The following is a 124756-nucleotide window of genomic DNA, read 5'->3' as shown; positions in this document are numbered from 1 at the left end:
AGTGGGCTTGCGTGTTCCAGTGAACCCTATGAGTGATGCTGTCGGGAGTCATGTACTCCCAGCAGCGTCACCCATGGCGGTAAGGTCAAGGGAGAGGAACCAGACAAAGAACGATCCAAGAAAGTCCTCAACGGCAGAACAGGCAGAGGATAAGAATGTGTATGTTACAACGGCTGTGAAGGCGGATGAAAGCTGCAGCAGATAAAAGTCTTCCAATTGTCGTGGTATCCATGCCGTTGGATCAAAGCCTTTTTTCTGTCAAGATTGTGTGTTGATTGTCATGCACCGATCTCCGCACATAAAACAAATTCACGCACAGGCGTCTTCCAAGCAAAGACCTTACCTTGGAAGGCAATCTTACTCGGCCACGAGTGATCGCCAATGAATGAATGATATGTCACTTAGGAATGGAGTCTATACTGAGTTTCAGACTAGGAATGTAAAGTGCACCAATGCTCTGGTTACCGTAGATGACCAGCAAGTGGGCCCAGTGGCAGGCTTGAAAGCAGCTGGTTGCCTGTGACAAATGAGAATCTCCACCAGATGACCAGGAAGTAAAGCTTTTTCAAACTGGGAAGTCTGCTGCTCTGTCAGCCATTGATGCACCATAAATGACTGGAATATTATTAATATTGTCTTTATTTACACCCCGCCCTTTTTCCAAACTGGAACTCAAGGCGGCTTCCAGATAAAAACAAGCACACATCATGAAGAACCTATAAAAATATAAAACATATAAACGTATAAAATCAGCATTAAAACAGGATTAAACTATTAAGATGTTAAAACCAATTACTCTTAAAATACGGCAACCCAGTTTAGGAGCATACAAGTAAAACAATAACATACAGCATCCTCTTCAGTCACTACCCTTAAAGCCTTCAGTTCCAAAGACCTGCCGGAAGAAAATAGTCTTTAGCTGTCAGCGGAAAGACTGCAGAGAGGAGGCCATTCTTGCCTCCCTAGGGAGGGAGTTCCAGAGCCTAGGGGCAGCCACCGAAAAGGCCTAAAAGGAATAAACCTATGTGGCTGGCAGGCTAGTAACGATTTGTTTCCTTGTTACTTCTGGGTGGGTGGGTGGGTTCTTGGCTTTCTGTAGCATGTAATAAGGGGTGGAGGAAAATTTGGTTTGTATTTTAATATGAACCCACCTGATTTGCACTTCTTGATTCAATAGGCGAATGAAAGCACAGCTGTCCTTTGAAATTAGCCGTTCTACAAATCTTACAATGTATTTCTCCAACCTCAAAAATGCATACAAATATATACATATGTATCTATTAAAGGAAAGTTTGCATCAAAATGTGCATGTTAGTGAAAATAATGTGCAAAAGTGCTTTATGCTGGGCACGCTTGTGTACCCAAATTCATATGTTGTGAGAAATGTGCATGAAATTGCATATGAATTTTCATGCAGTCTTTTTTTTAAAAAAAGGAATTTGCAAACTGATGTGGCAATAAGGTGAACTGAATTTAAGATTAGAAAAATAAAAAACAGAGAAGGTGAAATTGACAGCTTTGACCGTCCCTAATATATGGCTTTCATCTTTGCCTTCATGCAGGCTGTGTAAGGGGGGTGGGTGGGAAGAAAATGTACAGGAGCCTAATTTAGGGCATATTGTAGCAATTGGCATGATGCAGTCCTTTCGCTGACTGTAGTTTTGTTGCGCTGTGTGTAGTTGTGTTGCTTAATTTCGTTTAAAAGCAGCACCGCAGCAGCAGAGAGTAACAGCAGATGTTGAAATGCGAGTGTGCCAGCATGTGTGTGCGTTTGCCTAAGAAAGCAGGCTTTTACCCTGCATCAGCATCACTGAGACTGGAGACTTAGTAAAATAAGAAAAGGTGCATAGTAGATAGAAAAGGCATACCTAGTTCTAACTAACTAGCTAAGTTGGAGGCATAACGCCCAGGTGTAGGAGTTAGCCCCATGCTTGGAGAGAGAGCAGAAACAAAGGGATGTCTCCTCTATCCCGGACAGTGGGAGGACAAAGGAGTGGAAAGGGCGGAAGGAGGAGGGGCAGGTAAGCTTCCCTAAATACGTCACAGTCTAGCGACAGAAGGAAGTCAGTCAGAGCATCACAGGTAAAAGGTAAACAAGCCTATCCATCTGGAGGACCCTATCCCTATCTTCCCTCTGGAGCTTAAACAAAAGAACAAAACAGGAGTTGCTCTTGCCCCACTTCCAACAATTTTCTTGTATTGGAAGGATGTCTATGTATGTGTGCGTTTGTTACGTGGTTGTTCCTTGTTTGAACTCCCCACCATCCCCAACAAATTTACTTACCACCTGGAAAACTGATAGAACAGTCAGGATCTGCCTTCTGGTTTCAGTTGCATTTGCTTCTTTTTAAGGGGCCTTCCAGACATCCTTTTTATTGTGCTTTCACGATGATCTGTGCTCATGATGGTATCAGAATGGTTATACACAGTCCCGTTTCCAAGACTGCCTGCACCTGCAAACATTTTGGGACAGACACGCTGCTTCTTTTCCAGTCAGTGCATGCCCAGTAACTTCCTGCTGAAATCCTGTAACTCTTTATGCCACAAATATTCCAGTTGATTTCTTTGTCTCACTTTTGTTGCATGTAGTGCAAGAGTGCCGCTCCAGATAGCAGTAGCGTGGTAACATTGGGGAAGCATCGAACAACTAATAAAGTGGAATGATGTGTGGACTGTCCAGTAGAAATCCTCCACAAATGCACTATTATTGCATCAATGGCTGGTTGCAGAATACATCCGCAAAAAAACAAAAGCACCACTCTATAGGGACCCTTAAACCGTAGATCAGCCTTCCCCAATATCAAGGGGGTCTCAGTTATCCATCCTTGGGCCTCCAGGTGCTGTCCAATCCCAACTCCCATCAGCTCCAGCCGGCATGATCAAGGATGATGGGAGTTGGAGTCCAGCAACATCTGGAAGCTTCCCCCGCGCCCTTTTTAACACATTCTGGCAAACTGACTGCAGTTTCATAGCACAAATAACAAAGCAGACTTCAGACTTTGCTTTGGACGGCTTTCCTGAGTCTCTTTCCCCCATTTCATTCATCGCTAATGGCACTGTTGAAAAGTGAAAGCTTCTCGCCCTAATCAGCAATAAACAGAGTGGTAATGAGGCGGTGGACACTGAGGATTTGGCTACAACTTGGCAGGACTGGTGATTCCACCCCCTCCCAAAATACCCTACAGATTGAAACCAATCTAAGCGTTGCTGGTTTCTAAAATTTACCCCCTGCTCCTTCAGTGCCACGTAAGGCAGCTTAGGAGCAGAGAACAGAACACAACAATAAGCAATCACAACCTTCGGAGTTTGGTTCTTGGGGAAAAGATGACATGGCAATTGTGAGCTTGCAGGCACATTTTATGCCACTTGGAGAAGTGTTATTTCTTATGCAGCAGCCAAAGAATGTGGATACAGGCCGCCAGCATGTCATGGGGACTTGCAGCAAGATGCCTTTCCTTGATGGCCTCAATGGGTTGGTGTTATCTTGTGGGTTTGGGTGGTGGGCTCTTCCTCTGCATTTTTATTATACTGTTATGTTGTGCTCTTTTCTGGAAAGCAATAAAGTAAATGTTTTTTTTAAAAAAATAGCAACCTAAAACAATAGTGATATGATAGCAGCACAATCCAGAATAAAAACGATAGTGTGGTCTATTAAAAACAGCACAGTGTTAAATTGCTCGTAAAACAAGACGTTTCCTCCACAACCTGGTGTCCTCCAAATGCTCTGAACTGCAGATCATCCCTGACCATTGGCCATGCTGGCTGGGGCTGGTGGGAGTTGTACTTCAACACATCTGCAAGGCTGTCCCACGTTATGACTTGATGGCCTTATAGGCTGCATTCAACACTACTATTTTATTATTATTTCCCCCAAAGAATCCTGGGAAGTGTAGTTTGAGATCCTCAGTCCCACTCAGATAGGGATGGATGAATCTGTCAGTTTGGGTTTTTCTCAGTTTCTCATTTTTCCCATCTTAAATTCAGTTCTCCACATTTCCACAGCAATTTGCAATTTTTTCTAAAAGGAAAATTCATCAGCTTTTTTGCAAAAGGCTCCTAATAAACACATTTTTACATGCAGTTCTAATATACGTTTTTGCAAGTGATATCCCCTAATATAACGCATGTGTGTATGTCATTTTCAGTAATATGTGCATTTTTATGCATGCTTTCAGCTAATTTGCATTGTTGTACACATTGTTTTGAGAACCACATCACAAAATTTGGAGAAGTGTAAATTTTGAAGTATGGTTGTGTTTCACTTCTTGAACCCAAAACACAGTGCAAATTCCGTAGTTTCTTATACAAATGCAAACAAAACTGAATTTCTCCCTCACCTCTACTCAGAACTAAGATGTGGAGGGAGAGAGAGGCATTCTTGAGTCAGTTTAATTCTGGAATATGACTACAGCTTCAGGCATGATCACATGTGCAAACTTTTTCCGTATTCCAGGTGCCCTCGAGATGTTTTAAACTAAAATCCCCATAACACCTGGCCATTGGCCATGCTGGCTGGGGGTGATGGGAGTTGTGGTCCACAACATCTCAAGGACGTAAGAACATAAGAAGAGCCTGCTGGATCAGGCCAGTGGCCCATCTAGTCCAGCATCCTGTTCTCACAGTGGCCAACCAGGTGCCTGGGGGAAGCCCGCAAGCAGGACCCGAGTGCAGGAACACTCTCCCCTCCTGAGGCTTCCAGCTACTGGTTTTCAGAAGCATGCTGCCTCTGACTAGGGTGGCAGAGCACAGCCATCACGGCTAGTAGCCATTGATAGCCCTGTCTTCCATGAATTTGTCTAATCTTCTTTTAAAGCCATCCAAGCTGGTGGCCATTACTGCATCTTGTGGGAGCAAATTCCATAGTTTAACTATGCGCTGAGTAAAGAAGTACTTCCTTTTGTCTGTCCTGAATCTTCCAACATTCAGCTGCTTTGAATGTCCACGAGTTCTAGTATTATGACAGAGGGAGAAGAACTTTTCTCTATCCACTTTCTCAATGCCATGCATAATTTTATACACTTCTATCATGTCTCCTCTGACCCGCCTTTTCTCTAAACTAAAAAGCCCCAAATGCTGCAACCTTTCCTCGTAAGGGAGTCGCTCCATCCCCTTGATCATTCTGGTTGCCCTCTTCTGAACCTTTTCCAACTCTATAATATCCTTTTTGAGATGAGGCGACCAGAACTGTACACAGTATTCCAAATGCGGCCGCACTATAGATTTGTACAACGGCATTATGATATTGGCAGTTTTATTTTCAATACCTTTCCTAATTATCGCTAGCATGGAATTTGCCTTTTTCAGGACCTCAGATTCGGGATGGCTGCCATGTGCTGTTTCTTAAGAGAGGTGCTTGAAGGAGCATTTCTATGCTATAAAACAGAATGGGGAAGGCAGCCCTCAGATTTCACCCATCTCTCCAAGTGCTGTTTGCTCTCAATGGGCATTTTCATTCCTTAATCTCTACCCTACCATGTTTCAGAGACACCTTGATGCTTTGCCTCAAACGCTGTACTTTGGCACTATTGAGCTGGTGGTTGTTTGTGAATCTGCGTTCCAGCCTCAAGTTCGACATAGCTAGTTTTACAAGCAGTGTTTTAATCAGCTATTGCATTTTCTGTGTCTGCAATGAAGATAGTGAGTACACTTAATTTGAAATAGTTTGCCTCCACAGTTGAAGGCAGTTATGCCTTTAACTGCCTGTTGCTGGGAACTGCAGGCGGGGAGAGTGCCGTTGTGCTCAGTTTCTGCTTGCGGGGTTCCTACTGGGGCATCTGACTGCCCACTGTGAGAAGAAGCTGCTGCACTAGGTGAGCCACTAGCCTGATCTAGCAGGACTCTTCTTAGGCCAGAGATCTTCAGTTACTTCAGCACTTCACACAGCACATAGTTAAGCTGTGGAATTCACTCCCACAAGAGGCAGTGATGGCCACCAACCTGGATGGCTCTTGTTGTTGTGTAAATTTGTATATTCAGAGAACGGCAATGGTCTGAAGGGTGGTGTGCCTGTGTGTGTGTTTACCTAAGAAAGCAGGCTTTTACCCGGCATTTAGATCACTGAGACTTAGGACTGAGTAAAATAAGAAAAGCTACTTTATTTATAGAAATACACAGTAGATAGGAAAGGCATACCCAGAGCTTGGAAAAGTTGCTTTTTTGAACTACACCTCCCACCAGCCCAATCCAGTGGCCATGCTGGCTGGGGCTGATGGGAGTTGTAGTTTAAAAAAGTAACTTTTCCAAGCTCTGAGCATACCTAGTTCTAACTAACTTAAGTTGGAGGTGAAACGCCCAGGTTTAAGAGTTGCCCTCATGGCTCAGGAGAGAGAGAGCAGAGACAAAGGTGTCTCCTCTCTCTCGGACAGTCGGAGAAGAGAAGAAAGGAAAGGGCGGGAGGAGGAGGGGCAGATAAGCTTCCCTAAGCATATCAGTCTAACGACGGAAGGAAGTCAGTCAGAGCATCACAGGTAAAGGTAATCAAGCCTATCCATCTGGAGGACCCGAACTCTGTCTTCCTTCTGGAACATAAAAGAACAAGACAGGAGTTGCTCTTTCCCCACTTCCGACAGCTTTAAAGGAAGATTAGACAAATTCATGGAGGACAAGGCCATCAGTGACTACTGGCCATGATGGCAGTATTCCTGCCTCCACTGTCAGAGGCAATATGTCTCTGAATACCAGTTGCTGAGAATCACAAGTGAGGAGAGTGCTGTTGTGCCCCGATCATGCTTCTGGGCTTCTGATGGGCATCCGGTTGGCCACTGTAAGAACAGGATGCTGGACTAGATGGACCGTTGGCCTGATCCAGCAGAGCTCTTCTTAATGCTCTTCCAAACAACAACAAAAAACCATCTACTTTACAAATGCATTTGTAATTTGAATGGTTTCAGCATAACCCAATGATGTTTTAATTAACTGTTCTGTACTGTTCTGTTTATTTATTATTTGTTTATTATTTGATTTATACCCCGCCCTTCCTCCCAGCAGGAGCCCAGGGCAGCAAACAGAAACGTTAAAAAGACTTTAAAAAGACCTTAAAATACATTAAAACAAAACAATGTTAAAAACATTTTTTTAAAAAGCTTTAAAAACATCCTTTTTTAAAAAAGGGGTTAAAAACATATTATTAAATAAAACATATTAAAAGCAATTCTAACACAGACGTACTTGTAATACTAACGTAAATTAGCCTCCCCATGCTGTGGAAAGGGGATGGCGAAGGAGAAACCCTTCCATTCTTGCCACTGCTTTTTTAAAAAAACAACACCCCCCCGTATTGCATGCAAAGTGGTTGCTTTGACCATGTGCTGAGAGGTGGTGGATCTGTGCACGTGCAACGCTTGTGAACCAGACGTTTGGGAAGGTCTCTCAGGCAGTGGTGACTGGTGGCTCCATGTCAGTGGGGCTGTGGAATCCACTCTGCATCTTACTCCGCACTTTAAAGGAGCTGTCCAAGGTACTTCAGCCACAAAATGGACAGTAGTTCTTTGCAGGAGGGGTGGGAGGACTTCAGACTTGTTGGATCCAGCGTGTTTGTTTTTACTAGAAACCCAATATTTACCAACTAGAGCCAGATGCAGTTAGAATGAAAGAACTGTGCGCCTCTGAGCAAATTCTATACCTCTGGATTTGTTTTTAGTGCCAGAATGAAACTTGGCTCACAGTCATAGAATCATAGAATAGTAGTTGGAAGGGACCTATAAGGCCATCAAGTCCAACCCCCTGCGCAATGCAGGAATCCAAATCAAAGCATTCCCAACAGGTGGCTCTCCAGCTGCTTCTTGAATGCCTCCAGTGTTGGAGTGCCCACTACTTCTCTAGGTAATTGGTTCCATTGTCGTATGGCTCTAACAGTTAGGAAGTTTCTCCTGATATTCAGTCAAAATCTGGCTTCCTGCAACTTGAGCCCATTATTCCGTGTCCTGCACTCTGGGATGATTGAGAAGAGATCCCGGCCCTCCTCTGTGTGACAACCTTTCATGTACTTGAAGAGTGCTATCATATCTCCCCTCAGTCTTCTCCAGGCTAAACATGCCCAGTTCTTTCCTTTCATACAAACATCCCCTCTTGGTTAGCTCCCTTTTTTTCAGTAGCAGCCTAACTGAGGTTTAAAAGGGCTACCTCAGTCGCTGCTAGCCATGACGGTTCTGCCCTGCCACCACTGTTGGAGGCAATATGTCTCTGAATACCAGCTGCTGGGAATCGCAGGTAGAGAGATTGCTGTTTTCGGGCTTCCTGTTGGGGCGTCTGGTTTTCCACTGTGAGAACAGGATGTTGGCCTAGATGGACCTTTGGCCTGATCCAGAGGGCTCTGCTTATCTTCTTGTGTTCTTGCATCATTTTGTTGTTACCATTGTTAAAAAAACCTTGAGAACTGGAAACCCTTTCTGATCTATTGCAAAATCATCCAGAGATCTACCACTAGATCCTTATCCAACTTGTGCCCACCCCGTCTAACTGCATACAGATTATTGGAGTAGTTATTGCAAAGTTAGCCCTGTATAACAAGAAGACCCCTTGTGCATCCTAAGAACGCAATGAGTGTGCATTGAAACGGGTTAGTCATAAAAAAATAGCCCGCTGTGTTCAACCTTGAGGTCTTCTTGTCATTTGTCTTGAAACCTGGATAAAGGTAGGAGCTTACTTGGGGGGACATAAATCTGACAAGACTCTCATTTAAAATCCTATGTTGACTGTGAAACTCTTATCTCCCAAGCAATGTCAGCACAAGGATATTGACTGTCGCTGCTGCCTGAAAGACATAGTGGCCAGCGATTGCATGTCTTTCAAGAAAGAGAGCAAAATTAAGAGCTGGCTGTGCGAGAGAAGGAACTCGTCGTCTTCCTTCAGTGCAATGACTTTTTCAAGATGAGCATGTTACATGGAACTAGTTGCAACTACAATGGAAAATGGGAGTATACTTTTAGACTTGGGAGAGGGGAAGCAGCATGAAAAATCTGACTCACTGTATGACATAAGTACTGGCTGCCCATCCACAATCGAGCCAGGTTTATTTATTTATTTATTTATTTATTAAACTTGTATACCGCCCCATAGCCGAAGCTCTCTGGGCGGTTTACAATATCAGCTCTCTTGCTATACCAAAGTGTTCTGAGAACTGGAAAAGCTGTCATTTACTTTTGCAATGTGATACATTTAAACAGCAAGACTTAAGCAATTAACAGACAATGCAAATAGCAACTCACTGTTTTTCTACTGGCCTTGTGAAAGTAAAATGTTATTACAGTAAGTAAGAGTGAAGAAAATCTTGTAGGAGGGGAAAAATCCAATTATCTTCCAGAAACATTTCTTTTAATGATGAGCTGCAGTTTGAGCAGCCTTGTATTCATTTACAAAGCCCTGCACAGCTTAAGAGACTGCCTGAACCCTTATATCCCAGCTCAATCACTGAGATCATCTTCAGGAGTGGCTTTGGCCATCCCCCAAGTTGGCAAGGCTCATTTAACAACGACACAAAATCAAGCCTTCATTGTCATCGGCCCAGTTCTCTGGAATGCTCTGCAGACAGAGATTCAGCAGGCGCCTTCATTTTTACTCTTACATGCTCTTGAGCATTTCTGTTCCACCAGGCGTACGCAGGCAATTAAGACAATGTCTTTTCTCAATAGCTGATCTTTGTTTTTATTGTATGTTTTTATTGTACAGTTGTTGTTGTTAACTTGTTGTAAAGCACTTTAATGTTTTTAAATGAAATAGCAGCGTATAAATATATTTATAAATAAAAATAAATAAGTAGAGATAGGGACTCGGGGAGAAATTTGATTCAGTTCTCTTTGAAGGCAGACTTACCCAGTTTGCACTTTTCTGAATCAATCCGAGAACCAAAACACAGCTATCCCTCAAAATTCATGCTTTCATTATTTTGCAAAATTCATACTTTCATTATTTTGCAGTTTTCATTATAAACAAAATGCAAAAGAACAGCAAACTCTGCCAAAAGATCTTTACATACAGACTGCTGTTTTGTATTCTGATTATATTGAAAACTAATAAAATTACATATATAAAAGGAGGGAAATCACACTTATTCCTAATTTTGCAGTGCAGTTTTCCAGTCAAGTAATGTGTATAAAAATGTATATCCTAGGGTACAGTGACCATAAAAATGCAATTACTGGTGAAAATAACATACAAAAATGCATTATATTAGTGAAATTTGCTTTTTAAAATTGTGTATATTGGGCAAAAATGCATACATTAGGAGAAATTTCCACTGAAAATGCTGATGAATTTTTATGATGACTTTTTTTAAAAAAAAATCACAGACTGATGTGGAAATGTGAAAGACCTAAATCAAAAATGGAGAAATGAGGAACTGAAATTGACAATTCACCCATCCCGTGTGTGTGCGTGTGTGTGTGTGTGCGTGCGTGTGTTGGGATTAACTGGTAGAAAGGAATGGCATCTGGGCGAGTGAATGGACTGGCAGGGCCTTCCAGAGTGATCTGCATCCAGGAAAGGTGCTTCTAGGTGATCTGTTTCTTTGAGAATTCATCCTGATTTGTTTTCTTGGAGGTTAGACGTTCATGCTGATTTTCTTGCACAAAGCTTACATGGGGGTTAGATGATAATCCAGTGAGCATTTGTTCTGATTTGTTTGCAGGGAGGTTATACAACAACGAGCATTCATCTTTTAAAAAAAATATATTTGCAAACTGAACAATGCAAGGAAACAAAAAGAAAACAAAGTAATAAATGGAAGTATTAAAGATACAAAAATAAAAAATTACTACTCACTAATAACAATAAACCATCATCAGTTTGCATTACAGATACAGTGCCCATTAGTACATGCATTTTGAGTTAACCATAGAAATGAATATAAGCCTTCCAGATGCCCGAAGAGGTATCTGCTCAGAATTGGTGTCTGTATGAAATGTGTTCCAGTGTAGCCAGGGCGGTGAGGTCCTCAGTCCATTGTATAATTGGTGGTGGGTATTTATCCTTCCAAAGAGAGCCAGTGTGGCATAGTGGTTAGAGTGTTGGACCTGGGAAAAGTTCGAATCCCCACATAGCCATAAAGCTCACTGGGTGACCTTGGGCCAGCCACTGCCTGTCAGCCTCAGAGGAAGGCAATGGTAAACCTCCTCTGAATACCGCTTACCATGAAAACCCTATTCATAGGGTCGCCATAAGTTGGAATCGACTTGAAGGCAATCCATTTCCATTTTTTTCATTTATCCTTGCAGGTTGGAAGTAAAAGTCTGTTTGCCACCTTACCTTAAGGGCTCGCAGAATCCTCTTTTGCTGAATGAGCATTTTGATTTGTTTGCATGCTTGTTCTATGCCTTCCCATTAATCATTTATCCAGTACTTTTAAAGTGTGTTTCCCTGCTACCTGTCTAAGTGCAAAAAATCCCTTTTTTTAAAGTAGATTTGTTATACTTTAATCCACTTTGGTCACATCCACCCCATATACTTAAAGCACTCACTTTAATATTTGTGGCTCCCCCCCCAAAAAAAGTATCCAGGGAACTATAGTTTGTCAACATAGCTGAGAATTGTAGCTTTGTGAGGGGTAAACTACAGTTCCCAGGATTCTTTGGGAGAAGCCACGACAGTTAAGATGGTATAAAGATCCTTTAAAGGCATGATCTGGACTGATATCAGCGGGCACAGATTTCTAAATGTTTGTAGGCATTACCTACAGGATTAAGGGCACAATCCAACTCATCTTTCCACTGGGCTGGGGGGAGTTGGATGCCATGGACGCCCGGCTGCTCTGGCAGGCTTCTGGCTCCACCAGCAGCAATCCTCCTCCACAGCTGAGCTGCAGCACTGCCAGCAGCCTGCTGGCACCACCAGGGATCAGCTGGAGACATACAGCCTGGTGGGCAGAAGCGCTGAGAATGGGGCATTCTGGGGGCATGGCGGGGAAGGAGTTGTGGGGGGAACGTGTGCAAGATCCTCCTCATATTCAGAGCTCTCCCCTGGATCCTGATCCGCCTGGAAATTCCACCAGCCAAAAGGCCAGCGCAGTAAAAAGCATTTCCGTGGTGGCCTACAGGGAGTGAGTACTCCTAGGAGACCTATTCATGGGAGCCGGCACTTCCGCTTGACTCATGCGCGCAGCTCCCGACGGAACCGGCATTCAGCTGGGTTGGCGGCTCCTGAGCCGGAGGAGGATCCTGTGGGGCTTTCCGCCGGCTCCCCATCATTTGGATTGCTCTGTAAATCAGTGCCAGTGTGAAATTCTTTTAATTCTGTTTTGTTGCACTAGGCTCCAGCTGGTGGATTTGTGGGCTATAGGTTTTTGTGTTTGTTCTAAAAAAGTAGAGGACAGAAGCCTGCCATCTTCCCCCCCCCCCGATCTAAATCTGATCTGCCATGATCTGGTTTGCAAAACTTCAGAGGAAACACACACTTCAAATCTGAAAGTATAATTTGCTTCTCCTTTAGCTTTTCCCAGTTAAAGATAGTATCTAACCATCTCCATAATCCTCTATTTAAATTATATTAATCAGGCTGGTGGGGAAACTTTTTAACTATAAAGTAAAAGGCTGTGGTGACGGAATAAAATTTTAAATCAATACCAAGATCTGCAACTTAGGAAACATTTCATTTATATAGGAACATAGGAAGCTGTCTTATAAGAGTCAGACCTTTGGTCGACCTAGCTCAGTGTTGCCTCCACTGGCTGGCAGTGGCTCTCCAGGATTTCAGCCTTTCCCACTCTCACCTGGAATGCAACTGCGGATTGAACCTGGGGCCTTCTGCGTACAAAGCATACACTCTGCCGCTGAGCTGCAGCCCCTCCGCAACTTTTTAAAATGTTAATTTGAAAAGACACACACAATTAATAAATACATGATCAATGATTAATTTACAATAGAAAAATGGTTGGAAAAAGATCTAGCAAATTAAGTGTTAATTGCTTTGGAGAGAGAAGCACCATTTCATTCCTCCTCTCGGAACAATCCTCAACAATGACATAAGCATCACTGCCAGGGAGAGATCACTCAGGCTGATGTCTAGCCCAAAAACCGTCTGTGCCAGAGGCAGAACGAGAAATGGATCCACCTCTCTGTTGCGATGATATACAAGGGAGGGGCAGAGGTGTGTTTTTTCGCAGTAGTTAAAACCACAATGATTTTTTCTCCTGGGAAAGTTGTTTGCAATAATACAGCGACTAGGACATCGGGACAAAGAAAACTATTACAACATTGTATAGAAATAGAGGAGGACAACAAAAAAGGCAGAACAAGAGCCTTATTCCAAAAGATTACAGAAATGAAAGGGAAATTTAAACCAAGAGTAGGAATGTTGAATAATCAACAGGGGAACACACTAACTGACTGAGATAAAATAAAAGGAAGATGGAAGCAATACACTGAAGAACTCTATAAAAGAGATGCCAGGATGACAGATTCATTCACAGAGGAACCGTATGATGAAGAACCAGAAATTTTAGAATGTGAGGTGAAAGCTGCTCTTAAAATACTTGGAACAAACAAATCACCAGGATCAGATGGCATACCAATAGAGTTGCTACAAGTTACTGAGACTGAATCTGTTCAAATTTTGATAAAAAATTGTCAAGAAATATGGAAAACAAAACAATGGCCCACAGTCTGGAAGCACAATTCCAAAGAAAGGGGATCCCAGGGAATGCAGTAATTATCGAATGATTATCTTAATATCCCATGCAAATAAAGTAATGCTCAAGATTCTACAGCAAAGGCTCTTACTGTATATAGAGCAAGAAATGCCAGATGTCCAAGCTAGATTTAGAAAGGGAAGAGGTACCAGAGATCATATCGCAAACATGTTAGATAATGGAATGGATTAATGAATTTCAGAAGAAAATCACCCTGTGCTTTGTAGATTACAGCAAAGCCTTTGATTGTGTAGATCATGAAAAACTATGGAATGCTTTTAAAAAAATGGGGGTGCCACAGCATCTGATTGTCCTGATGCGCAACCTGTACTCTGGACAAGAGGCTACTGTAAGAACAGAATATGGAGAAACCGATTGGTTCCCCATCAAAAAGGGTGTGAGACAGGGATCTATTTTATCACCCTATTTGTTTAATTTGTACGCAGAACATATACGGAAAGCGGGATTGGACCAAAATGAAGGATGTTTGAAAATTGGAGGGAGAAATATCAATAATTTAAGATTTGCAGACGATACTATATTACTAGCAGAAAGCAGTAATGTTTTGAAACGAATGCTGATGAAAGTTAAAGAGGAAAGCACAAAAGCAGGACTACAGCTGAACATCAAGAAGACTAAAGTAATGACAACAGAAGATTTATGTAACTTTAAAGTTGACCATGAGGACATTGAACTTGTCAAGGATTATCAATACCTTGGCACAGTCATTAACCAAAATGGAGACAATAGTGAAGAAATCAGAAGAAGGCTAGGACTGGGGAGGGCAGCTGTGAGAGAACTAGAAAAGGTCCTCAAATGCAAAGATGTATCACTGAACACTAAAGTCAGGATCATTCAGTCCATGGTATTCCCAATCTCTATGTATGGATGTGAAGGTTGGACAGTGAAAAAAGCAGATAAGAGAAAAATCAACTCCTTTGAAATGTGGCGTTGTGCATACTATGGACTGTGAAAAAGACAAATGATTGGGTGTTAGAACAAATTAAACCAGAACTATCATTAGAAGCTAAACTGATGAAACTGAGGTTATCATACTTTGGACACATCATGAGAAGACAGGATTCACTAGAAAAGACAATAATGCTGCGAAAAACAGAAGAGAGTAGAAAAAGAGGAAGGCCAAACAAGAGATGGATTGACTCCATAAAGGAGGCCACAGACCTGATCTTACAAGATCTAAACAGGGTGGTTCCTGACAGATGCTACTGAAGGTTGCTGATTCATAGGGTCACCGTAAGTCGTAATTGACTTGAAGGCACACAACAAGAACTCCTCAGAGATCTTCAGCCCTTTTCAAGACAAGCAGCTATTCTGGATGCTGAAAATGATGAGCTGGCTCTAAGCATGCCACCACATGCCCGGCCTGTGTTTGGGGTGTTTTAACAGGTTTCATTTTCAGAAGCTTTCCGTGTAATTTAGGAAGGGACACATCTCGGTGGTAGAGCCTCAGCTTTGAATGCAGAAGGTCCCAGGTTCAGTTGCTGGTACCACCAGGTAGGGCTGGGAGAGACTCCTGCCTGAACCCCTGGAGAGCTGCTGCCGGTCAGTGTCGACAATGCTGACATAAGATGGATCCGTGGTCTGACTTGGTGTAAGGCAGCTTCTGGTGTTTCTTCCTAAGCGTCCTTGCTGCATTTACTTGACTTTCATCACCTACTTTCAGTCCTGGGCAGGAGAGAGTGAATGGCAAGAAAGCACTTTGCCCACATCGCTAGCTTGTTTCAGGCCATTTACAGTGCACCCCCCACCACCAAAATAAATCATTCAAACTGGGCACAAAGCTGTGTACTTGTTTATTTTATGCAAATTACAGCTTTCAGCTGTTAAAATGGACTTTTACTGAAGGCTATTTATGGGAATGAGAGCCAGTGTGATGTAGTGGTTAAGGTGTTGGACTACGACTTGGGAGACCAGGGTTTGAATCCCCACACAGCCATGAAGTGCACTTGGGCCAGTCACTGCCTCTCAGCCTCATGAAAACCCTATTCTTAAGGTCGCCATAAGTCGGAATCGACTTGAAGGCAGTACATACATACATACATTTATGGGAATGCAGGCAGTGCTTTAGAACCACCAGTGGATGTGCATCTCTGCTTCCCAAGTTAAGAACATAAGAAGAGTCTGCTGGATTCCTGCATTGAGCAGCGGGTTGGACTCAATGGCCATATAGGCCCCTTCCAACTCGGTTATTCTGTGATTCTACGATCGGGCCAGTCGCCCATCTGGTCTAGTATCCTGCTTTCGTAGTGACCAGCCAGATGCCCATGGGAAGCCCTCACAAAGGACCTGAGAGCAAGAGCACTCTTCCTTCTTGTGGTTTCCAGCAATCGGTATTCAGAAGCATGCTGCCTTCAGCCATGGTGGTAAAGCATACCATCATGGCTAGCAACCATTGATAGCCTGTATTTGTCTAATCCACTTTTAAGGCCATCCACGTTGGTGGCCATGACTGCCTCTTGTGGAAGCGAATTTCATACTTCAAGCATGCACTGTGTGAAGCAGTACTTGCTTTTGACCTGAATCGTCCACCGTTTAGCTTCATGCCACACTTCAAATGATAAAATGTATCCATGTGTGTGCTTTATCCTACATCGAGGTGCTTTTTGTAGGGTAGTGCCCTATTGTAGGGTAGAAGGGCAGGATAGAAATATGTTAAATAAATATTTTTCCTCTAGTGCAGAAAACAAGAACAGATTAGATTAAACCAGAGGCTGTCTAGCTTGTTGTTCTGCCTCTAAAGAGCCTGGTGCTGTTTGCAAGCATCACTAGTAGGGGCATGAGAGCAATGGGCCTCCCCAGTCATTTTACTCCAGCACCTGGGGCTTCAGAAGTAGACTACCACTGTGGCTGGAGGTTCCATTTTGCTTGTCACAACTAACAGGCCAAGATAGAGAAATTCCTAAGGGAAAGGCTTTCATATGGGGGTAGCCAACGGGGTGCCCTGCAAGAGTCTGGCAACACCTGGAAGGCACTGCATTGGCTACTCCTGCTCTTAACATTTCTTGCATGCCTGTGTCCCTGTAGTACAGGAACCTGTGGCCCTCCAACTCCCATCAGCCCCAGCCAGCACAACCAACGGCCAAGGATAAGAAGAGATGGAGAGTCCAGCAACACCTTCAGTTCCCCAGCCCTGTACTATAAGCAGCTGCAGGCAGCATTGAGAGAATGCTCAGTATAAGCACCTAGCACTAAAGAAATAGAAATGGTTTTACCCACAGGCCGACAAGGGAAGCCCCGTACCAGCCAGAGACGGCCGAGGTTCAGAACCCCGAGGACCAGAAATCTTCTCATGGGACCATTGGAAGCCACTTCATACAGAGTCAGCCCATAGGTCCACTTAGCTCAGTATTGCCTACACTGGCTGGCAGTGGCTCTTTAGGGTTTCAGGCAGGAGTCTCTCTTGGCTCTACCTGGAGACGGCAGGGACTGAACCTGGCACTTTCTGTGTGGAAAGCGGATGGCTCTACCGCTGAGCGACGGCCTTTCTCCAAGGAAGTGACACTCCCTTGCTCTATAAGGAACATGCTGTTATTCTTTCAACAAGCCTTTTAAGTAGAGACCTTATTATCCCAGTCTGCGTATGGATTGGAATTGTTTTTAAGATGTGTAAAATATGTTTTTAAACTGTTTTAAAGATGCTTTGTCTTTACGATTTTTTGTTTTGTTTTTAAGGCTTTTTAAAATAAAAATGTATTGCTTGTTGTTTGCTGCTCTAGGCTCCTTCTGGGAGGAAGAGCAGGATATAAATGTAAAAACAAGCAAACCTGTATCATTCAGGCATTTCCCCCTCTTCCTTCAAATCAGAATTGGCATCCTCAGGCCCTGGGGCTTAAATGAAGCCCTCTGGCCCTGAGGACCTGCCCAAGTCATGCTTTTTTCTTCCGCAGGCCACGCTTTTCATCAGCCCTGCCCTGTGCCTGCCTTGAGTGCTTCTGAGTGGTTGGAATGCGTCCTTGAACTGTAAAAATGCTTCTTACTTGCCAGGAGTGTGTGTATGCGTGGAAACTTTTTACTTTTGAGGGGTTGGAATGTACCCTACTGTTGTCTGTTGCTCCGCCCACTTTTGCCTCTCCCCCCCCCCCACTGGCACGCAGCCCCTGGCAGGTTGCCCATGAGGCAATGTGGGCCTCAGGCTGGAAAATGTTCTGTAAGTGGCAATTACACATTTGATATCTGTTCCAGCATGCTTCAAGAGCCCCTCACCATCTCCCAGCGCTTTCGGGTTGCCCGCCTGGACTAGATTTCCTTTTGGGTACGGGAAATTGTGTCACGGGGACCCAACCACCCTGCCGGGCTGTCGTCATCGCAAGCTAAACCTGCCAGAGGAGAGCGATGCTTCGCTTCAGGAGGATGGCTCATCGATATGATTCCAGCCTGGAGCCACAGCCGCTGGCCTGCGCAAGGACACGTCTGTCTTTGCGTAACAAAACCAGCCTTTGCAGCAAGGGAGACGCACCGTTTTTGGTGGAATCCCCTGCAGCCAAAACATCTGTTCACCTGGCAAATGTCTAAAGCCAGCAGAGGCCAAAAGCTTTATAGAGCATTACAAGCAAATGCCAGTTTATTCTCTAGCGGGGGGGGGGGGGGCGGTCTTGGCCAACTTGCCTTTGTTACACTTGATACACCTCTTAAGCGAGTGTGGCATTCAATAAGGATAAACAAGGCTTTCCGGAGAATCCCAATGGAGCCCACAAGCAACATCGCGTCATTTGGGAGAACTGGCTGCTATTTGTACAGAGGTTGTCCTGAGCCACTCCATTGTTCTCTTTACACTGCATTGTCTGCACTGACTGGCAGCAGCTGTCCAGGGTTTCAGACAGGAACCTTTCCCTGCCCTACCTAGAGATGCCGGGGATCGAACCTGGGATCTTCTGCATGCAAAGCAGCAGTTCTGCCACTGAGCTACGGCCCTTCCCAAATCCTCTGGGTACAAGAGCACTTTGGTTTTGCAGGATGGGTCTGATTGCCACATGGAAACATTCTGAAGAGCAGAGATAGTCAACATCACACCTTACAGAGCTTGCTAGACTCCCAACCCCCATCAGCCCCAGGCGGCACAGCCAATGGCCAAGGAGTCCCAACAACATATGGAGGGCACCATGTTGGCTACTTCTGTCGTAAACACCAAGAATGTAAGCCAGGAAGTCCTCATTCAAATCTCACCCCCTGGGCCTTAGGAATGGCACTGGCTGCTCAGTCTCAGACCTCTCTGCCCCTAGTCAAGATGGCTGTTAACAACAAGAGCTTACCTCACAGGGCTCTTGTGAGGATTTCTCAGACACATGAGATGGTTTGACCAGGTGAAATGGGAGATGCAAATACTTCAGTAGATTCTTGATCTGAGTTTTCTTTTTCCTTGATCAAGAAGGAACAAAACAACAGGAATGTATTTTTTGTATCTGGCTAGAAAAATGATTTGGGACTGAAGACAACTTGATCTGATTCAGATTAGATGCACTGAAATTGATTAGTCATGTTCATTAACTTCAGTGGGTCTACTCTAAGTAGGACTAGTGTTGAATACCACCCTTGGGTTCTCTTTCTCTCCTCTACACCGTGTTCTGGAATTCTTATTATCCCTAAAATGGTGGGTGTAAGTGACCAATACAGGGGTTTTTTTTAAAAAAATGCATTCACAGCAAGCCTGAGTCCTAAGAAAAAAAAATCTTTAATTTTCACTTTATGGAAATACATTTTTTTCATTCTCATTTCCATGATACAAAAATGTTAAATATCAAACCAAGTTTATGAAATCTACCAAAGCAGATTTTTATTTTTAAACTAAAGAAGGCTGGTAAACGTTGCAGGTTTCTGTTTGTCTTTTTAAATATAGAATACAACCTACAAAGGTAAGGGAAAAGGTGCTGGAAAAGGACTCCCTCCCCCTCATACACTTCCCAAACAAAATGTGAGGTTCAGGAAAAACCAATTCCCCTCCCCTGCAAAAAAAGGCATGAAGGGTGGCATCAGGTTAAAATTAATTTAAGGGGTTGGGAGAGGGGCACTGGGAGTGGCTTTCCTGCAGAGATGATGAGAGGAAATCAAGTGGCTGAAAGCATTTTGTGACTGACCGGGTATTAACGTGTGAAAATCTGAAACCAAATATGATTTGCGTAGAAATCCTCACCCCATCGAAGGGGCAGGAGCGCAAAGTTACAACACACACAGGTCCCCCCCCCCTAAATTTCACAGGCTGCATGCCATTTAAAGATGATCAATATCAAACACTCAGTCTTGCTTTGGAGATCTAACATTGACAACAAGCAAACAAAGATTTTGTGTTAAGCGACAAAAAAAACCTGACGTGTTAACACACACGCACGCACATCAAAACCGGCGACGATGATTGTTCAGTTGACAGTTTAAAAAAATTAAACTGATTGCCGAGAGACATCCTGCTTCATTATTTATTTATAACCCCCACACACACACACTTTATTTAAATAAAGGGCGGCTGGCGAGGCCCATGTGCTGCAGATTCATCCAAACCAGGAGTCCACTTGGCGCAGGTGCAGCCGGCTACTACCACGTGTCTGGGACTTCAAAGAGACGGGGGGGCGTGCTCTGGAGTTCTCCTAGAGGAAAGGACACAACTCAGTCACATGGGCAAGAAGAGCCACAAAAGGAGAGAGAGAGCACTGAGCTGTGCTGAGGTTCAAACAAAGTATTTGGAAGGATTCCAGACCTTCGGACAAGGTTGGTTGCGGCTGTCATGGCTGCTGCCTGATCAGTTTGGTTGCGGCTGTCATGGCTGCTATCCTTTGGGCACAAAAAACTCTTGTAGTGGAGGGTGACTCAGGACACAGAGGGGAGGCGTGCCAGGCTTCCAGTACTGAAAGCAGCCTTTCCCAACCTGACATCCCCTGGATGTTTTGGAAGACCACTCCCAACAGCTGGCTGAGGCTTCTGGGAGTTGCAGCCCAACCGGTAGGACTGGTAGGCCTGAAGGCAGAGAGGCCCAACAGGAGGCAGAGCCAAAGCCAATGACAGGAAAAGCCGATTCTAGTTTTGTCTCCATCCTCCCCGCTGAGTTCTGCAAGGACAACACTGAGACTAAGACGCTGCCAGGCAGGATCATCCCTTGAACTGGTTTGATGTCAGAAGACCGGGAGGTGAGGGCTGGCTAAAGACAGACTTAGGCTGGTGGGGCAGTGCCTCATTTGGAGTAATGGACTGGCCTCCGCTGAGCCCATCATAGGAAGCCGCCTTATACTGAGTCAATCTCATTGGTCCACTTAGGTCACTATTGCCTACGCCAACTGGCAGCGGCTCCCCAGGGCTTCAGCCCTACCTGGAGACAACAGGGACTGAACCCGGGACCTTTTGCATGCAAGGCAGACTATCACTGAGTTGCGGTCCTTCCAGAAAACACCTGGAGGGCACCAGGTTGGAGAAGGCTGACTTAGAGGATCACTGAAAATCTGCTGGGATTAAATATTAGAAGAGATTCCTAACCAGGGAGGCCACAGAGGTTTTGCTTGGCAGCTTCCCAAGTTTCAAGCACTAGATATCTTGTCTCTAAGCAGAGGGCTGGACCAGAAGGGGCCACCGTGCTGGTGCAGGCTCATCAGTGGAAGCGTTTCTGGTTTGCGCTTGCCAGATGAGCCTTTAATCACCTAATTTTATGAGTCTCCGGGACCGAAGAAGCCTTCCATCACATAGGTTTAGCATGTGGCGTTTGTGCCTGCCAGGCCTCAAGGGAAGAAAAACACACTGGTGTTAGAATTGCTTCTTAGTCTGTGGAGCTGACGGCTAAAATAACCCAGCAGCTGTAGTTTCACTTTATTGAAGGCACAAGTTCCCTGGAACCAAGAAGCCTACTGTTCACCTACATGTGGATGGGTCAAATTCCCCTTTTGTTTAGCACAATTCAACTGTTTGTTCAGCTTTTCCACGCACACAATTGGTGCCCTCCACCCTGAGGGGTTGAGGAGGCCCACACTGAGAAGCGGCTCAGCAGCAGCAGCTCTGTGCAGTACTGAGTTGTTAGGAGAAGTGCTCAAGGGCTGATACAAGATACCAGCATTGCCGCTGCAAAACACTTGCCAAATCCAATCCCACTGTACTAAAGGCTGCTTTGCGTTAACTCAACACTGATCTGGTCTGACGCCAGAATTAAGTAAAGGTAACTTGTGTCTCTGCTGAAGTGAAACTACAGCTACTTGGTTTAGTTTAGCAATCAGCCACAAATGCAAAGCTCTCAAACGCTGTGGCAGACTACGAAGCAGTTCTAACATTAGTGTGTTTTTCTTCCCTCTGGGCCTACCAAACTGGCAGAGCCAAACTCCTCCCACAAGCACCCCACACACGCTAAACCTATACCCACACAGAGCTCCAGCTCTCTGAGGCAGCAGCAGACACAACGAACACTTCCGCATCTCATTCCCTACCTGTCGGGGCTTGTTCCGTTTCGGCTTTTTTGAGCTTCTTGGCTTTCTTCTTCCCCTCTTCTGGGGACTCAGCAAAGGAGTCTGGGGGATCCTCTTGCATTTCGCTCTCCTCCACTTCATCACAGCCGCTCTCCTCTTGGATAGGGCTCATACTTCTCTTCCCCACAGTGCCAGTAGCTGTAAAACTGGGTTGGGAAACAGAGAGAAAGGAAAAGGGCATTCTGAGGTTAACTTGCACATTTGCTTTCTTCCTTCTCCCTCCCAATTCCTTTTCCTTTTGTGCCATGATGTTTATATTGGAAGGCTGAGGGAAGAGACTGGCTTATTGATGTTTGGAAGCCATTCTGGGAGCCTTTGTTTTTTTCAGCTGAAGAGTGGGGTAAAAATACTTAAATAAAGTAAGTGATACTTGCAAAAAACAAACAGCCAACTGCACATTACTATTATTTTATTCATTTTAATAGAAATATTCTCAGGGTCGCTTACACAGGAAAACACACACCAGAACATGATGCGGCCCATAAACTCAGACAGTCACCCCAAACCCTTCTCCAGGGCCCCCCCACTTTATGCAAGAACACTGGGCTCCTACGGGGAGGAAGGGCGGGATGTGAATCAATCAATCAATCAATCAATTTAATTCAATAAATAAGAACATCAGAAGAGTCCTGCCGGGCCAAAGGCCCATCTAGTCCACCATCCTGTTCTCATGGTAGCCAGCCAAGTGCCTCTGGGAAGCCTGCAAACAGGACCCAAGTGCAACAGCATCTTCCCACTTGCGATGCTCAGCAACTGGCATCCAGAAGAGCCACCTGTCTTTCTGGCCCCCCTGATTACCCACAGCCCCTGTGCTGGCTCTCAATCACAAACCTGTCGTCCAAGCTGCTATCCCCTTGACTGTTGCCATTTCAAACCCAACTAGTTGCTTTCATTGGTCAAGAGTCATAACGAGCATCTTGGCATTAGTAGCCTCTAGAGCAGCCTTTCCCAACCAGTGTGCCTCCAGATGTTGTTGGACCACAATTCCCATCTTTCCTGACCATTGGCAATGCTGGCTGAGGCTCATGGGAGTTGTGGTCCAACAACATCTGGAGGCACACTGGTTGGGAAAGGCTGCCCTAGAGGAGGAGTGGGGACCTCTCAGGCCCGGGGCAAAGTGCAGCCTTCTAGACCTCTCTATCTGGCCTTTGTCTCCCCAGGCCATGCCCCTCACTAGCCCTGCTTCACGGCCTCCTCGAGTGCTTTGGCCTAGTTAGCATCTGTCCTTGAACTCGGATCCCGCCTCTTACTTGGAGGGGAGAGAAGGGGGTGTGCCTGAAAAGAAGCCTACAATATAAAAAAGCAAAATGTACATCCATTGCTCTGTTTGTTTTTGCCTCTGGTCCTGCCACTCACTGGCACATGGCCCAGATGGAAATGTGGCCCTTGGGCTGAAAATGCCCCCCCCCCCGCTCTAGAGCAGGGTGGGGAACCTTCGGCCCTCCAGGTGTTGCTGAGCAACTACTCCCATCATCCCTGGCCATGCTTACTTGGGCTGATGGGAGAGGTATTCCAACAACATCTGGGGGGCCCCAGTGGTTCCCCACTCTGGCTCTAGAGGCACAAATCCTGCCAGGATGACACGGAGTGTTCGTTTGGAAAAAGCACACCTGTTTCGGGTGCCTGTTCTTTGGGTTTGCCTGCCATAGCCACCAGTCACCCTTTCCTGTATCAACCCAAGAACCCCTTAAAAGGACGTGGCGAGATCTGAAGGCAGAAGCAGGAGCGAAAAGAACAATGCGTTCTCCATCTGGCTGTCGAGGAAGAGGAAACCCTTTCCAGATCTGCTGCGTTTATGGAAGTAATGCTTTGGAAACCAACACTGCTTGGCTGGAGATTCCCTCTCGAGCCAGAAGTGAATCCTTCCTGTTTGGGGCTTGGCTCCGTTTCAGTTTGGAAACTCTTTTCCGTCATGAATCTTTAGGCTCCAAAAAACAGGTGGTGGTAAAAGGTCTATCCAAGCACAAAACATATTTGATTATGTTCACTGTAAGCATAATTCAAATGTTTTGGGGAACATATGGCTGTTTAACTAGCTCCAGCTGGTTCACCAGCTATGGCCCCTTTTTGGACAGAGATGACTTGGCCACTGTCTTTCATGCACTACTAGCTTCCAGACTGTGTTACTTCACCGTGCTCTACGCGAGGTTGCCCTTGAAGACAGAAATATCAAGCGACCCAAAATGCAGTGCCTAGATTACTGGCTGGGGTTCCATGTAGAACTCACATAACTTCTGTTCTCAAAAAGCTCCACTAGTTGCCAGCTCATTTCCAGGCCCAGTTCAGGGTACTCACATTAGTGTTTAAAGCCCTGAATGACTTCAGTCTCAAATATCTGAAAGGTCATCCCCTTCTCCTCATACCCTCTTGGGTGTTAAGATTGACAGAGGGGGTCCTCTTGGTAGTTCCGCCACCCTTGGAAATTCAGGGGTGGGAGTCCACAATAAGGCATTCCCTGTGGTAGCCCCTAAGATGTGGAACTCCCTCCCCAGAGAGATGCGCTGAGCATCTTTGCGGTACAGTTTTTGCTACATGCTGAAGACACATCTCTTCACCCTAGCCTTGACAGTTCAGGCATTTTGTCTTGTGGGGTCTGTGATGTTCCTGTAAGTTAGCATCTGTAAATATGGTAAGTGCCAGTCTATTGGGTGATGTATGGTAATTGACTGAGAGAGAAAGGGGAAGTACATGGGTGAGAAGCTGAAGTGTGCTGGATGATGATTGGCTGAGTGGCTGGCTAGCTGAAGGTATAAATGGGGGTTTGTGAGTGATGAAGGGGGTCGGTTGGAAGGTGGGAGAGAGAGTCGGTTAGAGAGAGGTTGTTGAGTTGGTTGGCAGAGTTCTGAGGGAAGTTTGGATTGGATTTGGCTGATATTTAAGGAAGATATATATGAACAGAAACATAAAGAGTAACCATATATGAAACCATACGCTTGTGAAACATTCCTAAAGTAATCTTGTTATTTCCTGTTATTAGTAAATAAATACTTCTTTGGTTTACCAAAGGCCTGCTCCTTGGCTGGGGAATATACAGACCAGAAGGGAGGGCAAGGTAATTACCAAGGCTGAACAGAAGCAGTATCTAATGGTGGCAGTGGTGAAGGGAGAAATTGTAACAAGTCAAGTATCCAGAGCAACCCAGAGTTGTATGCTTTTTATATAAAGATACAAGGGGGTTGGGAACAGCATAAGCACGCAGTCGCAGAAGTAACCAGCTAGAGAGAGACTCAGGCAAAGTCTCTGGGAGTATTGGTTACAGGACGTGACTGGTGGTGTTGCCTAGCAGTGGGATCTAGTGAGATCTGTGCTAGAGCGGAGTGAGAAACCATATAAAGGACGGTCCGGACTGGTGGTGTCCCTGGTGGTGCCTAGTGAAAGGCAGTAGCCACAAGCAGGTGGGAACCTGACAGGGAGAGCCAGGGAAGGGCGCCACAGGGTCCACCTCTTTTTTCTGAATCTACACCACTCTTGTTTGAAAGGGGTTTATTTGTTTATGGTTGTCAACAGTTTTTATCTGTTTTTACAATTATATATTACACATTGCCGTAACCAGCCCTGTGACCTTCTGTTGAAAGGACAGGTACGAACCTTGTCAAACAACCAAACGGGAACACCTGAGGACCTCTGAAATCCACAAAGATGTTTTTCTCTCTAAATGCTTGCGTTTGAAAAACACATGCACACTCTTGAATTTTGTCGTCGTCCTTAAAAAGCATCTCACCTGTTAGGGTTGTAGTACCGGTTTTGAAGCATGTATGGTGGGGCCTGTGTTTTTAACCGTTTTGCCTCCATCTCCTTCCAACTGTCTTCTGTCCATTTTCTCTTCACCTGCCGCTTTTCTTCATGCTTCTTCTCGACATATTCTGCGTAGGTCTGGATTCTGTAACTCTCGGCATACCTGCTGGTGTTTACAGCTGTGGGATGAAACGAACAGCAGGTTACCCAGCGTCAGGACAAATCTCTATCTGCTGCCCTAATTGTATATATTCAGGAACAGAGGAAGCTGCCTTAAACCGAGTCAGACCACTGGTCCATCTAGCTCAATATTGTCTACACTGACTGGCAGCAGCTCTCCAGGGTTTCAGATAGGAGTCTGTCCCAGTCCCAGCGCAACCTGGAGATGCCAGGGACTGAACCTGGGACCTTCGGCGTGCAAGGCAGAAACCCAGCCACTGAGCTTTGGCCTTTTCCCAGGGTAGATAATGTGTATATCGTTTTACATGGTGGGGGGACTTCTTCAGCAGTTTACAGCATCTCTTAAAACATTACTAACACAACATTGGACAACACCAGAACGGGACATGACAAATGAGTGACAAATCCAAACGAAACAGCAAAAATCCCAACGTTAAAAGCAACAGCATCAAAACATAACGGCCTCCTTCTTAAACATCAGAAAGCATTCCAAGTAAAAGTCAAATACAACAAACAACACCGCACTGGAGCACCAATCAGAAACCTCAGGTTCCGGGGGCCGAATGTGGCCCTCCAGACCTCTTCCCAGGCCATGCCCCTCACGGGTCCCGCTTGAACCCTCCTTGAGTGTTTTTTCTCTGCCTGGAATGAGCCCCTGAACTCTAGTAATGCGTCAGACTTGCCTGGATGGAGGATGAAGAGGGGTGTGTGTGTGTGTAGAAACTAGCCTACTTAAAATTTACATTCATTGCTCCACCCACTTTTGTACCTCACCCACTACTGGCATGTGGCCCCTGGAAGGTTGGCCAGAAAGGAATGTGGCCCTTGGGCTGGAAAAGTTTCCCCACCCCTAAGTTAAAACATCTATAGCAGCTAAACAAAATCACCGAAGTTGAAGGCAGCTCCTGCATTTCCTGTCACGATATCAGTTCTCAAAGACATCCTTATTGCTTCTCCCTTCACTTACAAACCTCACTCTCAGCCATTTCCACCCATAACAGCCTTAATGCCCCAATGGACCAAAGGGAAGCACTACAGCAACAGCAAGCCCAACAGGGTGAAATCTTGTAACTCTTCAGTAAGCTGAGAAAAAACTAGAAGCAGAGCATACGCGACAGGCCATTGGAGTGCAGACTTTGATCTGTCCCAGGGCCAGCTCTACCATTAGGCAGAGTGAGGCAATCACCTCAGGCAGCGAATACTGGGAGGCAGCAGCGGCAGACCTTCCTCATGCATTCCTCCTGAGCCCCTTGACTCTGCCCTCTGTTGGAGATCAGGACCACATCCACACCATATTTTTAAAACACTATTACACTACTTTAACAGTCATGGGAGTCAAATAATCTTGGGAGCTGTAGTTTGTGAAGGGCCTTTTTGAGCCTAACTGCAGTGTGTGTGTATGTGCATGCGCGCATGCATCGGGGATAGTTTGGCAGGAGATTGACAGTGCACTAAGCTGGAGGTTCCTCCCTCCTGATCACAAGCAACCCTGCAAGGTAGTTCAGGCCAAGAAATACAGGGTTACCCTGGAGCAGTCACTAAGCATTATAGCTGTGCACGAATTTGGAACTGAATCTTAAGCAATATCCACACCATACATTTAAAGCACTATTATGCCACTTTAATAATCATGGTGGTTTCCCCCAAAAGAATCTTGGGAACTGTAGTTTGTTAAGGCGCTGAGAGGTGTTAAAGGTAAAGGTGTCACCGCACTTATAGTGCGAGTCGTTTCCGACTCTTAGGGTGATGTCTTGCGATGTTTACTAGGCAAACCGTATATATGGGGTGGGATTGCTCTATTCCCCTCACACAGCTACAATTCCCAGAGTTCCCTGGGAAGAAGGATTGACTGTTAAACCACTCAGAAAAGAGCAACCAAAATGATTGAAGGGGTGTGGGGAGCAACACCCCAAGGAGAAAAGTTTGCAGCACTTGGGGCTTTTTGGTTTAGAGAAAAGGTGGCCAGAGTGAAAGGCAGGGGCAGGTAATTTGCCAGGAGTGGATTGGGCCAGAAATGGCAGTGGCTTGGATCAGAGGGACTTCACACATTTCCTCACTCTTCAGCCCTCCTGTCCCTGCTGGGCCCCCCTTGCTCAGCTGGTTACATCTTCCCTCCCCCGCAGTTACCATGAAGATTGACCCCTTTTCCTTAGCTTAATAGTAACATGGAGGGCAATTCCCATCAGAATCATGGGGAAGGGAAGTCTAAAACTTGACTCTCCTTGCAACCCCCCGCACCCTTGTGCTGTTCAGCTGACTGGGGAACAGATGAGAATGGCAAAAAAAGGAGCTGAACTTTAGGACAAACGTGAATCCTTATCTGGACCTCCCTCTTCCTTCTGGTCTGCTGAGTAGCGGGAGGGCATGTTGTGGGCCACCTAAGATTAGGCAGTGGGTCAGAAGCAGCCTGGGGTCACAGACTGCATACTTTCGAACAAGAGATGGGGGGAAAGTGTGATTCTTGGTGACTGTGCATACTAACCAAAGAATGTGCATATTGCCTGGAGAATGTACAAAATTCAGCCAAGATATGCACATTCCCCAAAGCCTGTTGGGGATTATGCACAGCAGACAGAAAATGTACAAAATTCAATCAAGATATGTACATTTCCACTTCCCTTAACAATGAACACGCCTTTTATTTAAGCAAATTGTCTGCGCCAAAGTACAAGAGACCATTTTTCCTGGCTAAGGTCAACACCATGCTCTCTATAATGATGGAAGGATGCTTCCAAGGTATACCCCATAGCCAGATATTTTGTCCATGTGGCTCAGGTGCTGTTGAGACTACAGGACACATGCTTTTGTACTGTTAACTTTTATAAGGGTGTGAGGGGCAGATTACCCACCCACCTCATTTTGGCAGATCTGATGCAGTTCCTTTGAAAGTATGTTTAAACAGTCCTTTTGTTATTTTAAACGGTGCTAAATTTTTAAATATTGTTATTGATACTAGGGCTAAAATGCTTGAAGATCAATAGATCATGTAGTTGTGTTGTTATCTAGTCTTTTATTTCATAACATCTAATATTACGTTCTGTATTTGTGGTCAGTTGACTGTAAATAAAGATTTGTTGTTGCTGATCATGGACTAATTGGTTTTGTAAAATTTGTTTGACTGTTTGTAATGGTTGCTGGATACATAAATATTTTGGCTGTACGTTTCCCAAGGTCTGTTGGAGATTGTGTATATTGACCAAGAAATGTGTACAATTCCCTCTTTGTGGAAGGATTGGGTGGTATTCAACCAAGTCCTACTCAAAGAATAATTTAAAAAAAAATCTAATTAGCATTTTAGTTAGAAAAAAACCAAACTATCCTCTCCAGATTAACAGGAGGTCTGGCAAAGCATGTCAACCAATTCTTCCAAAGCCTTTGGCAAAGCATGGTTTGTTAAATACAAGGCATGACAGGAAGAATAAGATTCATCAAAAGGTGGAAGGGTTGCTTCCGTTTGGGGGCCTTTTCCTTACAGGCCAGTGGCTCTCCAGTTCACAGAAATGGCCTCCTCTTTTGCCATGCTGGAGTCTCGTACAGGGATGTTCTCTCTCTCTCTCTCTCTCTCTCTCTCTCTCTCTCTCTCTCTCTGTCTGTCTCTAACGCACAGGCACCCAGTTACTCCCAGGGGTTTCACACTCGCTATCTCGCAGCAACATTCCCTTCAAGTCCCAGCAGCTTTGCAACCTTTCATCTCCCAGCCAGGCTCTGGCAGAGAGCCAACTGGGGCTCTTACGGGTGAGTCAGCAAAAACAGGCGGTTGTCAGCTGATGTTGCTTCCAGCCAGACAGCTCAGAGGACAGTGTTGCGCAGCCCCCATGAGCTTTGTAGGTGAGTGAGCTCACGTCCATGCATCAAACTTTGTTTCAGTCCAGAAGTTCAGCTCCGTTCAACCAATATTTCACTCCTTCAAAAGGGCCAAATGCCATAACAGTGCACAGAGCTCGTTTTGTTTTCATGTTTTTCTCTTGCTCTTCCTCCAAAGGGCAGACTCACACTTCTCTCGCCTCTTTTATCCTCAACAGCAGACGAGGGGATCACTTTTTAGCCCGAGGGCTACTTTAACTCATGGCCAGCTTTCCGGGTGCTGCATGCCAGCAGTGGGCAGGGCCAGAACCAAAAGTAGGTGGGGCTGGAGGGGGCAGGGCCAGAAATGGTAGTGGGTGTGGCCACCCTGCCACTACAACACACATGCCTCCCTAGGCTCCTACTGGAAGGGCGGGATATAAAAATAAATAAATAAATAAATAAAATAAAAACACACAGCCCCATACATACATTCATTAATAGGCAAAAACCCTTGCGGTTTAAGAATGTACCTATAGCCCACAGATATTTCTGTCAAACTTTAAAAAGCAGGGAAATTGGGCAGCTATAGTGAATATACCAAGGAAGCAGGAGACCTGACCTCCTCTCTGAGATATTGTACTGTCCTACAAATTTGTCAAAATGCAAACAATTTCAGTTGGTCTTTCACAGCCCAATCCACTTCCTGTGTGGCTTGGAAGAATGTGGTAACATGTGCCTCTGAGCATATGGTGAGTGGTAGCAATATCTGCCATCTCCAAAGATGGAGAATTACATTTTTGTATGTTTGTTGGTGTTCTTCTTACTTTGCTTCATTCCTGTGTTACCATTGTTTCTACGAAGAATCTAATCTAGAATATTTTATTTCTCTCATTATTCATCTAGAAATCTGTGTCAAATTTATCTTTATTAATTTCAGAGCCTTTTTATTGGTCAGTGTCATGTGATGGTGAAGACAGCCTTTTGTGTTTTATATTGGAGGTTATGTTCTATTTCTATTTTGGGTGCATTAACAGTTGAATCTGAAACTGTAGTTTGATGTAAAATCAGACTGATTACAATATGTTGCTACTAAAGCAATGGCTCTAGCTGTTCGAAAAAACAAACTTAGCCTGCCCAAGATGCATGTTTTCAGCCTGCTATGTTTAAACCACTTCATTTTAAGCAATTAAAAACATAGAGCACACCTAGAATTTTGCTAGAATATATTTCACCTCCCACTGTTTATCTTGTGCAAACTGAGACACTCCTGATGTCCACTGGAGACTGTTCTGCAGAATAGTCAGTGCCATTATTCCACAATTATTTTTGGACTTTTTTTAGTCTAAATTTTGCAAAGTGTTGCTGTATTTCACATATACACAGAAACAGAAGCAAAAGAAAATGATTTCCTATAGGAAACTTCACTAAAAATGCAAAGGAAATCAGACATATTTAAAGTGTCTATCTGAACTATGTCAACTGTCTTAATAATGTTGCTTCCTCCCTGCTAAAACAAGATCAGCACAGCACATGTCTTGTTTCTATTATTTGGGCTGATTGCAGGTGTTGCCACCATTCACCATATGCTCAGAGGCACATGTTACCAAATTCTTCCAAGCTACACAGGAACTGGACTGGACTGTGAAAGACCAACCCAAATTGTGTTTGCATTTTGACCACTTTGTAGGGCAGTACAATATCTCAAAGAGGAGGTCAGGTCTCCTGCTCCCCCGGTGCATTCACTATAGCTGCCCAATTTCTCTGCTTTTTAAAGTTTGATAGAAATATCTGTGAGCTATAGGTACATACTTAAAACACAAGGTTTTTATTAGTGAATTTCTCTGCTTTTTAATCCGGGAGGTAAGAAATGGGATCCTGTGCAAGCTTGCCAAGAATGGAATGATCATTTGCATGTTTATTGAGTTCAGTGGGATTTACTCCCCTGCAATCATGCTTATGATAGGTAAGAATCCTGGGAACTGTAATTTGTTTAGACTCCTGAGAGTTGCTAGGAGACCCCTATTCCCCTCACAGGGCTACAATTACCAGAGTGGTCTAAAAGTCAATCCCCCTTCCCACGGAACTTGGCGAATTGTTGCTCCATGAGGGTAACAACGGTCTCCTAACAACTCTCTGTCCCCTTAAAAAACTACAGTTCCCAGGATACTTTGGATGAAGCCATGAATGTTTAAAAGCGGTATCACAGTGCTTCAAATGTCTAGTGCGGATGTGGCCTTAGCCCAGCACCCCTGCTTTTCCATACCACACTGGCCCTCATAGATTGCTCAAGAGTTTCTGGGACTTGACACTGGGCCTATGAGCTCCCTGGGGCTTCAGGATATGTCATGGCTTGGTTATTCCCAGCAAAATTGTTGCTTTTTCTTTGAAGAGGGGAGCCCTCTACTCTTCCCCCCCAGGGCAGCTGGGCACACAGCAAAGCCCAGTGCTGGTATTATTATCGTTTGCTAAGTTTGGATCCCACCCTTAGGAACATAAGGAACAGGCCTGCTGGGTCAGACCAATGACCCATCTGGTCCAAGATCCTGTTCTCACAGTGGGCCAACCAGATGCCTATGAGAAGCCCGCAAGCCAGACCTGAGCGCAAGAGCACTCTCCCCTCCTGCGGTTTCCAGCAACTGATCTTCGGAAGCATACTGTCTCCAGCAGCGGAGGTAGAACACAGACTTCGGGGCCAGTAGCCATTGATAGCTTTATCCTCCATGAGAGGAGCCCAGGGCGGCAAGGAAGAAGTGAGCATTAAAAGCAAAAGACAATATTTAAAACATTAAGAGCATCTAGAAACACTTAAGACCACAGTCACCCACCATCCCAATTTCCCAGAAGCATCTCTGTATACATTAGCATATGCAATTTCAATGCAAATGTGTGTCACAGGCCTGTGCCCTGGGTGGTTTAAGCTGGTGCTGTTCCTCTGTTGTGGAATCTATTACACATTATGGGTTATAACCAACTAAATCCTACACAAAGTAGGCCCACTGCAACAAATACACCAACGTTCAAAATAGCCATTAATTTCAATGGGTCTACTCTGAGTAGGGCCAACACTTGATGCAACCCTATTTAACAATGATGTCATCATGCGGGACAAGCAATCTTCATAAATGATTCACAGAGACAATATAATTATCAGAACGACTTAAGATCCTTATTTTAAAATAAATACCACAAAATTCATTCATTCATTCATCAGCGATCTGCCCTTCAATAAGTATTTCCAGGCCATGTGTTTTTTTTAATGAAGATCTAAAACACTAAATTCCTAGTAAATTGCAAAGAAAAGAGCAACTTTTTTTTAAGCATGCATAAATTCTCCCCCCCTCAAGATTAAAATCATGTCAGCAGACCATCCCAGTTAAACAGTAACATTCTCCAGAGTTCCAGACAGACGTACCCACCTTTCAAACAGTCAGTCCATGAAAATGTGGATACCCAATACAGCTTTATAAAATGCTTTCAAGCCAGCCTCAAGAGTTTCTCCCATGTCAAACCCATTAAACACAATCAATTCCATGGAAAGGTAGAATCATACCTTTAGAAAACAACCAAGAATCCAATAGGCTGTTGCAGCAGCAAGAGTTAAAAGCTGGTGCAGACCTGCTGCAATTAAAGGCTTCTTCTGTTTCTTTCAGAGAGTGGAATGAGAGCTTTCCCCAGATGTTGCAAATACATGCAGAATGCACAAGTTAAGGGGTAGCCAACGTGGTGCCCTCCAGATACTGTTGGACTCCAACTGGCATCATGGGAAAAAAAATGAGAAGATGCCTTATACCATGCCAGACCATTGGTCTATCTACCTCAACAGCGCCTGCACGAACAGGCAGCAGAGCAGTCAGTCTTTCCCAGCCCTACCTGGAGACACTGGGGATTGAACCTGGGACCTTTTGCATGCAAAGCTGATGCTCCACTACCTGTGGCCACAGGCTATGCTAGCTGGGGCTGATGGAAGTTGAGCACCATGTTCATCTCCAACACCCCTGCAGCAGATATAATTTATTATTATTTAATATATTTATTAATCTTTTCTTTACAAAAAGTGACCCAAAGCAACTGAAACAAACATTATAATAATACAAGATAGTACAAAAACATTAAAATGAAGTATAAAGCCAAACCAAAGTAAAAACCTACAAACATGCACATACATATAAAAGGCAGGTCTAATGCATCCTACCCCATTAAAAGAGACCAGAAATACATAATACTTGCCAAATGAAGAACTAAAAGCCTGGGTGAAATGTTTTTGCCTGCTGCCTAAATATAGATAGATATGTTGTTGGGAGTGTCACCCTGGGGACAGCATTCCACAAGCAGGGAGCCACAACTAAGAAGGCCAGATCTCGTGTTGCTACCCTCCACACTTCCCTCGGAGGGGGCACACGTGCACCTAGGCACATCTGGGCCTCAGACGAAGAATGCAAGGTCTACGTTGATTCATGTGGGGCTTTATAGATCTAAACCAGCACTTTGAACTGAGCCCAGAAATTGGTAGCCAGTGTAGTCGGACTAGAATTGCATCTTGTCCGGTCAGCAATCTGGCCACTAAATTCTGTACAAGCTGCAGTTCCCAAACCATCTTCAAAGGTCGGCTCATGTGCAACGCATTGCACTAACCCAGCCTAGAGGTTGCCAGCACGTAGACAACAGAACCTAGGCTGTGTCTATACAGATAGGGGCGCAGCTGGATCCCCAGTCGAAGCTGATGGAAGGCATTCCATACCACCGAGGCCACTTGAGCCTCAAGTGACAGTTAGGGATCCGGAAGTATCCCCAAACTATGAGCCTTACTTGTCTATTAAAGTTTTCAGTTTTAAAAGTTGAGATATTTGCAAAACTCTTCCAAGTCTATTTCAATTTGTTTTTGAAATTGCACGATTTGTCAGTGTGATATGTGAAGGGAGATCATCTGCTCAAAAAGTCTGGGGCAGCTAATTCCCCAGTGAACAGATGGGACCCTCCAGCTTCTGCTTTCACCCTCCTCTGCAACGTAACACAGGAACATCCAAAGTTGCCTTACACTGAATCAGACCAGTGGTCCATCTATCTCAGTACTGCCTACACTGGCTGGCAGCAGCCCTCCAGGGCTTCAGACAGGAGTCTCTCCCAGGCCTACCTGGAGACGTTGGGGATTCAATCGAGGGAGGTGCTGCCTGCAAAGCAGATGCACCACCGCTGAACTACAGCCTGTCCCCAATGCACGTGCACTGAGCACACAAGCAGAGCTGTCAAATCCTGGCCAACTCAAGAGCAGGTGGTCTCTTGGAGGCTAACCGCTGCGGCTCAGATCCCTTTTCTGTCCTCCAGTTCAAGATCAGCTACCTCCCACGAGGAATTCCTTGGGCAGCAGATTCAAAGACAAACATGATGATACCATGACAAAAGCCATTAATAGTCCCCAGCAGGACTCCCCCAGCTAAGGAGCAGATGACCAGCCAAGCCTGACCCAGGCAGAGCGATCCCAAAGGGATGCAAAAACACAAAGATCTGCTTTCATCACGGCGTTCGAAGCATGCTAAACTCCCAGCCAGATGGCCGGGCCCAAGGATACGTGGCTGAGCAGATGAGGCCAAGCGCCCCAGAGAGAGGGCTTCGGTTAGGAGAACATCAGCAATAAATCATGAATGGATTCCAATTATGAACCGGGTCCCCCTCACTCACCCACCCCAGACAAAGAACATGCAATTTATCCACCGGTAAAGTACAAAGGAACAAGAGGCACAAATGTGCACAAGCAGCCCACGCAGATCTGGAGGCAGGCGCCTAACCTGCGCCGCCGTTTTGCAGCTTAAGGGTCGTGGCTGAACGGCAGCGCGCCAGCCTTGCATGGCAAAAGGCCCCAGGTTCAATCCCTGGCATCTGCAGGTGGGTCTGGAAGAGCCCCCAGCCTGAAACCCTGGACAGCAGCTGCCAGTCAGTGTCGACAGTACTGAGCTCGATGGACTGAGGGTCTGCCTTGGTATAACGCAGCTTCCTATGTTTTAGCTGTAGAGGGCCAAAAGTGTGTGTGGGGGGGATGTGGCGGCACACAGACTTTTTGTGTCCCCCTCACTACCACCTCAGCCACCTTGAGCCCCTCGTCCAGCAGATTTTCAGTGATCGGGTGTTGCATTTCCTGCCATCTAAAAGAAAGCATCATTACCCCCCCTTCTGTGAGAGCTTGTTCATTCTTCCATCTCATTTCCCCCAAAGTGTAGTGGCTGTTCTCCCAAGGATTTGCCCAGGGGTGGGGAACTGTTGGCCCTCTGGACATTGCTGAACTACAACTCCCAGCATCCCCGGCCATTGGCCATGTTGTTTGGGGCTGATGGGAGTTGTCGTTCAGCAATAGCTGGAGTGTCACAGGCTCCCCACACCTGGATTAAGTGGCTTGTTTGATTGTGGGGAGAGAGAGATCCAAATCTGCCACAGAGGGGACAACACCGGCTACCTGCCAGTTGGCTCCTCAGTTGACCACTTGGACTAAATACCTTTAGCCTGCAGGGGAAATGTAGAAGGATCGAACTGTAAAATAATTTATCATGATGGGGATAAAACATGCATGAGAAATTATGTTGCTTGGTTTCATACTGGCAGTTTTCTAGGGAGAAGAACAGGCTATTCTACTCCAGGTATCTCCTGCAGGAGCTAAACAGGATCCAACTACAATTTGCTTTTGCTCCCTTAAGAACCTAAGCAGAGCCTGCTGGATCAGGCCAATGTCCCATTTAGTCCAGCATCCTGTCCTCACAGTGGCCAGCCAGATGCCTACGGATGGCCTGAAAGCAGGACCTGAGTGCAAGAGCACTCTCCGCACTTGTAATTGCCAGCAACTGACACTCAGAGAGGTGGAACTAGCCATTATGGTTAGTAGCCTTGTCCCTCTTTGAATCTTTTCCATTGCCATGCTAGCTGTTGATGTTAAATTCCCAAACCACAGTACACTTTAAGAACTCACAGGTATAGAGAACTTGGAAGGCAGCCTCTTTTGCGGTAAGCTGTCCAGTTTTAGGAAAATATCTCTGGAATCTATTCAAAACAATTGCAGTGGAGCTTCCCTGCCCATTGACATTAGGCAGGTGCCTTCAATGTACTCTTTGCAGTGCCTGCTAAAAAACCATTTTTGTTCAGGCAAGCTTACCCAAATGTGTAAAACCTGACATGTGTTTTAATCTGTAATTTCAACTGCTCATTTTAATATGTTGAATCAGTGTTGACTCTTATAAATAATTTTAATGTCTATTTTATGGAGGGGGAAGGTTGTAAACTGCTTAGAGGTTTTATGTACGGTTAAGTGGTATACTGAAATAAATAATTCTGAGTTGTAAGGATATAAATTCAACTGATACGTACCTCCCCTCTTTAACTTTGTTTTCTTACTTAATTTTGAGTTGTTTTAGCAAAAACATTCATTTTATTTCTACATTTATGCGGAGTTTTAAATACTGGGCCACGTTGAAGGCCCTTGCATTAATGTACAAAGCTCTGAACAACTGTGATTTTATCATTGTTATACACTGCTTAGAAGTTTTCTATATAGGTTAGCAGTATATTTTTTAAAGTAAAACATTTTTTAAGTAAAAAGTGCATTTTACTTGGAATTCTAGTTAAAACTCACAGGTACAGATTGAGCAAGAGAGAGGGGAAAAATCAGGGCCGCTATTACATGCTTTAGTAATTCTGCAGAGATGAAATTTTACAGTCTTGAGTAAAGAATGTCTCCAAAAACAAACAAACACTCAAGGGGCAAAGGTGTCTCTGTGAAAGGAGAGAGATTCCTGAATGCACAGCTGAGATTATATTGAGAATCAGAGGCTCTGAAAAGAACTCCAAAAGTCTCTGCTATGGATACGCCATACAATATTAGTCTGACCTGGGCTGACGTAGGCTCTGTTGGTGCTGCTCAGCATACCCACATCAGAATGCAGGCCAGGCTTTTGCCTATCTACTGTCTTATATTAAAGACACAGGATGCAAAGAATTGTGTAGGTAGTTGACTACATGGGGAAAAACACTGGCATTAAAAAAAATAATCACCCAGCATTGAGGGTACTGAAATAAAGTATTAGCAGGAATAAAAAACAATCATGGAGTATGAACTACTAAGGGATTCTTTATTATTATTATTTGGATATATTAAAAAAAAGGGCAGCTCAGGAAAATCAAGAAATGATCATTCACTTGTTGTCAGCAACCCACGTGACGAGCAGGGAAGAAGTCAGAACCACCTGAATTAGGTTGATTAAAGTTTGGAATATTGTGCAGATGATAACGTGAACAAATACAATTAAGGTTAGGGAAGCTAGGCAACAGGATAATAAAAACGGAGTTTATATCTTATTGGAACAAATGCAAGATGCAGTAGACCCTTACATGCTGTTGGAAGAGACTGATCTCATGATGTTGCAGCAGATGGTGCACTGGACACCTTATTGGAGACCACAGAGCATGTGAATGTGGTGTCAAGGCTGCTATGGAGGCGAGTCACATTACTACCCTTGCAAGCAAGTCTCTCCCGAAAAGGGCCAGGATACTTAGAAGACTGTCTCATCCCTCAACAGATCACTGTGGTGTGCAACAGAAGGCAAACCTGCAGATACCTTCTTATCAGGGAGGGCTGCCTCACACCATGTCAGAACTTGGCCTTAAGTGTGGCAGCAGTGACCCTTTGGAACTCCCTCATGTATCAGACAGGCGCCTTCCTTATTGCCTTCACAGCACCTGTGGAAGACTTCCCTCTTTCAAAAAGACTTCTAAATAGAGATTTTTTTATCCCAAGCTGTATCTGAATTTATTGGACATTATTTTATATATGCCATTTAGATATATATTTAATTATATAGTTTTAACTGATTAATGTATACAGTTTTTTCTATATGTTTTCTTGTATTGTGAAATCGCCTTGAGAGGCTTTATCGGAAGAGATTCATAAATGAAATAAATAATAAAATCAGAATATCTGAAGGAATACTTTAATGTGGATATAACAGTTAATGTGTTGATATGTCTCGGGATTGTTGACTTTAATATTATATTTTTGTAAGCATCAAGCTGCGCATGAATACTTCTGCGTTGGCACATGCCAGCACTGAAGCATTCACAGGTAGCATGACACTTAGAGGCTAGGCAAACAAGGCGAGACAAACCGCAGGGGTTAGATGGGGGGCAGCAGTGAGAGGGGGTCAGCCAGGCCTCAGAGCAGGGTGGCTGGCAGGTTTGGCAACCCACCGGGGGGGGGAAGGGAGAAAGCGGGAGCTTCAGCAACAGTAGACAGGGTTGGCAAGTGAAGCTTGTATGTCCTGGAAAAAAATGCTAAACTGTTAAAAGCTGGATATTTATGAGATTTTCCAAACTGGTCTTTGTATCATTTGTATAATTTTCTACATGATTATTATAAAAATAAAAATGAAAGATAACAGATAGCAGCATGGGTCAAAAGTATTTGGAGATGTTTCCCAAACAGCAACATTTGTAAACATGGATTTATTCTAAGCAATATAAATCATGATTGAAATAACGAAGAAAAAGTGGATGATTTCAAATCAAAACTCTCATTACGGAAATGCATATAATTTCCTGAAACAAGCATGCATATTAATTAGCTGCAACAATAATGAAAACACATTGGTCTTTGTACAGCATAGGGGCCTAACTAATCCCAAACGTTTGAACATTCAGTCAAAATGTCTTTTGCGCTACAGAATTATTTGCTCAGGCAGGTGATTATTGAAAGGTACAGATTGCTCAGGCAGGCAATTGTTGAAAGGAACAGATTATGATCACTATATATTTCACATGTTTATTTTGAAATCTGAGTTTATTTAGAAATCAGTAAATTTGCTGAGTGACTAATTGTGTTTTATCTGCTGTCCTTTGCTATTTTAATGAGCAATTGTATTTTTTTACCTTTTTGTTGACTGCCCAGAGAAGTTCGTACTGAAGGTTGCAGGACATAAATTTAACAAAATAAAATAACTGCCTGGGTTTTTTAACAGTTGAGATTTACATGTTGCCACCACGCCATTAAGGTGCTTCTTCGGACCTTCTGAATAATGCCAGCTGCTTCTCTTTTGTGAAATAACTTAATATTAAAAAGGGACACGAAGCCTACTGCTCAGGTTTTGGTAAAGGAAAACCAGCTATACTTTCATCCAATTGGTGATCTGCAAAATCTTCTTTGTGAGGCCATACAGAAGCAATGCATAGTGCAGTATAGTGATTAGAGTGTCGGACTGGGACCTGGCAGACCAGGGTTCACATTCCTGCTCGACCATGAAGCTCACTGGGTGACCTTGGGCCAGTCATTGTTTCTCAGCCTAACGTACCTCACAGGGTTGTTGTGTGGATAAAATCAGGATGCGACTTTGAGCTCCTGGGAGGAAAGGTGGGATATGCATGTAGTTGTGGGTTGTATCCAACTCAGTTTTACTCAGAGTAGACCCATTGAAATTGAAATTAGTCGTGATTACCTTGTCCAGTGATTTCAATGGGATACAACCCAGTATGTTTTATTTTGAACTAGGGATATGGGGGGCAAATGCAGCCCTCTTGGCCTTTCTAGCTGGCCACGCTCCCTCACTAACTCAGGCTGAAAAGGGTTCTTTGAAACCGTGCTGCATATTTTAAAATGCAATCACTGCTTTTAAATTTTGATCTCCACCATGAGACTTTGGAGATGGGACAAAGCAAATTCGAAGGCAGGCAATGGAAGGTGGGCAAGGGCTTTCTTGATGGAGCTGGCTTTCATTGCTGAAGGTGGGGGGACAGTGGGAGTGAGGCTTACACTCTTGCCTGGGATTCAGAGGTGGCCTTTTATTGTTCTGTTTTTCTAGATGATGTCTTAGAGATTAGTTTTTATGATATGCTGTGTATCACTTCAAGCTGCAGTAGCAGCAGCAGAGAAAATGCACCTCATTCTCTACGATGCCCGTGGGACTAAAAAATAAAACAAAGCCCTGAATTATTAATTGCAACACATCAAAACTCACAATGCAGACAATCGCAGCGTTGGAAACATCAGATCCTTCACACCCGCTCCAAAATCCAGATGAGCAGTACCAGCAAGAATCCCTGTGGTGAGTTAGCTGTAACTACAGGAGACATTTTTAAAAAATTCTCCCCCAACTCCCTCATTTGATTCGGTGTTTTCTGCTTTTTCAAGCTGTCCAAAACATTTTGTTTCCGCCAAATACCATTCCTTTTCACACGATCCCTGCTTCGCCTTATGACATCCCATGAAGGCCATTAAATTAATGCAGGGACATCCTGGTACTTTTTAAAAGGCAGCAGCTAAGCCATAAATGTCGGAATGAAGACTGCTGTTTACAGCCACCTGGCAGCTTCACATTCCAATTTTGAGCTCTAACAGTCTTAGCAGGGGGCAGAGCAGGGCAAGGCGGACACGCTGTACTGATCAGCTCTTGACTCCATGGGGTGCCCAATGCCACTGCTGAGAGTGCAAGAGTTCCTTCTTCTGCCACCTTAATTTATTTTGCAAGATTTATATACCGCTTAATTTAAAAAAACACTCTAAACTGTTTACATAGAATTGTATAAAATATTCATTAAAAAGAGCAATCAACACCAACGGTAAAAACAGTAAATTTAATGGGTGATATTAAATGCTACTCTGTTCAGAGGAAATCCACTGAAGTTAATGAACACGACCATCATAGGTTCATTAATTTCAGTGGGTCTACTCCAAGTAGGACTTCATTTTACTGGGTTCTATTCAGCTATCAAAATATAGATAAAATCGAATGAATGAATGAAGTCTTTATTATATGAGTTATATACAACTAAGTTCTACTCAGAAGAAACCCACTAAAATTAATGGACCCAACTTAGTCATGTCCATCAATTTCAAAGGGTCTACTCTGAGTAGGACTTAATTTTACTCAACTATCAAAATATTAAGCAGGTGCCAATTCTGTTGTCTTTTCAGCACCTACTGAAGACCTTCCTCTTTAAGCAAGCCTTTTAAGTGGAGACCTTTATCTCAGTCTGCATCTGCACTGGAACTATTTTTAACTGTTATTTATGTGGAATTATTTTTAAACACTTGTATTGTTTTTATACACAGAATTGTATTTAATTGTTCTATACATGGAAGTGTTTTAAATAGTTTTTACACTCTTAGTGTTTTATGACTGTTAAATGCTGTATTTGTTATAGAATTGTGTATTTCACTGCTGTAATCTGCCCTGGGACCTGACAGTCAAGGGTAGCTAAGAAATCTAATATAAATAAAACAATAAAATTTGTTAATGACAACATTAACACCACTGGGTATTCACTACAGCCACTTGGGCTGTGTACACCCCATAAATTTAAAACACATCTAAAGCTCACAATTTCTTCCAAAGAATCCTGGGAATTGTTATCTGTTAAGCATACTGTAAATGATAGCTCTGTGAGGGGTACATGACATTTCCCAGGATTCAGGGGCAGATTGCACTTTAAATGCATGAGGATGTATTTAACCAAGTCCTACTTAGAGTAGATCCACTGAAATGAATGAACCTGTTAGTCATGTCTATTTTATTTATTTATTTATTTGCTTTATATCCCGCCCTTCCTCCCAGCAGGAGCCCATTACCTCTATATTACCTCTATTACCTCTATATTACCTCTATTACCTTCAATGGATCTGCTGTGGACTAGCATTTAATACCACCCATGGTGAGTATGCAGCCTTAGGTTAGAAAAAGCAACTAGCTGCATTAAAAGACTTCTAGATCTTAATTTGCAAATTCTAAATCTTAATTTGACCCCCGCCTGTCAAGATCTCTCCTGCTTCACTTGTTAAGTATCTGAGATCAGGGAGTTAAAGGAAAAGGGGGAGACTTGCAAAAGCTTTTTCCAAGTCTCCCCATGCTTTCCTTTGAAGTCTCTGAGATGGGGAGCTTAAAGGGGTAGGGGTGAGAGACTTGCAAAAGCCTCCTGGAAGTCAGAGACTTAAAAGGAAAGCACAGGGAGACTTGGAAAGGGCTTGAGACAACCCCCCTGCTCCTATTTCAGCAAACGGGAGCTCAGGAGCGGTCTTAAAGCTTTTACAAAAGCCTTTTTGAAGTAGCTCACACCTGCAAACTGCTTCAAAGAGCCCTTTTGCACAGAGCTTTAATCTCTCCTCAGCTGGTGAGCAAGGATTAAATCCTGCTGTTTCGGCTGCATAATCTTGTTCCCTACTGGGAACAGGATCATGCAGCCAAGGCAGAATTAAACCCTGTCCTCCTGTCTATCAGCTGACATCACCAGTGTTGGGGAAAATAGTCTCGGAGGCCAAATAGGACCCAGTGAAGGACCATTATTGGTCCAGAAGCTGAAAGTTACCCACCTTGGTCTACTACCTAGTTGTGACTATCAACCCATCAGGTACCTAACAACATGAAATATTCCTGAGCACCGGAGAGTATTTTTAATGGCTGGGTGGTTCAATGATCTACTGCCAACAGTTATGGAAGATTGATTTACCAGGCTGCCTTGGCATTTAAAAACTTGTCCTTGTGAGAGTGGCTCTGTTGAAATGTTAGCCCGTGTTCTTTTATATTGTAATTTTTATAGGGATATTAATTTCCTGGTTTATCTCTCCAGTACTTTCTCCTTACTCAGGAATCTCAGATGAATCTTATCTTCCAATTTTAATGGCAGACTCCTTTCCTAAGGTTATAGAAAATATAGCCAAGTTCCTTGCTCTCGCCATCAAAACCAGGATACAACTGTTAAAGGGAAGATGAGTTCAGAGTCAAAACTGTCAATATTTTTAAACTACTTTTGACTGTGGATTTTGTTATATACTTTAAAAGGCACAAGCTGTGTGCATGTATGTTGTGAGGTTTTCTCTGCTGTGGTTGTCTTGATAACCCTATACTGTGTTCTGACAGACAGACAGACAAAAATACTGGCTTGTAGGAACACACAGGCGGGCTTTCTCACTGTTGGTGGCACCAGTGTTATAGAATGCTCTCCCTGTTGAAATATGAGACACTCCAGCAGTACTGGCATTCTGCTGGCTCCTGAAGACGGTGTTTAGACAAGTATTCTCTTGCACTTGAACTTCTGGTTTTATTAACTGGTTTGATTGTCTGTTTTTAATGGTTTTAATTGTCATGTTTTTACCTGGTTTGTTTTATTGCATATTTTAATTAAGGATGTTTGAATGTTCCGATAGAATTGTACTTGGGTATTTTAATTATGTATGCATTTTATAACTGAGTTTATGTTGTAAACCGCTTAGAGGCCATTTTGGCATATACAGTATTATTATTGTAGTATAAAATATTCATAGATAGTGATAAAACCAACATACTTTAAAAACAAGTGATCATAATACAAATAACATTGCCAGTTTATTTATATATATATATGGTTTTTAGCAAGCACAGAAAACAGCACAACAAATCCCCCTTGCCTAATATCAACAGGCAGGGAACTCCAGAGCATAGATGCTCCCACACTGAAAGATCGATTTCCTGATTTTTCAGAAATCTCTCCCCCCCCCCAGCTGCAGGAATTCTTGAGGTGACTCCATCTACCAGCAAAAGGTGTCTTAACATAACTTGTACACGTGCAAAAGTGATGGGCAAAAATCAACTCGTCTTTCTCTGAGAAGAGAAAGAGAAGACAGAACAGCCGAGAAGAGCCTTCCTCGACTTGTTGCCTGCCAGATGTTGTTGGGACTCCAATTCCTATCAGCCTCAGCCAGTGCAGACAAAGGTCAGGAATGATGGGAGGTGCAATCCAACATCAGGAAGGCACCAGGTTGGAGAAGACCGCGAGTGCAGCCCTCCAGGGTCCTCCCTTCCTTTTTGGGGAGCAGGGTCCCATCCAGGTCCCTATGAACGAGCCAATCAGCATGAAAGGGGAGTGTTAGCCACTTATCCTTATCCTTTTGTGCCGATTGGAGGCAATCAGAGTGAAAGGAGGTGAGTCAACCACTAAGAAGACTCTTCTCAGTAGGTAACACACAACCTCTCCTTCCTCTGTGGACTTGGAGGGCACAAGACAGCAAGGGTGTTAAGGGAAAGTGGAAAGGGGGCGTGGCTGTGAGGAGGTGTGGCAGGACTATCATGAAGGGACCTTGCACTTCTGCATTTGCCACTACACTACTGAAAGACCAGACTGTAGACTCTGAAAATAGGAATCCTTGAATTTGAAAAAGAACAACATTGTTGGGAGTGGTGAGGGGAAAGAAGCATCTTAAAGCTTATGCACTGAACAAGTGGTGTTGAACCACATCTAACGCCATGTCCACACCAGACATTTATTTCACTTCAAACAATCATAGCTTCCTCCCAAAATCATGGAAAGTGTTGTTTGTGAAGGGTGCTGAGAGTTGTTAGGAGGCCCCGATTTCCCCTCACAGAGCTACAATTCCCAGAGTTCCCTGGGCTGACTGTTAAACCACTCTGGCCATTGGAGCTCACCACCCTTCACAAACTATACTTCCTAAGATTCTTTGGGGGAAGCCATGACTATTTAAAGTGAAATAAAAGGTCTGGAGTGGATGTGGCCTAAGACCACTCTGGGCTGTTCTGGAAAAAAGGCGCATGTCAACTTTTAAGGCAAAGAGATCCACATGTGGCCATCTTGGCAAGAACTGGAAAAGCATCATAGGTTTTATATTCCTGAAGGATGTTTCCAGCATGTGCCACAAGAATTCAGACCATGAACTTTGCACACTGTTTCAACACTCCCAGTGATTGAAATAGAGGGCTTGGTGTGGATTGCAGTGCCTGGAATCCGTGAGTGGGTGGATGGGAAGGAACAGGCTGAAGCTCAATCCTGATAAAACTGAGGTGCTGCTTGTGGGTGACGGGGGAAGGTTGGGTGTTGTTGACCTGAAGCTTAATGGGGTGAGACTTCCCCTGAAAGATCAGGTCCGCAGCCTTGGGGTTGTTCTTGATTCCAAGCTGTCCATGGAGGCTCAGATTTCGGCAGTGAGCGGGGCAGCTTGGTATCAACTACACCTCATACGGAGGCTGCAACCCTACCTCCCGATTCATCAGCTCCCACTGGTAGTACATGCCCTGGTCACCTCTCGATTAGACTACTGCAATGCGCTCTACGTGGGGCTACCCTTGAAAACAGTCCGGAAACTACAACTGGTGCAGAATGCGGCGGCTCGTTTGCTTACAGACAGCCGCCGCCATGATCATATCACGCCAATGTTATTTCATCTACATTGGCTTCCAGTTGTTTTCCGGGCCCAATTCAAGGTGTTGGTGTTAACCTTTAAATCCCTATACGGTCTCGGCCCAATTTACCTGAAGGAGCACCTCCAGTACCACCAATTAAGCCGCCCGACTAGATCAGCCACACAGGGCCTTCTCTCAGTCCCACCAACGAAAACAGCTAGGTTGGTGGGGACTAGAGAGAGGGCATTCTCAGTGGCGGCCCCCACTCTCTGGAACTCCCTCCCGTTCGATCTCCGCCATGCCCCTTCCCTGGATACATTTCGCCGAGCCTTAAAAACTTGGCTCTTTGGACAGGCCTTCGGGATCTCCGGGGTGGGCTAATTTTTCTATGATTGTTTTAAATTGTTTATTGATTGCCCTACATTGTTTTATACTGCTGCTATTTAAAATGGTTATGGTTGACTGCATTGTATTTTATTCTGTATTTATATTGTATTTTATTAATTTTACCTAGAGTGGCTTCGGACAGATAGGCGACACAAAAATTAAATTTTACTTACTTACTTACTTACTTGCAGTGTTGGGGGGGGGGAGTGACAGAAATGAAATCAGTGCAGCAAAAACGGATAGCTTGAGCCAGCTGTACAGAGAAATCTACCCAAGGGTTCATTTATTTTACAGCCCAATCCTAGGAAAGTTGACTTAGCATTCAATAAACGGAACTACTATGAAACATTCTATGCTAGAATGGCTAGCATGCTACATTCAGCCAAGTTACTTCTCTTTTAATCGAAAGGTATGAAACTAGAGTGAAAGAAATCTGATGGGTTGGGCCAAAAGAATCGCACAAGGAAAATAACACAGTGCCATTCCACGCAGGCCTCCACAAAAGTCCATGCAGCGCAAGAGGCGGGAGCCACAGTCAGTGGCGTCCAATCATAGAAGCATAAGAAGTTGCCATAGTAGCCACTGATCCATCTAGCAGTGGCTCACCAAGATTCTCAGGCAGAGTTCTTTCCCAGCCCTACCTGGAGATGTGAGAGATGGAACCCGGGACCTTGTGCATGCAAATCAGATGTTCTACCGATGAGCTAAGGCCATTCTCATGCAAGAGCTTGCTCAAACTACCAGGCCAGGATCAAGGTTCTTATATTAATTGAACAAGATCCTTAACAACTTGGATTCCGGATTCCTTAAGGGCCATCTGATTCCTCATATTCCTGCCTGATCAACGAGGTATGTGGGGGAATCATTATTAGTGGTCCCGCATGGCTCAAACACATAGCTTGGATTGATCAGGAATCATGTGCTCAGTATTGTGGGCCCAACTCCCTCCCGGCTCAGATCAAACAGGCCCCTTCCAGTCCTTGACAAAGACTTTAACATTTCAGTGGGCATTTTAGGTAAATTTTTCCAGATTTTACGGTTAAATTACAGTTAACCTGTAACCGTAACTGATTATCTCTCTAGTTTTACTGTTGTAACCGCATAGTGCACCACTTAGAAACTATGTTGTTAAGCAGTATATAAATTGCAGAAATAAATAACAACTGAGGTCTTGCACAGCTTTTCCACGCAAGCAGGATTGCCTTATTTGGATTCGGGCTTCACTTTCTCCATACAATCTTCTAGTGTTATGTATGAAAACAGAGCCCTTCCATGATGCAGAAGGCCATGGGTCAGAGGTAGAGCATCTGCTTTGCATGAGGAAGGTTCCAGGTTCAATCCCCGGCATCTCCAGGCAGGGAAACCCTCTGCCTTGAAAGCCTGAAGAGCTGGTGCCAGTCTGTGTAGACAATATTAAGCTAGATGGGCCAATGGTCTGACTCAGTATAAGGCAGCGTCCTATGTTCCTCTGAAAAACAGCCCCCTCCGCAAAGCCAAAAATATCTCTGGCATGCCGAAATGTCTCTTTGGATCCAACCCAATGTTATCTATGAACAGACAGGGCTGGCCCAAGCGTTTTGTTGCCTGCGGCAAAGGCATGCTTTGCATGCATTGCCAATCCCATGCACGCAAAATCTATTGAAAGTGGCAACTGGATATTACATTGACTCCAGCAACAGGAAAGAATCCCCCACTGCGCCAGAGGACAGCAGACTGGCTTAGGGGGTACAGGTCCGTCCGCTGCCTGAGGCAGCTGCTCATTGTGCCTCATGATAGGGCTGGCCCTGTAAATCGATGTGTACTAAAATAATCCCATGCCTCTATTTCCCTACTCCTTCCCAGCAGCAGAGCCAAACAGTTTTCATTAGGGACCCTTAAGAACATAAGAAAAGCTTGCTGGATCAGGCTCAATGGATCATCTAGGCTACATATATACCATACATTTAAAGTAACACCACCCCCCGAATCCCGGAAACTGTGATTTACCCCTCACAGAGCTACAATTCCCATCACCCTTAACAAACTATAGTTCCCAGGATTCTCTGGGAGGGGGAAAATATGCTTTTAACATATGACATTGTACGCAGCTCAAGTCCAGCAACCTATTCTCATGACGGCCAATCAGATGCCCATGGGATGCCCAAAAGCAGGACCTGAGCACAACAGCACTCTCGCAGCTGGCATTCAGAGCCACAGCGCTTCTGACAGGGAAGGTAGAACACAGTCGCTGTGGCTAGTAGCTGTGCCTCTTTTGCAAGCTCCCATTATTTTCAACTGAGACCAAGCCCTGGGAGGATTAAATTAATTTGGCAGCCTTCAAACAGCACCGATCAGTACCACGCAAACCCATTAACAAGACAACAGGGCCTAATGTCCACTTAAAGCGCCCTGATCCCCTTCAGCTTCATACGCTGATGAGGCGGATTAGCAAAAGGAGTGAGCGCTCCTTGCAAAAAATAAACCACAACTTGATACGCTGCACCTGCTCCTGCCGCCAGGCTCCCTGGAAGCATGCCGGCCTTCCAGGATCTCCCTCCCTGGAGAGAAACAGGCCTCCAATGCAGATTGTTCAACAGGGTGTCAAGTGTCATGATGGCAACACATGGAACCACTTAAAAAAAAAAAACCATTCAGGGCTTGCCAGCGCTGCAATGTAACACAGATCTTGGGAAGGTGGCTTTGGCTTGTCAAGGTAAGCCTACAAAAAATTACTCTGGATATTCCATGCAACCGCTTGCACTGTAGTAGTCGCCCAAAATTAAATGCGAGAGACCAGATATTTCCACCCACAGTACATTGCAAGTAAAAGAAAATTAGTGGGATTTGACCTCCCATTTGGGGTGGGGAGTGAAGAGGGGGACAAGAGTGCATTTCTGGCATCCATTTCTCCTGAACAGAGGTTAGCCCTTTTTATAGAACACCCCTGCACATTGTGAAACTTAACTCAGTTTCTCACATTTTTTTTTTGCAGCTGACAAAATTTCCCAAGCAGTGAAAGGACTGCAGAATGAAACCATTTGCAAAGCACTGGTAGTGGAGCCATTAGGTTCGCCTGGAGTAGAAACTCATAGGAACAGCATAAGGCAACGTTATACCAGGGGGGTGTGACCCTCAGGATCTCCACGCCTCTCTATGCAGCACTCCAGGCTTCTTTACACGGCCACGCCCCTTCCAACAGGGCACACTGCCTCTCCATAGGCCACACTCCTTGCTGGCCCTGCGCTGCACCTGCTTTGAGTGCTTTGCCCAGATAGATTAGATAGGTAAAATAGGTTAGATAGATAGATTAGAACAGAACATGTGCACAGAAGCCTCTGACATTTGCAGGAGTTCCCAAACTATGCTCCACAGACGACCAGTGGTCTGTGAGCTGCATTCAGATGGTCTGCAGCATATCTGTGTGTTTTGTGGTTGAAGATGGGAGACGGCACATCCACTGTATTAAATATTCATAGTGATTTTAACTGTATTTTTATTTCTTATACAGGGCCCCACTCATACGGCGGGTTACGTTCTGGACCCCAGCTGTAAAGCGGAACCCATTGAATAGAATGGAGTGCGATTCCCAAAAACCAGGGCTGTGGAGTTGGTACGCCAAACCTTCGACTCCGACTCCTCTATTTTTCTACTGTCCGGCTCCGATTCCAACTCCACCCAAAATTGCTTCTTGTCAATCAACATTTATTTGAAAGTTGGAGTCGGTACATTTCTACCAACTCCGACTCCACCCAAAATTGCTCCTGACTCCGACTCCACAGCTGTGCCGAAAACCGCCATAAAAGCGGAACAAGCACCATATGAGTGGGGCTTTAGTCTAATTGCGTCTAATTGAGACCGCTGCATTAGCGAAGTGCTGTAAAGTGAAGTGCTGTAAAGCAGGGCCCTACTGTATAGTATTTTAACTGGACTACAGGTTGAATTCTATGGAGTTCAAATTGCAATACAATAAAATATCAGTAAGAAATAAAAGAAGCCATGAAAATACAACTGAAAACCACACCGCACAGCACGTTGCAATGGCTACAATAGGCGGCAGGAAAGTGATTAATTGGTCGTGAAGACCCTCACCAATTTTCAAGTGGTTGGGAGGAGAAATTTAGGGCCCACTGTGCAAAGGCAAAAGATCCCTCTCTGCTTGAAACCCTGGCCACACCCACCTTTGCCCCTAGCCTCACCCACCACTGGCGTGCAACCCCCAGATGGCTGCCTACAAGGAAATGTGTCCAGGCTGAAAATGTTTCCACACTGATGGCCTTATACCAAATCCGACTTATTTCTCCACCAAGCAGCAACTCGCCAGAGTTTCAAGCGGAGAAGGATCTTTCCTAGCAACTGCTACCTGATTTTATTTTTTAACTGGAGATGCTGAGGATCGACTCCAAGACCTTCTGGATGCAAAGCATACACTCTACCACTGAGCTATGCCCCCTCCCTTAAATTCTTATTTTCAAGCACAGTTTATTTCTTATTCTGGGCTGGCTGGGGATGATGGGAATTGTAGTCCAAATCATCTGCAGGGCACCAGGTTGTGGGAGGAGGCTGCCATATAACCTGTGAAATTGATGAGTCTCTGGCTCCTGGATCTTCTCACACTGTATGCTCAACACAGCTCTTTAACTAAACCAACAATGCTCATGTTTTTGGTACAGCCCTCCAGGCACAATCCATCCATTCACTAGCGCAGTGAAGCAACAGTCGCTGGCTTTCAAACGAGTCAGATTCGCTACTTGGTACAGTACAGCCTCGTGCCCAAACATGAATTATGGAGGAGCACTTCAAAGAGGGTTATTGCAACTTGGCTCCTTGCAGAGATGCGCCATTATGGAGCTTCTTTATTTCACCATGGAAGGGCGATGAAGATCAGCTGGCAAGGAGCTCACTGCAACCCTCTCATAATTCATGGGAATTACCTGGAAGAGCACTTCTTATGACTAATAATTACCTCGATAATAATCTTGAACATATTTTTTTAAAAAAACTGGACGGAGACTACAATGTACTTCTACAAAAATGCACGGAATACACCAAGATTTTCCTCCAATCCCATTTGTGTCAGCTGCACTTGTCTGACTGGTCTGCAGTGATTATCACTTCAACAAGCTACTGCTTGAACATGATTATCAGGGCAGAGTTTCCACTTGAGCATACATGACCCACGAGGTGGTGGGAATTGGTCTTGCCCGTCACCCTGTTGCTTCTCAGCAGCTGACAAGAGAAAATTTGGTACACCCAGTCGTGCTGCTTTTTTTTATTGGCCCATCTTAGGGTTTGCCTTCAAAGATTTTAGATGCCAGACTTACTTGAGTTCTCGTCTCAAGTAGCAGTCTCTCGTGCGTTTGTGTGTTCTTTCTACTATAGTTTTCATCAGGGGCTTAGCAAAGGCATAAAATATCATTTTATGAAATACAGTCCCTGGGTTGACCTTTAGAGACCCTTCTGCCTAACTTCCTTGAGGCAACCAATCAATGTACTACAGGCATACCCCACTTTAATGTTCGCAATGGGACCGGAGAGTATACTTTAAGCGAAAATAAACTTTAAGTGAAGCAATTGTCTTCACTTGTACTGTACGCAATCACCACTAGATGGCAGCGGCGTCATGCCAATAAAATGTACGTCATTGCGAAGCGCGTGAACGTTAAGCGGGGTATGGGGACGTATGGAGCATGTAGGTTATAGCAAGGTGACATTAAGTGAAGCGACGTTAAGCGGTGTATGCCTGTACCGAGCAGATGGGAAAATTTCTGAAAGCTTTTGTGTCTCTTACGTCTCTTCTGCACTGTACATTTAAAGCAGCGCTGTATCACTTTAAACAATCATGGCCTTCCCTCAAAAAGGGATGCTGAGGGTCGTTAGGAGAGAGACCCTCTTCCCTTGACAGAGCAACCATTCCCAGAGGTCCCTAGGAAGAAGGATGGATTGCTAAACCACTCTTTCATATGCAAAACTGTCAGCCTCTCCCCTTTCCCAATAAAACAGGTTCCCCACTACAACAGAGTGCAAACCTAGAGATTATAATGAAACAGGCCACTTCCTAGAGGCTTGTCTGGAAAAGCATCACACCGTGCATTCACACTAGAGGTTTGCTGCGGATGACCAAGGGTATTTCTTACCAGGAGCCTCGTACTCTGCATTTCTTGGGAATTCTGAGAAACTAAAAATTCAATGCAGTTTTGAAACCAGTAGTTAATATCAGTGCAGTTTTCAAAGGTTCAGTCTGCCATCTTGATTCAAAATGGTACCCTTGCCCTTGCTGCTCCTGGGCAGGCCCTCCCTTAGCATGCGCAGGGCCCGGGGCAAAAGCATAGTTGGGCCCCCCCCACATTCTTTCTCTCTACATATATCCTTTCCTCCAGGCAGCGGCAGAGGCTTTGTATTTCGGCTGCTAGGAGCTTGCAGCTGCAGCTCCCTTTTTTGCAGCCTTCGTGGGCAGCGGCTTTGTATTTTTCGGCTGCTGCTCACTTTTTTGCAGCCTTTGTTCTAGACTCACTTAGTGTTTCTCGCTGCGAGGTTTTCTCCTTCCCAGCTCGCTACCGCAGCCATCAGGTGACCTCCGCTACACCTCTACCTCCCGGCTCGTTTCTACGCTCCCCTCAGCTCGCTACTGTGGCCGTGAGGAGGATGCGGCTGCTGCTTTTATATGCAGATCGCCAAGCGCGGGGGGGGGCAAAGTGCAGGCCCCGGGGCAACTGCCCCACTTCCTGGTGCCTAGGGGCGGCTCTGCTCCTGGGTTCCGAGGCTGGTTGAAGATGCAGCCTGGCTAGCAGACAGCTTCTCATCGCCATCATTCTCTGATCCACCGAACCATAAAAAGCAGGAACACTTTCATTCTGCTAAACTTTTGGAAAAACATTCATCTGTTTGCTATGCATTTGGACATCACTTATGATACCACAACCAAATCTTGCACAATGGTTCTTGAGATCAAGGTTTTCTGTCTATGTTTAGATACAGGTGGATGCCATTTTAAATCAAGATGGCAGGCTGAACCTTTCAAAACTGCACTGATTTTAACCACTGATGTAAAAACTGCACTGATTTTTTGGTTTCTCAGAATTCCTGAGAAATGCCAGGTACGAGGCTGCTAGTAAGAAATATTTGAATTGCTTTTTGGGGGGGGTGTAAAATGATTTTGTCTGCAAGGAAGCAATTTCAGCAGCAGGCAATGCTTCGAAAGACAGTCAAGTCGGACATCATCAAGTTTTCAACAACCAAGATCTACTTAATAGTTTGGGAGCTTTTTCAGTGAACTTGCGGATAAGAGAAAAGGATTTTTAGTTGAGAGAAAAGGTGAGTCAGAGGCGACATGACTGAAGTGTATAAAATGATGCATGGCATGGAGAAATTGGATAGGGAGAAGTTTTTCTCCCTCTCTCATAACACTAGGACTTGTGAGCATCCAATGAAGCTGAATGTTGGAAGATTCAGGACAGACAAAAGCTTGCATAGGTATTAATGCAAGCTTAGACTGCTCTTAGCATTAGTTAGGGTCAGGATTTTGATCGGAGGCAAAGATGAGTTTGTTGCGACAGAGGAATGAATGAATGTGGCCATCCAGAAAGGCAGTCACCTTGAAGGCAGTGGATTCTAAGATACTACTATGGAAGGATGCAATCTGCTGTAAATTTCTGCTGTGCAAGCCCTGTGGAAATGAACATAAGCTGCGCCAGGCACTCTTGGCTGGCCCAGCAATGCCTGGCCCAACCTTGCCCCCCAACTACACTCCTGATCTTTCAAAAAGGAAGTGTGCCCCCACCCACCACAGAGAGATGACCAAATCAAGGTTGATTCCCCCCCCGCCCCGCTTAACTTCTGTGTCTTGCCTGGGTTGAGCTTTGGTTTATTCACCCCCATCTTGTCCACCACTGCCTCCTAGGCTCCAATATAACCTTTACCACAAAGAAGAAAGTTGGATGCCGTCAGCACACAAGCTTACACTGAGCCTTAAACTGAGCCAGTCCCCTGGTCTACCCACCTCAGCTATTGAGCGGAATATTGAACTCAGGCAGCTCAGTTTAGTATTGTCTACTCTGACTGGCAGTAGCTCTCCAGGGTTGCAAGCAACAGCTTTTCCCAGCGACTGCCAGAAGACACCAGTGACTGAGCCTGGGGCCTTCTACATGCAAAGCAGTTACTGTACCACTGAGCTAGCTTCCCTGACAACACCTCAAGCCTCAGGCTCCCTTTTCCTGTAGCTGGTTGATAGTCATTTTATTCTGTCCTCCTTCCAAGGAGCTCAGGACAGCAAGCATGTTTACTCTCCCCCTGCATCACCTTACAACAGCCCTGTGAGGTAGGTTAGGCTAAGCTGAAAGGTAGTTCCTAGCCCAAGGTCACCCCATGAGCTTCATGACCAAGTGGGGGATTGAACCCAGGTCTCCCTAGACTTAGTCCGACACCCTACTCCAAGTTTTCCCCAACCTGTAGCGCCGCAGATGTTGTTGGACTCCAACTCCCGTCAGCCCCAGCCAGTCAATGGTCAGGGATGATAGGAGTTGCAGCCCAACATCATCGGGAGAGCACCAGGTGTGGGGAAGGCTGCCCTAGACCATCTGGGACCAAGCCATGGAAGCTTGCTGCTTTCCCCGCAACTGACTTGGCACCAGAAAGCCAGAGAAGCAGGCTCAGGGGCCAACTGCCACCACTCTCATGGCTACCCAGTTCTGAGAGGAAAGCTGACAAAGGAGTTTATTACCTTTCACCCAGCCAGCCCCGATCCAAAAGCCCTCTGCCTCTTCTCTTTTCCCTGGCCACCTGCTCCACCTGGTGCACACAAAACCCACCAGCTACTAAAAAACACAAACACTTCTCCTTTAACCAGCATTGTAATATCAAACACTTAAATTCAGGGACGGTGAACCTGTAACCCACCTGATGTTGCTGGATTGCAACTCCCCAGCACCTCTGACCACTGGCCGTGCTGCCTGGGGCTGATGTGCAATGTACTGCAACAACAGCTGGAGGGTCATCAGTTCCCCGTCCCTGACTTGATCACTATTAACAGCAACAGAGCAGGGTCCCTATTTGCCATTTCTTTCACCAAGCTCTCTCAGCCTGGTGCGCGCTTAACCACCTTCGCTCTCCAGGAAAACTATGCAAGAATCTGAGATCACTTCCTGGTAAAAAAGAAAAACAAAACAAGAAAACAAACAAATAAAACCTAGCAGGAAACAAGCAAAAGCAACACAGGTAATATCAGAACTCAGTTGCTGGCAGTTATCTGCTGGTAAAACAATTCTAAAAGTGGCTACAGATTTGCAAATATGAGAATCCCCTTTATACAGTGATACGAGTTTTCCAGACATTTTTGAACTCAAAGATTTTCTAATTCAATTTCACAAAAATTTCCCCGTTTGAAATTAGGATAATTTGCAGATGACATTATGCAAGGGGAAATTTTCTGGTAACGCCAGAAATTTTTCTGATGCCTTAGAGCAGGTATGGGGAACCTGACACCCTCTCAATGTTGCTGAACTATAGCTCCCATCAGCACCAGCAAGTATGGACAATGGCCAGGGATGATGCGAATCATAGTTCAGCAACATCTGAGGGACCATAGCTTCGCATGCAGAAGGTGCAAAGTTCAATCCCGGGCATCTCCAGGCAGGCCTGAGAGAGACTCCTGTCTGAAATCCTGGACAGCTGCTGCCAGCCAGTGTAGACCACAGTGAGCTAGATGGACCAACTGTCTCAGCATATGGCAGCTTCCTATGTTCCTGTGTAACATCTGGAGCGCCAGAAGTTTTTTATTTATTTTATTTATTTATTTATTTATTATTCAATTTATATACCGCCCTTAGCGAAATAGCTCTCAGGGCGGTGAACAAACAAAATAAAATACAATATAAGTTCCCCACACCTGTCTTAGAGAGTGATCTAATTTAGCCTATTTGTTTTACTTGTGTTTGGTAATCAAAGCTGGCCAGGCTTAGCCAATACTGCATTTGCAATTGGCATCCATTCATTGTTACTTAAGAACTTGGGAAAGGGAACACTTTTTGCAGGATAACAAAGCACCGGAAAACTTTCCGCCACAAATCACTGCTCACATAAAGCTACATTTGGTACATTTTTGTAGAAGTAACCACAACCTCTGCAGGTCAGCTCATCAAAGAGAAGCTTCATATGACTTACCGATCTGTACTAGTTCTGGTTGACTAAGTGACACAAATGCTGACGTATCGTCAATCCAGGATACCTGAATGTTACCTGCAAAAAAAAATGAAAAAGAAAAAAGGAGGGGTTAAAAAGAGTATGGGCCATCTTACATTCAGACATCATCAGATTTGTCAAAGGCTGTGGAGAGCCCACTATGAGAAAAGCTGGGATGGGATGGGAATGGAGTTGCTGAGTTTTGATCCTGCTGGGAGAAAGCCACTGCTCCTTTTAAAAAAAAATTATTTGCAAATTTAACGATAAAAGGAAACAAACAAACAAATAAAATAAAAGGAAAGACAAAACAAACAAAGAAATAAAACAGGCAAAACTACTGAAGGTACAAAAATAAATTAAAGGAAAAAATGATATATGAATACTACTACTGATAACAATAAACCACCATCAGTTTACATTATGGAGACAGCACCCATCAGCACACGCATCTTGAATTAGGCATGTAAGTTAATATTTGCCTTCCAGATGTCCAAATAGTTATCCACTCGAAATTGAAATTATGTTCAAATGTAGCCACGGCAGTGAGGTCTTCAGTACACTGCATAATAGGAAGCCACTGTTCCTTAAATCAGAGGAGTGCTTTGACACCTAGCAGATTATTATTATTATTATTTATTAAATTTCTATCCCACCCTTCCTCACAGAAGGAGGAGCTTAGCAATGGAGGAACAAGAAGCCACAATCCTGGCACATATGTGGTCAAGGCAAATCCAGTAGGTGTGCATCCAGAAAAAATGTAAGCAAGCTCAAGTCCCACTTGCCAGCATTGCATTCAGTAGCTTTCGCTTAACCAGTGCAATGGATAGAGCCACCACTGACAGCTGAATGTACAATCATGGCTTCAAGCCAGGGCTGGCTAACCTGTGGCCCTCCAGGTGTTGTTGGGCTCCAACTCCCAACAGCCCCAGCCATCAAGGTCAATAGGCAGGGATGATGGGAGCTGCAGTCTAACCCTGTCACCACCAAACCTAGAAAAAAAGACTTGATTCATGTGCAGCTGCTGTACAGAACATCAGAAGGACATGCGTTCAAGCTGCTGGTTTTGGTGTATAAAGCCCTATACAGCTTGGGATCAGGATACCTGAAACATCGTCTACCCCTTATATACCCAGTTGATCACTGCATGGTGAGGACCTCCTGCAGATACCATCTTGTCAGGAGGTCCATTCCACACAACATAGGAATCAGGCCTTTGGTGTGGTGGCATCGACCCTTTGGAATTCCCCCCCTCCCTTAACTATTAGCCAAGCACCGTCTCCATTGCCTTTTCGACGCCTACTGAAGACTTTCCTCTTTCAACAAGGCTTTTAAGTAGAGATCTTATCCCAATGTGCATCTGTGCTGGAATTTTTTTTAAAGACTTTTAAAACATTTTTTAAAGATGTATTTATTTTTTTAAAAAGATGTTTTGTTTTTAAGATGTTTTAAAAGGTGTTTTTAGCATCTTAATGCTTGTTTGCTGCCCTGGGCTCCTCCTGAGAGGTAAGGCAGGACATACATTTCATAAATAAACAAATGATCCCTGCCACAGAGGGCTTACACTGTACTGCACGTAGATCCCAGCCAGTGTTGTCACATGCTCAGCTTTTCATTTGTTCCTCGCCTCCGGCTACTTACCAAAAGCACTAAAAAGCTGGTAAAGGTCACTTGTCTTCCACTCTTTGGGAAACGTAACGTAAAGAACATGGTCACGTTTGGGCTGCACTGCAAGTCAAAGGAAAAACAGCTCTCAGCTTTGGATTTTTTTTTTAGTAAGATCTACTGCATGTGCTGAAGAAACCTAAGTTCTGAAGTGCCTGGCACTGACAACATATCTAAGCAGAGAGTATACAACTGTGGCTAGCGCTATACATTTAAGACAGAAAACCAGATTATTATTTTTTACTGGAAACTGGTAATCCAAGTGGCCAATTATCCACACCATCAGCATGGATCCAAGTGGCCAATTATCCACATCATCAGCATGGATCCAAGTGGCCAATTATCCACACCATCAGCATGGATCCAAGTGACCAATTATCCAAGCCATCGTGCCCCCAGATTGCCAGCTCTTATTTCACTTGTTGCTTGTGTCTACACATGTGCTAGTCAGTCATTCCTTGCACAACTTCTAAAGGACGGTTCACTCCACTTATGTATCCATGCTTCCTATGGACAGCTGCTTGGTCTAGGAAAAAAAAACTAGAATAGCTTTCATAGATGCTTATACATCATGGGTGAGGAACTAGATCTGTCCAGAGGGCCTGATCCAGAAGTGGCTAGCCCTCCGCGGGACACTTGGACACATGGGCAGGGCCGCCCACTCAACAATCACCCAACATCATAGGACACTAGGAGATTCTCACTTCAGTCTAAGTCTGCTCCCAATTCTTTGGCAGCCGCAGCTTAAATTCAAACTACACAAGAAAGTGAAATTGCTTTGTCATAAAAACAGGAAACAAGAAAAACAACAAAGATCACGTAACAGCTCAATGGCTGGCAAATATCTGTTAGTAAAAACTGGTCTACAGATATGAACATCTCCCTCACATAAACCTGCAATGATCTCTGCCACAGGGTGACAGAAAAAGGCATCAAATTCAAAAAGAGCCAAATTTTCCCTGCAAAGGAAAGATTGGGAGGGGGCTTAGACTGGAATCCTGAGTTTCCCTTTGCAGCAGCCGCAGTTTGAACTTTCCCCCACCTAACGTCAGATGTGGCTCATTGAAAATGCCCTGGCGGGCCTAATTAGACTTGCAGGCCAGAAGTTCCCCAGAAACCCTGTTCGAAATCCTGTCTCATTCTACTACTGGGCATGTGAAAGGCGAAAAGGGCACTCACAGTCTGGCCCTTCCAAATTGAGATATGGAATGTCCATCACCCTCATCAGAAATAATCTGAAAGGAAAGGGGGAAGACAGTCAACTGCATTATTTAGACCAAATCACTCTCAAGAAAGACACACACAGAGGGATAACTATGAAGTGCTTGTATGACATTTGATCTGCAATGCTTTCCAACAATGATTTAATATTAACTCTTGGTAATTGATAATGCTTACCTCCCCTTGAGGAAGGGCCATAGCTCAGTGGTAGAAAATCTGCTTTGCATGCAGAAGGTCCCAAGTTCAGTCCTTGGTATCTCCAGGAAGGGCTGGGAGAGAACCCTGCCTGCGATCCGGGAGAGCCACTGCCAGTCAGTGTAGACAACACTGAGCTAGATGGACCAATGGTCTGATTCAGTATAAGGCAGCTTCCTATGTTCCCCTTAATCAGAGCACACTCAGTTGTCATGAAGAACTGAAAAAAGAGCTCCTTGTCAAGCACAAGCTGGTGAAGCCAGGGCAGCCCCTTCCCATTCAAGGTGCTATTGTCTGCAGCTGACAGATCTCCCTCCCAAAAGCTGAATCAGCAGGATCTCAGCCATGAATCCAGCGCCGAGTTACACCAGGTGATAGGGGCAAAAAAACTGGAATACCCAATGATTCAGGATTGCTCCAAAGGCAGAGCTCTCAACTACAATTTGGAATTGCTTTTTAAGATGTTTTTAAAGCTTTTTCTTTTTTTTAAAAAGATGTTTTGTTTTAATATGTTTTTAAAGATTTTTTTAAAATATATTTTAAAGTCTGTTTTATGTTGCAGAGTGTTTTTAGTGTTTTGTTTGGTGCGCTGCACTCCTTCTGGGAGAAAGGGTGGGATATAAAATGAATGATAGTAGTAATACATACCTGCACACCCCTGAGCGAATTAAGACCACCACCTCTAAAGCAGAGGGGCTGGTGCTCGTTGGGACTGGGAGGGCGGAAGGCAGGGAGCCCAACAGTAAGTGGAGCCAGAGCCAATCAGAGGCAGAGCCAACTCATGCTAGTTTTGTCCCAATCCTCCTCTCTGCCTAGTTCTACCAGTGCAATACTGAGACGAATCAGGAGGAAAGTGACAGGCATTGCCACCCCCTGGACTGGTACTTAAAAAAGGAGGCAGGGAGGTGGGGATTGGCTGACGATAGGTGGTGGCTCTCCGACACTGGAGGCATTCAAGAGGCAGCTGGACAGGCACCCGTCGGGAATGCTTTGATTTGGATTCCTGCATTGAGCAGGGGATTGGACTCGAAGGTCTTATAGGCCCCTTCCAACTCTACGATTCTATCATTCCAGACTGAGGTTGGTAGGGAGGCACCCCATTCGCCTTAATAAACAAAGCAGCCTCCACTGACTGGGTGGTTCTCTCAACTCACTTCCCACCAAGTGCCAGTAATCTCTCCTTGCTTTGAACAGCCTTCCAAACTGATTCTCGCATATTTCATCACAACATTATCCCCTGCGTGCAGTTTAAAACAGGGGAGCATTCAGGAACAACGGGTTAAAGTCCAACTCAAAAGCCGTGGTTCACCTTTTGCATCCTTCACGAGTTTTTAATTAAAAGCCATCACTTACTTGTTGAAAAAGGGTTCGATGAGCTTTGATCGGGCAGACACGTGGTTTGTCGGAGGGCTGAGAAACGAACCTAGCAAAACAGAAGGCGTTCCCCCAAAGCATCAGAAGCAGCTGGCAAAAGGCACCAAAGGACTGACCGCGCAAGATGGGGGAGACGACAAAAAGTACCTAGGAAGTTGGCCATGGAGAGGAAGCACAGGCCGGTTATGTAAGCATCGTAACCCGCTTCGTGAAGCTGCTCTGAAGCTGTGGTGTAACTCGGGAAACCTTCGGCACTTTCTGGGAGAGGAGAAAGGATGCTTTTAGTGGGTTACCATGACAAGAGGAGAGACAGCCCCACGGAGATGTGGAGCAATGTCTGAGGGACCAAAAAGACCCTTGCTGTTTTGTTCCCTTACCGACTTTTGGAGGGCTGAAGGGAGTCTCCTTCACACGCTTTTCCAGCTCTGCTAGGGATGTGTTGTTAATAATATCCTGAAAGCAAAGAAGAACATGAGCCACTGGGTATTGATTCCCCAGCCCCAAAGGTTACACAGTCCAAACGGCACCAGCGCTCCTTATTGCAGCCTTCCTCCAACCTGGTGCACTCCAGATGTTTTGGACTACAACTCCCATCAGCCCCAGCCGGCACAGCCATGTTGATGGGAGCTGTAGTCCAACACATCTGAAGGGCACCCAGGTTTGGGGAAAGTCACGATTGCCACCCAGCTGCAAAGGCGTTCCACAGGACCAAGAAAAGGACAGTTGAGTCCTCCTAAATTTAAACATGCATCAATGACGTCTCCACACAGCAGCCTAGTTTTTGAGGGGGCCTGAAATCTACAGAAGTTAGAAAAAACAGAGCAGCTCCTAGAGCTAAGGTGGTTAACCGGTGGCCCTTCAGATGCTGCGGGACTACAACCCATCATCCCTGGACCATTGGCCACGCTGGCTGGGCTGACGGGAGTTGGAGTCTAACAACTTTAAGAGGGTAACACAGATTCCCCCCCCAACGATCCTAAAGGCATGCAATGATATGGATGTCCTAGCATTCATCTTCTTAAGCACCAAGGATGCAGAGAAGCACCTGAGATATGCCTGGGCATGTCCCTGGCCCATATCTCAAACTGCTTTCAAAAAGCCCCTCGGTTGTAAACCTAGCGCATCATGCGGCACAGGCCAAGGGGCAGCTGTTTTGAGAAAGGTGCAAAGCCTTTTGGATCCCAGCCATTAAATACATCTTTAAACCAGATCTTGAAGCCTTGAGAATTCTAAAACAGAAGGCAGATCCAAAGTTTAAATTAGACCACTGGACTGTTTTACACAGCTTTCACATCTGGGATCCATCAAAACTAAATGGGTGTGTGGGGAGCTAACTAATCCAGAAAAAAAGGGAGAAAATGTCTCATTTTTAAAATATTTCTGCACATTTTTTCAAACTATTTTTATTAATTTTCATTACAGATATACAAAGAGTCAAGAGGAATGGGATGAGACATGTCATTATAAAGGAAAATATATACTCCAAGACCGATTCAAGAGTTCAAAATTTCCTGGGAGGCCAATGAAAGTTGCTCTTGTAACTGATGTTCTGAAGTATATGAAATAAAGTTCCATCAAATCATATAAAATTTAGTTTGTCCTTGAAGCGAAAACAGAGTTCGTGATTTTTTTCAGGGCAGCAATATTCCATGTGTTTTTATACCACAGGGAAATATTTAGTTTTTCCAGCTGTTTCTGTGTCTTGGCTATACAAAGCCATGCTGCCACCAAGAAATATACCACTGTCGTTACATTTTATATCCATATTACAATTGTCAAAAATCAAGAGTAAAGCTAATTGAGGTAGGACCTTCACTTCATGATGAGTAACTTTTGAAATTTCATTAAAACACTTCCAGCCAAAAAGATTTCACTCAAGGACAATCCCACCACAGATGGAAATAGGTACCCCAGTGTCCACCCTTTCTCCAATATTCCAAAGAAATCCACGGTGATATATGTGAAAGTTGCACAGGGGTCCTGTACCATCTGTGGTACATTTTTTGCATGATTTCTCTTATATGTGCGGAGAACTGGGCATGTTTAGCCTGCAGAAGAGAAGACTTATGACAGCACTCTTCAAGTACACGAAAGGTTGTCACATAGAGGAGGGCCGGGATCTCTTCTCGATCGTCCCAGAGTGCAGGACATGGAATAATGGGCTCAAGTTGCAGGAAGCCAGATTTCAACTGGACATCAGGAAAAACCTCCTAACTGTTAGAGCCATACGACAATGGAACCAATTACCTAGAGAGGTAGTGGGCACTCCGACACTGGAGGCATTCAAGAGGCAGCTGGACAGCCATCTGTCGGGAATGCTTTGATTTGGATTCCTACATTGAGTAGGGGGTTGGACTTGATGGCCTTATAGGCCCCTTCCAACTCTACTATTCTATGACTGACTTGATTGGTTTTCCAACCCAGCGATTTGACCATTGAAGTTTCCTCCAGCAGTATCCCAATATCTTCCTCCCACAGGGATTTTAATCCCGTTAACTATCCTACTTGTACAATTTATGCACATTTTAGGGTTCTCCTCTCCCTTGCATGGGGATTGTGTCCTTTTTGGCTACATAAGTCTCCACACTGAAAAAATGAGAAGTTAGGATATATAATGAGGTATAGTATAATAAGGACTCTTTCCCATGCCAGTGCTGTGTAAGAAACATCCTAGCATTATTTTTTGCTATAAAGCAGTATTACTTTAGCTGTTTCCTTCATGGCGACCATTGAATGCAGTCGGGCTGATGGGAGGGGGGAGCCCAAAACATGCGGAAGGCAGAAAGTTGGGAAAGGGTGAGCTAAAGATATAGTGCCTTCCATAATCACTGATGCTGGTTACCTTGAACGGCTGAGTGCTCGCCATCAATTTAGTGTCCAATAACCTAGAAATGAATTTTTTCACAGTAAGGATAAAACATCACCATATCTACCAACAATCACCAGGGCAGTGTACTCTGCCATTATGCCACACAGGCATAGGCTCGTGTGGGAACAGAATCCAGTATTTAAGAATCCCAGCTCACATTTATTGTAAAGTTCCTAGTCCTCAGGGCTGCAGACCGGGACTTGGAAATATGGGGGGTAATGGCTAGTTAGGCTGAGCAGGACTCTCAGTGGCCATGGGATGGAGTTTATGCACCCAGCAATCTCTTCAATTCCCCCACCGGTCACCCTTGCCTCCAAACAGCAGAATGAGTAATGTACCATCATGTTTTCATTTTTTCCCTAGGTAACAAAATTCAGTTCATCTTGATGCATAAGTGTGTGAGCGAATACACACACACACACACGGGCACACACTCACACACAGAGAGTACAAGGTGACCCACCTCCAACCAGAAGCTAGAATATAGAACCACATGTCGTTGGGGACAGAAAAAATTTTTTTTTGGGGGGGGGGCAATTTTTTCACAGACAACAGTTTGCAAAGATTTCCCTCTAGCCAGGATCGTATTAATTCAAGAGACAACAAGCCTACCTTGGAAAGACACATGTCGTTAGTTCTTTAAACTCGTTGAGATCCTAAAATTGAAAAGGACCAAGATTATTGCCACACAAGGAATACAGCAAATTACAGTAGATTGACTAAGCTGCTCTAAGTGTAGATCTGGGAATGTATCAACACCTAATTAATTTATGGGGAATTCCATGCTAGAAATGATAAAAAATAAAAGTGTCCATATTATAACGCCTCTGTATGTACAGTTCTGGTCAGTGCATTTCAAGAAGGATATTGGAGAACTGGGAGAAAAAATGGTGAAAAGGGCAACCCAAATGATCAGGGTGGCGGAACAACTCACCTATGAAGAAAGTTTACAACAAATGGGCCTTTTTGGTTTTGGGGGGCGGGAAAGGTGACTAACTGCAGAGGACATGAAAGAGGTTTGCAGTGTTAAACATGGTGCAGCGAAATCAGTTTTTCTCTCTTTCTCAGAAAACTGATCCAAGAAAGGACTTTTTCATATAACACATTATTAATTTGCGGAAACTGCCATCAAGATGTAGGGACCTTAAGAGAGGATTGCACAAGTTCTTGGAGAGGATAAGTCTATCATTAGCTGTGATGGTTAAATGTTCAGTCTACCTCTGAACAACATTATCATCATCATCACCACCACCATTACTCATTACTATTATTATTTTACTGGGGAGCAACAGCAAGGGAGGCTGCTGTTTTCATGCCCTGCTTACTGGCACGATGAAAGCAACTGGTTGCCCACTGTGGAAAGCAGGATGCTAGACCAGAGACAGTCAACCTGATGGCCTCCAGGTGTTTGTGGACTACAACTCCCATAATCCCTGGCCATCGGCCATGCTGACTAGGGTTAATGGTAGTTCCAAGAACATATGAAATGGAAATGGACTGCCTTCAAGTTGATCCCGACTTATGGGGACCCTATGAAGAGGGTTTTCATGGTAAGCAGTATTCAGAGGTGGTTTACCATTGCCTTCCTCTTAGGCTGAGAGGCAGTGACTGGCCCAAGGTCACCCAGTGAGCTTCATGGCTGTGTGGAGATTTGAACCATGGTCTCCCAGGTCATAGTCCAACACTCTAACCACTACGCCACACTGGCTCTCATATAGAGAGTACCATTTTAGCTACCCCTGAAACAGACCTTTGGTCTGATCCAGAAGGACTCTTTATGTTCTTAGGCAAGATGACAGAAGAGAACCTAAATTCCTCTCCCTCTGCTTGTGAACAGAGAGGGGAGCATTAACAGCCCACTGTTCCTTATCAGGGACCCAGGCATATGCTTACTGTTGTGTACTTTATCATTAACTCTGCTTAAAACAGAGTGTATTTGGGAAGAGCTAGCCTCCCTGCAAGGCTATCAACACAAGTTCAAGGGAAGAGCAGCCTTCAAAATGTTGGCCAGACTGCAGAGACCACTCACCTCAGGTAGGGGGCAGTAGAACTGATGGATGGTGTGCATGACGTCGAGCAGCATGTTGTGCCCGACCACAAGCTTGCCCTGTGGATAACCATGCAAAAGCACAAAGGGATGAGTCAAGGGAGCACGCCGGCCGGCCCGTGTGGGCACATGCACACATGCATGCAAAGATCCTACCTACTGTGCTACACCATGACTTTTAAGCAGAGCTTGGAAAAGTTACTTTTTTGAACTACAACTCCCATCAGCCCAATCCAGTGGCCATGCTGGCTGGGGCTGACAGGAGTTGTAGTTCAAAAAAGTAACTTTTCCAAGCTCTGCTTTTAAGAAACACTGGCTTTATTTTACTTATGCAAGACATTTATATACTGCTTTTTTATCAGTGATTCCAAGGTGATTTGCAAAAATTATTAAATTAAATTTAAAAAAGTAAATTAAAAAACATTAAATGCAAACGACACACCCGGTAGGTAAAAGTCAGAGAATCTAAAATAATTTTTTAAATGAAAAAATTGTAAACCACCTGGGCTAATTAAAAAAAAATTACCTGGTGCCTAAAAGATTGTGCCAGGCATACCTCCCTAAAAAGGGCATTCCATAGCTCAGGGGTGGGGAACCTCAGGCCCTGGGGCCAAATGTGACCCTCTGGGCCTCTCTGTCTGGTCCTCAGGACTCTACACAGGCCACACCTCTTCCCCTGGCCATGCCTCTTCTCTCCAGGCCACACTCACTATGCGTGCTCCACGCCCTCCTCAAGTCCTTTTTCCTGGCTGGAGCATGTCTTTGGACTGTGATAGTTGGCCTTGCTCCTTGGATGGGGGACAGAAAGAGGTTTGTGTGCGTTTGTAGATTTTTGTGTAGTCGGAATGTAGCTGACACTGTAAAGGTTACAGCGACATCCATTGCTCTGCCCATTTATGCATCTGCACCCACCGCCAGCATACTGCCCCCGGAAGCCAATGAGGGAATGGGGCCCTTGGGGTTCCCCCCCCCGCTATAGGGGCCCAATGCCTTGTTGCAATACCTCTGTTCAATGTATTATTTGGAGAACGGCCCTGATTGTTCTCACCCAGAAGCTGGAAAACTGCACACGCACACCCACGCAGGCAGACCCAGAAGGCGGCAAACTTACAGAATTTGCAAGAGCTTGAATGACTCGGGAGAAGCCCACGGCGTCTTTGAGTTCCTCCTGTGAGCAAAAGAAACCAGCATGAGCCAAAAGAGTGGTGCAGAAGATTCCTGGAGGCATGCTTTCGACACGCAGTGCACCGGTGCTTCCCAAACTTCAGACCTCCCCCCCCACCCACAGTTTGGGAACCCCCGCAACACATATTTGGCTAAGACCCAACGGCTGACACGGCTAGTGCCAGACATCCCAAGGTGGATTTGGCCTTGCGATCCTCAACCATCACTTCCTGCCCTGTCCCACCAAAGCAAAGCAAATTCCTTTTGAAAGGAAAAGGTGCTGCAGCCTCATACCTGCTCTTTCGCCCGCTTCTGCTGTTCTCGCCTTTTGCGCTCCTCTTCATCCACTTTGCTAATGATAATGTATCTTTCCTTCTAATTTGGGAGAAATGGGCGTTATTGGAGGGGAGGGGCAGGTAACCTTTATGGCCTGGCACGCCAGATCTTTATTTCTCCCTTCTCCTGAGGGCCGATTTTGACCGGTGGGCAGGGCCACCCATCTGTCAATCGTCTGATGCCAGGTGACTGACAGGTGGGCAGCCCACCCGCCTGTCAAAGTTGACCCGCGCAGGCGGGGAATATGCTGGCGAAGCAGCGCCCAGCAGGATTGAACCCTCCACTCGTGAGCCTGATCCTTGGCTGGAGATATACAGACCAGAAGGGAGGCAAAGTCTCTAGCAGTATTGTTTACAGGGAATGTCAGGTTCCCACCTGCTTGTGGCTGCCGCCTTTCACTAGGCACCACCTCAGGACACCACCAGTCAGGATCGTCGTTTTTATTTTTTTCTCACTCCGCTCTAGCACAGATCTCACAAGATCCCACTGCTAGGCAGCACCACGAGTCACTCCCCGTAAACAATACTGCTAGAGACTTTGCCTCAGTCTCTCTATAGCTTAATAATAATAATAATAATAAAAAAAATTATTTTTCAGCCGCCTATCTGTCCGGGTTAGGGACACTCTAGGCGACGAACAACAAGAATAAAAACAATCCATATACATCAACATAATCAAATTTTAAGCTAAAGAAACCATCCATTAATTCAGTTATAACATAAAATTAATCTGTCCCAATCTTGTACGCCTGCCTGAACAGCCAGGTCTTCAAGGCTCGGCGATAGCTGGACAGGGAGGGAGCATGTCTGAGATCAAAAGGGAGGGAGTTCCAGAGGGTGGGGGCCACAACAGAGAATGCCCTCTCTCTGGTCCGCACCAGCCTAGCTGTTCTCACCGGTGGGACCGAGAGAAAGTCTTGCGAGGCTGATCTTGTCAGGCGGCATAATCGGTGATTCTGGAGGCGTTCCTTCAGATATACTGGGCCGAAACCGTATAGCTTGTTACTTTGTGTCTGGGTGCCCTTGCTGTCCATTCTCAATCTTTCAGTCTCCAACACACGTTGCTTTTCCTTCTCCTCAGCCTCCATCACACGTTGCTTTTCCTTTTCTCCAATCTCCATCCTCAGTTTCACCATCTCAATCTCTCTATCCTTATCTTTTTCCTCACGTTCCCATCTTAACTTCTCTCTTAAATACTCCACATAGGCAGGATTACTTAAACACCCTTCTGGGGTCTCCTCTCTTGCAGGTTCTTTGGTTTGGATTGATGTATATGTTATTAATGCCACCCGCAATTCATCCACCCCTTTACCCTCATGAGGTAAATGAAACGCTATACATTTTTCCACCAGCTCCTCTCTCTTCATCTTCATGAACTCAGCCACACTAGGCTGAATGGCTATCAGCCCCTATCCCAGAGGTCCCCAACCTTTTTAGGCATCTTCTCTGTTATCTTTTCGGCGCCAGGTAAAAACTTACCTTTTCGCCCAGGCTTTTTAAATTTTGTAAATTTTTAAATATTTTAATTTAACATTTTAAACTTAATATGATCTTAATTTAAATCTCAATGGCAATTTTATTAATGTTTTATAATTGTACTATATATATATATTTTTTCCACACTTGCTCATATTTTAATTGTGATTTTATTTGTTGTATACCGCCCTGAGAGCTTTCTGCTATAGGGCGGTCTAGAAATGTAATTAAATAAAATAAATAAATAAAAATAAATAAATAAAATAAATCTATAGGCACATCTGGATTTTTGAGTTAGTGTTTAGGATGCCTGCTGGCACACACACATTTCCCTTTTCCAAGAAAATGGAATGTGGATTTTAACATCTTATCTATAATTTTATTTGGACATTGCTTGGAGAGCTTTGTGATCAATTATAAATTGCCTAAATAAATAAATAAAAATCATGTGTCTGAAAGTCTTGCTGGGGAAAAAAAAGTCTTGCTAGCAAGTAAATGGAACAGTGTTGGGAGGATGCCTGCTTAATATTAATAGGTAAGACATCCCAAAACATAGACGATGCCACGCTAAAAGGTAAAACTCCTAAATGGTTGTGGAACATTATATGGCACTTGTAAAAGGGCATGTTCCACAGATCAAGGCAGCCGAATAGGCACGTACTGATCATATTACCGTACTGGTACCCTTGAGACTAGATTACTGCAATGCGCTCTATATGCGCTCTATATGGGGTGGCCCTTGGGCCTGACCTGAAAGCAGCAGCTGGTGCAGAATGCAGAGGCTGGACTGCTGATGGGAGAAGATAGCTGGCAGGATGTGACACCTTGCTAAAACATCTGCACCGACTGCCCATACACTACTGGGTCACATTCAAGACTCTTATGACTGTCTCTGCCTTCTGCCCTACAAGTTCCAAAGGGCAGCAGCCAAAATGGAATTTCACCAAGTCCGAGTTTGCATAAAATGGACAGTTTTTAAAATACAGGTCTACCTACCTTCTCCGTTTCCAGAGTTTCAACGTGGATGCCTTTTGGAAACCTGGAGTGACAAATAAGAATGATGGAAGAATATTTTGGGGTTCAATTTCACCTAAGGCTACAGAATTTGGAGGAGTGACTCAAGAATGTGTCAGATCAGTTTTCATTTTGTGAACTACATGAAAAGCCTTAGTAGGAAAGCAGGCTGAGTAGAGAGGGTGAGGTCATTTGGGCTGGGCAGGCTGCTTTCCCTCAACAGTCTGTACCCAACCTTGAAAAACTGCTGAATGCAAATATTGCTTTTTTTCGTCGACATGTAGGGAAATGTCCAATGAGAATGTAAATCAACGCTGAAAGTCAAGGCTGATCTAAAAAATATTTGGGGGCAGGTTCACACGGTCACATCCATCACCTTAGTTCTTGCCACAAATATTTGGTGAGTGGAGCAAAAACTCTCCACTGGAAAGCTTTTGGGCATAAGGTGACACGGAAGCTCTGTGTACGGCATTAGATCTGGTGCTGGTTCATTCACACATGTAAACCATCACAGTGCTGCAGCAGGGAAGCGACTAACAAATATGTGTAAACTTGTATTTACAAACACTTACTCTGGAACATTTATTTATTTAACAAAATGTATATGCCACTTGATTGTAAACAAAAAAAAAACTTTAAGAGGGTAACAAAAAACATTAGACGTATCAATAAAAACAGTTACAAACAAGGAATTAAAAACATTAAAAAGACAATCAAAACAGTAGTAACCAATAACAACATTAAAACACAGCAACATCTAGGTGTCTGCGTAGGCTTGCCTAAACAGAAATGTTTTAAGCGTGGCAGATCTCACAGCTGGCCTCGTCCACTATTGGTCAGCCACTGTACACAGAGGTAGTTGCTCTCAAAGCATTTCCACACAGTGATGCTCAAGTCTATGCCCGCCTGCTAAGCATCCACAGCCATTGCTTCCAACTGGACAGACTCCAAGAAGCTGCATCATTCGGACCCAGCAGTGGAGAGCATCCGACCGTGAGTCGGTCCCTGTTTGGCCTGCGAGGCTGTTCCCTACAAACCACACCCACCTGCCCCACACCTGATAATGGATAGGACTTTAAAGTGAGTTCCTGATTGTTCCTTTGGAAGTGGACTTAATCACTTCTATGTTGGTTGCCGCGAGGATTGTTGCATCTCAGAACTGGAAGGAAGCTCAAAATTGAATCTGGATGCTTGGTATAAGAAACCTTTTAGCTATCTCGGAAAAACTGACACACCATCTGAACGTACGGAGAGGCAAAGCTGAACCAGAAGTTTTTTCTGCAGTGTGGTGGTCATTGATCTCTCATATGGTGAGTGAAACTTACAAATCCCATATCCCAAAACATTATGCTTTTTTTTGGTGATTATTTGTAATGCACTTTTTGTATATTTTTCCATGTTTTAAATAGCCATGTCACACCTGAGTTCTCTTTTGACCTGATATGTGAAAAAGCCTGTAGTTATTGGCTTTGCTGGGTTTAGATTTGTACATTTTGTTTTATTTTCTGTATTTTCACTGCATGACAATAAAAGGGAAAGGGAGGACCACTGGCACTAGGAGCATGCCTTCGAAGGGGCTTGCTGTAGCCACCTATCAGCTGATTGGCAGTTACAGAGAGCCAGTTTGCAGGAAGCAGCTTGAATCCAAACCACTTGGATTGGCTGGCCCGTGAGCAGTGGAGAAATCCAATTGGCTGGATCCAGTTTTTCACCCCTGTTGCAGCCCCTTACTTTTCACAACAGTTAGCAGCAATGCAACACAATACCTACTTCCAACTCAATGTTACGGCAGTGTGGTGTAGTGGTTAAGGTGCTGGACTATGACCTGGGAGACCAGGGTTCGAATCCCCACATAGCCATGAAGCTCACTGGGTGACCTTGGGCCAGTCACTGCCTCTTGGCCTCATGAAAACCTTATTCATAGGGTTGCCATAAGTCGGAATCGATTTGAAGGCAGTACATTTACATTTATTTTTTAGCAGCAATGCAACACAATACCTACTTCCAGCTCAGCGTCTGATAGATTAGTTTCCTCTGAAATCTGAAATGAGAGAGAGAAAGAGAGAGAGACAGAGAGAGAGTGCTATTAAACTTCTTAGAGAATTGGTTGGCTCCCTATTTTATCTTCTCTCCGCCTGAAGTGGAAAACTTCAGATATTGTTGGACTACTCTCATCAACCCCAGCCAACATGGCCAATTGTTGAGGGCCACTGATGTTCCTCCACCCGATATAAACTTTGCCCAAGACTCCAACTGCATTTGCAGATTAACTAACCCTGTGCACGGTTCCAGCTCCAAACTTGTGCTCTCTTCATTTTGCAGGAGATCTTTTATCCTTTCTCTGAAAAAAAAAGGAGGGAGGTAGAGAGGGAGATGGAGTATACAGCAATTTCTTTTTCACTTGTATCTTCCCACAACAGAATCACCTGAAACCATAGCAAAGAATATCTCTCAAAACCAGATTCTGTAAGGCCATAAGAAGAGCCTGCTGGGCCAGCCAATGGCCCATTTAGTTCAGCATCCTGTTCTCACAGCCTAGGGCAAGCCCACATGCAGGACCTGAGCATGAGAACATTCTCTCCTCCTGTGCTTTCTAGCCACTAGTACTCAAGAGCATAGCCATCATGGCCTGTAGACCAGCCTTCCCCAATGTTGCCGGACTACAACTCCCATCATCCTTGACCACTGGCCATGCTGGCTGGGGCTGATGGGGGTTGGTAGTCCCAACGACATGTGGAGGCCAACAGGTTGGGGGAAGCTGATGTAGATCTTTAACTATCATCAACACAGACTACAAAGGCAGAACTTTTGCCCCTACATGTACACCTTAGCATTGCGCTAAAAGGAGCAGAATTTTGGCCCAGTTTGTACATCACTTTAAACTACAGTTAAGCTTAAATATGGTTTAAAAGTGAACCTGCAGCATACTAGCGTACGCAGAGAGAGATTTACAGCTGCTTTACTCTACACACACAAACACACACGTGCGCACACGCAGCTCTTTGCTGCAGGACCAGGAGCTAAGCTGTGGTTTGATTTTGTGTTACGTCCAAACTCGCAGTTGTTTTTTTTATTTATTTGCTGGTTTATTATTTCAATTTGCATACCGCTTTTCCACATGAATGTGCCTAAAGAGACTCACAACGCAACAGCAAAAATGAGTATGAATACATCATTACAGTAACAATCTAACACTAATTTATTTAAAACATAATATTATTGATTATGTTTATAACTCGCCTTTCCTCCCAAGGGAGCCCTGGGTGGTATTCCAAATAAAGAATTCATTATGACATTTTGTGATAAGACATTATAATGTTTTGAGGCATGTCTGTCTCCCTGGGCTTCCTTTAGGAGGAAAGGCGAGATATAAACTTAATAATATAAATAAGCAAACCATGAACTGTAACAAAGGTTTGTTTTTGGTTTGCTTGGAGAGAGACAAACCATGACCCCTGGTTCAGACATAATGCTAAGCCAAACCATGGCATATCTCATGGGAAGCCAGCAATCAGGGCCTGACACGCAGGGAGCATTCACACATGCACACTTCCTGGTTTAAAGTCATTCAGCCCCACCCCACCCCCAAGAAACACAGTTTCATTCAGAAAATCTTTAAAGCAATGAAAATGGCTGTTCCAAATCCGTTTCAAGACAAAGCAGTTCCACACGGACTCAGCACCATTTAGGACATCAGAACGTCAAGCATCATGTTTTCACTTACACCACTTTCTCAATGAACTTCTTCTGGTCCTCTGGAATTGTCACGGGACGCTTTGTGGCATTGGGAGACACGTATGACAAGGCCCCCACTCCATTGGCTTGAGAACGCCTTTCCTCATATTGTTCCCGCAGCTGCCTTTCTTCCTCTTGATTTAAATAAGGGATTCCTTTAAAAAAAGAAAAGATGGTGATGATTTTGCGGCCAAAGATAGTGGTGGGATTGCGGCCAAAGGTAGTGGCGGGAAAGGGGAGGAAATCAGGTAATGATCATAACTTTGGAACAGACTGAGCTGGTTCACATGGATCACTAAACCAGACTTCCCCAACCTGATGCTTGACAGATGTTGCTGGATTCCAAATCCCAGCCAGCATGGCAAATGGTCAAGGATGATGGGAACTGTAGTCCAACAACATCTGGAGGGCCATCAGGTTGAGGAAGGCTGTGCTAAACCATGGTTTAGTGCCACATGCACGAGCAGGAAGGAAGGATCCTAAACGAAAACCTGGGCTAGCGTGCATCCCCTCCTCCCATGCACCTAGGAAGACTACGCTAGTGTTTACTTCCAGTTTCCCCTGATCTTGGCTTGTCCTTATATATGAACCAGAAATTTGTAGTGTTAAAAAAACCCTCTTGTCAGTTTCTCAACAAGCCAGCTTCATGGTTTAAACTGGTCAACTGAGAAATTGACTAGAGGTTGTTTAAAACCACAATATCCAATTCCACCACAAACCAAGATTAGAGGAAACTGAAAGGAAACACTAGCACAGTCCTTCTGGCCATGCAGGAGGAGGGGAAACATGCAAGTCTAATGCTTCATTCGGGATCCTTCCCACTTGTGCATGGCTTAGCATTAACATGCCAGCCTGGTAAAACAAGAATCAGCAATTCTATAGGCGCTCTAGAAACGCTTCATTTTCTGGCCAGTGTCCTCAAGAAACTAATCACAATCGTGATTATGCACTGACAGAGAGGTGGAAGCACAAATTATGGCTCTGTAAACACCAGGATCATGAGAATGTATTTTAAGACCCACTGAAAAATGAAGCTTACCATTGCGAAAAACTTTATTAAAATCAAATCCCTGGTTTGCTAAAAAGTCTATGCTTGAACTCTGAAAGAGAAAACAAGAAAAGGTTTTATTGATGCACAAGTTATTTGAGTCCAATGCAATTTAAACTGTTTTTAAGCTGCTAAGGAAGAAGAACACATCAGCAATGCTTTTATCCATAAAAAATTGAAAACGATAAATCTGTTAAGTGTGCAGTCTGTCAGGCACAATTCAAGGTGCTGGTTCTCACCAATAAAATTCTGAGCAGCTCAGGTACCTCAGGGTCAACCTTCTTCCCAATGATAGGCCAAGAATACCCTCTTAACATTAGCATCCATGCACAAAGTTCAAACATCAACAGCACACAGAGAAGTACTGCCCTCTGTTATGCTTGTCTATGACCGTAATAAAGCTATCTATCTACTGTCCTCTGTAGCTACTTCACATTTATGCATTTCTTTCTCTCTCTTTACTAGGGTGTTCATCAAAGTCTTCACCTGAACATATTTTCAATAAGACTGAGCAGTCATTTTGTGGCTAGTTAAGGAAAACATTTAATACTTATGCAGTTTATATTTTCAACCACATGTGCCCTAGAAAGATCGGCAGTTGGTTTGACTGAATAAATACAAATGTAAATCACCATACTGGTTTCATGAAGTACTCTAGCAATGGCAAGAGAAAATATCTCCCAGCAGCAAAAACAATAAAGAGTCTTATGGACCCTTAAAAAACTAATGAAGCCCTAACCCCTCTCACCTGGGAGCATGTCCCACTGAATTCAGTAAGATTTATTTCTGATTAGACATAGCTAGGATCGCACTGTAATTGATTATGGCACATGTGTTTATGGGCCATGAAGTGTTATCCTGGGTTGCAAGTATTCATGGAGATCAGGAGTCACAAAGGTAGTGCCCACAACAACCCTTCCCTCCCTCTGCTGAAATGGGGCTTGAAAGAACCATTCTATTGTAGCCCATATAATAGGTTGCAGTGTGCATGTTTTGTCCATGACAATTTCACTGGTTTGCAAATGTGGTTATGGATCCAAAAAATTTGTAGCCCTAGAGATGCATGGTTATTGTTGGTGATCATAAACAATGAAGCCTGAATGAAATAAAATGCAGAAAAGTAGAGATGGCAATAATAACTACATTATTAGCCCTGGACGTCTGTAATGATGAAGTGGACTTTAGTCCATGCCATTATAAATTCTGTTGTTTTTTCTGCAAGAAACCAGCACTGCTAACCCTCTTGACATTCTTCCAGCAGCAATTAGGGATTGGTCATTAGCACAATAACGCTGCAGTGGAAAGTTTTGATTTAAATATTCCTCCCCGGAAAGAAGGGGGAAAAAAACCCTGAAGTGAAGTGAACTAACCTGACAGACAAACTTCACATCTGGCGACGTTCTATTGAAAGGTTTGGGGAAGATGTAGAAATTAAATGATTTCATAATATACCTAGGAAAGTTAAAAGAGTTGCAAGTCAAGTGATGGGCTTATCGCTGTTAACATGCCCAGATTTTAATGAATCAGTAAGTCAAGAAAGCAACATACTTAGATTCTGTGTGATCATATTTAAAAGTGCAAAGGCCAAACTGGAACAGCAAGAAATCCATGGAATGCTGGGGGGTGAAAAGACAAACAAACAAACAAACAGTCTAAGCAATGAGGTTATTTGTTCAGAGTAACCACAGGCATCCTAGAGGAGTGAGAAATTTAGCTTAAGCCTCATGTTTCACTAAATTCATTACTGGTCTTCACTGAACTCTGGCACTTTGGAGATTAACGTGTGAAGCGATCAAGAATTTCTCCTGGGTAGCTAATGATGTCCTTCAGATGTTGTTGGACCATAATTCCCATGAGTCCCAGCCAACATGCCCACTGGTTAGGGATGATGGGAGATATAGACTAAGAACATTCAGAAGGCCAGAGATTTCCTAGACTGCCACACTGTGAGTCACTAGAAAAAACAACAGGAAGTTTCTAAGCGAAATATAAACAATGCACACAGGGCCAGCACCAGCTTGCCCCAGGCCCTGGCACCTGCACACATGCCCCACCTACCTTTCTCTTGAAGTGAATGCTGCCTGCACTGTGCACGCATGCCTGCCATCAACCAAGATGCCGGCCAAGGCTTCCCCAAGGGGCTGATGCCACCGCCGCCATCTTGGTTGATGGTACTGCAGGCCTGCGCAGTAGTAAGGGAGGTATCTGAGAGCTCCCTCTCTGCGATCTGCGGCACAGTTGGGAGCCGACGCTGCCGCGGATCGCGGAAGAGAGTGCTACTCACCCTCCCTAAGGAGGGGCCCTCAGCCAGGGCCCAACCTGGCCATCCTCAGGCACCAGCCCTGAATGCACAATTGAACATTTCAAGCTGTTGAATGATACAGAGAAAGGGAATAAGAAACAGTTTAATACATTGATTTTCCAATACAAGAAAGCATTGGGAAACGTAACAAGGGCATACATAAGAACATAAGGAGAATCAGGCCAAAGGCTCATCTAGTCCAGTATCCTGCTCTCACAGTGGTCAACCAAAGCCCCAAAGAGAAGACCACAACATTAACTCTCCCTACTTTTAACTCCCAGAAACTGGCATTCAGAAGCGCACTGTCTCCGACAGTTCTGGAAAAAAATAGCCATCACGGCTAGTAGCCACTGATAGCCTCATCCTCCATGAATTTGTCTAATCCTCTTATAAAGCCATCCAAGAAGGCAGCCATTGCTACCTCCACAAGCTTTCCCCAAAAGCCTGACCTCTGGAATCCACCAATGTGATAGCTGATAAAGGCTAACAGAAACACACTAAGCAGCTTCACTTGATAGTCACAAATGGTTCATCTTTCTTAAGGGGCACCAAGCAGAATGAGTGGCCTTTTCATCTGTGGCAGAAATGTATTTTAATTGCTGCTATGTTATCTTGCACATTATTGTTTCATTACTGTTTTTTATGGTTCATCACCGTAATATTTTATAGGTCACCCTGAAAATATTTTTGTACATTGAAAAGTGGAATGTAAATGGATAAAATAAGTAACACATGGACAAGGTATCAATGTATTTATTTTCTGTATTGTATTCTTTTATTAGAAAAGTAAAAAGAAATAAAGTAAACAGAGAAGGGATTGTACCACAAATAGCCTGCTCATTATAAGAGGCTGTTAAGTAGGGATGGGACATGGTAGAGGTGTAGAAAATTCTGCATGCTATGGAGAAAGTGGATAAGGAAGAGTTTTACTCCCCCTCTGATAATGCAGGGCCATTCAATGAAACTGAAAGCTGGAAGATGCAGGACAGACAAAACAAACTACTTGTTCATACAGCACATAGTTCAAGTATGGAATTTGCTCCCACAAGATGTGGTGATGGCAACTAACTTGGATGGCTCTAAAAGAGGATTAGACAAATAAGGCTATCAATGGCTACTAGGCACAGATGGCTATGTTCTACCTCCACTGTTGGACAGAGCATGCCTCTGAATACCAGTTGCTGGGAATCACAAGTTTGCATGTTTACTCACTTCTGTGCAAGTCCCATTGTGTTCAAGAGGGCTTACTCCCTGGTAACCGTGCACAGGATTGTAGCCTTAAGACAAATCCATTTACATGACCCAATAAAACCTGTTTATGGCCCAAAGAGGAATATTGCTGACATTCTTCATGGAAGACAGTCTTCCATTTTATGCATGGTTTTTGCAACATCAAATTTCAATTTATTGAGAAATGTTTCCTGCAGCACTGTACTTAGCAACAGATATCAACCATATTACCATAACCCCAGGTACAAAACATTTCAAAAACACACATTGTAATGAAATAAAAGATTTTACCTTTTTAAGTTTTTGATACCTTTCTTCAGGTGTGTCAAAGCCATTGGTTAACGCACTAACAGAAGGTCCATCACTGATTCCTAATAATACACAAAACAAGCTGTTTGAGCAAGTCTCTTGAAGTCAACCAGAGAAGCATAATAGGAACGATTAGGTTACAAATTTAATCTACAATTATCACAAAAGCATGCTTAATTAAGCCCTAAATGACTTGGGCCACTAATATCTGAAGGAGCTCCTCCTCCCATATAGACCTGCCCAGGCGTTGAGATCTGCAGGGAAGGCCCTGCTGGCAGTTCCACCCTCTTGTGAAGCTTGTGGGGCAGCAGTGTGTGAGAGGGCCTTTTCTGTGGAGGCCTCAGATTATGGAACACCCTCCCCTCCGAGGTACGTCTGGCCTCATCATATTTCAATGTCAGGTCAAGACACACCATTTTGCAAAGGTCTTTGGGGGTGGAAGATGTTAACAACATAACAGCCCTGCAGGATCAGGCCAATGGCCATCTAGTCCAGCATCCTGTTCTCACAGTGACCAATCAGATGCCTCTGGGAAGCCTGCAAGCAGGACCAGAGTGCAAGAGCACTCTTCTCCCTGCCTGTGGCTTCCAGCAACTGGCATTCAAAGGCATACTGCCTTCGACAGTGGAACTTGGTTTAATTGCATTGATGGGACCTCATGGCAAAGGGTAGGCTATAAATGAATAAACAAACACTTTTTTGTTTTTGGTTTTAAGAGACCATCATGTCTTCCATTACTATTTTCCTCTTAAAAAATGTACCTGACTGGACTGGACTGCCTTCAAGTTGATTCTGACTTATGGTGACCCTATGAATAGGATTTTCATGGTAAGTGGTATTCAGAGGGGGTTTACCATTGCCTTCCTCTGAGGCTGAGAGGCAGTGACTGGCCCAAGGTCACCCAGTGAGCTTCATGGCTGTGTGGGGATTTGAACCCTGGTCTCCCAGGCCGTAGTCCAACACCTTAACCACTACACCACACTGGCTCTCGGGAAAAAAATGTACCACATGGTTTCATTTCTCTTTTGCACCCCAGAGACTGAACACACTTCTAAAGCAGGACCACACAGGAGCATGCCATGACTGGCTTTTATCACCACAACCTTCCCATAATCATTAAAAATGATAGCTTTCCAGAAAAGTAATCTGCAAGAAGCTGCAAATTCAGATCTTTATAACAAATTACAAGAGGGAATTCCACAAAATATACATGTAGCCAGTGCTGTTCTGGTAAAAAAAAATGAGGTGCCGGTACTTGTGTCTTGATAAAAGTGCCACGGTTGCCATCACAACATGGCTACCAATGGCAGCAACAACAACAACAAAAAAGGTGCCAGTACTCTGTACCAGTGAGTACCATCACAAAAGAAGCACTGCATATAGTTGTTTGGTACCTGAAAACTCTCCATCGATAGCCAAAAAGTCTGCATCTTCAATAGCTTCATAAACTTTGTTGAGGTTGTCCTTAAAATCTACAGGCAAAAAGAGAGTGAGAATCAGACCGTGCCCTCCTACCCATGTCAAGAATCAAAAATGGGCAAGGCTGGCCCCTCGACCTCTGAAGAATCATTCACAGCTCTAATTCAAATGACACATTCCTTTCCAAGCGCTTTAATGATCACTTAATAATTTTTACCCATTTCAATAAATATGTATTACCACCATTCACAAATTATGTTTTGCCACGAAGTGTCAGCACTCCCATTCCAGCTAGCGTGGAAGAACATGGGCACCATCTTCACTTACACGGGGCACTGCATGACCAGACTCCAGTTCTGTCCCACTGTGATAATTGGTTGGTGACAATCTAAACCAATGACCTAGAGAGGTAGTGGGCTCTCCGACACTGGAGGCATTCAAGAGGCAGCTGGACAGCCATCTGTTGGGAATGCTTTGATTTGGATTCCTGCATTGAGCAGGGGGTTGGACTTGATGGCCTTATAGGCCCCTTCCAACTCTACTATTCTATGATTCTATGACGGTGTGTAACTCCTGTCTTTCTGCAATAGCCGCCCATCTGCTCCGCAGCTATTTCTTCACCCACTTCTGTTCTCTGGTGAAACTGACAAGTTATGCGGTGTGTGTGTGTGTGGCTTATCTATTTCACACAAAATGCAGCTGGTAATGTTGATGGGGCCAAACGAAATCCTCATCAATTTCACATACATGCACTCCCCCCCCCAACATTCCCTACTGGACTTTGGTGAAACAGATGGGGGGGCTTGTCAATTGTCACCTCAAGCTTTTATTTTTTAAATACCATTTACTATGTGTACCACTGCTGGTGTGCATACATGCTCTTTTGAAAGGGAGATGACATGCTGGTCAAAGTGAGACAGATTCTCAGTAAACTATGTAGAAGAGGGCAGAGATGGCGAAGTAAATGGCAGTGCTACATGTGCCCACGAAACTGTGCTGCACCTGTTATAATACATAAGACTCTTCTGTACAGGGAGGAGAAATATAAAAAACATTTTTAAGAGGACCTTCTCAAATGTATAAATCTGTATGAGAAAACAGTTGGTGGAAGACTAAAAATGTATCTTTGCACAGATGTTACCCACACACACACACACACAAAAAGCAGAAATATTGAAATGAGATTATAAACTTCCTGCATGACAATTAATTGATTAAAGGAAAAACCCATTAGAAGCCCACACAGCCTGCATTTCAGTCTCATTTTATTAAAGTATTTTTACACCCTGTCTTTTCTACCAATGGCCCTTAAAGCAGCTACTGCCTGCAAAACCAGCAACCAGAGGGGAAGGCTCAACAGTGCTCTAACCAACAGCCCCCGGAAAACTAGGGGTTCTTCAGACAACAACAGAGAGAAACAGATTGTCCCCATTCCCAACTGTACAAACCCACATTCATAAGAAAAGACATGCTGGATCAGACCAAAGGCCCATCTAGTCCGGTACTCTGTTCTCAGTGGCCACCCAGATACCTCTGGGAAGCCTGCGGTCAGGGAATCTAATGGATAATAAAGCAGATGCTTTTCCTGCATCTATCTCCCTGTTTTTCTTCTTTATAAATTATAATTTGCATAAGCTATAATTACAATGAAAGAATTTAAGCCCTCAGGGACACAGACCTGCCCACTCGCACTCTGGATAGTGTGATGCACGTGGATGGCACTACGTTAAACAAATCTGTTGGGAAATGGTCACATTTCATTATTATCCTGGCATAATCATTTTTCAAGATAACGGAAACAAATGAGTTTTCTTGGGGAACCATCAAGACTCACACTTTTATTATGCCAGGCAGAAGCTTTTTCAGATATACACACTATTTTCAACATTACAATTTTCCTGTTTTTTTTTCACCTTCCAGCCTTTGGTCCTCCAGATGTTTATTGTTTATTATTTTATTTATTAAATTTATATCCTGCCCTTCCACCCAGTAGGAGTCCAGGGTGGCAAACAAAAACACTTAACACACTCCAAAACATCATAAAAACAGACTTTAAAATATATTAAAACAAAACATCTTTAAAAACACCTTTTTAAAAAAAGCTTTAAAAACATATTTAAAAGCTATTCCACCACAGACTGGGATAAACTCTATACTTAAAAGGCTTGTTGAAAGAGGAAGGTCTTCAATAGGTGCCAAAAAGATAACAGCGATGGCGCCTGTCTAATATTTAAAGGGAGGGAATTCCAAAGGGTAGGTGCCACTACACTAAAGGTCTGCTTCCTACGGTGTGCAGAACGGGCCTCCTGTTAAGATGGTATCTGCAGGAGGCCCTCACCTGCAGAGCGCAGTGATCGACTGGGTATATAAGGGGTTAGATGGTCTTTCAGGTATCCTGGTCTGTACACCAAAGCCAGAACGGGGAACTGAGCCCAGTAGCTAATAGGCAGCCAGTGCAATTCTTTCAGCAGTGGGGTGACATGGGGATTCCCTGCCCCAGGGAGCAGTCGCGCCCTTCCTGAACTACAATTCCCATCCGCCCCAGCAACCATGGCCAATGGCGAATGATGATGGGAGTTGTAGTTCAGCAACATCTAGAGGGCTAGGACACCTGTTCTAGCAAATGATGTTAATTTGGGGTAGGAGAACAACAGACAAGGGAGAGGAATGGGCAAAGCCAAAGACAGAGCATATGTGTGTGAAGGGGGGGGGTTACAGAGTGGGGGGAGATTTCAGACTGGAGGAAGCAGAATCAGCCTGAGCAGCAGGAGAAAAGGGCTGCATCTAGATCTGGATCCCGATCCCTCCCCCCGGTCTCCAAAGGGAGATCCGTTGGGGCTTCAGCTGCCTGGAAGGGCAGGAGAAGGGCAGCGGGAAGGGCAGGAGAAGGGCAGCGGGAAGGGCAGGAGAAGGGCAGGAGAAGGGCAGTGGGAAGGTCCCTCTGCACATGCTCAGAGGCGTTCTCATCGCTTATGCCTCCCCTCCCGTCCCCTACGTCGGACTCACTGCTCCTGGTTATCTCCATCCCTGCAGCTCACTCGCTCCCGTCCGCTTCAGTGACGACAGCCACAGCCACTGCGCGCCGCGGACCGGGTCGGGTCGGGCCTCCGCTCAGGCCCAGCTAAGGCGCGAGCACTTCCGGAAACAAACACGACTCCGACCCTCCCCGAACCCCCGACCTGCGAGAGCGACAAGGCCCACGTGACGCGTAGGGGCGGGGCTTGCAGGGCGAAAAAGGAGGAGCGATGAGTCCAACTGTTCCACACACACGCACGTTACTCTTCCGAGCGCTACCGAGTATGCGGAAATCGTCTCGCTCATGCTCAATAGAATTCCCTGAAGCCTCTGCGCCAGTACTTTTTTCTTTTTGCCCTTACTTTGCTGTATTTGCTTACTTAACGTTATTGCCCCCTTTTCCTCCAAGGTTGCAAGAGGGGAGGAGGATTCATGTGTGCAGCTATAAAAATTAGTACGTGGGATGGATGCAGATGAGAAGAGGCAATAACTCGCTCCGAATCAGATTGTTGTTTAACATGTGGGCCAAAAAGTATATATGTTTTTTATTTATTTCTAAAAAATATTTACAGACCACCCCTCAAACAAAATGCCAGAGCAGTGTACAAAAGAGATTTAGAAAAGAGATTAAAACCTGCCATTAATTTTCTTATTTTCTCATGTTTTAATCTATGTTCTAAAATTCTGTACAATCAATATTTCATTTTATTTTTCTTTGTAAGCCTCTTGGAGTCACTTTTGTTGTTGTTAAATTCATATCCCGCCCTTCCTCCCAAAGGAATCCAGGGCAGCAAGCACACAAGAGACAAAACAACTAAAAACAATTCCAAGACAGATGCAGAGGCCTGGGACACGTGCAAAGTATGGCATAATTTCTTAAATAAATAAATAAATAATCTGACTAGTTCTGGGCATCCCATGACAGTTCCTAAAAAACATAAGAAGAGCCAGCTGGATCAGGACAATGGCCCATTTAGCCCAGTGGCCAACTAGATGCCCTATGGGAAACCTGCAAGTAGGACCTCCTGCGCGTGGCTTCTGGCAACTAGTTTTCAGAAGCATCCTGCCTCTGACTATGGTGGCAGAGTATAGCCATCATCAGCTGACAAAATTTACTTTTTTTGAACTACAACTCCCATCAGCCCAATCCAGTGGCCATGCTGGCTGGGGCTGATGGGAGTTGTAGTTCAAAAAAGTAACTTTTCCAAGCTCTTAGCCACTGACAGTCTCACCCTCCGTGAAGTTGGTGGCCATCCAAGGTGGTGGCCATCACTGTCTCTTGTGGGAGCAAAATCCATAGTTTAACCATGTGCTGCGTGAAGGTCTTTCTTGTGTTTGTCTTGAATCTTCCAGCAAAACATTACTGGCAGCCACAAGTTTGGAGTGTGAAGGCAAGGCGGAAACGACTCTGCCCTCCTAACGGTGCTGTCTCCTTGACGTCTGTGGAACTTCCTTCCAAGCAGAACCGGAAACGTAACAAAGAGCCTCGTTGTGCGACACTTTAAAAAGGAGCAGGGTCGTGGTGCCACCGGTCTTCCCTGCTTAGGAACCCACGCCCTAACCTCAGACCCAACACAATGCGACTTTTATTTATTTTTTAATTATCATTGCATTTATATTCCGCCTTTCCTCCATGGAGCTCAAGGTGGTGCACATATTTCTCCCCCTCTCCATTTTATCCTCACAACAACCCTGTGAGGTGGGTTAGGCTGAAAGAGAGTGACTGGCCCAGTGGGAATTTGAACCCTGGTCTCCTCAGGTCCCAGTCCGACACTAATCACTTCACCACTCGCAAGTAAGCGCGCAACAAAGGAGCCACATCCTCGGCCTTTCGGACCTGAAGCCCAAATGCGACACAACTTACATTTCGTTTCTTTCTAAGCTTCGATGCAACATAATTGGTTGTGCAAAAGACAGAGGCTAGTCATCGTGAAGGAATTAAAACTTCCCTGGTGGAGAGCCGGAGGAGTGGCAGAGGCGCGACTGGGGCGGATCTCAGTCTTGCCCACCCTCCCGTCCGGTCCTGCTCCTCTCCCCGTGCAAGATGGCGGCTTCAGCGACGGTGTCGCGGGCTTGGACTCTGCTGCTCCGCTGCTCAGGTACGGTCCGAGGCGCGCCTCGGTTCTGGTCCGGGCTTCGGTCCGCGCCGTCGGGGCCTTGAGCCCGGCTTTGCAAGAAGCGCGCTGGGAATGCGAAGTTCCGCAGTTGTTGCAGGAGGAAGAGGCGTAGAAGGGCCGGCTCGGGGGCTCCCTCCTTGGGGGGCTCTGATGCCCTTGGGCCCCGCTCTGGCACTCTGCCACTCCACCTTGGCAGGGTCACTTTGAAAAGGAACCCACCGTAGGGCCTTAGGCCTGCTTGGAAAGCGAAGCGGGCAGCGCCATGGTAGGCTTGTCTACTCGGAAGTAAGTTCCCGTTAGTTCAGTGGAAACTTCGGTGAGCAGGGAAATAAAAAGATTGCAACATAAAATAGCGTTGGACTTAATTTCTTTCCAGACGATTTCAAGATAGCTAACAGTTAACAGTCAATGAACTCTACCAAAATAATAAGCATAACTACCATTAAAAGTTAAAAAAATGCAGAGCAGCAGAGGCCCCCAATAAAACGATTTAAACAGCTTCCAACTGCTGCCTTTCCTTTGTCTTGTCCATACCTCTAAATCACGTTCTCTCCCCCCCCCCCGCAAAGAATCCTGGAAACTGTAGTTTAGCCCCACAGAGCTACAATTCTCAGCACCCTTAATAAACTACAGTTCCCAGGGTTCTTGGGGGAGGGAGGTACTTGGAGTCCTTGATTAGGAATGGAAAGGTCTGTCAATTTTGGTTCTTTCTGTTTCTCATTTTTCCAATCTTAATTTCAGTTCTCTGCAAATTTCTGCAAGAATTTGTGGTGTTTTTTTTAAAAAAAAATCCTCATGAAAATTCTTCAGCATTTTATTGAGGATTTCTTCTCATACAACATTTTTATATGGTTTTTACTAATGTACACATTTTTGCAAGCAATTTCTCCTAATATACATGCATTTTTGTATGTTATTTTCACTAATATATCAATTTTTATGCACACTTTTCCCTAACAGATATATTTTTGTAAACTCTGTGTGGTTGGAGAGCTGCATTGCAAAATTCAGAGAAGTGAGATTATGGAAGGTTGGCTGTGTTTTGGTTTTCATATTGTTTCGGAATAGATTTGGCTATTAAAAAAAAAATCTAATTTTCCTCCCATCATCCTAGACAGAGCAAGGAAGGGTGATCAGGGACGTTAATCTGTTGTGTGCTCCTCTGTGCATTTACTTGGAAGTACTTTTCACTATGTTCAGTGGGGCTTACTCCCAAGAAAGTGTACACAGGGTTGTAGCCTTAGTCTAGGGATGGGGAACCTTTTTTTCAGCCACATTCCTTCTCAAACTGGGCGGAAGTAACGAGTGGGGTACCACAGGGGTCAGTCCTGGGCTCTTCAACGTTTTTATTAACGACTTGGATGAGGAGGTACAGAGCATGCTTATCAAATCTGCAGATGATACAAAATTGGAGGGCATAGCTAATACCATGGAAGACAGAAACAAAATTCAAAGGCACCTTGATAGGCTGGAGCATTGGGCTGAAAACAACAGAATGCAATTCAACAGGGATAAATGCAAAGTTCTACACCTAGGAAAAAGAAACCAAATGCACAATTATAAGATGGGGGATACTTGGCTCAGCCATACGACATGTGAGAAGGATCTTGCAATTGTCGTTGATCACAAGCTGAATATGAGCCAGCAGTGTGATGTGGCTGCAAAAAAGGCAAACGCTATATTAGGCTGCATTAACAGAAGTATAGTTTCCAAATCATGGAAAGTATTAGTTCACCTCTATTCAGCACTGGTTAGGCCTCATCTTGACTACTGCATCCAGGTCTGGACACCACACTTTAAGAAGGATGCAGACAAACTGGAAAAGATTCAGAGGGGGGCAACAAGGACAATCAGGGGACTGGAAACAAATGCTGTGAGGAGAGACTGAAAGAACTGGGCATGTTTAGCCTTGAGAAGAGAAAACTGATAGGAGATATGATAGCACTCTTCAAGTACTGGAAAAGTTGCGAAACAGGAGGGCACCATTGTCACTCTAGTAGCACCAGGCTCTGACCCCTGCCCTAAGCCTCAGCCTCCCAGCAGTAGCAAACTGGTAATCTTTGGATTTATTTATTTTGGCAGGTTCTTTACCTCCATTTCGGCATGGGCAAGCTGCTGCCCAGAGGCTCAGCTGCCTACCTGTCCAGAGAAGGCTGTTCAGCAACAACAAAATCCTTGTGGATCTGGATGAGAGCACAGGTAAAAACCCCTCCTCGCAACGCCTGTTCAAAACCATTTGCAATCCATAAAACAAAGACTTAATGGCACAATCCTAAAACGTGTCTCCTTGTTGTACTTTTCATTCTTCCCCCCCTTCCTTTAAAGCACCCTTATTATTTACTTATTTAAATGGTTATTAACTGCAGTTTCGTATAAAGTACTGCAAGGTGATATGCAACTTTAAAACACCATATATAAATATAAAAGGCATGGCGGGATAGAAATATTTTAAATAAATAATATATTGCAATAAAAACAATAAGAATGGCAGACACATCCAAAAAAGCTGGTTGGCAGAGAAGCTCTGGTTTGAAATGCCTGTCCTGCTGTAAGGGAGAATTTTGCCTCCTGTTGAGGGTTCTACAAATGCTAGAAGCCAGTGGTGGCTGGTCTGTTAGGGCAGATGAGGGGCTGCCCCACCAGCCTCAGGCAGCCTGAACCTGCCTGCCTTTTTACTTAACATCCAGGCCAGTGGGTGGCGCTAGCTGTCAACTTCCTCCTCCTCAGTCTCTGTGTTGCCGGTGTAGAACTCAGCAGGGAGGATGGGGACCGAACTAGCATCAGTTGGCTCTGCCTGTCATTGGCTCTGACTCCACCTCCTGTTGGGCTCTCTGCTTTCCGCCCCTCCAGTCCCAATAGGCACCAGCCACCACTGATAGAAACTTGTTCTTGTTCAGAAAAGGAAAGAAAGCTGGAAATCTGCAGATTGTGATGGTTCATCATGAATCTGAGCCCCACAACAGACGTTTGTTTGTTGCATGCTCAAGTCTTGTTCGCTCATCTCTAGCGGTGACTTTGTGTTCCCTGTGTTTGTTTGCTGCTTAGGGGTAGCGGTGATGAAGATGAAGAACCCTCCTGTTAACAGCCTTAGCCTGGAATTTCTGACTGAGTTTTCAATAAGCCTGGAAAAACTGGAGAATAATAAAGCTTGCCGTGGTGTCATCCTGACCTCGGTAGGAGGGATGTCTGGGGAAAAAAATCTGTTTGGTTCTGGGATAGTTTTAGCTGGCTGGTTTGGGACAGGATATGCTGGGTGGGAAGTCGGTTGCATATTTGCTCACTCTTTGCTTGGGTAGGAGTTGCCCATGCCCATCAGTACCTCCTAACACCAGCATAATTTCTCGGTAAATATCCCTGCAAAAATCCACAATGCACAAGAGATGGGCCATGGCTCTGTGGTAGATTTTCTGCTTTGCATGCAGAAGGTCCCAAGTTCAATCCCTGGCATCTCCAGATAGGGCTAGGAGAGACTTCTGCCTGAAACCTTGGAGAGTTGCTGAAAGTCTGTGTAGACAATATTGAACGAGACGGACCAATGGTCCAACTTGGTAGAGGGGAGCTTCCAATGTCCTGTGTAGACTGTTTGCTCTTCCGGCTCAGTTCTGGTTTGCACTGACTCAGCCTCTGCTGCACTGAACGCCCTCCCCCCCTAAACATGCTCACATTTCATTGGATATCAGGATTGGAGACCCACCACCCATCTGTTCTGAACAGAGAAGAGGTGCAAAGAACTTCTCTCTGTGAGCGAGTGTGGAGGTGGTTAATGTAAAGCACCTTTTTCCCATTGATAGGGCAGCTGATGGGAGGAGTGCACACTCACAACATGTTGTGGTCCTCCTCTCTTAGATGTGGAAGCCATTTTATATTATGCCACGGCTCCACATCAGCCATTTTGCATTATGCCACGCTCCCCACGACAGCCATTTTGTGGTACTTTCTCAAAATTCCAAAGGTGACCCCTGGCCTCAAAAGGTTGGTGACCCCTATGCTTGGCTTTCTTGCTCTCTAGCTACCTTGCCTAGACATTCACATAGAGGTCTCAGTAGCCTTTGCTCATCCCATGGGAGAAATTGCCTGGTTTGTAAAGTATTGGGGAATGAAACAACTTTTTCTCAAATGCGCCATGGCGGTTCAGGATCCTCTGCTCACAGTGGCCAACCAGATGCCACTGGGAAGCCTGAAAGCAGGACATCGCATGGAAAATAGATGCTTCCCCGCGTCCTTTTTTTTCTCCCCTTATCATAAATTATATAATTTGCACATTACAAATTATATACTTTATAAGTAGAACCTAGGAAGCGGCCTTATACTGAGTCAGGCCTGTTGTCCATCTAGCTTGGTACTGCCTATATTGACAAGCCTCAGCTCTCCAGGGTTTAAGGACATCAGAAGAACTCTGCTGGATCAGATCAAAGGCCCATCTAGTACAGCATCCTGTTCTCACAGTGGCCAACCGGATGGCTTGTGGGAATCCCACCAGCCGGACATGAGCGCAAAAGCGCTCTCCCACTTGTCATTCCCAGCAACTGGTATTCAGAGGCATATTGGCTCCAGCAGGGGAGGCAGAACAAGGCTGTTGCTGCTAGTATCTATTGATAGCCATATCCTCCACGAATATGTCTAATGATCCCCTTTCAAAGCCATCCAAGTTGGTGGCCATCCTCACATAGAATCATAGAATAGTAGAGTTGGAAGGGGCCTACAAGGCCATCGAGTCCAACCCCCTGCTCAATGCAGGAATCCAAATCAAAGCATTCCTGACAGATGGCTGTCCAGCTGCCTCTTGAATGCCTCCAGTTCAGAGAGCCCACTACCTCTCTAGGTGATTGGTTCCATTGTCGTATGGCTCTAATAGTTAGGAAGTTTTTCCTGATGTCCAGTCGAAATCTGGCTTCCTGCAACTTGAGCCCATTATTCCGTGTCCTGCACTTTGGGATAATCGAGAAGAAATCCCGACGTATCATAGCAAATCTTGTTTCCCTGCCTTCATCCAAAGACAGTTCTTCATCCAATTATGATACTCTATACTGGCAGGTTAGAAATAGGATACAATGCAAATATCACTGAAGTAGTGATATTTGGTGAATTCCAAAGTTTAACCATGGCTGTCTGTGAAGAAGTACTTCCTTTTGTCTGTCCTGAATCTCCCACCATGTAGCTTCATTGGATGGGCCCAGGTTCTAGGATTATGAGAGAGGGAGAAAAAAAAGTCTCCCTTTTCCAGGAGTGAGGAACATGTGGCCTTCCTGATGTTGTCGGACACTAACTTCCATCGTCTCCAGGCAGCCAACAGTCAAGGATGATGGGAGTTGAACAGCATCTGGAGGGCCACAAATTTTCCACTCCAGCCTTACAGGTAACTCAGTCCACTCTTGGTGGCACTTTTCACTGCATTGCCCAAATGAAAGCAGCAGTGTTTTGGAGGGCCCTTGGGCAATGGCATCTAGAATGAGAAGCAATGGAACAAGCAAGCAGATTGCAGTGGGGAAGAGGGAAAGCAGATCCAGAGGAGTCTCATCAGTTAGGGCCCTTTTTGGGGTGTGTGGTTCCCTTGGTCGCTGCCTCACCATGCCAACCCTTGGCGCCAGCCCTGGATGTGAGTTACCCTTGAGGGATGGTGGTTATGGCAGATCTCTTTCTGGGGATTGGACAAAATGGCCTGTAGGACTTTGCCTCGGGCAGTGGCGGGGCATGCAGGGAGGGAGGTGTCTTGTAGCATTAAACAGGGAGATACTTTTGCCTTTTCTCAGGCCACCCCTCAGATCTTCTCTGCGGGGCTGGACATCACCGAGATGTATGGCAAGAGCGAAGAGCACTACGCTGAGTTCTGGAAGGCCGTGCAGGAGATGTGGATTACGCTCTACAATTCCAGTTTGGTGACCATTGCTGCCATCAATGCAAGTTCCATTTATTTACACCTAGCCGCCACTGCCACCTCCTCCCCAGATAATCTTAAGCTATTCATGCTTGGTGCCCATTGGGTCTGGAAGGGCAGAAGGCAGGGACAAGGGCGTCACTACCGGGGTGCGGAGGGTGCGAACCGCACCCGGGTGACACCCTGAGGGGGGTGGCACCCAGAGCCACCCCGCCCTGCGCTGTTGCCCAGCAAAGGAGCTGAGAAGTGCTCCGGGTCAGTGCAGCCAACTCCTCCTCGAAGGCGGGCGGGCGGGCGAGACAGAAAGCAGGTGCCCACTCGCTGGCGGTGAAGCCGGGACGGGCCTTCCACCGCCAGCCTGGAGCACGTGCACGCGCGCTCGGAAGGGCGCGCACTGGAGGTCTGCACCACCACCCCGCACTCCCGCTAGTGACGCCGCTGGGCAGGGAGACCAAGAGTAGGTGGAGCTGGGCTCTGGAGCCAATGACACTCAGAGCCACCTCCTTAGTGGTTGTAAGTAAGAAGGCATGCAGGTGAGGGGAGACTGAGGTTGGTGGGGCAGTCACTGCACCCTGGGCCATGTACCAGGAGGGGAAGGCATCTGGCTAAAACAGTGTGTGTTAGCACTGAATGCAGGCAGAAGCTGGACTGTAACAGAATCCCTGGTGAAGGAGCACACTTTATCCTGCATCCAATGACACTGAGACTCTGGCTTTAAGGAAACAATAAACTGGCATTTATTAAAGGGAATGTTCGATAGGAAAGATCCTAGTTCTATCTAACTAATTTTGGAGATGCAAAGAACCATGCTTCCTCTTTCATCTCTGCAAGAGAGAGACAAAGGAAAGATGTCTCCTCTCCCAAGGTGGGGCAAAGAAGGAGAGGAGCAGGAAATGAGGTCAGCAACCCCTATGAGTATCAGTCTAGCACCTGAAGGAAGATCAGCACAGATTACGTCAGAAAGACAGTCTAGGAAGCATAGAGCTTTCCCTCTCTATCTACCCTTCTCCATGCAAACCCACCAACAAGTTGAGTTGCACACTAGCACTTCCAACAGTGTCCCGCACTGCTTGCCAAAGCAGCCTAAAATTCCCTTGCGTCCCCTTGAGAACACCTCTTGGTAGTATGGGGTTTGGCTGTTAGACATGGGGTGGTTTAAAATAACGGAGACCACAAAGGTTTTGACGAATTAAGATGGAAAGTTTACTAAAAGGATAAAAAGGTAGCTTTCAGGGAGGAAAGGGTTTAACCATTTAGAAATGGTTACATGCACACAGGAGAGCCAGTGTGGTGTAGTGGTTAAGGTGTCGGACTACGACCTGAGAGACCAGGGTTCGAATCCCCACACAGCCACGAAGCTTGGGCCAGTCACTCTCAGCCTCAGAGGAAGGCAATGGTAAACCCCCTCTGAATACCACTTACCATGAAAACCCTATTCATAGGGTCGCCTATAAGTCAGAATCGACTTGAAGGCAGGCCATTTCATTTTCACATGCACACAAAGCAACCTGGAAAAGGACAGAAAGGAAATAAGTGTATGCACCTATTTCTTAACTAGACAGTTCCTATCAGTTAATGATTTACATTAGATTTGCAGTCCTTTCTTCATTGTCCAGTACGGCAATGTCATCACCTTAGATCCTCCCTGATCTGAAAGTCTGCAAAAGAAGCTGGCTAATTATATCCTGGCATTACCTTTGGTAACTGCAAAGTTTTCACAGCTTCAGAGAAAAACAGTTCCTCCAAATTAAATTGTGACATTTACCAAGTAGTTTTTCCAGACAACAAATTAACCCCAGAATTCCCCAGCCAACAACTACACACAGGATTTTATATTATGATTTTCTTTTAAATAGTCCCAATTCCTTCACAGCCCCATTCGCCCTAATGCAGCAGCCTCCACTGTCTGTAGCTTTTGCTCCTTGGGCCATTCCTGGGAGGGAGGATCACATCCAAATAAAGTTAAGACACTCAAAATAGCTACACAGCTCTGTAGGATTGGAGCAAGGGCTTAGGAATTGGTTGTGATTCACACTGAGGTTTTTAAACACTCAGGTACCAACCACCACCCCCAACCCACAGTGTTTTAAATGGCAAAAATATGCACGTGCTGCCATCAGTCGATTATGAATGGTTATTTCAGCAGCCAGGTTTCTCAGGAATGAAACCAGGAAATTTAATTTGCAAAAAAAGGATCAGTCTGTTCCCCTGTTTGTTGCATGTTTGCAATTCAGCAGGAGCAGTAGTTTTAAAGCACTGAGCTAACAAAACTGGTGGTGCCCATGTGCCCCTGAAACTCAGGTAGAATGTCAAAAAGCAAAGTATAAGAAGTCATTGGCGATCACTCATGGCCGAGTAAGATTGTCTTCCAAGATAAGGTCTTTGCTTGGAAGACGCCTGTGCATGAATTTGTTTTATGTGGGGAGATCGGCGCACAACGATCAACACGCAATCTTGACAGAAAAAGGCTTTGATCCAATGGCATGGGTACCACAACAATTGGAAGACTTTTATCTGCTGCAGCCTTCATCCGCCTTCACAGTCGTTGTAACATACACATTGTTATCTTCCGCCTGTTCTGCCACTGAGGACATTCTTGGATCGTTCTTTGTCTGGTTCCTCTCCCTTGACCTTACCGCCATGGGTGACCCTGCTGGGAGTACATGACTCCCGACGGCATCGCTCACAGGGTTCATTGGAACACACAAGCCCACTCACCACTACAAGGTGACAAACCCTGCTGGATCAGGCCAGTGACCCATCTAGTCCAGTGTCCTGTTTTCACAGTGGCCAACCAGATGCCCACGAGGAGCATTGCAGTACTCCCCCTGCCTGCAGTTCCCAGGAGCAACTGGCATTCAGTGGCATACTGCCTCCACCAGTGGAGAGAGAACATAGCCATCATGGCTAGTAACCACTGATGCCCACCATGAATCTGTCTAATTCTCTTTTAAAGCCATCCAGGCTGGTGGCCATTGTTACACCTTACTGATCAATAAGAATGGATTGGCCATCCAACTTAACACTGGACTGGGGAACCATGTTCAGCCCAAGTGCAACATTCTCCTATGGGAAATCCCATGGGGGCCGTATACCTGTGGTAGGAAGGGCCAGAGGCGAAAGTAAGCAGAGCAAAGGATGTGACTCTTACCTTTGTACAGTAGAATACCTTCCAGCCATGCAAAAGGCAGAGGTTCTTTCTATATGCACACACACCTCTCACACACATTCTTCTTGCAGGCAGGAAAGGGGCATCATCACAGTTCAAGCAAAAGAGGGTGTGGCCTGTGGGAGGGGGTGTGGCCTGTGGGAAATCCCAAGGGTGAAGAAGAAAAGCCTGGAGAGCTGCAATTGGCTCCCGGCCCACCCCTAAGCTCCTCCGTCTACTCTCTCCTCCCTTCCAGGGTTCCAGCCCTGCAGGCGGCTGCCTCATGGCCATGTCGTGCGATTACAGGATCATGGCCGAGAATCCCAAGTACAGCATTGGGCTGAACGAGACAAAGCTGGGCATCGTTGCCCCTTTCTGGTGAGGGTGCGCGTATGTGTAGTAGAAGAGGAGGAGCGAGGGTGGGGGATGCTATTCGCCATGGCTTTCCTGGGATTTCTGTGGCTTTCCTGGCTGGCCACATTGGTGCAAGCATCACTTAGGTTCTCGATACTACAATCATAGAATCTTAGAACAGTAGAGTTGGAAGGGGCCTATAAGGCCATCAAGTCCAACCCCCTGCTCAATGTAGGAATCCAAATCAAAGCATTCCCGACAGATGGCTGTCCAGCTGCCTCTTGAAGGCCTCCAGTGTCGGAGAGCCCACTACCTCTCTAGGTAATTGGTTCCATTTTTGTATGGCTCTAACAGTTAGGAAGTTTTTCCTGATGTCCAGTCGAAATCTGGCTTCCTGCAACTTGAGCCCATTATTCCATGTCCTGCACTCTGGGATGATCAAGAAGAGATCCCGGCACTCCTCTATGTGAAAACCTTTCATGTACTTGAAGAGTGCTATCCTGTCTCAGTCTTCTCTTCTCCAGGCTAAACATGCCCAGTTCTTTCAGTCTCTCCTCATAGGGCTTTGTTTCCAGTCGCCTGCTATAAGAGAATTCCATTGCAAAATTGTGTTCGCCCATGCAGAGATGTCCATGTGGACAGTGCCAGAACTGTTTCTCATATTTTGCTGTTTTGCACTTTGTCCAGAGATTCACATTAAGAGTTAAACACTCCGTGTTTATTGTCTCAGTCAAGGCATTCAGCTAATTATTATGTGACTTTTCTCCTTGAACAAGCTGGTGAATCTAAACACAGCAAAATTCCGAGCAGCTGGCCTGAAAATAACGGCCGCTGCAATTGCCCTGAATCTGAAATTGTATCATTTTAAAATTCTAATTGAGTTGGGTAATTTTATCTGTTTAGTAGTGTTCTTGTGTTTATCTTTGTACAAAATGATTGGTGTTTTATCATTTAGTTTGATAATTTTATCTCCTTACTTGCTTATATATGTTTGCGTTTTATTCTTACACTGCAAATGCCATCGGCTCATGCAGATGAATAAAGATCTAACCAGAGCTTGGAAAAGTTACTTTTTTGAACTACAACTCCCATCAGCCCAATCAAGTGGCCATGCTGGCTGGGGCTGATGGGAGTTGTAGTTCAAAAAATTAACTTTTCCAAGCTCTGGATCTAATTTGGGCTCTTGGTTTTGCTAGCTAGCCTGTCATCAGTGCCTTCCTGCCTGAGTCTGTCTCTCTTGTTGCCAGGTTTAAAGAGACAATGACAAACACCATTGGCCACAGGGCCACGGAACGGTCCCTCCAGATGGGTTTCCTCTACTCTGCCCCTGACGCCCTCAGAGTTGGGATCGTAGATGAGTTAGTGCCTGAGGAGAAGATCCAGAATGTGGCTGCGGAGGTGATGACCCAGTGGTTGGCCATTCCAGGTGAGATCACGCACAGGTGCCACCAGAATCTCTGCTCCGCACAGGCGAGGATGCAGATTTCAAAACAAATCAAATCCTATAGTCAGTGAATGGTGGCAGAAAGGGGTTTGCTGACACCAGTGCAGAAAGTGGAGGATTGGGTTTGAGAGGCTGAAATATCCTAAGGGGGCCATAGCTTAGTTGGATGCAAAAGCTCCCATGTTCAATCCTGAATATCTCCAGGTCAGGTTGGAATCCTAGAGAGCCTCTGCCAGTCAGTGTAGACAATACTGAGCTATAATAGCTTCATTGGGGAAGAACCAAAGCTTGGTGGCAGAGCATCTGCTTAGAAGGTCCCAAGTTCAATCCCCGGCATCTCCAGGTAGGGCTTGGAAAGACCCCTGTCGGAAATCCTGCAAAGCCACTGCCAGTCAGTGTAGACAATACTGAGCTAGATGGACCAATGGCCTGACTCGGGATAAGCCAGCTTCCAATGTTTCTGTGAGCTGCCTCCAAGCTTTTTTGTGGACCTTGAGCATGGTAGGGAGGGTTTACCCCTGGAAAGCAGTGTCTGGTAAGGACAAAGTCCCTGGGCACATGCCAGGCTGCCTCAAATTGAGACAGGCCACTGGTTCATCTAGTCCAGCACTGGATACTCTGACTGGCTCTCCCAGTGGACTCCAGCCTCCTAAGCCCCCGTCAGCATGGCCAGTGGCCAGGGAAGAAGAGAGCTGTCCCATCCTAGTACTGGATGGTGTGAGAGAGTGAGAGAGTCTGGTGTGCCTGCATGTCTAGTGACTGTATGTAGTCATGTGTTTACACACATGCACATACGCATTGGTCATGCCCACTGCTGGTACATGGCTTAAAAAGTTCACCTCCCTTGGCTTAAATGCCTGGAGCTGGGAACGCAGAGCAAGGGAGAGAATACTCCAATCAGGACCTTGTGCTTCTAAGCATTTTACTGCCAAAATTTGACCTGTAGGCTAAAAGAGGGATCAGCAACTAGAGTCCCCAGAGTTGTATCTGACCGCTGGAGAGTTGGTACCTGGCTCCCACAGTTGACACCCTGTTTAGCTAGATAATTATTCAATGTTTATCCCACCATTCTCCCAAGGTACTCGGGGTTGTGTGAAGGGTTCCCTTCCCCCACACTCACTTGGGCTAAGCTTAGAGAATGGGGTCCAGGATCGCTTGGGGAGCTTTCTAGCTGAGACTTGAACCAAAGTTTCCCCAGACGTAGTCGAACACTCTAACCCAGGGGTAGCCAACATGGTGGCTCTCCAGATGTTGCTGGACTCCCAGCTGCCATCATCCCAACCATTGGCCATGCTGGCTGGGGCTGGTGGGAGCTGGAGCCCAACAACAGTTGGAGGGCTCTGCATTAGCTGCCCTGCTCTAACCACTACACCATCCTGCACTAGAGGTAAAAGAGGAGTCTATTGGCTGTAATCAAGGGTCTTACTGGCAGGTGAATAATTTGGGGTGGGTGGGGGCTTGACTTAAAAAAGGCCCCTGGAAAAAAACACCTGTTTGCTGCCCAGGGGCCACCATCTCACACGCTGTCTCTCTCCTTGCTGCCCAGACTACGCCCGCCAAATCTCCAAGTCCTCCATGCGGAAGCCAACAGTGGACCACATGCTGGCGCATCGCGACGCCGACATCCAGAATTTTGTGCGCTTCATCTCCAGGGACTCTATTCAGAAGTCCCTCCAGGTCTACTTGGAGATGCTGAAGCGGAGGAAAGCCTGACCGCCGGGCCTCTTAGCCGCCTGGGACCTTGGGGCGCAGCCCAGCAGCCTTATGGCACACCGCTCTTGATTTCTGGCCCATGGCCCCGTGTGTCCTGTGACCTCGGCCGCTATTTAACTCAAGCGCCCTTGTTCCTGACTGGTGCCTTTTGCACAGAGTTTTGTTGTTGAGGGTTTTTTTCCTTTGGATGCTGGAGCTCAGGTTGTGGATGGATGGCAGGGCTCAGAATGGTTTTGTGGGGAAGGAAAGGGGGCATGTTAGGTACCTCAGTTGCTGTTCAGGTACTAGGAACGAATCAACTTTCCAAAATGTGAACTGTCAATAAATCATTAAAACAGGTTAAGTTTGTCTCTTCCTGGCTGCAGTATCAGAGCCTGTGGCCCTCCAGATGTTGCTGGACTACAACTCCCATCATCCTTGACCATTGGCCATGCTGCATGGGGATGATGGGAGATGTAGTCCAGTAGCTGAAGCTACACTAGGGCTGGGAAAACCTTGGGCCCTCCAGATATTGTTGGACTACAACTCCCATCCACCCAGGCCAGCATAGTCAATAGTTGGGGGATGATGGGAGTTGTAGTCCAGCAGCATCTGGAGGGCTGCAGGTTTTCCAGCCCTGAGCTACACCAAGGCCTCCATGTCTCTCCAACTGGCCTGTGCCTCTTCCCCTTTCTTGCTATCGCTGCTGCCGCTGCACCACCCGCAGTTGCTTAGGGAGAAGGGCCATTCCACAGCTGAATATCAGAGCATCTGCTATGCAGAAAGCCTCAGGTTCAATCTCTGGCATCTCAATGTAGGACTGGGAATGTCCCGTCTGAAACTCTGGAGAGCTTCTGCCAGTCAGTGTAGACTATACTGAGCTAGATGGGCCAATGAGCTGACTCAGTATTCTTTTTTTAAAAAGTCATCATGAAAATTCATCAGTGTTTTTCTTCAAACTTCTGATTACACGTTTTTGCAAGCAATTTTTCCCTAATATAATGCATTTTTGTATATTATTTTTAGTAATATATGCATTGTTTATGCACACTTTACCCTAGTGCATGCATTTTAGCACATGTTACTTGGCTGGGGTCCTGCTCTGCAAAATTCAGAGAAATGCACATTTCGAAGGATGGCATATTGTTTCAGAAAATGCAAATTGGATAGAGTCACCTTTAAAGTGAACTGAGTCAAATTTCTCCTCCCCTATTCTGAAATTCTGGAGAGCTGCTACCAGTCAGTGTAGACAATACTGAGTCAGATGGACCAATGGTCTGATCCCGTTTAAGGCCTACTCCTATGTGGTGGCTACCATTTATGGTACTGCGTTCAATGTGTGCACGCACAGTGTTGTCAAGTCATGGGGGCAGCCGATGGTGCTGCTCACCTAGCAAGGAGCAGAGAGTACCCAATGGGATATGGGCATTCATGCAGCTGCTGTGTGAGAATCTCCTCCGTGAGCTCAGAGATGCCTCAAAGACCAGGACTGGAGAATCTGTGGCCCTGCAGAAGCTGCTGAACTGCAGCTCCCATCATCCCTGACTCTCGTCCGTGCTGGCTTGGCCGATGGGACATCTAGAGGAGGGCTGCAGGTTTCCCATCCTGGTGCAGACAATACAGACCTAATGGGGTATGGCTCAGTACAAGGGCAGCTTCCTAAGTTCCTATAAGATGGGGAAAGGTTCAGTCTGGGACAGTCCAGTCAGAGCTCAATTGAACTGAGTTACCCCTCTGGAAACAATGCAATACTAGCTGTTACGCATCTTAGGAATTTTTTTTCTTTCAGTTTTTAAAATGCAAGTTACTAGCTCTTACGGCTCCATGGACTTTGTGCGTGAGATTTCAGAAGCTGAAGCAGGAGTGAGATAAAACTCCCAATGGTTACACCAGAGCAGCAGCTTCAGTGCCTTATATCATAGCACCTGTGACCCTCCAGATGCTGCTGGACTACAACTCCCAACATCCCTGAGCCCATTGTCCATGCTGGCTTGGCCTGATGGGAGATGTAGTCCAGCAACCTCTGGAGGGTCACAGGTTCTCCAGCTGGGCTGTAGAGAAAGGAAAGCTTAGAATGAGCTGAGGTTAGCGAGGGATGCTAAAAGCAACAAAAAAAGCTTTCTTCAGGTACATCCATAGTAAATGAGAGAGAAAAGCAATGGTGGTACAGCTCATTGAGGATGGCAAAGTGATAACATGAGAAAGAAAAGGCAGAAATGCTCAATTCCTACTTTGGCTCAGTCTTCCCCCATAAGAGCTTCTATGACCCTCCTGGCAAACGTGAAGTGCAAGTGAAGGGGCAGGATTGCAATTTGAGATTAATAGACAAATGGTCAAGGAATACCTAATTCAAATCTCCAGGACTCGATGAACTGCATTTTAGAGTATGGAAGGAACTGGCCAAAGAATTCTCAGAACCACTGTCTGTTATCTTTGCAAAATTGTGGAGGATGGATGAAGTGCCAGATGACTGGCGTAGGGCTAATGTTGTCCCTATCTTCAAAAAGGAGGAACATGGAACTACAGACCAGTCAGCCTGACATCGATCCCTCAGAAAATTCTGGAGCAGATTATAAAGCAGTCCGTTTGTAAGCACCTTGAAAACAATGCAGTGATTACTTGAAGCGAACATGGATTTATCAAGAACAAATCCTGTCAGACTGATCGGGTAACCTCCCTGGTAGACTGGGAATACTGTGGACATAATGTATCTTTACTTCAGCAAAACTTTTGACAAAGTGCCCCATGATACTCTGATTGGCAAGCTAGCTAAGTGTGGGCTGGATGGAACAACTATCAGGTGGATCCACAGTTGGCTACAGAATCGTACTCAAAGAGTGCTTATCAGTGATTCCTTCTCAAACGGGGGGGAGGTAACAAGCGGGGTACCGCAGGGCTCGGTCCTGGGCCCTGTGCTCTTCAACATTTTTGGTAATGACTTAGATGAGGAGCTGCAGGGAATGCTTATCAAATTTGCACATGATACAAAACTGAGAGGGATAGCTAATACCCTGGAAGACAGAAACAATGTTCAAAGGGATCTTGATAGGCTGGAGCATTGGGCTGAAAACAACAGAAAGAAATTTAACAGGGATAAGTGCAAAGTTCTACACCTAGGAAAACGAACCCAAATGCACAGTGGAGGATATTTGGCTCAGCAATACTACATGTCAGAAGGATGTTGGAATTGTTAATCAAAAGCTGAATATGAGCCAAAAGTGTGGTATGGCTGCAAAAAAGGTAAATGCTATTTTAGGCTGCACTGGTGGAAGTATAGTTTCCAAGTCACTTGAAATACTAGTTCCCCTCTATTCGGCGCTGGTAAGTCCTCATGTTGAGTACTGCATCCAGTTCTGGACACTGCAATTTAAGTAGGATGCAGACAGACTGGAGCAAGTTCAGAGGAGTGTAACAAGGATGATCAGGGGACTGGAAACAAAGCCCTATGAGGAGAGACTGAAACAACTGGGCATGTTTAGCCTTGAGAAGAGAACACTGAGGGGAGATGTGATAGCATTCTTCAAGTCATTGAAAGGCTGTCATACAGAGGAGGGCCAGGATCTTCTCGATCATCCCAGAGTACAGGACACAGAACAACAGGCTCAAGTTATAGAAACCCAGCTTTTGGCTGAACATCAGGAAACACCTAACTGTTAAGAGTGGTACAACAATGGAACCAATGACCTAGGGAGGTGGTGGGCTTTCCAACACTGGAGGCATCCAAGAGGCAGCTGGACAGCCACCTGTTGGGGAAGTATTAAGCATCCACACGAGGCATTTATTCTGCTATTATTCCACTTTAAACAGTCATGGCTTCCCTGAAAGAATCCTGGTAAGTATAGTTTGTGAAGGGTGCTGAGAGTTGTTAGGAGACTCCTATTCCCCTGACCGAGCTCGATGTCCAGAGTGGTTTAACGATCAGCCCCTCTTCCCAGAGAATTCTGGTGATTATAGTTCTGCAATGAGAATAATGGTCTCCTAACAACTCTCAGCACCCTTCACAAACTATGCATCTTTGGGGGAAACCATGGCCGTTTAAAGTAGAATAAACGTCTGGTGTGGATGCGGCCTTGGATTCCTGTGCTGAGCAGGGGGTTGGACTCGATGACCTTATAAGTCCCCTTCAACACTACTATTCTATGAATCTAAACTGTAGCCCTCCAGAAGCTGCTGGACTACAACTCCCATCATCCCCAACCATTGACCTTGTTGCCTGGGGCTGATGGGAGTTGGAGTCCCAATGACATATGTAAGGGGACACACAGGTCCCCCACATCTGTTGTAGACCTTCATCAAGCCTCACTTCCTAACTGACGAATGAACTCTTAGCCTGTGTCCAACTCAGCCAAAATTCTGCATTTCATGGAAGTCAAACCCATGCAAATGTCTTTGTACAACTTTTCTCAAGCTAATTCTTTTAGCTTGGATCTGAGTTTTTGCAGACTGGACAGGGTAGGGTGAAATAAGGGAGGCTTTAGGGCCAGGGTGGGGAACTGTTTTTAGCCTGAGGGCCACACTCTGATGGGCCACCTTCCAGGGGCTGCAGCCCTTTGGTGGGTGGGGTCATCAGCAAAAGTGGGTGGGCAATGGGTGTGACTCTTCCTTTTTGGATAGTCAGCTACGTTCCAGACGCCCAAAAGGCAGAGGTTGCAGTACCTCCATGCATCTCTCCATCCAGGCAAGCGAGAAATAGTATTGCAGTTCAAGGACAAACTCCAGGCAGACACAAGCGCTAGAGGAAGGCGGCTGGGGAGGTGAAAGGAAGAGTGGTTGCCTTCCTCTGCAATGGGGGCGGGGATCCACCAGCTCTCTGGCTGTTGTTGCACTCTGTCTCCCATCAGCTCCAGCCAGCATGGCCAATGATCAGGGATGATGGGAGCTATAGTCCATCAACATAGAGAGAGATGCAGATTCCTCAGTCCTGTTCTACAATGTGCAACTTGCTCATCAGGGCACCTGCCATCCACTCTGAGGCCTGAAGTCAGATGGGTGATTCTGCCTTTAAGACAGGTGGCCAGGCTATTATATTTTATCCCAAAAGGTTCATAGGGTCACCATAAGTCATAACTGACATGAAAGCATATAATATCTATATAATATCTATTTATAATTTATTTATTTATCATGTGTTCATGGTTCCCTCCCTGCCCCTTTTATTTATCACAACAACCACATGAGGTAGGTTAAAGTCTCTCCAAAGTCATCCAGCGCTTCACGGCTGAGTGGGGATTTGAACCCAGTTCTTCCCCAATCCATTGTGCCAGGTGGGGGAACCTGTGGCCCATCAGCTGTTGCTGGACTCCCATCTCCCATCAGCCCCTGTGAGCACAGTCAGCAGGCAGGGATGATGGCCGCTTTAGTCCAGCAAGGAACACAGGAAGCGGCCTTATACAGAGTCAGACCATTGGGCCATCTCGTTCAGTATTGTCTACACTGACTGGCAGCGGCTTTCCAGAGTTTCAGGCAGGAGTCTCTCCCAGCCCTACCGGGAGACTGAACCTGGCGCCTTCTGCATGCAAGGCAGATGCTCTGCCAACTGAGCTACAGCCCTTCCGCTAAGCAATAGCTGGAGGGCCACAGGTTTCCCCACTCTTGCACTGCGCCATGTTGGGTCTCTCGGTGCTTTTTTGATGCCCTCCAACTCAACCCAGGTGACTCGCAAAGGGGATGGACCAGAAGCAGGCTGGAAAACATCAGTGTCACGTCAGACTACAGTACACAGAGGACACTGGGAGAGCCAGGGCCAGCGTCAGGCATGAGTGGGCCCTCGGGCACCAGCCTGCCCTAGGCCCGTGGCACTATAGTCCAACACATGCACACCCAATATAGGTGGCGCGGCTAATAAGTCCCCCCGTGTCCCCCACCTACCTCTTGTATTGTGTGAATGATGTGCTCACATAGTGCACATGCCTGCCATTGACCAATGTGGTGGTGGAGTAGTCAGCCCCTTAGGGAAGCTCCTGCTGCCATCTTGGGTGATGGAAGGCATGCACACACAGCGTGCACAGCATTCACACTGACGGGTGAGGTAGGTGGGGCGTGTGTACAGATATATTTGATGCTTGTGCTATCTGTATTGGGGAAGTGCCTGACAGCTCCCTCTCAACGATCCACGGTAGCGTTGGGTTGTAGGACCCAACCCTGCTGCGGATCACAGAACAGGAGCGCTACCCTCCCACCCTAAGGAGGGGTCCTTCAGGGGCCCCTCTGGGCTGCAGGGCCCAACATGGCCGCCTTCTGGTGCCGGCCCTGGGGAGAGAACTTGCTTTGCCTGCTGAAAGTGCAGCATCTCCAGCTAAAGCAGAGGTGGGAGATCTGTGGCCCACCAGGTGACTCCAGATTCCAGTTCCCATCATTCTTGATCATTCACTATGCTGGCTGGGAGTGGCTGGGAGATGGCGTCCAACACCATTTGGAGAGAGCCACATGTTTCCCACCATTGAGTTAAAAATGTCTCAAGATGAGGAAAAAGCTGTCCTTCACCTGAGAGCTCAGAGAGCAGCTGTCAATCAGAAAAGGTGGGCTGGATGGAACAATGGTCAGACTCTGTGTAAGACAGCTGCACAAATCTCTGAGTGATGCACGTCATGAGATGGGCATGTAGCTGTGGAGTGAAAACACATACACACACAGGGGTGGGAGTGATGGCTGCAGCCAGGTGCCCCTGCAGTTTCCATGCATGTACTCCCTGCTGGTATGCGCAGGTGTCCAAGCAGGGCTGTGAGGCCACGAGGAGCTTCAGCGAGACTTCAGCGTCACCTCCACTGGGAAATGATCGCTGACCGCCAGAGCCTGCAGGGAAGAAGGAAAGAGGAAAGCTCAGAGCAGCCATGGTACACAGAGGGGGCTGTGCTGTGTGGTGTGCACCGAGTCCTTTCTAGTGTTTGTTTGTTTATTGCATTTGTATACCGCCCCATAGCCAAAGCTCTCTGGGCAGTTTACAGCAATTAAAAACATTAAAAACAAATATACACATTTTAAAACACAAAAAACAATTTAAAAGCACAATTGTGTGTGCACCTGTGCAACAGGACTCGCATTTGGGGCTGAAGCCATAATGGAATTGGCCAGATGTGCTGCATGAGCAGATCAGCTGCCGGCAGCACACGCGAAGGAGCAAGAAACGGGGTCACCCGCCTGATCAGCGCTATCTCCAAGCCCTGTTTCTAGTCGGGATCGGCTATATGCTTATTAGGCTTGTTAGTCACTTGTTACCTGAAGGTCTCCAAGCTACTTACAACAGATTTACAACATAAATACATAACATCGGAAACTCAAAGAGTATAGCCTATCACAGGAAGGCTTGCGTTTCGGACCTCTTTATTGACTGTATTTATTTATTACACTTTTACCCCACCTTTCTCCCAAGGAGTTCAAGGTGGCGTCCAGACATGGTTCTTCCCCTCCCCAATTTTATCCTCACAACAGTCCTGTGAGGTAGGTTAGGCAGAGGGACAGTGACTGGCCCAAGGGCACCCAGTGAGCTACAAGGCCGAGTGGGGATTTGAAATAAATGAACAGGCACCAAATCCAAGCCCTGTTTGCCAGGGAACAATCAGGAGGGCCTTTTAATCTGGCCCTTCTGAGGAGTGTCGCGGGTGTGAGCGTTATTTACCTCCTCTTGGCTCAGCTTGAAAGCACTCTTGAAGTCAAACACTTTGGCAGACTGGGGCTCAACCCACTTCCTCAGCTTTGAACCGCTCACGACAATCCTAAAACAAAAGGAAATGAATGGGGTGGTCATCTCCATCTGTTGCAGGCAGGAGCTGGCCAGGAACCCTTGCTTAGAGATCGTCTGCCACCCTTTGACAGAAGTGCTGATGGGAAAGAAGGAGGAGGAGAGGACTCATTGAGGCAGCTGGAGAGGCTCTGTGGACCAGTTGTGGAGGCCCCTTTGGTCGACCTATTAGGGTTGCTAGGTTCAGGGCTGAGACTGATCCCGTATCTTTAGGAGAAGAGAAAGTCAGCCAAGTGCAGGTGTTCTTGCAACCCTGTAATGGGAAAAACCACAAGGTGGAATTCTCCCTTCCCCTGCACAACTTTTAAAGATACCGAAGACCTTTTGATTGCCAGGCCCAGCCTCCAAGCAGTCTTATCTTTAAAAGTTGTGCAGGGGGAAGGGAGAATTCCACCTTGTGGTTTTTCCCATTACAGGGTTGCAAGAACTCCTGCGCTTGGCTGACTTTCTCTTCTCCTAAAGATACAGGATCAGTCTCAGGCCTTGAACCTGGCAACCCTACGACCTATTGCACAGCAGAGCCCTGCTGGCTCCCAAACAGCCATCATCACTTGGCCCTCTGGCATAGGAGAGGTACCCCTTTCCCGTCCTCACCTGTCATAGGCACAATTGGACTTGCCCACGGTGGTGTCTGTGGAGTCCGAGATGAGCCACTTAAAGAACTCGCTAGTACGCAGGCGGATGGAGGCCCAGTCCTTCTTCCCCACATAGCTGCAGTCGGCGTTGAAGTCTCCCATGAACATCATGTTCTACAAAGGGAAGAAGGTCTGAATGCCAGTTGCTGGGAAACACAGAGGGCGAGAGCGCTCTTGCACTCAGGTCCTGCTTTTGGGCTTCCCATTGGGGCCTCTGGTTGGCCGCAGTGAGAACAGGATGCTGGACTAGATGGGCCATTGGCCTGATCCAGCAGGCGCTTCTTATGTTCTCATGACTGACCACTGTGGGTTTTAGCTGACTAATCATGTGAGTTTTAGTTGATCAGGGAAGGACAAATTTTTCAATTTCTCCATTTCTCATTTTTTAGTCAAATTCAGTTCTCTACATTTCTGCATTAGTATTTTAACAGTCCTTAATTTAGAGCAAATTTCGCCCAATATGCAAACTTTTGTACACCATTTGGCCTGATATATACATTTTTGCAAGCAATTACCCCAACATCATGCATTTTATATGTTACTTTTGCTAATATGTGGATTTTAATGCATACTTTCACCTAGTATACACATTTTTGGACACATTATTTGGTTGGACAACTGCATCACAAAATTCAGAGACGTGCGAATTTAGAAGGATAGCTGAGTTTCAGTTCGCATACTGTTTGGAAAGTGTTCATATTAAAATCCTAACCAAACTGAATTTCTCCTGCAGTTAATTCATTGGTTTAGATTACTTTAAACCAGTGACAGCCCTCATCTCCCCCACCTAGCCTTTCATTGTTCACTTATAGGTGAAAGCTGAATCCTTGTTTTGAGTGTGAAGCCAGTTAATCTGGTTCAATAATGGAAAATACAAGGGTGTGACTCTCTCTCTCCCTCCCCCCCCCCAGCATATTGTTCTTGTAGTTGTTATTTATTGAATTTATGCCCTGCCCTTCCTCCTGAAAGAGGCCAGGGTAGCAAACATAAACAAAACAAGTTAACAAGAGAAATAAAAAACCCAGCCAAACAATTGAAGTTCCTTCCCTGGGCCTGGCAGCTTACATCAGTCCCCCACTTGTCAATGATCTTCAAGTAGACATCGTAGAGGGCGTCTATCTCTGCCACGGCCTCATTTGGAGAAGCGTGAAGGGGCACCAGGATCAGCAACTCTTCCTCTGCAAAAGAACCACGGTTAGCACATGGAGCTATCATGATCCCCTTTTGTTCCCTTGCAGGACCCGGATGCCAGAAATGTTCTCCAGAGGCACACATAAGAAGACTAGGCAAGATCAGGGTGGGCCTGTGTCTTTGGTGGAACAGACTCCACTGGTGCTCCTGATTGCAACTGAGACTATTTTCTTCTTCTTCTCCCACCTACATAAAGCTGGCGATTAGCAAGGGTGGAAGCCTAAGGGCGAGAGCCAAAGGGGAGCACATGATGGAAAGGATATTAACAGTGTCAGTCCAGGCAAGATATGGAGACAGAAGAGAGGAAGAAACAAATGGCTCTACAATGTTGTGGTGCCCCAATTCTGGAACACCTTCCTTCTAGAGCCCTGGATGGCCATGTGTTTGCTGTTGATTTTTTGATGAAAATTTACGAGGTTTTTTTCTAGCTTTTGCTGGCTACAATTACACTGTTTTGAGCCCTGAGTCTGTTTTTTTTTAAGTACTGATTTTGTGGCGTTATTATTGATACTGATGTTGCTGATATTGTGTTCTGTGATTTGTAATGATATGTTTGTTTGTTTTTAAAAAGTAAACTCCTTTGAGGTCACTTGCAGTGACAAAAAAACAGTATATAAGCACATTAAATCATCATCATCACAACCACCACTGACTTCATGACCTTTATAAAGGAGCAGGAATGGTCAACCTGGGACCCCACTACCTTGCTATACACTCACCCTCTTCTGTCAAGGCATTTTTAAAGTAATAGTTGTGTGTCCAAATGGACACCTAGTCCTAGCTTGTGGACACCCAGTGGACACAAATGCACACATAACAGTCAATCAATGAACCAGGAACACAAATTCAGATTAGAAGCCACTGAAATGCTGACTAGAGGTATGAAATTTTAGTGGAATAGAAACAGTAGAACATAGGGGCACATTAGACAGATATTCTTAGGGTTATTACAAACCATCAGTCTTTCTGAAAAACTGCTTAACAACATCTCTCTCCCTGTAGACTATGGTGTCCGGTTCTCTGGATCTTCATTCCTTTTTCCATACGAATTCTGCTACAGCAGGGCATGGATCATAAGCAGTAGTTTTTAATTTTAATTTGCTTTTTAATTCATGCATTTACTGGTGGGTGGGCAGAATAGTAAGATTTTTGCTAGGCTAGTAACTTGTGTAAGTGCATTGCAAGACCATGTTCATTCCCTATTTTATTTTGTTTTTTGGTGTGAACCACTTTCGCCTCAATCCAAACATCATGGCCTGTACATGGAAGAGAGGCTTCCATGTGCAAGTCATTAGAATGAGAAAAAAAATGGACACCCAGTAACATTTCTTTTTAAAATGCTCTGTCTTCTGTACTCCTGGTGATGAACCCTGCTTTGCTTGCCACCCATTTAGCCTGCTCACACACATCCATTTGGACCTCCTGTTCCTGATCCCATGTGCCCATCTGGGCTTTGATTCCAACTGTGCCCCTTTGAACCCTCCCCCCAGGCAACAAAGGTCCAGTTTTGGCCTTGCATTGAGCTTGGGCTACGGAGAATGATCTAAGTGAGGGTGGAGAATCACTTCTGCTTTACTAACTTGCATCAAGAGGTGAGAACTTCACAATGAAAGGCGGTCTGCTGAAGGCGTTGTTTCTGTTTGGGTACTGGTACTTGTCCACTAGGGAGACACTCTTTGTCCTGGAGAGACAGCAAAGGGAGACAGAGTCAGCAAAAGAATCAGGGAGGCACACCCAGGGCCGGCCCCAGGCATGCCAGGGCCTTTGGGCACCAGCCTGCCCCGGGCCCCGGCACTCCCCTTCTGTGATTCGCGGCAAGATTGGTACCGCAGATCGCAAGGCGGGAGATCCCAAGGCACCTGCCATTCCCCCACTCTACTTACCTCTCTGTGTGCTGTTTTTTCGGCTGCGCACACTGCACGTGCAGGCTTGCCATCAATCAACATGGCAGCTGAGGTTTCCTAAGGGGCTGAAGCCTCTGCCACCATCTTGGTTGATGGCATGCATGTGCGCTACACGCGCGCATTGCTGCAATCAACCAAAATGGCGGCAAAGGCTTCAGCCCCTTAGGGAAACCTCGGCCGCCATCTTGATTGATGGCAAACCTGTGAGTGCAGTGCGCGCAGCTGCAAAAAAACAGAAGAGAAAAAGGTAGGTGAAGTGGGGGAATGGTGGGTGGCTCTGAAGCTCCTGCCCTGCTATCTGCAGCAGCAATCCTGCCGTGGATTGTGGAAGGGGAGCTCAGAGGCTCCACAGGGGCCCCTGTAGCCCAAGAGGCCCTCAGCCAGTGCCTCACCTGGCCACCTTTTAGAACCAGCCCTGGGTACACCCCAACTAGGTCATGAAGGAAGCTGGGAAAGGAACTGCATCCCATTGTTAGTAAGGGCTCACAGTGATTTAGTTCACATTTAAAGATGAACCTACCAAATTTACACTTCCTAAAACAATACACAAACTGAAGTCCGCACTTCTCTGAATTTTCCAGTGCAGCTTTTTAGCCAAGTAATGTTTATGAAGATCCATATACTAAGGTAAACTGTGCATAAAAATGCACATATCAGTGGACCTGGAGGCCGGTTCGGGAGCGATGCCCATTGGGGGTGGGGAGAGGTGGGCTGTGCTCCATATGGACACTTTGCACCTACTTTTTCCCCAGCTTTCGGGGCATGGGGACCAGCCACAGTTAAGAGTACTCCACCCAGCTTCGACCTCCACCACTCACCGCTGGACATTTTCCCCTGGGCAGAGTCGCAGTAGCCGCACCGATTTGTTTCTCAAGCATGCCACCTAACTTCTTCACTTCTGGGTCTGGGGAGATCCTTGGGATAACCGCTGCCTACTTCAAGGCAGTTGGAGACCACCTGCCCTGCCTCTTCTGTGACTTTAGAAGCCTACACCTGTGTTGAAGGGAAGGAGTCCACACCTCTGCTTACAAAGAGACTGTGCTGATACAAAACAAGCCTCCCCTCTGAATAATGAAGTTTTGTAGGAGATACAGTAAATTGTTTTCTTTAGGGGTTTGGGGTGTTAATGGTTACTTTTTTGTTTTTAAATATTGTTTTATTATGTTCATAATGTTGAAAAGTTGTTTTTTGTTATTATATTTGTTATGTCACTGTTTTATTATTTTTTGTTATTAGGAAATTGTTTTTGCAATTGTTTTTGAGATGTATTTTTGTTCACCTTGTTGTAAGCCGCCTTGAGCACAATTTTATGTGGAAAGGCGGCATACAAATAAAATGATGATGATGGTGATAAAAAAATAGCATGCAAAACACATTATATTAGGGAAATTCCTTTGCAAAAATGTGAATGTTAAGAAAAATTTAATGCAAAAAGGTGTATATTTCGAGCAATTTGCACTACAATGTTGACAAATTTTCATGAGGACTTAAAAAAAGCAAACTGATGTGGAAAACTGAATTTAAGATGGGAAAAATGAGAAACTGAAATGGACAGATTTGCCCATCCATACCTGTAGAGGAAGAGGTACATCTCCTTGTAGTTCTCCCGACCCAGGGGCTCACAGATCTCATAGGCGTAGGAGTGCTTAGAGGCACTGCAAGACAAGAAGAGGCGGGAAATGGTAAAGAACAGAGAATGGCATGTGCAGATTTGTAGTTTCACACTCTACATGAGTTAAATGTGGTTAGGTTGTAAAACAAGATAGACCATCCAGCAAGCTTTCCCCCATCTAGCTAATGTGTCCTAATTAGGGATGGGGAAGAAATTCAATTTGGTTTGCATTTAAAGCTGCATCTATCAAATTTGTATTTGCATTTTCCGAAAAAATATGAGAAAAAAACAGCCCACCTTCAAAACTCGCACTTATCTGAATTTTGCACTGCAGTTCTCCAACAAAACAATATTTACATAAATGCATACACTAGGGTAAAGTGAGCATACAAATGAACATATTAGTGAAAATAACATGCGGAAATGCATTAGGAAACATTGCAAAAGTGTACTTTTCTCAAAGCTCGTATACAAACGTGTTTAGTAGGAAAAATTCACATGAAAATGTTCAAGTTTCATGAGGATTTTTCTTAATTGCAAATTGCTGCAAAAATGTGAAGATCTACATTTAAGACTGGAAAAAATAGAAATGGAGAGAACCAAAATTGTGGATCCTCCCTTCTCTAGCAGAGCAGCCCAGGGCGCAGGTAAGAATACCTGTTTGCCTCTTTAGAAAGGAGTTGCCCTGCACACTTTCTGGATTCCATACTAAAAACATCCAAATAGCCTTGCTGGACCAGGTCAAAGGCCCATCTAGTCCAGTCTCCTGCATCCCACAGCATCCAACCAGATGTTGCCAGGGACCCCACAAGCAAGGCAGGAAAGCAATACCCTTCCCTGCTATTGTTCCCCAGCAATTGGCATTCAATGGCATGCTGTATCTGATCCTGGATGTAGGGGGTGGTGCCTATTGGGACTGGGGGGGGTAGAAGACAGACCACGAGTAGGTGGAGACAGTGGTAACGATAGATGGAGCAGACTAATTCTGGTTTTGTCCCTAGCCTCCTCCCTGCTGAGTTCTACAAGGGGCAACACTGGCATTGAGGAGGAGGAATCTGGCAGGCAGAGCCACCCACCGGACCGGTTGTAAGTAGGAAGGCAGGGAGGTGGGAGAAGCTGGTGGGCAGTGCCTTCTTAACCCTACTGGGCCAACCTCCATTGCCTGGAGGTAGGATCCTTTTGCCCACTGCTTCTTTCTTCAAACTGGCTGGTGCTGAAATTGCACAGCTTTGCTGTTTTATTAACTTTTCCCAAAGAAGAAAACCGAGAAACAGGACATTGCCTCCCTCACCTCCTAAACTTCCCTGCAAAGCCTCCAGTGTTACCTGTTCAGCCGCTCCAGCAATTCGCTGACAGCACTGAGGTCAGAGTCCCGAACCTCTTGCACCAGGGCGATATCGTACTGGGACAAGATCTGTAATAAGCATACATGCATAAAAAGACCAGAAGAGCCATGAAGGTCCATGTAGTCCAGCCTCCTGCTTTCCACCACGACCAATCAGATGCTCTGGTGCTGCTGCTCCCTACCAACTACTCTGCAGAGGTAGACTGCCTCTGAACATGGAGTGTCCACTTTATAATGACTTATATAGTTTATTATATTAACTATTATAATTAATATATATATATATATATATATATATATATATATCACAGACCTCTCCTCATCTTTCTCCTACCTTGGTCTGATCTAATATCCAGGGTGTTCCTTTGAGGATATGCAGAATGCAGTTCCCAAATTCACCATTGTGTCCAAACCCTTCTAGAAACCGATGAAGTTGTTTGGGTCTGGGTGTATGTGAAGCCTGCTGGTGCTTCTGATGCCCCCCCTCTGCTACTCAGTAGTCATCTGCTCCTGCAGATCAGGGGAGGGCAGACTTCAGTGTTGTGGGATCTATTTTGTGTTTTGCTAGAATCCTGAGATCCACGAACTAGAGCCAGTTACAGAAGCCACACTCTTAGCATTAAAGAGGGGGGTGCTTCAGCTGCTGAGAACAGGGCTTTGAGGGGTAATAACCAAGTTTTACTCAGAGTAGACCTATTGAAATTAGTGAGCCAAAAGATGCCTCCAGACCATCAGTATTTCATGGGAGGGATTCAAGTGCATGCCAGGTTTTCAGTTTGTGCAATTAAAGTGGATTAAACAAATCCGTTTTTGAAAAAGGATCTTGACTTTTACTGTTTGAAAAGTGAAATGCATTAAAAAGTGTGGGATGCATGAATGACTAATGTCGGAATTGACTTGAAGGCAGTCCATTTCCATTTTGGGGAGGGTCATTTTGTTGCTGCTATTGTTGTACAGTTGGGAGCCAGGAATCCTTGCCCATCTAGTGCAAATCACCTGAAGATCTACCAATAGTTCCATCTCTAGCTTCTGCCCAACTCTGCTGAAATCAGTCTGGTCTTAGGCCTCTCATTCTTTGAATTAGTTCATTGCAAAGCTCCATCCTCACCTTCACAATAATTTTTGAGATCCCCTCATCAGACAGCTTGCTGTCTCCAAAACTCTGGATGTTGAAGGCACAGATCCGCAAGGAGGTGCATGTGTGCAGCAGTACGGCCAGGCAGGAAAAGACCACCAGCAGCTTCATGGTCCTTCCCCCTAAATGGGAGAGGAAAAGCATTTAGTGGTGGTACAAACGCCAGCCACTGGTGCAAGAAAGGGCACACAGAGGTGGCACTATCATTTGAGTTTACTGAAGATTTGTATACCACTTTCTTCATGACAAGTTTGGCTCAAAGCTACTCATAACAATAGCAAAGTCTCAACAACATACAAATAACATTCAGTCAATAGATCCTTAACCTAGGATGTTTCCAGATGGGGGCTTAATTGGGAATGGGCCAGTCTGTTAATTTTGCATTCTCATTTTTCCAATCTTAAATTCAGCTCTCCATATTGCCGCTTAAAAATTAAGAAATTCACTAGCGTTTTAGTGACAATTTCTCCTAATGTTTACATTTTTTGCCTAATATACATATTTGTGCAAATCAATTTTTCCTAACGTAGTGCATTTTGGCATGTTCCTTTCACTAATATACTCATTCCTGTACACATTACTTGGCTTGCTTGGCTGGAGAACTGCATTGTAAATTTGGAGAAGTGAGGATTTTGAAGGATTGCTGTGTTTCCATTTGTGTATTGTTTCAGAAAGTGCAAATTAGGTAGGTTCACCTTCAGTGCGAACTGAATTGAATTTCTCCCCAGTCTTTAGGCTTAACATTGCAGATGAGTTATTCAAATATTGCAAATGGGTCATTGGCAACAGGTTTTGTGTTTTTTAACGTAGGATGCTTTCAGACTGCTGTTTATTATGGGTCAGGTACTCCTCCTTCATGTAAGCTTTGTGCAGTGTCCACTAGGGATGAGGGAGAAATTTGGTTCACTTTGTATTTTAATACAAACCCACCTAATTCGCATTTCCCCAAACAATATGTGAACAGAAATTGAGCTATCCTTCAAAATTGCGAATTTTGCAATGCACTTTTCCATCCAAATGATGTGGACAAAATTGTTCATGTTAGAGGAAAGTATGCATAAATATGTGTATATTAGTAAATGTAATGTGGTGTGGTGTAGTGATTAAAGTGTTGGACTACGAACTGGGAGACCAGGGTTCGAATCCCCACATAGCCATGAAGCTCCCTGGATGACCTTGGGCCAGTCGCTGCCTCTCAGCCTCATGAAAACCCTCTTTATAGGGTCGTCATAAGTCAGAATCGACTTGAAGGCAGTACATACATACATAGTAAAAGTAACATACAGAAATGCATTACACCAGGGGAAATTGCTTGCAGGTGTGTGTATGTTAGGCAAATTTCCATATACAAATGTGTGCTTTAGGAGAAATGCATACCAAAATGCCGATGAATTTTCATGAGGACTTTAAAAAAAATGCTGCAAACTGATGTAGAAATGTGGAGAACTGAATCTACTGGGGAAATGTGAACTGAAATTGACAGATTTTTTTACATCCGACATTGCCATCATAGTGCCAGAGTGTATTCCCCTTGCTACATCATTTAATCCAGATTTATCCTTTCCAAGGAAAATCTAATAAATTGGGGGGGGGGACCCTGTGGCCTTTTGCAAATGACCCATTTATAATTTCTCAATGACCCATTTGCAATATTAAGCCCCCATCTAGAAGCACTCTCATCAGATTTCTCCAGAAGTGGTAAATCCAGATTAAATGGGGTGGTGGTGGTGGACGCAATAAATTATGGGGGTACTGAGAAAAACCTGCATGCCAGAGGAGGACCCATCCCACAATAAACACCCATCAGGAAGCACCAAAAATATTCAGTGCAGAACATATTGACAAGGCAAGAAGGAAACAGTCAAATAAATGTTTCAAACTCAGATTAATACAAAATTACAAAAGCCCATCCTTAATCGTTCTAAATGTTTCCAATTAAATAAGCCTAAAAACAGTAAATTTGCAGCATAGTACGGATAATCTAAATGTGAAGATGTACAGGAGCAAATATACCTGTAAATGCAGAAGAGTCAGATGAAAATATCCACAAAGCTCATCCCAAATACCAAGAACCAGCCCATCTCTGGGAACCAGTCTCCCGCCTTTTGCTCATGCACATAAGAAACTGCTTTATACAAGTCAGACCGTTGGTCCATCTAGCTGAGTAATGTCAACACTGACTGGCAGTGGCTCACCAAGCTGTCAGGCAGGGGTCTTTTACAGCCCTACTTGGAGGTGCTGGGGACTGAACCTGGGACCTTTGTTAACACGTGTCTGATTGGAACACATGTGGATACCTGCCCCCCACTTATCCCTCTAAACCAGCCTTTTCCAACCAGTGTGCCTCCAGATGTTGGACCACAACTCCCATCAGCCTCAGCCAGCATTGCCAATGGTCAAGAAAGATGGGAGTTGTGGTCCAACAACATCTGGAGGCACACTGGTTGGGAAAGGCTGCTTTAAACATTCCGCCTAGTGAGGACGGAGTGAGTACTTTTGCCAGAGATAACTCAAGAACTGTCCTGGATTTGTGCCTGAAAAGTGTGTGTGTGTCACCCAAGAATATATTTAAAACAAGCTAAAGCAAAGCATTGATTTATTGTAAGAAAATAGAAGAATAAAGACATGAAAGCACAGTGTGATTATTTGGTGCATGGCAGTTTTCATTAATATTCTAACACAGTGGTTCCCAAACTTTTCCCCGACAGACCACTCAAAAATTGCTGATGTTCTTGGCAGACCACTTACTGGTTTTTCTGCCTGTTGTGCTAGCTGTTGTATGATTTTTAATTGTATTTTTAGTGCATCCTTTATTTCTTATATTGTATTACAGTTTGAATTCAAATTGAAGTCAAATTGTAATAACAAATTCAATCTGAGTAATAAAAGCAGCGATAAAAAAGCAATTAAAAATCAGTTTGAATATTTAATGTGGATGTGCCACGGACCACTTGCATGAAGCTCGTGGACCAATTATGGTCCATGGACCACAATTTGGGAACCTCTGTCATTCTAGCACATTCCTAACTCTAAGCTCAAGAGATAATGCCCCTATGCTAAGAGAAGGAAATGAAAGAGGTGAAAGCCCAACTCCCAGAGGCAGAGATGGCCTACCTATCCTGGGCTCAGGATTGAGCATGCAGCAGTTTGAATATTATGGGGGGGTCAGAGCTCCCCCTCCTCAAGGAAGAAACCTCTTAAGTCTCCTAGTTTGCACCAAGGCAACAGAAAATTCCCTCCGGGCCTGCGACCCAAAGTCTAGCGCTGTGTCCTTGGGAGTGTGGTTGGCGATCCCTCATGGCTGAGTAAGATTGTCTTCCAAGATAATTTGGTTGGAAGACACCTGTGCATGAATTTGTTTTATGTGGGGAGATCAGCACACGATGATCAACACACAATCTTGACAGAAAAAGGCTTTATCCAATGGCATGGATACCACGACAATTGGAAGCCTTTTATCTGCTGCAGCCTTCATCCGCCTTCACAGCCGTTGTAAGGTACACATTGTTATCCTCTGCCTGTTCTGCCATTGAGGACTTTCTTGGATTGTTCTTTGTCTGGTTCCTGTCCCTTGACCTTACTGCCATGGGTGACCCTGCTGGGAGTACATGACTCCTGACGGCATCGCTCACAGGGTTCATTGGAACAGGCAAGCCCACTCACCACTGCAAGGTGACGATCCAGCAAGGGGGCTTGGGAGTGTAGATACACAGTGGCGCTCATGATTCACACTTTGTTTCTCAAACGGTGCTCTTAAATGCGCTTTCCTCCTCACAAATGAGAATGTGAAATGGAGGGGCTGGGGGTGACATCACTTTGAGGTAAACCGGTGATGGGAACGTGTATTTGCTGACACTTTGGGGGAAAAACTTTCTCTACATTCTAACTCTGTCTTTGCATAATGGGATCTGTTATTAGCCGGAGTGAAATCTGCCAAGAAATGAGACAGAACTCCTGTTCTGTACTTGATGTCCCTAGTGAAGTGGCCAAAATTATTAATTTGTCGGTTGTTGCAACTTACAGCCGAGACGCCTGCATCCGTGTCTCACAGCAATGAGGTCAGGAAAAAGGGGAGGGAGGGTATTCCAGGGTGCCTTTATGGTTGCCAAATCTCCAGCTCCAAATGAGCTGGTCTGCCATGGGCAAACGCTCTTCCACCTTCTGCATGCAGAGCAGAGGCTCTACCATTGAGTGACATCCCTTCTCCAAGCGGCAGGTGATAGGAAAGACCCTTCTTTGCCTGAGACCCTGGGGAGCTGCTGCCACTCAGAGTAGCCAATATTGGTTTAGATGGACAAAAAGCCTGGCCTGGTGTAAGGTAACTTCTTACATTCCTAAACAGTTCCAGTGGAAGGTGCCGCTTGAGGGTACTGACCATTCAGGGCATGAGGGGTGTGACCCCAATGTGTCAGCACCTTTACTCTCAGAGGTATAAGTGTGGGAGATTGGCAGATACACCTCCCAGGTGGTTACATTTTTTTCTAGCATGATACATTCATCACTCTTTGATACCTGCTGAAACTAACAGCACAGTTCTATGCATGTCTTTCTCAGAAGTATTCTTTGAACTTCTCCTGTGCCCATCCTTCTTCTCACCCACATTCATTTATTTATGTATTGACTACTGTAAATTGTATTGTTTTACTGATGTATTTTGAAGTATTTTGATGCATTGATGGTTTATTGATGTATTTTTATATTTGTGGTTTTTTGTAAGCTGTCTTGAGGGCCTTTTGGCCGAAAGGCGGGGTAGAAATAAATAAATAAATAAATAAATAATAGTATCAACATAAAATGATGGGGAAAAGCTTCCCTTATTGAATTGCTCTGCATCAAGCTCACTAAGAGACAATAGTTGGCAACTGCAGTAAAAGCAGAAACAGTATCTGCAAACAAATGGTAGAGACACTGTTCTGTCAGTTCCAGCGTGTTTCCGCCTTTCTCTTCTGAAAACGGGGGCACACAATGCTAGTCAAACCCCGCCCCTTTTTCCTGTAAAACTTGGGGGGGAGCAGCTTGAGTGTTGTTTTTAATTCAGCTTCAAAGAGATTTCTCAACTAATCAGCAGAACAACCTGTTCCCCCTCCAGGTGTGGTCAATTGGAAACACTTTGATCTGGCGACTAGTTGATGGTTACAGCCAAAGTTAACCATCGCTCTGCATTGGCCTAGTTGTCCCAAGCCAGGAATGAGTGTGTGTGTGTGTAAAAAACTATACAGGACTCATGGGTAGGGATGGGACATGACTATTTTAATTTTTCTCATTTCTTCAGTCTTAAGTTCAGTTCCCATTTCCACATCACTTTGCACATTTTTTGAAGAAAAAAAGGTCCTTGTGAAAGATTCATCTACCTTTTAGTGCAAATTTCTTTTAATGCACACATTTTTGTATGCAATTTTGCCTAATATCCAAGTTCCTCTAATATTCAGCATTTTTGTAAATTATTTCCCCTTACTGTAAGAATTTTTATGCACACTTTACCTAGTATGTGCATTTTTGTACACATTACTGGCCTGGAGAACTGCATTGCAAAATTCAGAGAAGTGCGAATTTGAAAGGATGCCTGTGCGTTAGCTCACAGAGTGTTTCGGAAAGTATAAATTGGGTAAGTTCGCCTTTAAATACAAACTGACTCAAATTTCTCCCTCATCCCTACTCACGGGCTAACCCTGCTTCAAACCAGTGTGGGGTTAGGATTGGAGTGTTGGACTAGGACTGGGAGACTAGGGTTCAAATCCCCCCTCAGCCCTGAAGACCACTGAGTGATCTCACTGTCTTTCAGCCGAACCTACCTCATAGGGTTGTTGTGAGGATAAAACGTATGCCACTTTTTGCTCCTTGGAGGAAAGGTGGGATATAAATGCAATACATATGTGCAATGTGATCTTGGGTTGTTTTTAATTACGTATTTTGAAATGGTTGTAACCCACCCTGGGACCTATGGGAGAAGGGTGGGTAATAAATTTAAATAATAATAATACTTAGAATTGAATCCAACTAACTTTTGCTCGGAGTAAACCCATCAAAATCAACAGATCTAGGTTAGTCATATCCATTAATTTCTATGACTCCGCTTTGTGTAGTACTAAGATTGGACACAATCCATAAATAAGTAAGCCAAGGAAATGTCTGCCCATAATTTGAGTGACTTCCCCGTGGTGGAAGCACCTGATGCTGTCCTATTTGAGATGCAACCAAGTGTGAGTATCATCATTCCCTCCCTGCCTGGAGGACAAATAGATGACATCCAAACCTCTCATCACGTCCAAGACATGAATGAATGCTGCACAGGAATGAAGCATGCAAGGGGGCAGCAAGTTAGGTTGCCTGCTTGGCAGGTGAGTGTCGAGGCGGGTGGTGCTGCCCAGGTGTGAGGCTGCACACTTCCCACCACATCACTTCCTCCTCTTGGATGAAGAAAGACAGCCGTGCCAGCACCGTCAGCTTCTCAGCAGCCAGCTGGTTCTGTGAATTGTGCCTGTCGCACAGAATTGTATTTGCTTAGAGGCCATCCAAACACCTGTCTCCGGTGTGGTGCTCTTCACACATGAAACACACTGCTTGGCTGAAGGCTGGGCACCAAAGACTGTCAGGACAAGACATCTGCCAAGGGTCCACACCCTCACAAGGGGTCCACTGACAACAGCCCGCTGGAACTGCTCTGCCTCTTCACTGTTGCAACCTGTTGGCTTGTTCCCCCACCTCACGCTCTGGCCCAGACAACAGGGGCCATATGGCAGTGGTAGGCAGGGCCAGAGGCAAACGTGGGTGGAGCAATAAATGTGAATTTTCCCTTTTTGCAGTAGGCTAGTTTCTACATACCCTTCTCTAGCCACCATCCAGGCAAGCAAGAAGCATGATCAATGTTCTAGGCCACATTCCAGCCAGGCAAAACCGCTAAAGGTGGGTGCAAAGCAGACCCAGTGAGGAGTGAGGCCTGGGAAGAGTTCCGGGGGCCAGAGAGAGAGGGCCAGAGGGCCATATTTTAGCCCCAGGCCTGATATTCTTTATCTTGGAGGTAGACTCAATGAAGGAGGTGGGGGAAATGGTGGTGACCTGGCCAAGGGCCCTCCAAAACCTGAAGCCGTCAGTGCGTGGGGAGCTGCAATTCCCGAGCCCTGGCAGTGGTAGCTGGTGCCCTCTGAGACCGGTGGGGCAAAATGCAGGCAGCCCTACCGGTAGGCAAAGCCCAAGCCAATTGGAGGCAGATCCAGCTAATTCTGGTTTCTCCCCCATCGTCTTCCCTGCTGAGTTCTACAAGGGGCAACACTGAGCCTACGGAAGAGGAAGCTGGCAGAAAGTCTGGATGTAAACAAGAAGGCAGGCGGAGGCGGGGCAGGTAAGAGCAGATTGCAGTTGGTGGGGCGTTGTGCCGCTTGCCCTAACGGACTGGCCTCCGCTGAGAACTGGACATAGGCAGACTGAAACCACCTTTTGCAGTTGCGCAGTCTAGAGCACCATCAAGAGTGCTGTTGAGCCTCCGCTTCCCCACGAGGGTCAGGGAGGGGGGAGACATGAGTTCCAGCTTTCCCAGGTGTCAGAGGGTGCGGAAGACTCAGGAGTTATTGAGTCTCAGCAAGACCTTGGGAGGGGGAGTGAGGTTGACTCCGGGCCAGTTCCCACAAATGGCACGGTCTTGGAAGTGTGCCGCCCCTGACAGGGTGGAGGAGCCATTAGAAGATGTCTAATGATGCCTCCCCCTTTACCAAGCGGTTCTCAGGATGCCGGTTGCTAAGGAGACGGTTCTTTCTGACGAGCCGTTGGAAGCACACACCCTTTCACCCCACTCTCAACACCACGAGAAGCAGACAGGACAGAGGAAGGACTTGTGAAGGAGCCAGAGATTACAATCTCAAACTTTCCTTACTTAAGACTGCAGCTCTCTGGGTTGAGTTGCTGAGTCAACTTTCTTCACGTGTTGCAGAGCATGTGTAGAGTGTAGTTAGGGAATTCTAGTGAGCTAGCTTAGAGGATTCTTTGAAGCGTACTGCTTTTGATGTATCCATTACTTTAATAAAACAAGATTTGATTGCACCTGCATCTCACCCTCGTGAATCCTGCTCTACACAGGACAAGCACTCACAAACCGTGCCTTCATTTGGGAATATGTGGCATCTGGAGTTTCGCAGCCCAGAGTCCTTGCCAGTGCCAAGTCAGCAGAGATGTTCCCTCACATTCTCAAGACTGCAGGTCTTGGGAATCTCTCCCAGTGGCACTCACACACCCTACAGTGTCTTCCCAGGAGCATCTTGGCAGGAGTTCCCCACTTCCAGGGCCTCTTGAGCAGACACCCACGGGCCGACACCCAGGCCCTGGGCTGTAGGGGCTCACCTTCCCATCAGCGGCACCACTCAACCTGCTGGGATTATTCTCATCCTCCCGGAGTTGATTGGTTTCTCTTGAAAACCCAGCCAACTCTTTCACCTTGCCAGGCAGAATTATGGCTTGCGTATGCAAAGAGGGGACAAATGTTGTTGCTCTCTCTCTCTTGGGTACTAGATTAGGACGGGCCACAGCTCAGTGGTAGCACATCTGCTTTGCATGCAGAAGGCCCATAAGACCTAAGAAGAGCCCTGCTGCATGAGGCCAGTGGCCCCTCTAGTCCAGCATCCTGGTCTCACAGTTGCCAACCAGTTTCCCATGGGAAGCCCGCAAGCAGGACCTGAGTGCAGGAGAACTCTCCCCTCCTGCAGTTTCCAGCAACTGGTATTTGGAAGCAGGCTGCCTCCAGGTAGGGAGGCAGGGCATAGCCATCATGGCTAGTAGCCACTGATAGCCTTTTCCTCCCAGGTTCAATCCCTGAAGTCTCCAGGTAGGGCTCAAAAAGATACCAAGTCTGGTATTGTGGAGAGCCGCTGCCAGTTATTGTAGATAATATCAAGTGAGATGGACCAACAGTCTGACTCAGTTGAAGCAGAGCTTGGAAATGTTACTTTTTTGAACTACAGCTCCCATCAGCCCAATCCACTGGCCATGCTGGCTGGGCTGATGGGAGTTGTAGTTCAAATTAACTTTTCCAAGCTCTGAAAAGGCAGCTCCCTCAGTTAGATTGCTGAGGCAACGAGACAGTCAGGAATGGAGAAATCAGGGGCCTCTGGGATTCTGTTTGGCCTTCTAACAGCATGCACAAGATTGCCCTTCTGAACAACTTGCGCCACTCTGGAACTCCCCCTGAAATGCCCTCTGCTTCTTGGTATCCCTCTAAATCTTGTTCCCCACCCCTGTCATTCCTCTCTGAACCAGCCTTGTGGGCCCCGTCTTGCTCTGATCTTCTCCGTCATCGCAGGCAGAGGTTCAGCCGGAGCATCCCTGCATTGCTATGCTGGAATAAATTATCCCGCTGAATGTCTGTCTGGTAAAAAATCGCCTGTGGGTGGAGATGGCAAGGCCTATTGGACCCAACCAGGCAACGTGTCACTTTGCCACCTTCAGTTCCTTTGCAACATTCCCAGAAAGATGCATTAGAAGTCCATGGAGGCTCATTTATTAATTAACCATTGGACCACTTTAGGGATTATAAAGAACCTAAGAAGAGCCTTGCTGGATCAGAGCAGCTGATCTGATCTGATCGGCTATGGGGCAGTATAAAAATATAATAAATAAATAAATAAATATATCCTGCTGCCCCCCCCATGGCCAATCAGATGCCTCCGAGAAGTCCACAAGCAGCGCAGGAAGTCAGTAGCCCTCTCCAGGTGTTGTTTCCCAGCAACTGGAATTCAATCAGAGGCAAGCTGTTCCCAAACCTCCAAGTTCCATTTCATCATCCTGGCTATTGTTGTTTTGTTTTGTTATTACTACTACTGCTACTACTACAACATCATTTATTTCCTGCCTTTACTCGAAGGAGCTCATGACAGTGTACATGATTGTTCCTCCTTCATGTTTTCTCATAACCATCCTGTGAGGTAGACTAGGCTGAGAGAGAGTGACTTGTCCAAGGTCATCCTAATGAGCTTCATGGTCATGTGGGGATTTGAACGCGAGTCTTCCTGGACCAATGCTCTAGGATGTGAACACGAGTCTTCCTGGACCAACACTCTAGCCACTGTACCACACTGCACATCTTCTCCTCCATGTGCTATGACTGATCCCCTTGTTAAAGGACACAAGAAGAGCGCTGCTGCGTCTCAAGTCCAGCATCCTGTTCCCAGCAGTGGCCAGTGAGATGATTCTGTGAAGCCCACAAGCAAGGCATGGAAACTATCTCTCTCCCCCACCCCCAGCAACTAGTATTCAAAGACAGATTGTCTCTGGACACCAAAAGGTTCATTTAATCATTGTAGCTGGTAGGCATCACGAGATCTCTCCTCTTCCTCCACGAATACGTCAAGCCATCTAAGCTGGAGGCCATCACTGTGAGGGATGAACAAATCCGTCACGTTTGGTTTCGCTCCAGTCCTAATTTCCAGCTCTCTGCTTTTGCATCAGTTTGTGACTTTTTTTTAAAGTCCTCATGAGAATTCATCAGCATTTTAATGCAAATGTCTTTGAATATACACATTTTTACAAGCAATTTCCGCTGAGATAATGCATTTTGTGTGTCATTTTTACTAATATATGCCTCTTCATGCACACTGTCCTCTACCATACACATCCTTTGTACACATGATTTGGTTGAAGAAGTGCACCACAAAATTTGGAGAAGTGCAAATTTTGAAGCACAGCACAGCTTTGTTTTGTTTTGTGTATAGCTTCAGAAAGTGCCAGTCACACAGGTTCGCGTCAAAATCCTAATCAAATCAAATTTCTCCCCCATCTCTAATCACCACATCTTGTGTCAGTGAGTTCTATACGTTTCGCATGCATTGTGCAAGGAAGGATTTTCTCTGGTCCATCCTGAATCTACAAACAAATCCTTTTCACCAGGTGATCACAAGCTCTAATGTCATGAGAGAACAATCTAAGCCTCCTCCGCCCCCAGAACACAATAAAGTCAAACAGTTAAGAAAAAAATCCAGTAACCCATACCATTTGTTTCACTGGCAGTGAAGAGATGGCTTGGGGCAGCTTCTGAGTCTCTCCTGGTAGTAGTGACACACCACACGGGCCTGATGCAAAATCTTCCTCAGTGTTTGGTTCTTTACCAAGTTGTAAGGAAAGAACAGGACGGCACCTACCCACCCCTGGTGCAACATCTGGCACCTGACTGGAGTTTCTGTACATGACATGTAGCAAGTTCCCATCCCCAGGGTGGGTGGGGCAGGGACACATGAATAAGCATTTTCTGAGTGTACAGGTTTTTTTAAGCACATGCATTGCAAACTCCACCTTGGGAGAAGCTAGTGCATTGCGTAAGTGAGTTGGTGGCAGGGGTGGGTTCTAACAGTTCCTCTTTGATTTTAACAATGGGCGGAGAGATTAATACATTAGATATCTCAGTACTGAGCTTAGGTAACCATTTAACCCTAGTTGGACGTATTTCTATTTCATTATTAGTGAATGTCCTGTGAGATAGATGCACATCAGTTAAGTTAAAATTAATATCTGTGATAACTGGCAAATGGTCACTTTCTGGGCGATTCTCAATATGAAATTTATTTATCAAAAAGAAAAGTTCTATTGAAACAAAAACAAAGTCAATTAGGGATGAACCATTGGATGAGTGATAGGTGAGATCCCCTTTGATGTCTCCAGGGGTTCGACCATTCAGCAATATTAGGTTTACTTCCATACACATCTTCGTTAGCGATAATCCGGCATAATTTATACC

General features: G+C 45.3%; 3 protein-coding genes across 5 annotated transcripts; 1 reads left to right on the top strand and 2 right to left on the bottom strand.

Moving 5' to 3' along the window:
* Positions 1-19288: 19288 nt before the first annotated feature.
* On the bottom strand, positions 19289-83085 carry PARN (poly(A)-specific ribonuclease). 3 transcript variants are annotated; one of them, XM_061600082.1, is made up of 24 exons: positions 82845-83078; positions 79814-79891; positions 78402-78481; positions 76127-76194; positions 75949-76030; positions 74570-74630; positions 73520-73685; positions 72071-72136; positions 71798-71836; positions 69778-69820; positions 67265-67345; positions 66918-66974; positions 65789-65866; positions 64372-64415; positions 63733-63775; positions 61268-61343; positions 61038-61148; positions 60870-60939; positions 59280-59335; positions 58077-58163; positions 56421-56495; positions 25790-25982; positions 22030-22214; positions 19289-20214 (listed from the first exon to the last, which is right to left on the bottom strand). In XM_061600082.1, exons 1-24 carry the CDS (start codon positions 82861-82863, stop codon positions 20162-20164), a joined length of 1911 nt encoding a protein of 636 aa, XP_061456066.1. In that variant the 5' UTR covers positions 82864-83078; the 3' UTR covers positions 19289-20161. The 3 variants fall into 3 exon arrangements, with proteins under 3 accessions (XP_061456066.1, XP_061456068.1, XP_061456067.1); XM_061600084.1 differs by lacking the exon at positions 82845-83078 and adding an exon at positions 81517-81531; XM_061600083.1 differs by lacking the exons at positions 19289-20214; positions 22030-22214; positions 25790-25982 and adding an exon at positions 55269-55402 and having other exon boundaries at positions 82845-83085.
* A 1419-nt stretch (positions 83086-84504) lies between these two features.
* Positions 84505-97847, top strand: ECI1 (enoyl-CoA delta isomerase 1). Its single transcript, XM_061600085.1, has 7 exons — positions 84505-84952; positions 87053-87169; positions 88016-88143; positions 90721-90867; positions 94250-94371; positions 95595-95773; positions 97338-97847. The coding sequence occupies exons 1-7, from the start codon at positions 84898-84900 to the stop codon at positions 97502-97504; spliced, it is 915 nt and encodes a 304-aa protein (XP_061456069.1). The 5' UTR covers positions 84505-84897; the 3' UTR covers positions 97505-97847.
* A 4721-nt stretch (positions 97848-102568) lies between these two features.
* DNASE1L2 (deoxyribonuclease 1 like 2) lies at positions 102569-124205 on the bottom strand. The gene is made up of 9 exons (XM_061600081.1): positions 124015-124205; positions 113017-113165; positions 111889-111977; positions 110523-110606; positions 108628-108728; positions 106922-107034; positions 105816-105970; positions 105099-105195; positions 102569-104275 (listed from the first exon to the last, which is right to left on the bottom strand). The coding sequence occupies exons 2-9, from the start codon at positions 113152-113154 to the stop codon at positions 104222-104224; spliced, it is 831 nt and encodes a 276-aa protein (XP_061456065.1). The 5' UTR covers positions 113155-113165; positions 124015-124205; the 3' UTR covers positions 102569-104221.
* Between the last annotated feature and the right edge of the window lie 551 nt (positions 124206-124756).

Source organism: Rhineura floridana, chromosome 17 (assembly GCF_030035675.1).
Source record: "Rhineura floridana isolate rRhiFlo1 chromosome 17, rRhiFlo1.hap2, whole genome shotgun sequence".
NCBI lineage: Eukaryota > Metazoa > Chordata > Lepidosauria > Squamata > Rhineuridae > Rhineura > Rhineura floridana.
Note: the sequence above shows the minus strand (reverse complement) of the source record. Positions and strands in the feature narration are given on the sequence as shown.

Coding starts and splice junctions, on each gene's coding strand:
- DNASE1L2 (XM_061600081.1), bottom strand. CDS start 113,154: ATGAAGCTGCTGGTGGTCTTTTCCTGCCTGGCCGTACTGCTGCACACA. Junction 107,035..108,627: donor GTTCTCACCTCTTGATGCAA/GTTAGTAAAGCA, acceptor GTTCTTTTGCAG/AGGAAGAGTTGCTGATCCTG. Junction 105,971..106,921: donor TTGACAAGTGGGGGACTGAT/GTAAGCTGCCAG, acceptor TTCCCTTTGTAG/AACATGATGTTCATGGGAGA.
- ECI1 (XM_061600085.1), top strand. CDS start 84,898: ATGGCGGCTTCAGCGACGGTGTCGCGGGCTTGGACTCTGCTGCTCCGC. Junction 87,170..88,015: donor GGATCTGGATGAGAGCACAG/GTAAAAACCCCT, acceptor TTTGCTGCTTAG/GGGTAGCGGTGATGAAGATG. Junction 90,868..94,249: donor TGACCATTGCTGCCATCAAT/GCAAGTTCCATT, acceptor CCTCCCTTCCAG/GGTTCCAGCCCTGCAGGCGG.
- PARN (XM_061600082.1), bottom strand. Junction 65,867..66,917: donor TTCAAGCTCTTGCAAATTCT/GTAAGTTTGCCG, acceptor GGTTATCCACAG/GGCAAGCTTGTGGTCGGGCA. Junction 56,496..58,076: donor CCAGCTTTTTAGTGCTTTTG/GTAAGTAGCCGG, acceptor TTTTTTTTGCAG/GTAACATTCAGGTATCCTGG.